General features: G+C 38.9%; 3 protein-coding genes and 8 non-coding genes across 11 annotated transcripts in view; 9 read left to right on the forward strand and 2 right to left on the reverse strand.

Annotated features, from left to right (window-relative positions):
* LOC124880336 (GTPase IMAP family member 4-like) overlaps positions 1 to 3,602 on the reverse strand; it is a 6,780-nt gene extending 3,178 nt beyond the window's left edge. Inside the window, exons 1-2 of the mRNA XM_047385379.1 lie at positions 3,528 to 3,602; positions 176 to 226 (exon numbers count right to left, since the gene is read on the reverse strand). Of these exons, the coding sequence (XP_047241335.1) occupies positions 176 to 226; positions 3,528 to 3,567 (91 nt within the window). The 5' untranslated portion in view covers positions 3,568 to 3,602. The remainder of the gene's footprint in view (positions 1 to 175; positions 227 to 3,527) is intronic.
* A 3,976-nt stretch (positions 3,603 to 7,578) lies between these two features.
* On the reverse strand, positions 7,579 to 11,031 carry LOC124880927. Its single transcript, XM_047386372.1, has 4 exons — positions 10,927 to 11,031; positions 9,890 to 10,196; positions 9,693 to 9,749; positions 7,579 to 9,578 (listed from the first exon to the last, which is right to left on the reverse strand). Exons 2-4 carry the CDS (start codon positions 10,164 to 10,166, stop codon positions 8,155 to 8,157), a joined length of 1,758 nt encoding a protein of 585 aa, XP_047242328.1. The 5' UTR covers positions 10,167 to 10,196; positions 10,927 to 11,031; the 3' UTR covers positions 7,579 to 8,154.
* Positions 11,032 to 30,635: 19,604 nt separating this feature from the next.
* LOC124880337 lies at positions 30,636 to 118,897 on the forward strand. Its single transcript, XM_047385381.1, has 10 exons — positions 30,636 to 30,692; positions 31,067 to 31,177; positions 31,546 to 31,608; positions 31,688 to 31,953; positions 32,178 to 32,435; positions 32,525 to 33,155; positions 113,800 to 114,019; positions 114,178 to 114,264; positions 114,813 to 114,956; positions 117,903 to 118,897. The coding sequence occupies exons 1-10, from the start codon at positions 30,636 to 30,638 to the stop codon at positions 118,895 to 118,897; spliced, it is 2,832 nt and encodes a 943-aa protein (XP_047241337.1).
* Positions 35,699 to 35,780, forward strand: trnas-gcu. The gene has a single exon. It is a non-coding gene; the product is annotated as a tRNA-Ser (tRNA).
* Positions 57,292 to 57,373, forward strand: trnas-gcu. Its single transcript has one exon. It is a non-coding gene; the product is annotated as a tRNA-Ser (tRNA).
* On the forward strand, positions 60,197 to 60,278 carry trnas-gcu. The gene has a single exon. It is a non-coding gene; the product is annotated as a tRNA-Ser (tRNA).
* trnas-gcu lies at positions 64,293 to 64,374 on the forward strand. The gene has a single exon. It is a non-coding gene; the product is annotated as a tRNA-Ser (tRNA).
* trnas-gcu lies at positions 66,356 to 66,437 on the forward strand. The gene has a single exon. It is a non-coding gene; the product is annotated as a tRNA-Ser (tRNA).
* Positions 70,451 to 70,532, forward strand: trnas-gcu. The gene has a single exon. It is a non-coding gene; the product is annotated as a tRNA-Ser (tRNA).
* Positions 72,514 to 72,595, forward strand: trnas-gcu. Its single transcript has one exon. It is a non-coding gene; the product is annotated as a tRNA-Ser (tRNA).
* Positions 76,908 to 76,989, forward strand: trnas-gcu. The gene has a single exon. It is a non-coding gene; the product is annotated as a tRNA-Ser (tRNA).
* Positions 118,898 to 134,465: the final 15,568 nt, after the last annotated feature.

The raw sequence follows: 134,465 nt of genomic DNA on the forward strand, positions 1-134,465 counted from the left end.
TTTATTACTGACCTTCGCAATAAGTGAGCAGCCTATAGGTACTGGGAAATCAGCAGGTTTTAGAGCGTTTTGCCAAAAGCAATGTCATTAAACAGATGGATATTACTAAAGCAGCTGAAACATTTAGTAATATGTTTAGGTGTAATGAGCAGTTAAACAAGTAAAAAATACCTACATTGAAAGTTGTTCCGTCCTGCTCCTAACCCACAACAAGCAGTCAAAGAACCTATTAATACAAGAGAAATGGATCATACACTAATTAACAAAAACAGAAAAAGTCTCCAAGCTCTGCACAGAGAACTTTAGTGTAGAGGTCTGAGATTCTGTGTATTATTATACAGGAATACAATGAAATTATCCTTCCTTTTAAGTATTAATGATCTCAGTTTCACATAGTATGTGATCTCCAAAAATATTAAGATTTAACATTTTATTTAAGATTTTGTTCATCTGTCCAATTACAATTAAGGAACACAAAGTCAGTCAGTTCCTTTTCCATTAGATTTCATTTATCAGTTTACTTTATAGGGTGTTCGGTATTAACAACGTCCTTTAGAACATGTTTTCTTTTTTTTATTCCAACCTGATAAAATAATAGTATAATATATCATCAAAGAAAACTAGCGAAAAATCTGTGTATTTTCAACAGCACTAGATGATAAAATCATGATCAGATCTTAATATTATGTCGTTTAGATGCTGCAGTATAAAAAACAACAACAACTTAAATCGTATTTCTGGCTTATTGGTAGGGTCCACAATGTAACAATACCTGCTCAGTAAGTCAGCTTCAAACTGCTCTTCCTAATGAGGTCAGTTAAAAACCCGCTAGGCCAGAAATTATTTGTACCCTGGCAGATTTAGATATAAGATTTTTCTGTTCAACCAAGAACTTTGGTTCTAATAGGAAAAAAAAACTCTTGAAAGATTATAAAACAATTTAAAAAAGATGAATCTTTCTTTCTTTATGAAAATTTTTAATAACGGTCAAAAATTATTTTACCATCTGAATAAATAGAAAAAATAAATGGCAAAAAGGATTCTGGCAGGGTCACTCTAAAATGTTCATATTATTTCCAGTGAAATTATACATGTTGGTGAAATTAAAGGATTCCTTTAAACCTAAATCTGCCAGGGGTATGAATAACTTTCCGTTTAACTATATAAACCTAAATTTTAAATATATTAGATAAGACAAGAGGTGTTACCAGGCGAAATCTAGGATGTAAAAATTAAAAAATTGCAATTGAGAAGAGAAATTCAATGACATTCACTGATTGTTTCACAGCAGTTACATTCTAAAAACACTCGTCCATATAGGGGATTGTTTTGTCCAGCAATTTTATTTAATTTGGCAGCATGCATATAAATGTGTAAACACCAGCAGTTTTAATTTATACTGTTAGTTTTGACACTCCAAGGAGAACGGCGTGTATACAGGTCCTTCTCAAAATATTAGCATATTGTGATAAAGTTCATTATTTTCCATAATGTCATGATGAAAATTTAACATTCATATATTTTAGATTCATTGCACACTAACTGAAATATTTCAGGTCTTTTATTGTCTTAATACAGATGATTGTGGCATACAGCTCATGAAAACCCAAAATTCCTATCTCACAAAATTAGCACATTTCATCCGACCAATAAAAGAAAAGTGTTTTTAATACAAAAAACGTCAACCTTCAAATAATCATGTACAGTTATGCACTCAATACTTGGTCGGGAATCCTTTGGCAGAAATGACTGCTTCAATGTGGCGTGGCATGGAGGCAATCAGCCTGTGGCACTGCTGAGGTCTTATGGAGGCCCAGGATGCTTCGATAGCGGCCTTTAGCTCATCCAGAGTGTTGGGTCTTGAGTCTCTCAACGTTCTCTTCACAATATCCCACAGATTCTCTATGGGGTTCAGGTCAGGAGAGTTAGCAGGCCAATTGAGCACAGTGATACCATGGTCAGTAAACCATTTACCAGTGGTTTTGGCACTGTGAGCAGGTGCCAGGTCGTGCTGAAAAATGAAATCTTCATCTCCATAAAGCTTTTCAGCAGATGGAAGCATGAAGTGCTCCAAAATCTCCTGATAGCTAGCTGCATTGACCCTGCCCTTGATAAAACACAGTGGACCAACACCAGCAGCTGACACGGCACCCCAGACCATCACTGACTGTGGGTACTTGACACTGGACTTCTGGCATTTTGGCACTTCCTTCTCCCCAGTCTTCCTCCAGACTCTGGCACCTTGATTTCCGAATGACATGCAGAATTTGCTTTCATCCGAAAAAAGTACTTTGGACCACTGAGCAACAGTCCAGTGCTGCTTCTCTGTAGCCCAGGTCAGGCGCTTCTGCCGCTGTTTCTGGTTCAAAAGTGGCTTGACCTGGGGAATGCGGCACCTGTAGCCCATTTCCTGCACACGCCTGTGCACGGTGGCTCTGGATGTTTCTACTCCAGACTCAGCCACTGCTTCCGCAGGTCCCCCAAGGTCTGGAATCGGCCCTTCTCCACAATCTTCCTCAGGGTCCGGTCACCTCTTCTCGTTGTGCAGCGTTTTCTGCCACACTTTTTCCTTCCCACAGACTTCCCACTGAGGTGCCTTGATACAGCACTCTGGGAACAGCCTATTCGTTCAGAAATGTCTTTCTGTGTCTTACCCTCTTGCTTGAGGGTGTCAATAGTGGCCTTCTGGACAGCAGTCAGGTCGGCAGTCTTACCCATGATTGGGGTTTTGAGTGATGAACCAGGCTGGGAGTTTTAAAGGCCTCAGGAATCTTTTGCAGGTGTTTAGAGTTAACTCGTTGATTCAGATGATTAGGTTCATAGCTCGTTTAGAGACCCTTTTAATGATATGCTAATTTTGTGAGATAGGAATTTTGGGTTTTCATGAGCTGTATGACAAAATCATCCGTATTAAGACAATAAAAGACCTGAAATATTTCAGTTAGTGTGCAATGAATCTAAAATATATGAATGTTAAATTTTCATCATGACATTATGGAAAATAATGAACTTTATCACAATATGCTAATATTTTGAGAAGGACCTGTACTAATGAACAAAGCTGTCTTTCAAGCTTATTCCTTGTGGCAAAATAAACCCTGAGGCACTCTCTAAGGTTATCTTCATACCAACACCAGATTTCACAATGACATTAAAAATCTGCCAGAATGGGGTTGGTCTTTGCAGAAGATCTTTTGGTGCATTTTACCAAAAAAAAGTATGTAATTTATGCATAAAATCAACATCTCAGTCGGCCCTTCTTGAATTTTATTGATGAACACATTTTAATAAGTGTAGTGAAAAGGTAGAAATATGCCAGACTTTTCTATTAGTTGGGCTGCTTTACAAATTTCCTCATGTTTTACAGAAGAAGTACAGATGTTAGAAATACATTGGCATTGAGTACGATAAATGAAAATCTCTATGAAAGCCTAAACTAGACTGCAAGCAAAAGAAAAACATTTAACTTATTTCAGAATCCTAAAAGGAAGAGTAATTTTGTCATTTCAGTTAATGTAACATCTTACCATCCATGCTGTTGAAGAAAATAGTTTTTGGATCCCTCATAGAAAGCACTCACTCAGGTGTAGCACATGTTTTCCTGTTGCTCCTCTTATACAGTTTGACTAAAAATGATTTGACTGTTTAATTTCACTTTTGATTTTGCTGGTTACACAACACGAGCAATATCCATAAACCAATAAACACAACACACTTTAACAGGGTGTGTTTAACGTTTGTCTGATGAGATAACCGAGATGTTATGAGAGTACAACATGTTTTCACATTATTATCTTAAACCAAGGCTGTATCGTATAAAATATGTCACAATAATAATATGCACCTCAGTATGGTGAAGATGACTTTTAATGTTATGGTGCAGTTGTTAGTACCACACAAGCTGGTCTGAGTAGTTTTAAAATTAGCTTTTTCTCAGATATATTAACGTTGATAATCTGTGGGTCTGACTTTAGAACAGATTTTGTTTACAGGTCTTAGATAAGTATTCTAGCTTTCATTTTCAGTTTGACAGTGGATGGCTCCTTTGAGGCATGTAAGTCATTTATTGGCTGCTATTTCCACTAAAGCTAGACTGACCAACCCAGAACTTGAGCCTAATATGTTTTTTCTCAAATGCATCCTTTGCATAGAACACATCAACATGTCATCAGCTCCTTTCATTTTCTAATTAATCCACGTCAAGATGTCGGTGTGGAGTCTAAAGTCATGTAGAGTCATGCTAATCTTATATGTGACATTTTCAACTTCAGGTCATCCAGGCAATCAATTCTATTTCCAGCTTTTGTTTCTTTCTGAATGATAAACTTCATATGAATAAGACAGATTTAAGTTATTTATTTGCTGTTCTTAAATGATGATGAATTTCAGTCTTAGAATGACTTTGATATGGTTAAAATGATAATCCTTGTATTCAAGGTAAACCCATCTAAAAGTGCTTTGATGAGTGTTGCAATCACCCACCTATACCTGAAAGGTGTGGATTATTTTCGTTCATGATCTCATCTTTCTGGTTTGAAAATCTTTTAAGCACCATAAGGGAAGCATGTGGTTTTTCTGGTCTTAGCTCATCTTCAGTTATGTTTGTGTCAAAGAAACCTGATATTTCAATCAGAGTGATTTTTTTTTTCCACTGAGCGATTGAGCATTTGCTTGGCACAGATTTCCCATGGTTGAAACCAAGATTTTGAACTGTTTTCTCTAGACACGATGTTTCCAAGTCTATGTTTTCTGGATCCAGTTTTTCTGAGAATCACAATTCTATGCGTGCTAGGCACTAAAATATAAAAATAAATGCACTCTTTAGTCAAGATTAAATTTGTCTGTTTTCATACATTCATTAAGAAAACTATTCACTGAGCTGGAAAAAGATTTGGACAAATGAAAAAGGTAAAAATACATCTTTTGTCGGTATTAGAACAGAAACACAGCTTTTACATAGCACCATTAATGATCATCATTATTATAGTTCCTCCTCAGTAGGACAAGGTTCAAATTAATAAATCCGTATGTCTTTCTTTGTTAAGTCTCTGGTAAATACACTGCTCAAAAAAATAAAGGGAACACTCAAATTACACATCCTAGATCTGAATGAATGAAATATTCTCATTGAATACTTTGTTCTGTACAAAGTTGAATGTGTTGACAACAAAATCACACAAAAATCATCAATGGAAATCAAATTTATTAACCAATGGAGGCCTGGATTTGGAGTCACACACAAAATTAAAGTGGAAAAACACACTACAGGTTGATCCAACTTTGATGTAATGTCCTTAAAACAAGTCAAAATGAGGCTCAGTATTGTGTGTGACCTCCACGTGCCTGAATGACCTCCCTACAACGCCTGGTCATGCTCCTGATGAGACGGTGGATGGTCTCCTGAGGGATCTCCTCCCAGACCTGGACTAAAGCATCCACCAACTCCTGGACAGTCTGTGGTGCAACGTGACGTTGGTGGATGGAGCGAGACATGATGTCCCAGATGTGCTCAATGGGATTCAGGTCTGGGGAACGGGCGGGCCAGTCCATAGCTTCAATGTCTTCATCTTGCAGGAACTGCTGACACACTCCAGCCACATGAGGTCTAGCATTGTCCTGCATTAGGAGGAACCCAGGGCCAACCACACCAGCATATGGTCTCACAAGGGGTCTGAGGATCTCATCTCAGTACCTAATGGCAGTCAGGCTACCTCTGGCGAGTGTGGAGATATATTATGTGTGTGCATCATTATTATTACTATGTTCATAACCAGTGTGGGAAATAAAATGTGTAACATGTGTTAGTATAAGACATTGTGTATTGTGTGGCCTGCAGAAGTATTTCTCACAGGAGAGGTGAAATGGAGAATTACTGAGAACTGCAGGAGTGTGTGAAAATTAGAGATAGTACGACCGACTGAGTTACTCCCTGCTTATATCAGTAGATACAGGATGCAGCTGTGAGACAATACCTGTCTAAATATGGTCAGCCGGAAAAATGTGTACGTGACTATGTGTAAACAAGGGCACTGCCCATTCCTTGCACAAACGTGGAGGTAGCGGTCCTGCTGCTGGGTTGTTGCCCTCCTACGGCCTCCTCCACGTCTCCTGGTGTACTGGCCTGTCTCCTGGTAGCGCCTCCAGGCAACGGACACTACACTGACAGACACAACAAACCTTCTTGCCACAACTCGCATTGATGTGCCATCCTGGATGAGCTGCACTACCTGAGCCACTTGTGTGGGTTGTAGAGTCCGTCTCATGCTACCACGAGTGTGAAAGCACCACCAACATTCAAAAGTGACCAAAACATCAGCCAGAAAGCATCGGTACTGAGAAGTGGTCTGTGGTCCCCACCTGCAGAACCACTCCTTTATTGAGTGTGTCTTGCTAATCGCCAAAGATTTCCCTCTGTTGTCTTTTCTATTTGTACAACAACATGTGAAATTGATTGTCAATCAGTGTTGCTTCCTAAGTGGACAGTTTGATTTCACAGAAGTTTGATTTACTTGGAGTTATATTGTGTTGTTTAAGTCTTCCCTTTATTTTTTTGAGCATTGTATTTGTTCAGATAGGGGCTCGTTGTTTATGCTGAAGAACTGAAACTGTATAATTTAAGCATATAAGGATATTTGTTAATTCAAATATAAATTTGACTAAGTATTCAATTAGAAACATCATGATATATAATATAAGCAAGAAAGAAAAGGATGGTGGACTATTTTAGCAAACAGAAGCACAGGCCTTATCAGATCTCTAATTAAATAAGTTGTTTTATAACTAAAGTGGGGCATGCAAATGTACTCAGCCCTCCTCTGTCAGTTCTTTGTAGAGTCACGCTTTGCTGTAATTACAGTTGCAGATCTTCTAGGGTATGTCTCTACCAGCGTTGCACAGTTAGAGCCTAAAGATTTGGGCAATTCTTTGCAAAATAGCACAAATTCAGTCAGACTGAATGGAGATCACCTGTGAGCAGCAAGTATTTCTATAGATTCTCAATTTCATTAATGTCTGGATGCTGACCAGGCAATTCTAAAGCATGGCTGTGCATTGATCTAAATTATTCCACTGTAGCTCCAAATGTATGTTTAAGAACATTGCTCAGCTGAAGGATGACCCTCCACCCCAGCCTCACAATTTTCTTTGCAGTAGCAAAACATTTCTTTTCTGGGACATTTATTATTGCAGTTATAGACAGTTGTGTGGACTGAAGCTGCAATAACAAACTAGTTTCCAGTGTATTCGTTGCTAGTTTTAAAATTTTGCTTCATTTTGCCTATTGGCTTAAAAAATATACATTCCATACATTTTTCAAAAAGGCTAAAATAAGCTAAAATAAATACATTGCAGCTGTTTTGCCTTTTAATTATAACAACCTTAATTCCAATGTCCATTCTTCATTGATTACTATAAAACATGTTTTATTAAAACTTTATTTAACCAGATAAAAGACCCCTTTAGACCAAGATCTCTTAGTCTAAAGACTAAGAGATCTTAGTCCAAAAAAGGAGAGATGATATCATTGGATATGAACAAGCCTAACAGAGGTGGTAGTATGCCTTCCTACTACAAGAGAAATTAATTTATCATTAATTTATTTATCATCTTAAATTTTCGATAGAACAGACTTACATGATAGGGGGTCAAACCATTTGACCCTCCAGAAAATGAATGACATAGTTGATTAAAAAGGGCGCATGGCAGAGTCCAACAGTAAACAGAAACAAGATTAACATAGTAAGGGTAATGAGAAAGATTAAAATATACATTTTGGGTAAACAAGCAACAAAGGGCTCTTAGGAGAGGTCTGCAAAAACCTGGAATAATTGAACAGATTTCCATCCTCAAATATCCTTGCAGGGATTAAGACATCGTGAAACAAATTTCTCCTTCTGAAACCATAGTTCAACTTTCATGAAGTAAACACAGAAACATTGGGTGTGTTAAGACAAAACAGCAGTCTCTGATGCAATGAACAATAAAAAAAAGTTGTTAAAGAATTCTCTAGAGATACTTTTAAAATGTCCACATTAATCAAAAACAGTTACACAACATCTTAAAATTCAACAATTACATATCCATGTTTATATATTTTGGTTTCAGTAACCAAAATATATAAACATTAAATTTGATTCAGATTCACAAACTGTTATTTTATATGGCAATCAATAACAACAGTATGATCAAAAACATAGCCAAGACTCCACATGATAAGAGAATGGTTCCAGCCATTGGCACTCTGACACAAAACGACAGCAACAGCAGGGTGTAGAAAGCAACGACCAGTAGGACAATTCCAATGTTCTGCTTGATGATGTTATAAAGATGGATTAGTTGTTTAATCTTCTTTGTGACCCATGCTGCTGCCCCTACTAAACCCATACCTGCTGCACCTCCTACACCTTTTGTAAAACTTCCTGCTGCCCTGCCTGAAACTGTTGACTGAGATGCACTTCCTACTTCAGCTGTTGCACCTTCTGCTCCAGTTGAACCTCGTACATCTGCTGGCACATGTTTTGCTCCAGATTTCCATTCTAAACCTAATAATTTAGTTAGACCACTAATAAATAAATTTAAAAAAGTTGCAAGTACTCCGAACACTGTTGTTGCAAGCACACCTACCAACACATTTCTCACAAAGCCACTGTCTCCTTCTTGTGTCATTTCATTTTCCTCTATTTCCCTTGCTGCCTTTCTGGGTTCTGCCTCAGAAGTACTATCTGGTTCAGAATATGCTGCTTTATAATCTCCCTCATTACTAGTCGTTGATGGGCATTCTTCTGTTTCCTCAGTCTTGAGGGATCCTTGCACTTTTTGTGAAGCTACCACAGCTGACCCAAAGAAAGCTTCTGCCACCACGTTCCCCACAGGACCTGAGAAGTTAATCCACAGACTGTTGCAGGCATTAAGGTTAACTCTGTTGTCGGTGTTTGATTGTGTTGGGTTACCTGATTTAGTGCCGTCTTTGTCTCTCTTATGCGCCTGTAACATTTTGTTGGTGTAACACCCTCCTTTGTTTTCTATCACTATATTATCTATCATGTTGAACAGTTGTGACATCATCAGGAAATTGTTCTTTTCAACCCCCGAGCTGCACTTGTGATCAATAACAAGATATCGGCCCGCGCACTTCATTACCAAATCTTTAAGAGATTGTTTCTGATTGATATACTGTTCAATATTCATTTTCTCCTGAAGCTGATCAGCATGAGTAAAAACAACTGCAGCATATTTAAATGCTTCCTCTGAGAAGCACATGGAGAGTTTGTCAAATACAGATAACTGTTGCTCAGAGGATTTCTCCACTTTCAGCACAATCAGAAAAACATGGGGACCAGGAGTGCAGCTTGTGGTACACCTCGCTATTTTATCCTTTAACTCTCCCTCAGGTTGGTGAGCATTCGAGAAACCAGGACTGTCCAACAAAGTAATTCTTCTTCCATGCACCGATTTGGACTGAATATAATATTCAGTTGTGCTGCCAGGTTCGAACACATCCTCTCCAAATATGGTGTTTCCAAGGGTGCTTTTTCCAGCCCCGGTTTCTCCCAGCAGGACGATCCTGTAAGCTCTCAGCACTACAAAAAAATTGTAAAAATTAACTCATGTTTATTTAAAATGATAAAGGAAAACTGCAAATCACTGTGTAAATGTACAAGATTTGACAAGTTTGCTTCTAAATCTGTTGTTACCTTTGATGCACTTCTGAGCACCATCTGGTCGTTTGATGATGATCTTTGATGCTCCCACTAAGGAAGCAAAACAATGAAGAAAAACAAAATGCTTACATTGTTTATGGCTTTATTTTCTATGAACGTCACGCAAATTAAAATACTTTGATTTATGAAAAGTCCACATTATCTTTTATCAACACTAACAGTATATTTACCTGTCTGTGGTTTCACTCCCTCTGCTCTTTGTCCTTGTGGCGTCGACATTGATGCATTATAAACACCCACATTTACAGAGTGCTCCTCTACTGCCTGAATGCCTCTTCCTGCAACCGTGACTTCTGACTGAACCACAACACTTGATCCTAAGAAAACATCCCCAAGTGGTCCTGCTGCAGGGCCTGCTATCTTCATCCATGCTTCGTTGTAGAGACAGTTGTCAGCCTTATTATCAGCGGATTCGCAGATACTGTCATGGGCAGTGTGCATCACCATCTTCACCTAGATATTTAGCCTCTGCGCTTCCTGGAAATAATCCATAGCACAGTAAAAAACATATAGAAATGAGCAACACTGGGCACCAAGTAAATGTTAAAAACTACCAGGCAAAACAAGGAATGACCAAAACAAAGCAGCGCCTAGGTTTTATAGAGTTTTCCTTCGGTCAAAATGTCGGGCCAAGTCTGTGTGCAACCAACAGAGCCTGAACACAACACATGAGAGAAAACGGAAAGTCAGTCAGTCAGTCAGTCAGTCATTTTCTACCGCTTATTCCATAGTGGGTCGCAGGGAAGCTGGTGCCTATCTCCAGCAGTCTATGGGCGAGAGGCGGGGTACACCCTGGACAAGTCGCCAGTCCATCGCAGGGCAACACCATGCACACACTCATTCATACACCTAAGGGCAATTTAGAGTGACCAATTAACCTAACAGGCATGTCTTTGGACTGTGGGAGGATGCCGGAGTACCCGGTGAGAACCCACGCATGCACGGGGAGAACATGCAAGAAAACGGAAAGTGAAACTTGTAAATCAACGTTTTAATGGTAAACATATTGTTCATCCTTTACACACACAGAGGCCTAATTGCATTAGGAGATTGTATTTATCTTCCACTAGTTTAAGTCAAGAATCTTCAAATATAATACTTACGGTTATTTTGTATTAATAAAGGGTTCCAAAGGGAACCTCTTTAACTCCGCACAGCAATGCGGTCAGCCAATGTGAAATAATCCAAATAAGTAACCATATCTTACCGGCACGATTTCAAATGTGGAATCTATCTTGAGTGGATCTTATAATGGTACAAGATACGATTGACTCTTCTCTGCTGTAGGAACAGCTTTATGTAGACCACTTTTACTTTCGGTTTGACCTGTAAGTACTCTTTTACACCCCCTTGTGGGCAGGCAAGAAATTACAGGTATCTATTTTATTAATAACATTATAAAACCTAAAAGACTGGCTACAAAGAAAACGTAGTAACTCAAAAATAATTAGTTCACTTCAGAAATACTTATACTTTTGTTTTTCTGCTAATTTAGACCAAGAAGCAGTTGCAGAGATGTAGTTTAACACAGCTCCCTGAAGCTTATTTACTGTTACCTACCCATTACCCCATTGATATGTCTTATTCAGATCAAACAGATTAAGACCTAGTCTAAAAAGAGAGAATGATGAAAATCTATACTACTCAGACAGAACAGACAAATAAAGCAAATAAATGTGGTTTATTGAACATAAGAGCTCTCTTTTCAAAGACTGATTTGTGATAATCAGATTGATGTGTTTTGTCTTACAGAAAGTATTATGTCAGTATAAATGAGTCAACTCTTTCCAATTTTTTTATTTTCACCTGGTCCCAGTTTTAGTCCATGAGGTAGACACCTTGTCTACTTTTAAGACTAGGCTTAAAAATGTCCTTTTTGATAAAGCTCAAAGTGGCCTAGGTTATACTGAAATATCCCTGTTATGTTGCTATAGGCTTAGGCTGCTGGAGGACATACTGACCACATTTCTGCACTCTGCTATGTTCTCATACTTCTCTCCAATTTCGAGTTTTTGCTGTTATTTCAGCTATTAACATTATGCTCTCTCTGTTTTTTCTTTTCATAGAAGCTACATTCTCCGAGACTGTGTTTATCACTTGACCCTTTCTTACAGTGTTTAACCTTGTCTCTCTCCTAGACAGCCACTGGCTGAGCTTTACTGCTACTAACTGTGTCTGCTCACTTTTATCCTATAGACTTGAAAACTGGCTCAGAGATTATCTACTGTGTTTCTCTCCTAGATGAAGCCACTAAAGGAGCTTCTACTGCCATTAACTTTTTTCTTTTCTGTAACATTTAATTGGAAAGTACTCCTGGATCGGTGCTTCTCTGTTTTGCTTTGTGTGTATGCTCTGTCTTCTTAACCCTAAGTTGGTCATGGCAGATAAAGACTCACACTGAGCCTGGTTCTGTTTGAGGTTTCATCCAGTAAAAGGGGAGTATTTATTTCCACTGTCGCTACTCACTATCTCAGTATGAGGGATTGCAGCACAATCAACGACAAGATGCAAGTGACCATCCACTGTCGCTACACGCTCGTCCTTCGAGGAGTGAATGCTGCAGGTCAGTGGCTTGATGCAAATTCCTGAGTTTCTCTAGATAGAAAACGTTTCAACCAATTTGAATAATCAACTCTACTGCATTGTTTGATAACTAGGGCCAGTTTGGAATTTATGTACACTACTTTGAATCAGTCTGTATGCTTAGTTTAAACTGATTTGAGAGCTTTTGTGTACTTAGTATTTAGTTAAACATCTGTTATGTCTGTTATGAATACTGTACTTCATGTTTGACAGATTGTCAATGCACCCCAACAGCAGGGTACAGTGCATCCAGAAAGTATTTACAGTACCGCACTTTTGCCACATTTAGTTATGTTACAGCCTTATACTAAATGGTTTCAAATTAATCTCTTTCCTCTGAATTCTACACACAATACTCCATTATGGCCATATGAAAGAAGTTTGTTTGAGCTTAATTCTTTGTTGATCCACCTTTGGTAGCAATAACAGCCTTAAGTCTTGTAATGCCACAACCTTAGCACACCTAACTTTAGGAAGTTTTGCCGATTTTTCTTTGCAGTACATCTCAAGCTCCATCAGGTTGGATGGAAGACATCTGTGCACAGCCATTTAAAGATCTTTCCAGAGATGTTCAATCAGATTCAAGTCTGGACTCTGGCATAGCCACTCCAGGTCATTCACAGAGTACTTCCGACGCCTCTCCTTTGAGATCTTGGCTGCGTGTTTTGGGGTCTTTGCCCCAGTCTGAGGTCAGGAGCACTTTGGAGCAGGTTTTCATCCAGGGTGTCTCTGTACATTGCTGCATTCATCTTTCCCTCTATTCTGACTAATCTGCCAGTTCCTGCTGCTGAAAAACATCCCTGTTGCATGATACTGCAACCACCATGCCTCACTATAGGGATGGTATTGGCCTGGTGATGTGCGGTGCCTGGTTTCCTCCAAACATCACCTCTGGCATTCACACCAAAGAGTTCAATCTTTGTTCCATTAGACCAGAGAATTTCTTCATTGTCTGAGAATTTTTCAGGTGCCTTTTGGCAAACACCAGATGGGCTGTCATGTGCCTTTTATTAAGGAGTGGCTTTCATCTGGCCACTCTGCCATATAAGCCTTATTGGTGGATTGCTGCACAAATGGTTGTCCTGGAAGATCCCCCTTTCTTCACAGAGGAATAAGGCTGTAAATGTGAAAACATACAGAGCTGTGAATACTTTCTGGATGCACTGTAAACTAGAGGAAGTGCACTAAAGTGCGTGTCACCAGCACCAATGGTGTAGCTCAAACTGTAATATTGGAAATGCTACTCTTCATGTTTGAGCACATAATACTGAGATTTATTTGTATCTTGGTGTTCCAATAATGGAGGCCAACTACAAGTATCTTGTTTTCTTAAAATGTCACAGCGTTCTTTCAGAGCAAAATAAAAGAAAGTAGAAGCATATTTTCATGTTTGTCGCAAATCAGGTGGAGGGGAATGTGGACCACTGACAACTGTTGTTGATAACGTCTACTATACTGGCTTCGCAGAAATCTCCATTCAGCTATCCAGAAAGCTAAACACCTCCACACAATAAATCCAGGCCATCCAATCGAACTTGAGAGTCTTTATGATGTGAACAGTGTGAAACTGAAATACAGATTCACAGAATAGTAAATACACAGTGGGTTTAGTACTTCAAATTCATATCTAAACAAAGGTATATAACATAAACTGTCTGCCAGTATCCTATATAAACACAAATGTGACATTTAAAGTATTTAATGACCTTTCATCAAAAGATGTATTTGCAACACAAACATTATCTTCACATATGATACAAATTAGTATGTTTGATAATTCAGGTACACTTAACTGAATCAATTCACAGGTCACCTGCTTCACTGAATCCCCTAACATGCTGCCTAATATCTTATTATTACAAACACAAATGTCTCAAATTGCAATAATAACAAAGATATACTTCTAGTAAAACATCCTGCTAACCAGGAATGCCTTTATGAGGTCTAGAACAGCAGGATTGCACGAGAAAGTGAACTCATGTATTGCTGCGGCCTTCTTGGTGGTTTTCCGCAGTTTTATCATTTCTGGTTACATCACGTACTGTTTCTTGCCATTTACTGACAGTCTTAAAGGGACAGTAGCTAATTTAGTGTGAAAGCCCAAAACATCTACAGTGTAGCTTTCAAAGGTCATAAAGGTATAGAAAATTACAGTGAAAGATCAGTTCCTGCAATTTCAAATATAAAATGGCTTCAGTCTTATTTGAATCTTTCAGCAACTCAGGGAATCAAAGAGATAAAAACCTTTGAGCACAGATAATCAAATGTTTTTTTTATCTTCCTTGCATGTTTTTATTTTAGTCACAAAGCATGTAAATTGTGATCCAAATGAACTTAATAATGCATACATTTCAATACATGTTAGACTTGGTGGTTAAAGTTAAAGTTGTCCAAGAACTACAATAAATATTTTGAAATTGTCTGCACTTTTTGAATAATGCCTATTTTGCACCTGACAGATTAAATGATGTATTTATGACTATATTTATTTTTCTGTATCTCTGCCTGTGTGGTTGTATCTGTGTCATGCATGTCTTGTTTTAGCTCTAAATAATTATTGCGATGCATTGTATTTTAGACCAACAGGAAGCCCTCAGGGGAGTCCAGCACACAGTATAGCTGCCAGATGGTTCTCTGGTGTTTATTGTCAGACAGCCAACCATCTCCCAGCTCTTCTAACAAGAGCTTCTCCATATCTCCTGTAGAGGTCAGTAGGAGATTATTTTAAAACATATATAGTTTGAAAAGCGTGCTAAATATCAACTATTTAGAAAGAGACCTTAGTCCACACTGTTTAAATTCAACTTTTATTTGTGAACCTTTTCAAATTTTTGAGATATTTCCATTTCAAATTAAATTTTAGAGCATTATATCTTTCCCAGATGCAGGGAAAAATTAGTTTTAAAAGAAATACACTATGTAAAATCTGCAAAAACTATATAGTCGTTTCTAAATTATGTTGTTTCTAATTTCTAAACCATTTGCTGAAATACCACCCTAGAACAAAAAAAACAATTTTGCTTCCTGGAAGCAGAATTTGACTAAATTAGTAGTGGTGACAAACATGATCAGTGTTGACAATGATTATAAATACAGGCCCATACTGTCAATGGGAATAAACCTTGGTCATTAGTAATACTGTATTATTGCGGAATGGAAATCAAATCTTGACAGAAAGCAAAAATATTCTATGACTCTTATTTGTAAAAGATACATGCAATATATTTTAATAGGGCTGTTAAAATAACACCTTTTTAAGTTTACTAAACATATTTTTTTGTTGTTATTTGGTTTTGTTGTCTGCGATGGACTGGCGACCTGTTCAGCCTGTTCTTGCCTGTAGATCACTGAAGATAGGTATCAGCTCCCCCGCAACCCAATATGGAAGAAGCGGGCTGTAAGATTCTCAGGTGAAAGCCTACAGAAGAGTTTGATGTACCAAACAAGTCAGTGCTGAAGGGGATTTGCCATTTTCACATTTGCCCTGTTCCAGGGAGTCATGGATATCCATGAAGAATGTAGCAGTATTGTAGCTAGATTTTCAACCCAGATATAGTCAGTGGGCATCTTTGTTTATTATTTTTCTGAACAATGTTGTCTAATAACACATATCATTTAATTTTCTTACATAAATGTGTCATTTTCTAATATTTCAGAGTGCTATTTTGGAAGAAAATGATTTGACCCGGCTGAACATGGACAGTGCTGAATGCCGTTTCAGAATCATCCCTGATAATAAGTCACCGTTACTCATTTTCTATCAGTCTTAATGTGAGGCTGAAAAGGTGGAAGCACAGCGTCTAGACAGTATAAGAAGAACTCATAACAAGTTCACCTGTATGGCATCCTATGCCCTCTGCACCAAAGGGGAAATGACTTAAATTACATAAATTGAAACTTGATAATAATGAGGAACCATGTTCCACATTTCAACTTGGAGGCAGAAGTACAACAACTGACCGGACCCTGTAATCAGAGGACCATCAAGTGAGTAATGTCAGTTCTCCTTCCAATATAATCAGTCACCCATGGAGTTGACTTACTGTTTAAAAAGAGGAACATATGTACTTCTAAAAAATATCACATACACTATATTGCCAAAAGTATTGTGTAAATAAAAAAAAATAAAGTACCTTCATGGTTCAAGTAACTCCTCTAGCTTTTTCAGCTTTGTAAGCTCATCTTTTGTAAACATGGTAATTTTGCTGTTCTGTTGTGATAGTCTATAACTGGTGATTTATTTGTTGGATCCTTTTGATCATGTGTAAAGTGTTGTCCCATCTAGTGGGCACATCTTGAATCAGGGATTCTTCTTTTTGTTCATGAGCAACTTGCTGTTGATTCAACTCTAACATTAGAGGGACTGTGCTTCAGGTGACCAGCAATTGTTCAACATTTGGTTAAGACAACTTCAAATCTACTTTCACCCAGTGAAACTGTGATTGCTCTCTGTAAAGTGTGTGCAGTGCAAGGCAGATGTTCATATGGAAGGAGTCTTGCAGCTGCTGTCATGTTTCAAGCACTGTCTGTCCGAAGTGATAACCTTTTCTCTGTCTTCCACTCTTGTGGGTCATCCTGGATGTGCTGCAAAAAAACCTCTGCATAGCAGTGCTCGATATACTTCCTCAAAGCAAAGGAGTGCAGATATCAGTTGTCATCAATAAAGTTAGCTGTGACACCTAAATAGCAGAAATCCAATCACTGTATGTGAGAGCCGTATGGGGCTTTCTCTGACAGATTTGCTTCATTGCTTTCTGGGTTTTGTACAACATCTCTATTCTGGACATTACAGTTGGCCTTGCAGGTAAATGATAAGTGGAGTCCTCTGAAGCCTCCCAAATCAAGTCCCTTAGTCCTGCATTCTCAACAATTTACAAATTTTTTATTTTATTTTATTTATTTATTTGGATGGGAGAATGTACATTAATTGATACTGCTGTAAATGCACTGGAATTAGGCAATTGGCTATTTTTTATCCGTTGTCCCTGGACAAATGGAAAATTTCCTGAAAGGTTTCACAATAAAAATACAAAGTTTAAATGAACATACTGTACAAATTCTGTCAATACATACAATAAATATAAACACACTAAATACAATAGTCAAATAAAACTACACTACCAAAACTATATATAAAAGTCTAACCAGTGTCCACTGTCTAACAGATTTAATCTTTCTTCTTTAAATGCTATTAAGGCTTTTCACAACCCGCCCCCTTCTTTCGTCCTTCGTCAAATCCTTCTAGATACTTGCGGAGGTTGCTGAAGGCACTCAGCCTTGAAGTGGGAAACAGAAATTTCCCCTCTGATGCGGGAACATTTCCATGAAAAATAAAATTAAAGCTGGTACTTTGAAGAGGTCCTGAGTCAGGATGGTGTAATGAAATCTGTGGGTTAATACACCTAATAACCAAATATTTAGACTTATCCACTGCAACTTTGGCTTGGACTACAAAATCAAAAATGGCTAATATGTGAAATTGGTTAGCTGGAAGACCATGACCTTTTTCAACTGTTCCTCAGCAAATACTTTGACATAACAGTTGAAAAAACTTAATAGAGAATAGAGAAATCTGAATTCACCAGAAAATATGACTTAAACAGAATATAAAAACTAAATACAACTTTTCTGCACTCCCTCTAAGTACACAACAAAATGTATTTAAGGACTAAAAAAGAGGATTTTGCATGATGTGTCCTCTGTAACCTACTGACTCTACTATATCTTCAATAAAATGGACAAATCCTTATGCAAGTTTATTAGGTTGGTAGAAATCATACTGTCAAGGGGAGTAAAATGCATGGGACCTCGACAACATCTGACCTTTGGAACTATCAAGTGTGATTATCTCTGATATAACTTATAAGCACGAAACTCCTCATGATGTGTTCTGGGTGGTTTGTAAGACCTGAGTTTTCATATGAAAAGACCCTGGACAAGTATATACACCCCTGCACATTTTGTTACATCACAGCAACAAACTTGAAAATGTATTTTATTGAGATTTTATGTGATAGACCAACAGTAAGTAGTGCATATTTTTGAGGTGGGAGAAAATTATACAGGATTTTACTCATTTGATTTACAAATAAAGAGCCAAAAAATGTGATATTTATGTATGCAGTTCTCAGGAAGTCAACATTTTGTTAGACAACCTTTCAAGTCTTTAGGGATATTACTTTACCAGCAAATCTAGAGATTGAACTTTCTGTCCAGTTATTTTTGTAAAATAAGTCAGTTAAAGTATCTGTGAACAACAATGTTCATGTTGTCAGTTGGGAATAGGTTGTGTTGAGGGTCCTGTCCCGCCAGAAGGTGAAACTCTGTTAAAGTTTTAACTGTTTTGCAGCCACTAAAAGTTTTTTTTTCTCTGGTTGCCCTAAATCTTTCTCAATCCATGTTCCCATCAACCACCTTTCCTATCCCTATCCTTTTTGAATAAAGTATCAATATTGCATGATGCTGCCACCACCATGTTTCACGGTGAGGGCTGTGATTTAATAATGATGTGGAGTGTTAATATTCTAACACTCACAGCCTTTGTAACCTCACTTGCCTCCGTCGAGGTCAGTGTTCATGTCTCCATCATAAGAAAGAGACAGGGCAAAATGGCCTGCATGCCAGAGTTCCAAGACGACAATCACTGATGGGCAGAAAGATCATTAAGGCTTGTCTCAATTTTTCCAGAAATCATCTTGATGATCCCCAAGACTTTTAGGAAAATACTCTGAGGAGTGACAAGAGAAAAGATAAACATTTTGGAAGGTGTGTGTCCCATTACAACTGGCGTAAAAGTAACACCACATTCCAGAAAAGAAAATCAGACCAACAGTAAAATATGGTGGTAGTATTGTGATGGTCCGGGGCTATTTTGCTGCTTCAGGACCTGGAAGACTTGCTGTGATAAATGGAACCATGATTCTGCTGTCTACCAAAAAATCCTGAAGGAGAATGTCCAGCTATTTGTTCATGACCTCATGCTGAAACCTGGTTTCTGCAGCAGGACAATGATCCAAAACACACCAGCAAGTCCACCTCTGAAGAAAAATCAAATGAAGACTTTAAAGTGGTTTAGTCCAAGTCCAGACCTGAATCCTATTGAGATGCTATGGCATGAACTTTAAAAGGCCATTGATATTCAAAAATCCTCCAATGTGGCTGATTTCAACAGTCTCACTCAAAGATAAGTGAGACAAAAATCCCCCACAGCTAGAAAATACTCATTGCAAGTTATCACAAATGCTTGATTGCAATTGTTGCTGCTAAGGGCCCAACCAGTTATTAGGTTTGGGGGCATTCACTTCTTCACACAGGGCCATGTAGGTTTAGATTTAGTCAGTCAGTCATTTTCTACTGCTTATTCCATAGTGGGTCACGGGGGAGCTGGTGCCTATCTCCAGCAGTCTATGGGCGAGAGGCAGAGTACACCCTGGACAGTTTGCCAGTCCATCGCAGGGCAACACACAAACAACCATGCACACACTCATTCATACACCTAAGGTCAATTTAGAGTGACCAATTAACCTAACAGGCATGTCTTTGGACTGTGGGAGGAAGCCAGAGTACCCGGTGAGAACCCACACATGCACAGGGAGAACATGCAAACTCCATGCAGAAAGACCCCAGGCTGGGAATTGAACCCAGGACCTTCTTGCTGCAAGGCAACAGTGCTACCAACTGCACCACCGTGCAGCCCTTAGATTTAATTCTCCCTTAATAATAAAAACCTTCATTTACAAATTGCATTTTGTGTCTACTTGTTTTGTCTTTGACTAATATTTAAATTGGTTTGATGATCTGAAACACTTAAGTGTGTCAAACATGCAAAGAAAAGAAATCAGGAAGGACTGGCAGTTTGTTCCTGATCTCTAAATCTCAGCTTGCTCTCCAATCAACTCCTCTTTCTCTCTTTCATCCTGCTCTTCAGCTCCGTCATGATCTTCATCCTCCCTCTCTCTACGCTGTTCTTTGTTAACAGCGGCAAAAAAATGACGTGATGTCCCCTTTTCTTTTCATGACCACTAATGTTGTTTACAGTGAACATCAAGGACAACCAGGTATAGACAATGGATGGATGAAGGGATCATAGCCTTTTGCATGTAAACCAAGATGTTCTATTTTGTACTCATCTGACCAAGGCATCTTTTCTACATTTCTGCTATGTTCCCTAAATGACTTGTGGTAAACTGCAAGTTGTTTTTTTATGGTTTTTCTTGAACAATGACTCTCTTCTTGCTACTTCCATAACAACCAGATGGGTTGCGTTGATGGCTAATAGTTGACAAATTGTTTTTCCTGAGCTTTGCCTCGTCTACTTCTCTGATTAATGTCTGGTGCCTTGCCTTCACCAAATAATCAGATTTATACTGAGATTGGATCTCACAGAAGTGGGCTCTATATAATAATTGTACAAAACGTTTTTGTAGAGAATTCTTTCCACTTGGTTTCATCAAGCTGTATTAGAGTAAAAGCAGTTGAATACAAAGGCACAGCAAATGCAGTAAAACACAAATTATAAAAACTCAGGCAATTCGAATATAAGAAAAGGTCAAATTAATTACGACTACTTTACATAGTTTGCAAAAATATACATGAAAAATGAATCACCTTCTGAAAATTTTTAAACTTTGTTTTCCTTCCACTTCATAATTTTGCCCTATTTTGTGCTGGTCTGTCATAAAATTTCTATAAAAATGATTGATGTTTCTGGTTGTCATGTGAACACTTTTTAAAAAAGTTAAAGGGGCATGAATATTTTTGCAATGCAAAAGTGTATGTTCTGAATGTTTTACAAATTCAAGGTTTTTTTGGACAGTTTAAAAAAAATCTGTGTTCATGGTAAAACTAAGGATATTGTTTGGGAAAATCAAAATTTAACAATGGAATATGTTGTGTGAGAATCGGAAGATACAAGTCAAATGTTTTCATACCCTTTAGGGTGTAGTAAAGTTTAATGTGTGTCATGTTTGCAATATGGTTATTTAGCTTCAATGTAGAAATTATACAAACAAAAGGCTGTGATGTTTTTGTGTCCACGCCTCTAGTGTGACCAAATATTGACCTGAAGAAAGCTCAGACAAGTTGCATATCATTTTCAAAATTGCTGATGAACGTTTAAGTGGCAAGCTATGTGGCCATTTATGGGATACATTTTCACTGTTATGCTAATGATACTCAGCTTTACCTATCCATAAATCCTGATGAGCCAACCAGTGAGATAGACTACAAGCATGTATTGAAGACATAAAAACTTGGATGACTTTAAATTTTCTCCTTCTAATTTCAGACAAGACAGAAGTTGTCGTCTTTGGACCAGAGTCTTTGAAAAAGAGGGGGACATCGTCCAAGCTTCTGCTGCCAACAACTTAATGCTCACCTTCTATCGATGATACGCTCGGCCCTGTCTTTCAGTGTTTAACCCTACTTTTCTCCTAGACATAGCAACTGACTGAGCTTTTAGTGTGACGAACTGTATGTGCTCTCTCTCACACTCTAAACTTGAAAACTGGCTTAGAGTTTGTCTGTTTTTTCTTCCTACATGAAACCACTAAAGAAGCTGCATCTATTAACATGTATTTCTCTTTCCTATAGAAAGTACTCCTGGATCATTGCTTCTGTGGTCTTTTTCCTTCTCAGCTCTGTTCTCTCAAATCCCCAGTCGGTCGTGGCAGACGGTCGTTCCCACTGAGCCTGGTTCTGCTGGAGGTTTCTTCCTGTTAAAAGGGAGTTTTTCCTCTCCACTGTCGCTACATACAAGCTCAGTATGAGGGATTGCTACAAAGTCAACACCAGTGACTGTCCACTGTCGCTACATGCTCAATGCAATCTGCTGGGTTTCAGATAGGAAAACTTTTTAATCTATTTGAAAAAATAACTGAATTTGACTGACCTGTTCGATAGTTAGAATTAATTGGAATGTATGTACCTGACTTGAAATCTATATGATTCGATTGAATTGACTTAGCCCATTTTAAAGTTACCCACCTTTCACACAATGCAACAGGAAACAACACTCGCCAACTACTTTTACCTCTGCCTTCCTCCCTCCCTGTTGGATGGAGTGAGGGGGAGTCAGGTTTAACCTAAACCGGCTCAGTTATGGTTGAGGTGCAAACACACCCTCTGTTTCTCCTATCAATGCAACTCCTTCTCTTTTCCAATGGCTATAAACAGTCTGACAAAAAGAGGTACCCCCAATCCTTGTGGTTTTTAGTATAACAATGACCACCAGTGGGATCTAGATGGACAAACTTTATCAGTTTATTATTTTACTTAGTACCCCTACACATAGGCCATTCTAAAATGGCTAAACTCTAACACTGGGTAGTTTATTCTAACCTCGCCAACAACCCTGCACCATTCCAAACCCTTTGTGAAGTTCCGTGAGACGACATGCATTGTGAATTGGCGCTACATAAATGCAACTGAATTGAATTTATAAAAAAGGTTTTCTAAAAGGGTAAAGGTGACCTAGAAAATAACAAGTTTACCTTAAGAAAATCTGTCTTCCTTTTTAACAAGTGTGTCAGACTATGTTTTTTCAATAAACCAGCTTATTTTTTCCATGCCCATGATAGAGTTGTCATAGCTCTAGGTGTTAGTCTCCACAACAAATTATTGTGAAACACTGCTTATAAATCACATCTGTTCCTTACCCCTGTGCCTCATTTTGAGAGCTCAGCCAGCTTTTTGGATAATTCAGCAATTACAATTGCAAGGAACCGGTTCATGAATAGACTGAACTGAAACAGTCTAATTTGGTATTCCATGTGCCAACTGTATATCCTGCTGTGACCTGCAAAACAACAGCATCCCCCAACACAAGCTCCAAGAATGATCAGCAAGCAGACAGACTGACAAGCAGTCCACTCCAACCAGCTAGCTCTACCATGCCTGCGAATGGACCGTAATGCAAGGTACCTCTTTAATCACAGCATCAAGAGTGATGTGTGTCATAGCGAACACAGCTTCCAAATTAGTTATTGACAAGTCACAAAACTGAGGCTTTTGTTTGGATGATACGCTTAGAAGTGTTATATGTACATACAGTAACAGGGAATCTGTTTGTCATCTGTTTGACTGGCGTGCTGGTGTGTCCCAAAACAAAGGCAATCAAAGCAGTAGAAGAGGGAAGTGAATGCATGGAAATGAATCAAATGAAAAATCCTAGAATTTAATCAAATGAGATTTCATTTTCTGTGCAGGTTTGAGGGGCGATTACTATCCTTGTCAGGGCTTGTTTCAGTGCCCATGCAACTGTCCATCATGCTTCATTGATCATTGTTCATTTTCTGACTCAAACATATAAGGCTGGAACATTTCCTTTGTCATGATCCTTAAGATAAAAATAAGACTGAATAAAAAAATAAACAAAATCAGATATGTAACAATGCACTAAACCCTCTCCGTCTTTCTAATTTCTTCATTTGATACAAGACTGCAAGTTAAGAGACAGTATTATAGAATATTGTTTACTGTAGATGAGAAATTAAAGTGTGTAAAAGTAAAGAAAGGTTTAACAAAGTAAAAAAATATTTTGTTTATATTAGAATAAATGAAGACCACTAATGAATGATAATTTGAGGACTGCAGTAGCTAAATAGAAAATTGAGACTAGCAGCATCTTATTATCTGTACGGATTAAAAAGACAAATGTTAAAAGGACTACATTTTAAAGATCTCGTCTACTTCTACTCAGTCACCAATCCCATTACTGTTTCAATACTTGCGACTTTCACACAATGACTTACAGACTTTCATTAAGGTAAGCTGATATGAAACTTAAAATATGCAACTAACCCTTTAAAACAGTTTTTCACATTTGGTTTTGTCAAATGAGAATTGACTATAGTCTAATAGCACCACATGGATGTATATATAGACAGCAATAAAGCTGTGCATCTCAACACTGTTTGGCCATGGTTTGAACATGGATGTGATTCTTGGTGACAGAAAAGAATCAAAGATTTTGGTGCATTTTTGTATGTTTTGTATGTATTTTTCTGGCTTCACTTAAAACAGAACTGAGCTTATATAGAAACAAAAATAGAATACAAAGGATCAACAAGGTATTATATTCTGGTATAACAATGTATACAGACATTTCAAATAGTTTACTTTTTTACACATGAGTAACTGTTAAGCTTTTGTGTAAAATTTGTACGTAAAAACAAATAATGTCCCTTCAAAAATCAGGATCTTTTTGACTTCACAAAAACTGAAACTCTAATTGCCATTTATTGAAGGTTTTCTTCTTTTCTTTTGTTTCATCCCCATTTTTGTAGAAATTGAAGCACTTCAGTGATAACTTTTAAATAGGAAGTTAGCCAGTGTTTTAGATCGAAAGCAGAATTATTTTGCAGAAAGTTGGCCAACAGGTTGAACTTTTTCATCTATCTAAAAACTAACCAGACTGACAAAAGATTTCCTCGTACTCGTCGTCTTCCACTTCCAGGACCGGGTCACGAGGGCAGCAGACTCACCAGAGACGCCCAGACGTCTCTCTCCCCAGACACCTACTCCAGCTCCTCCGGGGGAGCCCAAGGCGTTCCTAGGCCAGCCGAGAGACATAGTCTCTCCAGCATGTCCTGGGCTGTCCCCTGGGCCTCCTCCCGGTGAGACGTGCCTGGAACACCTCCCGAGGAAGGCGTCCAGGAGGCATCCGATATAGATGCCCGAGCCACCTCAACTGGCTCCTCTCGATGTGGAGGAGCAGCGGCTCTACTCCTAGCCCCTCCCGGATGGCCGAGCTCCTCACCTTATCTCTAAAGGAGTGCCCGGCCACTCTACGGAGAAAGTTCATTTCAGCCGCTTGTATCCGGGATCTCGTTCTCTCGGTCATGACCCAAAGTTCATGGCCATAGGTGAGGGTAGGAACGTAGCCCAACCGGTAAATTGAGAGCTTCGCTTTTCGTCTCAGCTCTCTCTTCACCACAACGGAACGGCACAGTGCCCCCATCGCTGCGGCAGCCGCACTGATCCGTTAGTCGATCTCCCGCTCCATTCTTCCCTCACTTCACGAATAATCACCCTTCAAGTAAAGTTTGTCTTAACTTTAAAAACACACAAAGAACACAAAACTGAACACGTGTGCTGCAGATAAGTCTGCTAGCACCAAGATAGCTGAGTTCAACCCAAACAAAACCAAACTTAATAAAATGAAAAAACGTTTAGATTATTTCATTCTAAATCATTTCTATCTTTTTGCCCAAAACCCTAACCTCATGAACGTGTTGAGGAGTTGTCCGGGCGACGACGAAGTTTGAAGAAACGTCCACAGTCAACAAACAGTTAACTTCCAGCTAACCTCCGTAGCTGTGGATGAAAGATGGCTCATTGTGTCCGCCAACCAACTGCACGTTAGCGTAACCACGGTGATGCGGCTCCTGTTGTCGTCCTTTCAGACCGGGGAAAAACCGCTCCACTCTGCTTCATAGAGACAGCGTCTCTGCAGGGAACTCTGGAACACAGTTTGCTTCTGCAGGCCTCAGAGAGAAAGTAAAGCAATGCTTATACCTTAATCTCCCTTTATGAATGAATACCAGATTCTTTCAAACAGTAATTCATCAGTACTTAACTTGTGCATATGATTGCATGATCTTATGACACCCTTGGATCCAGTTTGAAGAGTTTATGTCTTTTTGCCAGCAAAGAGACATTAGCGTGCTGGGCCTCCCCTATCCTTGTTCCGCAGAGGAGCAGTGGAAGAGATCGGACCATTGGGGGAAGTGGGGTTTTATGTGGACAGTGGCATCATGGGAAGTTCGCTTTTACCCCCAATTCCTAAGTTGTGCCGGAAGTAGGTTAATGCAATTTATTTTGAAAGTTCCAGAAACACGTGCCGCATTTCCTGTTGTAACTCATGGCTGTGGGTCCCAACAATATGACAACAAAGTCGATCCTCGACCTCCTGCCTAAATCTGACAAGTTTATGTATTTTATTATCTTTTTGTTTTTGGATATTAGGATAGCCAGTGCTAAACTCAAAAGAAAAAATTGTAATGTCATTAATTCATTTAAAAAGATTTATCAATGGACAATTCAGGCGTCGATCCCGCTGCCTCACACATGCAAAGCGAGCACTCTACCATTTGAGCTAATTCCCCGTTTGCAGTGGCAAACAAAGACCTGACACAATCCGTATATTGTATAGAAATCGGTCTACATTATGTCAACTGAATTATCCTTTAATATTTGATCATCACCCTTTTACCTGTAGCATGCATACAAAGGGACGAAGTGGCCGTGTAAACGATGAATCGCTTGGTCATTCCTCTTCCATTTGAGATAATTCCCCGTTTGCCTTGGGAAAACACGACCTGACACACTCCGTATGTCAGATAGAAATTAGTGTCCTTTACCTGAATAGAATTATCGTTTAATATCTGGTTGTCACTCATTTACCTATAGCTTTCATGCACACGGATGAGGTGGCCGGGCCGTACCCTCTACCGACTGGCCGTCAAACTAGTTCCTAACAAATTCGTAACATGGTCCTAACATTCCTCTCAAAGTCCTAACATATCCTAACAAAGTCCTAACATATCCTAACAAAGTCCTACCGATTCCTAACAACTCCTAACATCTTACGTTTTACGTATCACGTAGGTCATGCGCAGTGGGCGGAAAACAACAAAAATTGATTCCCCCGTTCTCTTTTTGTTTTGGCTCCTTTTTTAAAGTCGTGAAAAAATTGGTATGTGTCTGCTACAAATAAAAATCTCACTTTACATTATTATTTTTTACGTATTTTTCATTGTATCATTCAGGTAAGGAGCGACTTTTGCTTGAAATATTATGATATATGTGGCATCTGCTGTGATTTTTAAAGGTTTTAGGGATGACGAAGACGGGAAAACCGGATGCCTATTGGGCTGGTGTTATGCAGCTGTATGCTCAGGGGAAGTTTAGGTTTACCACCGGTAAGAGACCTGGAGGCAGAAGATGGAAGGCTGTCATCCAGCAGATAGACGGATGTCCACTGACTCCTGTCTTCAATCAGAAAGCTCGAACATTTGATATATTTGGGGGAAAAATTCCCCGCAAATGTGGCTATCATAAGGTAAGTGAAAATGTTTCTATTATTTATTTACAGTAGTTGTATAAAGTAGATGTTTCACACAAGTGCCTTTCACAATAACTGATTGTGTGGTGTGTGTTGTGTGTTTTAAGGTGTAATTTCACAAAGATGTGTTTGTTACCTTCCTCTGTATATAACATTAAATATTGAGGTTTACAAAATTCAGTCTAAAGTGGAAAAAATTAAATGTTTTATCACAAATAACCTTTTAAAAGCATAGACAACAAATTTATTGTTGTTTTCCCACAGTCAGCTGAGCAGGCAGGTTCAACAGGGATTCAAGCACAAAGCAAGTCAGGTGCAGGGACAGCATCAGCTGACCAAGCCATCCAGAGCAGCCAAAGTGTAAGTTTGGCCCCAGCAGATCCAGAGTTCAAATGTAAAAAGAGCCTCAGTAGATCTTGCCATGCCCAGGAGCTCAAGTCTAGATGGAGCTGCAGCAGATCCCGCCACACAGAGCAGTTCAAGTGTAAAAAGAGCCTCAGTAGATCTTGCCATGCCCAGGAGCTCAAGTCTAGATGGAGCTGCAGCAGATCCCGCCACACAGAGCAGTTCAAGTGTAGGCAAAGTTCCAGCCAACCCCACAAAGCAGAGGACCTCAAATGCAGGGAGCAGGCAGCCTCAAAGCTTGTCAATCAATCAAAACCCAGGGCAGCTAAAGTGTGCAGTATGTAGTGAAAACATCAATGTGGAACTGTTTTCTGAACATTTGTCTGACTTTCATGCAGAGCAATGTTGTGAACTTTGTGGGAAAAAGGTCAAGGGTGCAGTTGGGCTGCTTAACCATATTGAAGAAGGTCATGATCCACTATGCCAAACATCAACATCTCCGCCACACCAACTACTACCATTCAAACCGCAACAATACCAACCACAACATGGGAAACCTGCAACGCCACACCAACAACCACCACTTCAGTCACAACAGTGCCTTGGACCAATGCAACAACCCCAGCCAATTCCTCCGGCTGCTTCCTCTCATGTTGTCCACCTTAGGCCTCCAGAGGTGAATTGGGTGAGTTTTCTTCCCAAGCAGTTCTTGCGGGTCATCAAGGCAGCAGACCAGGAATGGATTGCACAGTGCCTTTACAACCCTGCAGGCCAATTTAGACAACAGTTCTCCCAAAACTGGTTTCATCCACCCAGTTCACCAAAGGTAATGACTGCACCTCCTGATCCCCATTTCTACTTCAGGCAGCGAATGTTTCTTTAGGCACCTATGCGGATGTGGGGTATTTCTTTAAAGTGTCTTCAGTGCAATACCAAAATGCACCACTCTGGGATCTACACAAAGGTAAGAGAAGTCATTGACCTGGATTCGAGATATTATTTGATTGGGGCAGATTATCCAAGATGCAGTAAATGCATGATTCCTGTCTGTCCATGGAGCACCGAGGTCTTAAGCCAGTTAGATCCTGCCCACAGAAACAAGTTCCCAGCTATTCTCACAACACAGCTGGCTCTGGACAAAAGGTGTGTGACATTGCTGAAACCACGAACTGTTGGAAATAGCTCCAGTTATGTGCAGCAAGCATTAGAAGAGTTGCACAGCGAGGAGTGGGCAAAGCGCACCATTGAATATCTGTCTGACTGTGAGCTTCACAAAAAGAAAAGTGCCTTAACCAGGAGCGATGAAGTGGTCTACCAGAAACCTCCACCGTTTTGCCCCCTTCCTCTTGCACAGTGGTTTGAGACAGTGCATGCCAACAAAATACTCTGTCACTTGGATGAGATGAAGGGTGTCATTACCTCAACATATGGCAGGATTTTAAAGCTTGACTCTACCAAAAAGGTATAGTAAAATCCAAAAATATTTCTCAATCCAATTATTATTCACATTTTGATGTTGTTGCTATAAATTCTCTCTAAACTAAACAGATCACAAAAAAACTTGCTGGTGGAATTGCAGAGACGGCTACGTGGATGACAAACGTCACCAACGAGTATGACCAAGTTCTGAACTGTGTGCTAACCACAGGTGAAGGAGCAAGTTTAGAGGAGCTATGCCAAGGCATTGTCTTGCATTTTCAGAATGCTGGGGAGCCAGAGCCAGAAATCATTTATGTTGACAGAGACTGCTGTGGTGCATCAGGTGTGTGATCTTATGATTATTATTTTTTTTGCACTTAAATGTAGTGTTAAATGTCCAAATAAAAAAAAAAAACATGTTAGGATAATTAACACAATTTAAGAGAAATATATTTTGAACAGGTTTTTATGGCCTATGTAACAGTTATGTTTTATGTCACAATCTTAATAACATGAGCCCTGAGTCATCAGAAAAATAAATACTGCAGAATTTAATTATTTGAGTTGTATTTAGTTTTTTTTGTTTAAACCTCCAGTTCTTGAGTGGTTTCGACCATGGAAGACAAAAGTGAGACTGGACATTTTTCACTTCATGAGACGATTCACAGCAGGTCTTACCACAGAGCATCATCCTCTTTATGGCACTTTCTGCTCCAAGTTGTCCTGCTGCATTTATGAGTGGGATCAAGATGATGTGAGTCACCTTAAAGAAGCCAAGAGGTCAGAGCTGAAGAAAAAGTATGCTGGTCATCTTCCCACAGAAGCACAAGTTTTGGCCAACATTAGCTCCAGTGAGCTTGCTAAACATTGCCAAAGAAGAACCAGAGGTGTAGAAGAACCCCGGAACCTCATCCAGGGATTATTAGACTCCATGTGGGGACTGACTGACACCTCAGGTTTACGCCTGATCAACCTTGAGAGCATGACACGTGTGTGGCAAGTGCAGCAGAAGCACCTACCTTGTATCCAAGATCCTCCTGGTTAACTGGTTGAACTGTACACCAAACTGGGCTCAACACAAAAAGGAGACAAAGAAGTGCAAACCTTCAGATGTGGCAGAGGGTCTTCTTCAGTTGAAAGCTTTCATCAACATCAGTGTACCTTTATACCAGGTAAATAGTAACTAGGTATTTTTTAAGTAATTCATTATTGACACACCTGCCTGAGTTATTATTGTAAATTTAAAAATGTTCTTTGGATAATAATTTATGAAAACTAACTCTTCTTTGTATTTACTATTCAGAAATTATTATCTATAATTTCTGAAAAGAAATGCAAACAAAGAAGAGTTAGTTTTATCATTTCATAAATGCACCCAATCTTTGTAATGCCTTTTAAACATTGTTTTTTAAGGATGGAGAAGCAATGCTGTGCACACTCAAATGTATATACTTGAGGGTGGATCCAGATGGAACATGAAAAGAGCTCAAGATGACCAGTTGGAGATGTCACCCCCTAATACTCCTTTTCTCCAGGAAGGGTCATCTTCCACTTCATCTCAGGTAATGTGATCATTTCATTATAATGAGTTGATTTATTTTTAAAGACAAAAGTTCATTTGTATGTATTGTGACTAATTTGGGATTTTCATATTAACAGAACCAATTAAACTCATTTGTTGGATGCTAATACATGAATGTTTCCCCTTCCAATGTATTTGTCTAATTAACCAGATTATGATAATTGGATGATAATTGATATCATCAGGCACTGAATATGGCTATTGATGGACAGTTTGATGATCTGAAACTTTTATGTTAGAAAGGCCTTGGCATCAGGGACTGAAAACATAAATGGAGATCATGAATATGGAGGATAAGCTTCTTTCCTATCCAAGCATATGTAACCTCTGCTGTCTCTCCTGTACAATTATCAGGAAACCAGTTTTGATGCAAGCCCTGTCTCTCACACTCATACTGTTGGTCCAGTCAGAGGTGCGCTTAGTGATGACAACTCCTTTAGTGGACCAAGCAGTGCTTCATCCCAGGTAATATGTGACCCCTGTGGGTTTGGAGCGTGCACCACTTCGTAGCTGACTTATGTTGTATGCAAAATGTGGGGATGAGGTTTGTCTTGTTATGAAATCACATTTCCATCTTAGCCTCTGTTTTGGCTCTATCCACAGGTACAGTATTCTGCCTCTTTTGTGCTGGGTTAGTGTTGGTTGGTTTGCTTACATTTCTCAATATATACCCCTGCATACTTCATTCATACACAGCATGAATAAATCAGAAACAGATTTCAGCGCCTGATGTTATGCTTTAATTTGGTTTATTAAGACTAAACAAGTTAATTCTTTATTTTTTTCCTGTGGTATGTGGGCATTTTTCCTTGGTACAAATGTGGATTATCCAGTCTGAGACCAGCGGGGAACTTACAGAAGATGACACCTCCAGCAGTCCAAGGAAAATGTTTCAGGTAACGTAAATAAATGCTTAATTTTATATGATTTAGTGTGTATGTATGTCTGTATATCAATTGTTTTCATTCTTTTAAGGATACTACCCGGTGTGATTCCAGAGGTTTTCCTGGATGGGAGGCTATTGACAATTTGGCGGAGTATCTTTTAAGCCTCAATCGTACGATAACTGCGCTGTCAACCACAGAGGTGGCAGAAATCATGCAGCTGTATTCTGCTTTACATGCCATGGACAAGCGGCCCTCCAAATACACCCTAAAAAGTAAGAAGAGAACCATGCCAGGACCATGGAGAGCTTCCCGGAAACGCAGTGGCTCTGCACCGGGTCAACAGGCAGCTGAAAGGTGACATGTTATTTGACACAATGCAAAATTTGCTTGCATATTAACTAAAGAAAGCCAAGTCATGTTTTGCAAATCCTATTTGTAATTTAAAGTTTTAAGACTAGAAGATTAAGCTGATCAAACTGAGGAGAGTAATTCAATTACATTTCATTACTGCTTCATTCAAATTACTGTTAATGAATTTGCAATTTTTCTGCAACTTTAATAACCTGTTTTCCACACAGGCTGTTCATGACCCATGGCCAGGCTGCCCAGAGACCTGACACCACTAGAATCACTGAGTGCATTTGCCTCAAGCTACTAAAAGAATACCAACAAGCGAGGAACCGACCAAAAGACTGCAAGGGAAAAGTTCTGCCCATTCCACAGTCAATTGTGCAAACCTACTGCCATGTTAAACAGCTGCTTGAAGACTGCCAGCCCATACAAGATAAGACCAACTTGTTGTTAGTCACCATCAACAACACCACAGTATGTGCCTGGTAAGATGACTTTTATTTCTAAGAAATATTGCCGTTTAGAGATGTGCTTGTCCTAAAAAGTAAACAATTTGTATTGTACTATTTTTCAGGCTACATGGGCGACAGAAAAGAACAGACCGAGACACTCTTCTGCAAGGAGTACAGCTTCCACAGAAGGTGTCTGTGGCTGAAAATTCCCTGCCAGATCCAAGACAGCTCCCCTCTATTCCTGTTGAACATGGACATAAATGCATGGAGTTTCAGGAACCTGAAAATCGTGAAGGCGAGGCAGTGATACGTCCACGCGTTGGTGGTAAAACTGGCTCTTCAAAGCATTGTCCTCCTTATCCTAAGACTGCTTTGTCATTATCATGCCAGCAAGGTCACTCTTCACCAGGCCCAGCTCCTACCTGCTTCTTGTATGCACAGAGTCAGCAGCCACAATCACCTGCTTGGCCTTATTATGAGCAGAATCAGATGCCAAAACCCCAATCTGCTTCCAGTTTCTGCTACAGTCCATCAGGCCCAGTGTGGACCTCATCTGGACAAGGACAGTTCCTACCGCTGGCTATTCCTCTATCTTCATTGCATCAGTGCTGTACACCACCACTTCATGCATCAGCTCTGGCACCTGCTGCTGATGTAGCAGCATCTTCATCATCAAATCAGCTTTCAGCAAACATAAATCGTCACAGGAGATGGAGACAGAATAGGGCAGAACTAGAAGACCAGGAACGTCTGGCAAGGGGGGAACCTCCCAAAAAGCGGCAATGGAAACAGGATTACCACTATCAATGTTCAGTTTGTGGTCAGGCCAAAAACAAAACGACTGGTCATACACAGATTAGGGGAAAGTGGAAACTGTCCAGCCTCTGGACAGACTATTTTGCAATGGAAGGAAACTTTCAGCAAGCAGTGAAAGCTAAGAAACATTTTCTTTGTATAATGGTTAGTTTGTTACTCTGATGTTCTGATGCAAAATGTTTTTAGGCATTTGATTGACACTGTCTTTTGTTTAAACAATTTTATTTACGCTTGATGTGCTCAGTCTAGTGCTGAAAATGTGTGAAATCTAGAATAATTTCACAGTTGGGCCTGTATGTTTTAGTCAGCCTTTGGACAGTGCTTAACACATGTCCAGTTATAGTGACAGATCAGTGTACGTGGTTGTGTAAGAACAGGTTTAATAAATGTCGCTGATCATAATTTGATTGTGTGTTGTGTGACCTAAATGATGTTGGACCTCACACAACGCAGGGTCGAGGTGGTTGTGTGAACAATAGTGTGAATGATGAATCAACTGGTCGTTACTTGTACAATGAAATGTACAACAATGTCAGCAATTGGTATCATTGAAGTTACAAGATAAATCTACACAACAGACAATACTTGTTTTCCTCTTTTTATCTAGTGCATGTATTATTACCTTTAACCCAAAGGAAAAAAACCAATGTCATAGAAATTGGTCTACATTATGTGAACTGAATTGTCCTTTAATATTTAATCATCACCCTTTTACCTGTAGCACGCATTTGCAGGGACGATGTGGCCGTGTGAACGATAAATTGTCGGGTCGTTCCTTCTGCTATGAATTGTACAACAATGTCAGCAATCACTTTTTAAAATACTTAACACTGGAGATTACAGCATGTATTACTACCTTTAACCCAAAGGAAAAAAACTAATGTCATAGAAATTGGTCTACATTATGTGAACTGAATTGTCCTTTAATATTTAATCATCACCCTTTTACCTGCAGCACGCATACGCAGGGACAAAGTGGCCGTGTGAACGATAATGTGAACAATGAATCGCCTGGTCGTTCCTTCTACTATGAATTGTACAACGACACCAATTTGTTTCACTAAAGATAAAAGAAAAACATATAAGACAGATAATACTTATTTTCCTCTGTTTATCTACTGCATGTATTATTACCTTTAACCCAAAGGAAAAAAAACTAATGTCATTAATCCCTATTAAAAGCTTTTTCCGTGGAGAATGCGGGTGTCGATCCCACTGCCTCTCACATGCTAAGCGAGCACTCTACCATTTGAGCTAATTCCCCATTTACAGTGGCAAACAAAGACCTAACACACTCCGTATATTGGATAGAAATTGGTCTACATTACTTGAACTGAATTATCCTTTAATATTTGATCATCAACCTTTTACCTGTAGCACGCATATGGAGGGACGAGGTGGCCGTGTGAACAATAGTGTGAAGGATGAATCACCTGGTCATTCCTTCTGCTATGAATTGTACAACAATGTCAGCAATTGGTATCATTGAAGTTACAAGATAAATCTACACAACAGACAATACTTGTTTTCCTCTGTTTATCTAGTGCATGTATTATTACCTTTAACCCAAAGGAAAAAAACTAATGTCATAGAAATTGGTCTACATTATGTGAACTGAATTGTCCTTTAATATTTAATCATCACCCTTTTACCTGCAGCACGCATACGCAGGGTCGAGGTGGTTGTGTGAAAGATAGTGTGAATAATGAATCGCCTGGTCGTGCCTTCTACTATGAATTGTACAATGACACCAATTCTTATCACTAAAGATAAAAGACAAACATATAAGACAGATAATACTTCTTTTCCTCTGTTTATCTACTGCATGTATTATTACCTTTAACCCAAAGGAAAAAAACTAATGTCATTAATCCCTATTAAATGCTTTTTCCGTGGAGAATGCTGGCGTCGATACCGCTGCCTCTCACATGCTAAGAGAGCACTCTACCATTTGAGCTAATTCCCCATTTACAGAGGCAAACAAAGACCTGACACACTCCGTATATTGGATAGAAATTGGTCTACATTACTTGAACTGAATTATCCTTTAATATTTGATCATCAACCTTTTACCTGTAGCACGCATATACAGGGATGAGGTGGCCGTGTGAACGATAGTGTGAACGATGAATCACCTGGTCGTTCCTTCTACTATGAATTGTACAACAATGTCAGCAATTGGTATCATTGAAGGTAGAAGATAAATACACAACAGACAATACTTGTTTTCCTCTGTTTATCTAGTGCATGTATTATTACCTTTAACCCAAAGGAAAAACACTAATGTCATAGAAATTGGTCTACATTTTGTGAACTGAATTATCTTTTAATATTTAATCATCACCCTTTTACCTGCAGAACGCATACTTAGGGACGAGGTGGCTATGTGAACGATAGTGTGAACCATGAATCACCTGGTTGTTCCTTCTACTAAGAATTGTACAACAATGTCAGCAATTACTATAGCATACATGCACACAGATGAGGTGACCGAGTGGTTAAGGTGATGGACTGCTAATCCATTGTGCTCTGCACGCATGGGTTCGATTCCCATCCTCATCGTTTACTTGTTTCCTAAATTATTGAGAGCCACAGAATTAAAGGAAGGCTCTCTTTGTGGTCTCAATTGAATGAAAGCACAATCTTCCAGCTTTGTACTGCCTGAAAATTGCTAATCTAGAAGTATATTCTATCTCAACAGGCAACATGCCATCTGTCAGTGTGAATGATGAATCCCCTGGTCGTTCCTTCTGCTATGAATTGTACAACGACACCAATTCTTATCACTAAAGATAAAAGACAAACATATAAGACAGACAATGCTTGTTTTCCTCTTTTTATCTAGTGCATGTATTATTACCTTTAACCCAATGGAAAAAAACTAATGTCATAGAAATTGGTCTACATTATGTGAACTGAATTATCCTTTAATATTTAATCATCACTCTTTTACCTGTAGCACGCATATGCAGGGATGAGGTGGCCGTGTGAACGATAGTGTGAACGATGAATCACCTGGTCGTTCCTTCTGCTATGAATTGTACAACAATGTCAGCAATTGGTATCATTGAAGTTACAAGATAAATCTACACAACAGACAATACTGGTTTTCCTCTGTTTATCTAGTGCATGTATTATTACCTTTAACCCAATGGAAAAAAACTAATGTCATAGAAATTGGTCTACATTATGTGAACTGAATTATCCTTTAATATTTAATCATCACTCTTTTAACTGTAGCACGCATAGGCAGGGTCGAGGTGGTTGTGTGAACGATAGTGTGAATAATGAATCGCCTGGTCGTTCCTTCTACTATGAATTGTACAACGACACCAATTCTTATCACTAAAGATAAAAGACAAACATATAAGACAGATAATACTTCTTTCCTCTGTTTATCTACTGAATGTATTATTACCTTTAACTCAAAGGAAAAAAACTAATGTCCTTACTCCATCTTAATTGATTTTTCCGTGGAGAATGCAGGCGTCAATCCCGCTGCCTCTCACATGCAATGCGAGCGCTCTACCATTTGAGCTAATTCCCCGTTTACAGTAGCAAACAAAGACCTGACAAACTCCGTATATTGGATAGAATTTGGTCTACATTACGTGAACTGAATTATCCTTTAATATTTGATCATCACCCTTTTACCTGTATGGAGGGATGAGGTGGTCGTGTGAACGATAGTGTGAATGATGAATCAACTGGTCGTTCCTTGTACTATGAAATGTACAACAATGTCAGCAATTGGTATCATTGAAGTTACAAGATAAATCTACACAACAGACAATACTTGTTTTCCTCTTTTTATCTAGTGCATACCCAAAGGAAAAAACCTAATGTCATAGAAATTGGTCTACATTATGTGAACTGAATTGTCCTTTAATATTTAATCATCACCCTTTTACCTGTAGCACGCATACACAGGGAAGAGGTGGTCGTGTGAACGATAGTGTGAACAATGAATCACCGGGTTGTTCCTTCTACTATGAAATGTACATCGTCATCAATTCCTATCACTAAAGTTAAAAGACAAACATACACGAGAGATAATACTTCTTTTCCTCTGTTTATCGACTGCATGTATTATTACCTTTAACCCAAAGGAAAAAAACTAATGTCATAGAAATTGGTCTACATTATGTGAACTGAATTGTCCTTTAATATTCAATCATCACCCTTTTACCTGCAGCACGCATACGCAGGGACAAAGTGGCTGTGTGAACGATAGTGTGAACAATGAATCGCCTGGTCGTTCCTTCTACTATGAATTGTACGTCACCAATTCTTATCACTAAAGATAAAAGACAAACATATAAGACAGATAATACTTGTTTTCCTCTGTTTATCTACTGCATGTATTATTACCTTTAACCTAAAGGAAAAAAAACTAATGTCATTAATCCCTATTAAATGCTTTGTCCGTGGAGAATGCGGGCGTCGATCCCACTGCCTCTCACATGCTAAGCGAGCACTCGACCATTTGAGCTAATTCCCCGTTTACAGTGGCAAACAAAGACCTGACACACTCCGTATATTGGATAGAAATTGGTCTACATTACTTGAACTGAATTATCCTTTAATATTTGATCATTAACCTTTTACCTGTAGCACGCATATGGAGGGACGAGGTGGCCGTGTGAATGATAGTGTGAACGATGAATCACCTGGTCGTTCCTTCTGCTATGAATTGTACAACAATGTCAGCAATTGGTATCATTGAAGTTACAAGATAAATCTATACAACAGGCAATACTTGTTTTCCTCTGTTTATCTAGTGCATGTATTATTACCTTTAACCCAATGGAAATAAACTAATGTCATAGAAATTGGTCTACATTATGTGAACTGAATTATCCTTTAATATTTAATTATCACCCTTTTACCTGTAGCACGCATACGCAGGGAAGAGGTGGTCGTGTGAACGATAGTGTGAACAATCAATCACCTGGGTCGTTCCTTCTACTATGAAATGTACATCGTCATCAATTCCTATCACTAACGTTAAATATACAAACATACACGAGAGATAATACTTATTTTCCTCGGTTTATCTACTGCATGTATTATTACCTTTAACCCAAAGGAAAAAAACTAATGTCATAGAAATTGGTCTACATTATGTGAACTGAATTGTCCTTTAATATTTAATCATCACCCTTTTACCTGTAGCACGCATACGCAGGAACAAAGTGGCCGTGTGAACGATAGTGTGAACAATCAATTGCCTGGTCGTTCCTTCTACTATGAATTGTACGTCATCAAATGGAAATAAACTAATGTCATAGAAATTGGTCTACATTATGTGAACTGAATTATCCTTTAATATTTAATCATCACCCTTTTACCTGTAGCACGCATACGCAGGGAAGAGGTGGTCGTGTGAACGATAGTGTGAACAATGAATCACCTGGGTCGTTCCTTCTACTATGAAATGTACGTCATCAATTCCTATCACTAACGTTAAATATACAAACATACACGAGAGATAATACTTATTTTCCTCGGTTTATCTACTGCATGTATTATTACCTTTAACCCAAAGGAAAAAAACTAATGTCATAGAAATTGGTCTACATTATGTGAACTGAATTGTCCTTTAATATTTAATCATCACCCTTTTACCTGTAGCACGCATACGCAGGAACAAAGTGGCCGTGTGAACGATAGTGTGAACAATCAATTGCCTGGTCGTTCCTTCTACTATGAATTGTACGTCATCTATTCCTATCACTAAAGTCAAAAGACAAACATAAACGAGAGATAATACTTCTTTTCTCTGTTTATCTACTGAATGTATTATTACCTTTAACTGAAAGGAAAAAAACTAATGTCCTTAATAATTGCTTTTTCTTGGAGAATGCGGGCATCGATCCCACTGCCTCTCACATGCAAAGCGAGCGCTCTACCATTTGAGCTAATTCCCCGTTTACAGTAACAAATAAAGACCTAACACACTCCGTATATTGGATAGAAATTTGTCTACATTACGTGAACTGAATTATCCTTTAATATTTGATCATCACCCTTTTACCTGTATGGAGGGATGAGGTGGTCGTGTGAACGATAGTGTGAATGATGAATCAACTGGTCGTTCCTTGTACTATGAAATGTACAACAATGTCAGCAATTGGTATCATTGAAGTTACAAGATAAATCTACACAACAGACAATACTTGTTTTCCTCTTTTTATCTAGTGCATACCCAAAGGAAAAAACCTAATGTCATAGAAATTGGTCTACATTATGTGAACTGAATTGTCCTTTAATATTTAATCATCACCCTTTTACCTGTAGCACGCATACACAGGGAAGAGGTGGTCGTGTGAACGATAGTGTGAACAATGAATCACCGGGTTGTTCCTTCTACTATGAAATGTACATCGTCATCAATTCCTATCACTAAAGTTAAAAGACAAACATACACGAGAGATAATACTTCTTTTCCTCTGTTTATCGACTGCATGTATTATTACCTTTAACCCAAAGGAAAAAAACTAATGTCATAGAAATTGGTCTACATTATGTGAACTGAATTGTCCTTTAATATTCAATCATCACCCTTTTACCTGCAGCACGCATACGCAGGGACAAAGTGGCTGTGTGAACGATAGTGTGAACAATCAATTGCCTGGTCGTTCCTTCTACTATGAATTGTACGTCACCAATTCTTATCACTAAAGATAAAAGACAAACATATAAGACAGATAATACTTCTTTTCCTCTGTTTATCTACTGCATGTATTATTACCTTTAACCCAAAGGAAAAAAAAACTAATGTCATTAATCCCTATTAAATGCTTTGTCCGTGGAGAATGCGGGCGTCGATCCCACTGCCTCTCACATGCTAAGCGAGCACTCGACCATTTGAGCTAATTCCCCGTTTACAGTGGCAAACAAAGACCTGACACACTCCGTATATTGGATAGAAATTGGTCTACATTACTTGAACTGAATTATCCTTTAATATTTGATCATCAACCTTTTACCTGTAGCACGCATATGGAGGGACGAGGTGGCCGTGTGAATGATAGTGTGAACGATGAATCACCTGGTCGTTCCTTCTGCTATGAATTGTACAACAATGTCAGCAATTGGTATCATTGAAGTTACAAGATAAATCTATACAACAGGCAATACTTGTTTTCCTCTGTTTATCTAGTGCATGTATTATTACCTTTAACCCAATTGAAATAAACTAATGTCATAGAAATTGGTCTACATTATGTGAACTGAATTATCCTTTAATATTTAATCATCACCCTTTTACCTGTAGCACGCATACGCAGGGAAGAGGTGGTCGTGTGAACGATAGTGTGAACAATGAATCACCGGGTTGTTCCTTCTACTATGAAATGTACATCGTCATCAATTCCTATCACTAAAGTTAAAAGACAAACATACACGAGAGATAATACTTATTTTCCTCTGTTTACCTACTGCATGTATTATTACCTTTAACCCAAAGGAAAAAAACTAATGTCATAGAAATTGGTCTACATTATGTGAACTGAATTGTCCTTTAATATTCAATCATCACCCTTTTACCTGCAGCACGCATACGCAGGGACAAAGTGGCTGTGTGAACGATAGTGTGAACAATCAATTGCCTGGTCGTTCCTTCTACTATGAATTGTACGTCATCAATTCTTATCACTAAAGATAAAAGACAAACATATAAGACAGATAATACTTATTTTCCTCTGTTTATCTACTGCATGTATTATTACCTTTAACCCAAAGGAAAAAAACTAATGTCATTAATCCCTATTAAATGCTTTTTCCGTGGAGAATGCGGGCGTCGATCCCGCTGCCTCTCACATGCTAAGCGAGCTCTCTACCATTTGAGCTAATTCGCCGTTTACAGTGGCAAATAAAGACCTGACACACTCCGTATATTGGATAGAAATTGGTCTACATTACTTGAACTGAATTATCCTTTAATATTTGATCATCAACCTTTTACCTGTAGCACGCATATGGAGGGACGAGGTGGCCGTGTGAACGATAAATTGTCTGGTAGTTCCTTCTGCTATGAATTGTACAACAATGTCAGCAATGACTTTTTAAAATACTTAACACTGGAGATTACAGCATGTATTACTACCTTTAACCCAAAGGAAAAAAACTAATGTCATAGAAATTGGTCTACATTATGTGAACTGAATTATCCTTTAATATTTAATCATCACCCTTTTACCTGTAGCACGCATACGCAGGGTCGAGGTGGTTGTGTGAACAATAGTGTGAATGATGAATCAACTGGTCGTTCCTTGTACAATGAAATGTACAACAATGTCAGCAATTGGTATCATTGAAGTTACAAGATAAATCTACACAACAGACAATACTTGTTTTCCTCTTTTTATCTAGTGCATGTATTATTACCTTTAACCCAAAGGAAAAAAACCAATGTCATAGAAATTGGTCTACATTATGTGAACTGAATTGTCCTTTAATATTTAATCATCACCCTTTTACCTGTAGCACGCATTTGCAGGGACGATGTGGCCGTGTGAACGATAAATTGTCGGTACGTTCCTTCTGCTATGAATTGTACAACAATGTCAGCAATGACTTTTTAAAATACTTAACACTGGAGATTACAGCATGTATTACTACCTTTAACCCAAAGGAAAAAAACTAATGTCATAGAAATTGGTCTACATTATGTGAACTGAATTGTCCTTTAATATTTAATCATCACCCTTTTACCTGCAGCACGCATACGCAGGGACAAAGTGGCCGTGTGAACGATAGTGTGAACAATGAATCGCCTGGTCGTTCCTTCTACTATGAATTGTACAACGACACCAATTCGTATCACTAAAGATAAAAGAAAAACATATAAGACAGATAATACTTATTTTCCTCTGTTTATCTACTGCATGTATTATTACCTTTAACCCAAAGGAAAAAAACTAATGTCATTAATCCCTATTAAAAGCTTTTTCCGTGGAGAATGCGGGTGTCGATCCCGCTGCCTCTCACATGCTAAGCGAGCACTCTACCATTTGAGCTAATTCCCCGTTTACAGTGGCAAACAAAGACCTGACACACTCCGTATATTGGATAGAAATTGGTCTACATTACTTGAACTGAATTATCCTTTAATTTTTGATCATCAACCTTTTACCTGTAGCACGCATATGGAGGGACGAGGTGGCCGTGTGAACAATAGTATGAAGGATGAATCACCTGGTCGTTCCTTCTGCTATGAATTGTACAACAATGTCAGCAATTGGTATCATTGAAGTTACAAGATAAATCTACACAACAGACAATACTTGTTTTCCTCTGTTTATCTAGTGCATGTATTATTACCTTTAACCCAAAGGAAAAAAACTAATGTCATAGAAATTGGTCTATATTATGTGAACTGAATTGTCCTTTAATATTTAATCATCACCCTTTTACCTTTAGCACGCATACGCAGGGAAGAGGTGGTCGTGTGAACGATAGTGTGAACAATGAATCACCGGGTCGTTCCTTCTACTATGAAATGGACATCGTCATCAATTCCTATCACTAAAGTTAAAAGACAAACATACACGAGAGATAATACTTCTTTTCCTCTGTTTATCTACTGCATATATTATTACCTTTAACCCAAAGGAAAAAAGCTAAAGTCCTTAATCCATATTAATTGATTTTTCCGTGGAGAATGCAGGAGTCGATCCCGCTGCCTCTCACATGCTAAGCGAGCACTCTACCATTTGAGCTAATTCCCCGTTTACAGTGGCAAACAAAGACCTGACACACTCCGTATATTGGATAGAAATTGGTCTACATTACTTGAACTGAATTATCCTTTAATATTTGATCATCAACCTTTTACCTGTAGCACGCATATGGAGGGATGAGGTGGCCGTGTGAACGATAGTGTGAACGATGAATCACCTGGTCGTTCCTTCTGCTATGAATTGTACAACAATGTCAGCAATTGGTATCATTGAAGTTACAAGATAAATCTATACAACAGGCAATACTTGTTTTCCTCTGTTTATCTAGTGCATGTATTATTACCTTTAACCCAATGGAAATAAACTAATGTCATAGAAATTGGTCTACATTATGTGAACTGAATTATCCTTTCATATTTAATCATCACCCTTTTACCTTTAGCATGCATACACAGGGAAGAGGTGGTCGTGTGAACGATAGTGTGAATAATGAACCGCCTGCTCGTTCCTTCTACTATGAATTGTAAAACGACACCAATTCTTATCACTAAAGATAAAAGACAAGCATATAAGACAGATAATACTTATTTTCCTCTGTTTATCTACTGCATGTATTATTACCTTTAACCCAAAGGAAAAAAACTAATGTCATAGAAATTGGTCTACATTATGTGAACTGAATTGTCCTTTAATATTTAATCATCACCCTTTTACCTTTAGCACGCATACGCAGGGAAGAGGTGGTCGTGTGAACGATAGTGTGAACAATGAATTGCCTGGTCGTTCCTTCTACTATGAATTGTACGTCATCAATTCCTATCACTAACGTTAAATATACAAACATACACGAGAGATAATACTTATTTTCCTCGGTTTATCTACTGCATGTATTATTACCTTTAACCCAAAGGAAAAAAACTAATGTCATAGAAATTGGTCTACATTATGTGAACTGAATTGTCCTTTAATATTTAATCATCACCCTTTTACCTGTAGCACGCATACGCAGGAACAAAGTGGCCGTGTGAACGATAGTGTGAACAATGAATCGCCTGGTCATTCCATCTACTATGAATTGTACGTCATCAATTCCTATCACTAAAGTCAAAAGACAAACATACACGAGAGATAATACTTCTTTTCTCTGTTTATCTACTGAATGTATTATTACCTTTAACTGAAAGGAAAAAAACTAATGTCCTTAATAATTGCTTTTTCTTGGAGAATGCGGGCATCGATCCCACTGCCTCTCACATGCAAAGCGAGCGCTCTACCATTTGAGCTAATTCCCCGTTTACAGTAGCAAATAAAGACCTGACACACTCCGTATATTGGATAGAAATTGGTCTACATTACGTGAACTGAATTATCCTTTAATATTTGATCATCACCATTTTACCTGTATGCAGGGACGAGGTGGTCGTGTGAACGATAGTGTGAATGATGTATCAACTGGTCGTTCCTTCTGCTATGAATTGTACAACAATGTTAGCAATTGGTATCATTGAAGTTACAAGATAAATCTACACAACAGACAATACTTGTTTTCCTCTTTTTATCTAGTGCATGTATTATTACCTTTAACCCAAAGGAAAAAAACCAATGTCATAGAAATTGGTCTACATTATGTGAACTGAATTGTCCTTTAATATTTAATCATCACCCTTTTACCTGTAGCACGCATTTGCAGGGACGATGTGGCCGTGTGAACGATAAATTGTCGGGACGTTCCTTCTGCTATGAATTGTACAACAATGTCAGCAATCACTTTTTAAAATACTTAACACTGGAGATTACAGCATGTATTACTACCTTTAACCCAAAGGAAAAAAACTAATGTCATAGAAATTGGTCTACATTATGTGAACTGAATTGTCCTTTAATATTTAATCATCACCCTTTTACCTGCAGCACGCATACGCAGGGACAAAGTGGCCGTGTGAACGATAGTGTGAACAATGAATCGCCTGGTCGTTCCTTCTACTATGAATTGTACAACGACACCAATTCGTATCACTAAAGATAAAAGAAAAACATATAAGACAGATAATACTTATTTTCCTCTGTTTATCTACTGCATGTATTATTACCTTTAACCCAAAGGAAAAAAACTAATGTCATTAATCCCTATTAAAAGCATTTTCCGTGGAGAATGCGGGTGTCGATCCCGCTGCCTCTCACATGCTAAGCGAGCACTCTACCATTTGAGCTAATTCCCCATTTACAGTGGCAAACAAAGACCTGACACACTCCGTATATTGGATAGAAATTGGTCTACATTACTTGAACTGAATTATCCTTTAATATTTGATCATCAACCTTTTACCTGTAGCACGCATATGGAGGGACGAGGTGGCCGTGTGAACAATAGTGTGAAGGATGAATCACCTGGTCGTTCCTTCTGCTATGAATTGTACAACAATGTCAGCAATTGGTATCATTGAAGTTACAAGATAAATCTACACAACAGACAATACTTGTTTTCCTCTGTTTATCTAGTGCATGTATTATTACCTTTAACCCAAAGGAAAAAAACTAATGTCATAGAAATTGGTCTATATTATGTGAACTGAATTGTCCTTTAATATTTAATCATCACCCTTTTACCTTTAGCACGCATACGCAGGGAAGAGGTGGTCGTGTGAACGATAGTGTGAACAATGAATCACCGGGTCGTTCCTTCTACTATGAAATGGACATCGTCATCAATTCCTATCACTAAAGTTAAAAGACAAACATACACGAGAGATAATACTTCTTTTCCTCTGTTTATCTACTGCATATATTATTACCTTTAACCCAAAGGAAAAAAGCTAAAGTCCTTAATCCATATTAATTGATTTTTCCGTGGAGAATGCGGGCGTCGATCCCACTGCCTCTCACATGCTAAGCGAGCACTCAACCATTTGAGCTAATTCCCCGTTTACAGTGGCAAACAAAGACCTGACACACTCCGTATATTGGATAGAAATTGGTCTACATTACTTGAACTGAATTATCCTTTAATATTTGATCATCAACCTTTTACCTGTAGCACGCATATGGAGGGACGAGGTGGCCGTGTGAATGATAGTGTGAACGATGAATCACCTGGTCGTTCCTTCTGCTATGAATTGTACAACAATGTCAGCAATTGGTATCATTGAAGTTACAAGATAAATCTATACAACAGGCAATACTTGTTTTCCTCTGTTTATCTAGTGCATGTATTATTACCTTTAACCCAATGGAAATAAACTAATGTCATAGAAATTGGTCTACATTATGTGAACTGAATTATCCTTTCATATTTAATCATCACCCTTTTACCTTTAGCATGCATACACAGGGAAGAGGTGGTCGTGTGAACGATAGTGTGAATAATGAATCGCCTGCTCGTTCCTTCTACTATGAATTGTAAAACGACACCAATTCTTATCACTAAAGATAAAAGACAAGCATATAAGACAGATAATACTTATTTTCCTCTGTTTATCTACTGCATGTATTATTACCTTTAACCCAAAGGAAAAAAACTAATGTCATAGAAATTGGTCTACATTATGTGAACTGAATTGTCCTTTAATATTTAATCATCACCCTTTTACCTGTAGCACGCATACGCAAGGAAGAGGTGGTCGTGTGAACAATAGTGTGAACAATAAATCCCCTGGACGTTCCTTCTACTATGAATTGTACAACGTCATCAATTCCTATCACTAAAGTCAAAAGACAAACATACACGAGAGATAATACTTATTTTCTCTGTTTATCTACTGCATGTATTATTACCTTTAACTGAAAGGAAAAAAACTAATGTCCTTAATAATTGCTTTTTCTTGGAGAATGCAGGCATCGATCCCACTGCCTCTCACATGCAAAGCGAGCGCTCTACCATTTGCGCTAATTCCCCGTTTACAGTAGCAAATAAAGACCTGACACACTCCGTATATTGGATAGAAATTGGTCTACATTACGTGAACTGAATTATCCTTTAATATTTGATCATCACCATTTTACCTGTATGCAGGGACGAGGTGGTCGTGTGAACGATAGTGTGAATGATGTATCAACTGGTCGTTCCTTGTACTATGAAATGTACAACAATGTCAGCAATGGGTATCATTGAAGTTAAAAGATAAATCTACACAACAGACAATACTTGTTTTCCTCTTTTTATCTAGTGCATACCCAAAGGAAAAAACCTAATGTCATAGAAATTGGTCTACATTATGTGAACTGAATTGTCCTTTAATATTTAATCATCACCCTTTACCTGTAGCACGCATATGGAGGGACGAGGTGGCCGTGTGAACGATAGTGTGAACGATGAATCACCTGGTCGTTCATTCTGCTATGAATTGTACAACAATGTCAGCAATTGGTATCATTGAAGTTACAAGATAAATCTACACAACAGACAATACTGGTTTTCCTCTGTTTATCTAGTGCATGTATTATTACCTTTAACCCAATGGAAAAAAACTAATGTCATAGAAATTGGTCTACATTATGTGAACTGAATTATCCTTTAATATTTAATCATCACTCTTTTAACTGTAGCACGCATAGGCAGGGTCGAGGTGGTTGTGTGAACGATAGTGTGAATAATGAATCGCCTGGTCGTTCCTTCTACTATGAATTGTACAACGACACCAATTCTTATCACTAAAGATAAAAGACAAACATATAAGACAGATAATACTTCTTTCCTCTGTTTATCTACTGAATGTATTATTACCTTTAACTCAAAGGAAAAAAACTAATGTCCTTACTCCATCTTAATTGATTTTTCCGTGGAGAATGCGGGCGTCAATCCCGCTGCCTCTCACATGCAAAGCAAGTGCTCTACCATTTGAGCTAATTCCCCGTTTACAGTAGCAAACAAAGACCTGACAAACTCCGTATATTGGATAGAAATTGGTCTACATTACGTGAACTGAATTATCCTTTAATATTTGATCATCACCCTTTTACCTGTATGGAGGGATGAGGTGGTCGTGTGAACGATAGTGTGAATGATGAATCAACTGGTCGTTCCTTGTACTATGAAATGTACAACAATGTCAGCAATTGGTATCATTGAAGTTACAAGATAAATCTACACAACAGACAATACTTGTTTTCCTCTGTTTATCTAGTGCATGTATTATTACCTTTAACCCAATGGAAAAAAACTAATGTCATAGAAATTGGTCTACATTATGTGAACTGAATTATCCTTTAATATTTAATCATCACCCTTTTACCTGTAGCACGCATACGCAGGGAAGAGGTGGTCGTGTGAACGATAGTGTGAACAATGAATCACCGGGTTGTTCCTTCTACTATGAAATGTACATCGTCATCAATTCCTATCACTAAAGTTAAAAGACAAACATACACGAGAGATAATACTTCTTTTCCTCTGTTTATCTACTGCATGTATTATTATATTTAACCCAAAGGAAAAAAACTAATGTCATAGAAATTGGTCTACATTATGTGAACTGAATTGTCCTTTAATATTCAATCATCACCCTTTTACCTGCAGCACGCATACGCAGGGACAAAGTGGCTGTGTGAACGATAGTGTGAACAATGAATCGCCTGGTCGTTCCTTCTACTATAAATTGTACGTCACCAATTCTTATCACTAAAGACAAAAGACAAACATATAAGACAGATAATACTTCTTTTCCTCTGTTTATCTACTGCATGTATTATTACCTTTAACCCAAAGGAAAAAAACTAATGTCATTAATCCCTAATAAATGCTCTTTCTGTGGAGAATGCGGGCGTCGATCCCGCTGCCTCTCACATGCTAAGCGAGCACTCTACCATTTGAGCTAATTCCCCGTTTACAGTGGCAAACAAAGACCTGACACACTCCGTATATTGGATAGAAATTGGTCTACATTACTTGAACTGAATTATCCTTTAATATTTGATCATCAACCTTTTACCTGTAGCACGCATATGGAGGGACGAGGTGGCCGTGTGAACGATAAATTGTCTGGTAGTTCCTTCTGCTATGAATTGTACAACAATGTCAGCAATGACTTTTTAAAATACTTAACACTGGAGATTACAGCATGTATTACTACCTTTAACCCAAAGGAAAAAAACTAATGTCATAGAAATTGGTCTACATTATGTGAACTGAATTATCCTTTAATATTTAATCATCACACTTTTACCTGTAGCACGCATACGCAGGGAAGAGGTGGTCGTGTGAACGATAGTGTGAACAATGAATCACCTGGGTCGTTCCTTCTACTATGAAATGTACATCGTCATCAATTCCTATCACTAACGTTAAATATACAAACATACACGAGAGATAATACTTATTTTCCTCGGTTTATCTACTGCATGTATTATTACCTTTAACCCAAAGGAAAAAAACTAATGTCCTTAATAATTGCTTTTTCTTGGAGAATGCGGGCATCGATCCCACTGCCTCTCACATGCAAAGCGAGCGCTCTACCATTTGAGCTAATTCCCCATTTACAGTAGCAAATAAAGACCTGACACACTCCGTATATTGGATAGAAATTGGTCTACATTACGTGAACTGAATTATCCTTTAATATTTGATCATCACCATTTTACCTGTATGCAGGGACGAGGTGGTCGTGTGAACGATAGTGTGAATGATGTATCAACTGGTCGTTCCTTGTACTATGAAATGTACAACAATGTCAGCAATGGGTATCATTGAAGTTAAAAGATAAATCTACACAACAGACAATACTTGTTTTCCTCTTTTTATCTAGTGCATACCCAAAGGAAAAAACCTAATGTCATAGAAATTGGTCTACATTATGTGAACTGAATTGTCCTTTAATATTTAATCATCACCCTTTTACCTGTAGCACGCATATGCAGGGATGAGGTGGCCGTGTGAACGATAATGTGAACGATGAATCACCTGGTCGTTCCTTCTGCTATGAATTGTACAACAATGTCAGCAATTGGTATCATTGAAGTTACAAGATAAATCTACACAACAGACAATACTGGTTTTCCTCTGTTTATCTAGTGCATGTATTATTACCTTTAACCCAATGGAAAAAAACTAATGTCATAGAAATTGGTCTACATTATGTGAACTGAATTATCCTTTAATATTTAATCATCACTCTTTTAACTGTAGCACGCATAGGCAGGGTCGAGGTGGTTGTGTGAACGATAGTGTGAATAATGAATCGCCTGGTCGTTCCTTCTACTATGAATTGTACAACGACACCAATTCTTATCACTAAAGATAAAAGACAAACACATAAGACAGATAATACTTCTTTCCTCTGTTTATCTACTGAATGTATTATTACCTTTAACTCAAAGGAAAAAAACTAATGTACTTACTCCATCTTAATTGATTTTTCCGTGGAGAATGTGGGCGTCAATCCCGCTGCCTCTCACATGCAAAGCGAGCGCTCTACCATTTGAGCTAATTCCCCATTTACAGTAGCAAACAAAGACCTGACAAACTCCGTATATTGGATAGAAATTGGTCTACATTACGTGAACTGAATTATCCTTTAATATTTGATCATCACCCTTTTACCTGTATGGAGGGACGAGGTGGTCGTGTGAACGGTAGTGTGAATGATGAATCAACTGGTCGTTCCTTGTACTATGAAATGTACAACAATGTCAGCAATTGGTATCATTGAAGTTACAAGATAAATCTACACAACAGACAATACTTGTTTTCCTCTGTTTATCTAGTGCATGTATTATTACCTTTAACCCAATGGAAAAAAACTAATGTCATAGAAATTGGTCTACATTATGTGAACTGAATTATCCTTTAATATTTAATCATCACCCTTTTACCTGTAGCACGCATACACAGGGAAGAGGTGGTCGTGTGAACGATAGTGTGAACAATGAATCACCGGGTCGTTCCTTCTACTATGAAATGTACATCGTCATCAATTCCTATCACTAAAGTTAAAAGACAAACATACACGAGAGATAATACTTCTTTTCCTCTGTTTATCTACTGCATGTATTATTACCTTTAACCCAAAGGAAAAAAACTAATGTCATAGAAATTGGTCTACATTATGTGAACTGAATTGTCCTTTAATATTCAATCATCACCCTTTTACCTGCAGCACGCATACGCAGGGACAAAGAGGCTGTGTGAACGATAGTGTGAACAATGAATCGCCTGGTCGTTCCTTCTACTATGAATTGTACGTCACCAATTCTTATCACTAAAGATAAAAGACAAACATATAAGACAGATAATACTTCTTTTCCTCTGTTTATCTACTGCATGTATTATTACCTTTAACCCAAAGGAAAAAAACTAATGTCATTAATCCCTATTAAATGCTTTTTCCGTGGAGAATGCGGGCGTCGATCCCGCTGCCTCTCACATGCTAAGCGAGCACTCTACCATTTGAGCTAATTCCCCATTTACAGTGGCAAACAAAGACCTGACACACTCCGTATATTGGATAGAAATTGGTCTACATTACTTGAACTGAATTATCCTTTAATATTTGATCATCAACCTTTTACCTGTAGCACGCATATGGAGGGACGAGGTGGCCGTGTGAACGATAAATTGTCTGGTAGTTCCTTCTGCTATGAATTGTACAACAATGTCAGCAATGACTTTTTAAAATACTTAACACTGGAGATTACAGCATGTATTACTACCTTTAACCCAAAGGAAAAAAACTAATGTCATAGAAATTGGTCTACATTATGTGAACTGAATTATCCTTTAATATTTAATCATCACCCTTTTACCTGTAGCACGCATACGCAGGGTCGAGGTGGTTGTGTGAACAATAGTGTGAATGATGAATCAACTGGTCGTTCCTTGTACAATGAAATGTACAACAATGTCAGCAATTGGTATCATTGAAGTTACAAGATAAATCTACACAACAGACAATACTTGTTTTCCTCTTTTTATCTAGTGCATGTATTTATTACCTTTAACCCAAAGGAAAAAAAACCAATGTCATAGAAATTGGTCTACATTATGTGAACTGAATTGTCCTTTAATATTTAATCATCACCCTTTTACCTGTAGCACGCATTTGCAGGGACGATGTGGCCGTGTGAACGATAAATTGTCGGGTCGTTCCTTCTGCTATGAATTGTACAACAATGTCAGCAATCACTTTTTAAAATACTTAACACTGGAGATTACAGCATGTATTACTACCTTTAACCCAAAGGAAAAAAACTAATGTCATAGAAATTGGTCTACATTATGTGAACTGAATTGTCCTTTAATATTTAATCATCACCCTTTTACCTGCAGCACGCATATGCAGGGACAAAGTGGCCGTGTGAACGATAGTGTGAACAATGAATCGCCTGGTCGTTCCTTCTACTATGAATTGTACAACGACACCAATTCGTATCACTAAAGATAGAAGAAAAACATATAAGACAGATAATACTTATTTTCCTCTGTTTATCTACTGCATGTATTATTACCTTTAACCCAAAGGAAAAAAACTAATGTCATTAATCCCTATTAAAAGCTTTTTCCGTGGAGAATGAGGGTGTCGATCCCGCTGCCACTCACATGCTAAGCGAGCACTCTACCATTTGAGCTAATTCCCCGTTTACAGTGGCAAACAAAGACCTGACACACTCCGTATATTGGATAGAAATTGGTCTACATTACTTGAACTGAATTATCCTTTAATATTTGATCATCAACCTTTTACCTGTAGCACGCATATGGAGGGACGAGGTGGCCGTGTGAACAATAGTGTGAAGGATGAATCACCTGGTCGTTCCTTCTGCTATGAATTGTACAACAATGTTAGCAATTGGTATCATTGAAGTTACAAGATAAATCTACACAACAGACAATACTTGTTTTCCTCTGTTTATCTAGTGCATGTATTATTACCTTTAACCCAAAGGAAAAAAACTAATGTCATAGAAATTGGTCTACATTACTTGAACTGAATTGTCCTTTAATATTTGATCATCACCCTTTTACCTGTACGGAGGGACGAGGTGGTCGTGTGAACGATAGTGTGAACAATCAATTGCCTGGTCGTTCCTTCTACTATGAATTGTACGTCATCAATTCCTATCACTAAAGTCAAAAGACAAACATACACGAGAGATAATACTTCTTTTCTCTGTTTATCTACTGAATGTATTATTACCTTTAACTGAAAGGAAAAAACTAATGTCCTTAATAATTGCTTTTTCTTGGAGAATGCGGGCATCGATCCCACTGCCTCTCACATGCAAAGCGAGCGCTCTACCATTTGAGCTAATTCCCCATTTACAGTAGCAAATAAAGACCTGACACACTCCGTATATTGGATAGAAATTGGTCTACATTACGTGAACTGAATTATCCTTTAATATTTGATCATCACCATTTTACCTGTATGCAGGGACGAGGTGGTCGTGTGAACGATAGTGTGAATGATGTATCAACTGGTCGTTCCTTGTACTATGAAATGTACAACAATGTCAGCAATGGGTATCATTGAAGTTAAAAGATAAATCTACACAACAGACAATACTTGTTTTCCTCTTTTTATCTAGTGCATACCCAAAGGAAAAAACCTAATGTCATAGAAATTGGTCTACATTATGTGAACTGAATTGTCCTTTAATATTTAATCATCACCCTTTTACCTGTAGCACGCATATGCAGGGATGAGGTGGCCGTGTGAACGATAATGTGAACGATGAATCACCTGGTCGTTCCTTCTGCTATGAATTGTACAACAATGTCAGCAATTGGTATCATTGAAGTTACAAGATAAATCTACACAACAGACAATACTGGTTTTCCTCTGTTTATCTAGTGCATGTATTATTACCTTTAACCCAATGGAAAAAAACTAATGTCATAGAAATTGGTCTACATTATGTGAACTGAATTATCCTTTAATATTTAATCATCGCTCTTTTAACTGTAGCACGCATACTTAGGGACGAGGTGGTTGTGTGAACGATAGTGTGAATAATGAATCGCCTGGTCGTTCCTTCTACTATGAATTGTACAACGACACCAATTCTTATCACTAAAGATAAAAGACAAACACATAAGACAGATAATACTTCTTTCCTCTGTTTATCTACTGAATGTATTATTACCTTTAACTCAAAGGAAAAAAACTAATGTCCTTACTCCATCTTAATTGATTTTTCCGTGGAGAATGCGGGCGTCAATCCCGCCACCTCTCACATGCAAAGCAAGCGCTCTACCATTTGAGCTAATTCCCCATTTACAGTAGCAAACAAAGACCTGACAAACTCCGTATATTGGATAGAAATTGGTCTACATTACGTGAACTGAATTATCCTTTAATATTTGATCATCACCCTTTTACCTGTATGGAGGGATGAGGTGGTCGTGTGAACGATAGTGTGAATGATGAATCAACTGGTCGTTCCTTGTACTATGAAATGTACAACAATGTCAGCAATTGGTATCATTGAAGTTACAAGATAAATCTACACAACAGACAATACTTGTTTTCCTCTGTTTATCTAGTGCATGTATTATTACCTTTAACCCAATGGAAAAAAACTAATGTCATAGAAATTGGTCTACATTATGTGAACTGAATTATCCTTTAATATTTAATCATCACCCTTTTACCTGTAGCACGCATACACAGGGAAGAGGTGGTCGTGTGAACGATAGTGTGAACAATGAATCACCGGGTTGTTCCTTCTACTATGAAATGTACATCGTCATCAATTCCTATCACTAAAGTTAAAAGACAAACATACACGAGAGATAATACTTCTTTTCCTCTGTTTATCTACTGCATGTATTATTACCTTTAACCCAAAGGAAAAAAACTAATGTCATAGAAATTGGTCTACATTATGTGAACTGAATTGTCCTTTAATATTCAATCATCACCCTTTTACCTGCAGCACGCATACGCAGGGACAAAGAGGCTGTGTGAACGATAGTGTGAACAATGAATCGCCTGGTCGTTCCTTCTACTATGAATTGTACGTCACCAATTCTTATCACTAAAGATAAAAGACAAACATATAAGACAGATAATACTTCTTTTCCTCTGTTTATCTACTGCATGTATTATTACCTTTAACCCAAAGGAAAAAAACTAATGTCATTAATCCCTATTAAATGCTTTTTCCGTGGAGAATGCGGGCGTCGATCCCGCTGCCTCTCACATGCTAAGCGAGCACTCTACCATTTGAGCTAATTCCCCATTTACAGTGGCAAACAAAGACCTGACACACTCCGTATATTGGATAGAAATTGGTCTACATTACTTGAACTGAATTATCCTTTAATATTTGATCATCAACCCTTTACCTGTAGCACGCATATGGAGGGACGAGGTGGCCGTGTGAACAATAGTGTGAAGGATGAATCACCTGGTCGTTCCTTCTGCTATGAATTGTACAACAATGTTAGCAATTGGTATCATTGAAGTTACAAGATAAATCTACACAACAGACAATACTTGTTTTCCTCTGTTTATCTAGTGCATGTATTATTACCTTTAACCCAAAGGAAAAAAACTAATGTCATAGAAATTGGTCTACATTATGTGAACTGAATTGTCCTTTAATATTTAATCATCACCCTTTTACCTTTAGCACGCATACGCAGGGAAGAGGTGGTCGTGTGAACGATAGTGTGAACAATGAATCACCGGGTCGTTCCTTCTACTATGAAATGGACATCGTCATCAATTCCTATCACTAAAGTTAAAAGACAAACATACACGAGAGATAATACTTCTTTTCCTCTGTTTATCTACTGCATATATTATTACCTTTAACCCAAAGGAAAAAAGCTAAAGTCCTTAATCCATATTAATTGATTTTTCCATGGAGAATGCGGGCGTCGATCCCACTGCCTCTCACATGCTAAGCGAGCACTCGACCATTTGAGCTAATTCCCCGTTTACAGTGGCAAACAAAGACCTGACACACTCCGTATATTGGATAGAAATTGGTCTACATTACGTGAACTGAATTATCCTTTAATATTTGATCATCAACCTTTTACCTGTAGCACGCATATGGAGGGACGAGGTGGCCGTGTGAACGATAAATTGTCTGGTAGTTCCTTCTGCTATGAATTGTACAACAATGTCAGCAATTGGTATCATTGAAGTTACAAGATAAATCTATACAACAGGCAATACTTGTTTTCCTCTGTTTATCTAGTGCATGTATTATTACCTTTAACCCAATGGAAATAAACTAATGTCATAGAAATTGGTCTACATTACTTGAACTGAATTATCCTTTAATATTTGATCATCAACCTTTTACCTGTAGCACGCATATACAGGGATGAGGTGGCCGTGCGAACGATAGTGTGAATGATGAATCACCTGGTCGTTCCTTCTACTATGAATTGTAAAACAATGTCAGCAATTGGTATCATTGAAGGTAGAAGATAAATACACAACAGACAATACTTGTTTTCCTCTGTTTATCTAGTGCATGTATTATTACCTTTAACCCAAAGGAAAAACACTAATGTCATAGAAATTGGTCTACATTTTGTGAACTGAATTATCTTTTAATATTTAATCATCACCCTTTTACCTGCAGAACGCATACTTAGGGACGAGGTGGCTATGTGAACGATAGTGTGAACCATGAATCACCTGGTTGTTCCTTCTACTAAGAATTGTACAACAATGTCAGCAATTACTTTTTAAAATACATAACACTGGAGATTATGGGCGTCGCTACCGCTGTCTCTGGCATGCTAATCGAGCACTCTACCATTTTAGGTAATTCAGCATTTGCATTGGCAAACAAAGACCTGACACACTACGTATGTTGGATAGAAATTGGTCTACATTACGTGAACTGAATTGTCCTTTAATATTTTATCATCACCATTTTACCTGTAGCACGCATATTTAGGGACGAGGTGGCTATGTGAACGATGGTGTGAACGATGAATCACCTGGTCGTTCCTTCTGTTTATCTGGTGCATGTGTTAAACCTATTCGTCCTCGTACGGGATACTCTGCTAGTTTACTGTATATTTAATTTGCATTGGTCAGAAGGTTATATGATGCCTATCTCTCCACCCCCAAAAATCCACTGAACAATGATGGAAATTTCGAGAAATCTGACAAATCGCACAAGTTTATGTGTTTAATATCTTTTTGTTTTTGGATATTACGATAGCCATAGTGCTAAACCCAAAAGAAAAAAAGTTATGTCATTCATTCATTTTAGAAGATTCATCAATGGACAATGCAGGCGTCGCTCCCGCTGTCTCTCACATGATAAGCGAGCGCTCTACCATTTGAGGTAATTCCCCGTTTACCTTGGGAAAACACGACCTGACACACTCCGTATGTCAGATAGAAATTTGTCTCCTTTACCTGAATAGAATCATCGTTTAATATTTGATTGTCACTCATTTACCTATAGCATACATGCACACAGATGAGGTGACCGAGTGGTTAAGGTGATGGACTGCTAATCCATTGTGCTCTGCACGCATGGGTTCGAATCCCATCCTCATCGTTTACTTGTTGCCTTAATTATTGAGAGCCACAGAATTAAAGGAAGGCTCTCTTTGTGGTCTCAATTGAATGAAAGCACAATCTTCCAGCTTTGTACTGCATGAAAATTGCTAATCTAGAAGTATATTCTATCTCAACAGGCAACATGCCATCTGTCAGTGTGAATGATGAATCCCCTGGTCGTTCCTTCTGCTATGAATTGTACAACGTCATCATTTCCCATTACTAAAGTTAAAAGACAAACATACAAGAGAGATAATACTTCGTTTCCTCTGTTTATCTACTGCATGTATTATTACCTTTAACTCAAAGGAAAAAAAACTAATGTCATTAATCCGTATTAAATGATTGTTCCAAGGAGAATGCGGGTGTTGATCCCGCTGCCTCTCACATGCTAAGCGAGAACTCTACAATTTGAGCTAATTCCCCATTTGCAATGGCAAACAAAGACCTGACACACTCAGTATGTTGGATAGAAATTGGTCCACATTACGTGAATTAAATTATTGTTTAATATTTGATCATCACCCTTTTACCTGTAGCACGCATACGCAGGGACGAGGTGACATGTGAACGATAGTGTGAACGATGAATCACCTGGTCGTTCCTTCTGCTATGAATTGTAAAACAATGTCAGCAATTGGTATCATTGAAGGAAGAAGATAAATACACAAGAGACAATACTTGTTTTCCTCTGTTTATCTAGTGCATGTATTATTACCTTTAACCCAAAGGAAAAACACTAATGTCATTAATCCGTATTAAATGATTGTTCCAAGGAGAATGCGGGTGTTGATCCCGCTGCCTCTCACATGCTAAGAGAGAACTCTACAATTTGAGCTAATTCCCCATTTGCAATGGCAAACAAAGACCTGACATACTCAGTATGTTGGATAGAAATTGGTCCACATTACGTGAATTAAATTATTGTTTAATATTTGATCATCACCCTTTTACCTGTAGCACGCATACGCAGGGACGAGGTGGCATGTGAACGATAGTGTGAATGATGAATCCCCTGGTCGTTCCTTCTGCTATGAATTGTACAACGTCATCATTTCCCATTACTAAAGTTAAAAGACAAACATACAAGAGAGATAATACTTCGTTTCCTCTGTTTATCTACTGCATGTATTATTACCTTTAACTCAAAGGAAAAAAAAACTAATGTCATTAATCCGTATTAAATGATTGTTCCAAGGAGAATGCGGGTGTTGATCCCGCTGCCTCTCACATGCTAAGCGAGAACTCTACAATTTGAGCTAATTCCCCATTTGCAATGGCAAACAAAGACCTGACACATAGGTATGTTGGATAGAAATTGGTCTACATTACGTGAATTAAATTATTGTTTAATATTTGATCATCACCCTTTTACCTGTAGCACGCATACGCAGGGACGAGGTGGCATGTGAACGATAGTGTGAACGATGAATCACCTGGTCGTTCCTTCTGCTATGAATTGTACAATGATGTCAGCAATTACTTTTCAAAATACATAACACTGGAGATTATGGGCGTCGCTACCGCTGTCTCTGGCATGCTAAGCGAGCACTCTACCATTTGAGGTAATTCAGCATTTGCATTGGCAAACAAAGACCTGACACACTACGTATGTTGGATAGAAATTTGTCTACATCATGTGAACTGATTTATCCTTTAATATTTGATCATCACCATTTTACCTGTAGCACGCATATGGAGGGACGAGGTGGCCGTGTGAACGATAGTGTGAATGATGAATCACCTGGTCGTTCCTTCTACTATGAATTGTACAACAATGTCAGCAATTGGTATCATTGAAGGTAGAAGATAAATACACAACAGACAATACTTGTTTTCCTCTGTTTATCTAGTGCATGTATTATTACCTTTAACCCAAAGGAAACAAACTAATGTCATAGAAATTGGTCTACATTTTGTGAACTGAATTATCTTTTAATATTTAATCATCACCCTTTTACCTGCAGAACGCATACTTAGGGACGAGGTGGCTATGTGAACGATAGTGTGAACCATGAATCACCTGGTTGTTCCTTCTACTAAGAATTGTACAACAATGTCAGCAATTACTTTTTAAAATACATAACACTGGAGATTATGGGCGTCGCTACCGCTGTCTCTGGCATGCTAATCGAGCACTCTACCATTTTAGGTAATTCAGCATTTGCATTGGCAAACAAAGACCTGACACACTACGTATGTTGGATAGAAATTGGTCTACATTACGTGAACTGAATTGTCCTTTAATATTTTATCATCACCATTTTACCTGTAGCACGCATATTTAGGGACGAGGTGGCTATGTGAACGATGGTGTGAACGATGAATCACCTGGTCGTTCCTTCTGTTTATCTGGTGCATGTGTTAAACCTATTCGTCCTCGTACGGGATACTCTGCTAGTTTACTGTATATTTAATTTGCATTGGTCAGAAGGTTATATGATGCCTATCTCTCCACCCCCAAAAATCCACTGAACAATGATGGAAATTTCGAGAAATCTGACAAATCGCACAAGTTTATGTGTTTAATATCTTTTTGTTTTTGGATATTACGATAGCCATAGTGCTAAACCCAAAAGAAAAAAAGTAATGTCATTCATTCATTTTAGAAGATTCATCAATGGACAATGCAGGCGTCGCTCCCGCTGTCTCTCACATGATAAGCGAGCGCTCTACCATTTGAGGTAATTCCCCGTTTACCTTGGGAAAACACGACCTGACACACTCCGTATGTCAGATAGAAATTTGTCTCCTTTACCTGAATAGAATCATCGTTTAATATTTGATTGTCACTCATTTACCTATAGCATACATGCACACAGATGAGGTGACCGAGTGGTTAAGGTGATGGACTGCTAATCCATTGTGCTCTGCACGCATGGGTTCGAATCCCATCCTCATCGTTTACTTGTTGCCTTAATTATTGAGAGCCACAGAATTAAAGGAAGGCTCTCTTTGTGGTCTCAATTGAATGAAAGCACAATCTTCCAGCTTTGTACTGCATGAAAATTGCTAATCTAGAAGTATACAGGTCCTTCTCAAAATATTAGCATATTGTGATAAAGTTCATTATTTTCCATAATGTAATGATGAAAATGTAACATTCATATATTTTAGATTCATTGCACACTAACTGAAATATTTCAGGTCTTTTATTGTCTTAATACGGATGATTGTGGCATACAGCTCATGAAAACCCAAAATTCCTATCTCACAAAATTAGCATATTTCATCCGACCAATAAAAGAAAAGTGTTTTTAATACAAAAAACGTCAACCTTCAAATAATCATGTACAGTTATGCACTCAATACTTGGTCGGGAATCCTTTGGCAGAAATAACTGCTTCAATGCGGCGTGGCATGGAGGCAATTAGCCTGTGGCACTGCTGAGGTCTTATGGAGGCCCAGGATGCTTCGATAGCGGCCTTTAGCTCATCCAGAGTGTTGGGTCTTGAGTCTCTCAACGTTCTCTTCACAATATCCCACAGATTCTCTATGGGGTTCAGGTCAGGAGAGTTGGCAGGCCAATTGAGCACAGTGATACCATGGTCAGTAAACCATTTACCAGTGGTTTTGGCACTGTGAGCAGGTGCCAGGTCGTGCTGAAAAATGAAATCTTCATCTCCATAAAGCTTTTCAGCAGATGGAAGCATGAAGTGCTCCAAAATCTCCTGATAGCTAGCTGCATTGACCCTGTCCTTGATAAAACACAGTGGACCAACACCAGCAGCTGACACGGCACCCCAGACCATCACTGACTCTGGGTACTTGACACTGGACTTCTGGCATTTTGGCATTTCCTTCTCCCCAGTCTTCCTCCAGACTCTGGCACCTTGATTTCTGAATGACATGCAGAATCTGATTTCATCCGAAAAAAGTACGTTGGACCACTGAGCAACAGTCCAGTGCTGCTTCTCTGTAGTCCAGGTCAGGCACTTCTGCCACTGTTTCTGGTTCAAAAGTGGCTTGACCTGGGGAATGTGGCACCTGTAGCCCATTTCCTGCACACGCCTGTGCACAGGGGCTCTGGATGTTTCTACTCCAGACTCAGTCCACTGCTTCCGCAGGTCCCCCAAGGTCTGGAATCGGCCCTTCTCCACAATCTTCCTCAGGGTCCGGTCACCTCTTCTCGTTGTGCAGCGTTTTCTGCCACACTTTTTCCTTCCCACAGACTTCCCACTGAGGTGCCTTGATACAGCACTCTGGGAACAGCCTATTCGTTCAGAAATTTCTTTCTGTGTCTTACCCTCTTGCTTGAGGGTGTCAATAGTGGCCTTCTGGACAGCAGTCAGGTCGGCAGTCTTACCCATGATTGGGGTTTTGAGTGATGAACCAGGCTGGGAGTTTTAAAGGCCTCAGGAATCTTTTGCAGGTGTTTAGAGTTAACTCGTTGATTCAGATGATTAGGTTCATAGCTCGTTTAGAGACCCTTTTAATGATATGCTAATTTTGTGAGATAGGAATTTTGGGTTTTCATGAGCTGTATGCCAAAATCATCCGTATTAAGACAATAAAAGACCTGAAATATTTCAGTTAGTGTGCAATGAATCTAAAATATATGAATGTTAAATTTTCATCATGACATTATGGAAAATAATTAACTTTATCACAACATGCTAATATTTTGAGAAGGACCTGTATTCTATCTCAACAGGCAACATGCCATCTGTCAGTGTGAATGATGAATCCCCTGGTCGTTCCTTCTGCTATGAATTGTACAACGTCATCATTTCCCATTACTAAAGTTAAAAGACAAACATACAAGAGAGATAATACTTCGTTTCCTCTGTTTATCTACTGCATGTATTATTACCTTTAACTCAAAGGAAAAAAAACTAATGTTATTAATCCATATTAAATGATTGTTCCAAGGAGAATGCGGGTGTTGATCCCGCTGCCTCTCACATGCTAAGCGAGAACTCTACAATTTGAGCTAATTCCCCATTTGCAATGGCAAACAAAGACCTGACACACTCAGTATGTTGGATAGAAATTGGTCCACATTACGTGAATTAAATTATTGTTTAATATTTGATCATCACCCTTTTACCTGTAGCACGCATACGCAGGGACGAGGTGGCATGTGAACGATAGTGTGAACGATGAATCACCTGGTCGTTCCTTCTGCTATGAATTGTAAAACAATGTCAGCAATTGGTATCATTGAAGGAAGAAGATAAATACACAAGAGACAATACTTGTTTTCCTCTGTTTATCTAGTGCATGTATTATTACCTTTAACCCAAAGGAAAAACACTAATGTCATTAATCCGTATTAAATGATTGTTCCAAGGAGAATGCGGGTGTTGATCCCGCTGCCTCTCACATGCTAAGAGAGAACTCTACAATTTGAGCTAATTCCCCATTTGCAATGGCAAACAAAGACCTGACATACTCAGTATGTTGGATAGAAATTGGTCCACATTACGTGAATTAAATTATTGTTTAATATTTGATCATCACCCTTTTACCTGTAGCACGCATACGCAGGGACGAGGTGGCATGTGAACGATAGTGTGAACGATGAATCACCTGGTCGTTCCTTCTGCTATGAATTGTACAATGATGTCAGCAATTACTTTTCAAAATACATAACACTGGAGATTATGGGCGTCGCTACCGCTGTCTCTGGCATGCTAATCGAGCACTCTACCATTTGAGGTAATTCAGCATTTGCATTGGGAAACAAAGACCTGACACACTACGTATGTTGGATAGAAATTGGTCTACATCATGTGAACTGATTTATCCTTTAATATTTGATCATCACCATTTTACCTGTAGCACGCATATGGAGGGACGAGGTGGCCGTGTGAACGACAGTGTGAATGATGAATCACCTGGTCGTTCCTTCTACTATGAATTGTACAACAATGTCAGCAATTGGTATCATTGAAGGTAGAAGATAAATACACAACAGACAATACTTGTTTTCCTCTGTTTATCTAGTGCATGTATTATTACCTTTAACCCAAAGGAAACACACTAATGTCATAGAAATTGGTCTACATTTTGTGAACTGAATTATCTTTTAATATTTAATCATCACCCTTTTACCTGCAGAACGCATACTTAGGGACGAGGTGGCTATGTGAACGATAGTGTGAACCATGAATCACCTGGTTGTTCCTTCTACTAAGAATTGTACAACAATGTCAGCAATTACTTTTTAAAATACATAACACTGGAGATTATGGGCGTCGCTACCGCTGTCTCTGGCATGCTAATCGAGCACTCTACCATTTTAGGTAATTCAGCATTTGCATTGGCAAACAAAGACCTGACACACTACGTATGTTGGATAGAAATTGGTCTACATTACGTGAACTGAATTGTCCTTTAATATTTTATCATCACCATTTTACCTGTAGCACGCATATTTAGGGACGAGGTGGCTATTTAAACGATGGTGTGAACGATGAATCACCTGGTCGTTCCTTCTGTTTATCTGGTGCATGTGTTAAACCTATTCGTCCTCGTACGGGATACTCTGCTAGTTTACTGTATATTTAATTTGCATTGGTCAGAAGGTTATATGATGCCTATCTCTCCACCCCCAAAAATCCACTGAACAATGATGGAAATTTCGAGAAATCTGACAAATCGCACAAGTTTATGTGTTTAATATCTTTTTGTTTTTGGATATTACGATAGCCATAGTGCTAAACCCAAAAGAAAAAAAGTAATGTCATTCATTAATTTTAGAAGATTTATCAATGGACAATGCAGGCATCGCTCCCGCTGTCTCTCACGTGATAAGCGAGCGCTCTACCATTTGAGGTAATTCCCCGTTTACCTTGGGAAAACACGACCTGACACACTCCGTATGTCAGATAGAAATTTGTCTCCTTTACCTGAATAAAATCATCGTTTAATATTTGATTGTCACTCATTTACCTATAACATGCATGCACACAGATGAGGTGACCGAGTGGTTAAGGTGATGGACTGCTAATCCATTGTGCTCTGCACGCATGGGTTCGAATCCCATCCTCATCGTTTACTTGTTGCCTTAATTATTGAGAGCCACAGAATTAAAGGAAGGCTCTCTTTGTGGTCTCAATTGAATGAAAGCACAATCTTCCAGCTTTGTACTGCATGAAAATTGCTAATCTAGAAGTATATTCTATCTCAACAGGCAACATGCCATCTGTCAGTGTGAATGATGAATCCCCTGGTCGTTCCTTCTGCTATGAATTGTACAACGTCATCATTTCCCATTACTAAAGTTAAAAGACAAACATACAAGAGAGATAATACTTCGTTTCCTCTGTTTATCTACTGCATGTATTATTAACTTTAACTCAAAGGAAAAAAAAACTAATGTCATTAATCCGTATTAAATGATTGTTCCAAGGAGAATGCGGGTGTTGATCCCGCTGCCTCTCACATGCTAAGCGAGAACTCTACAATTTGAGCTAATTCCCCATTTGCAATGGCAAACAAAGACCTGACACACTCAGTATGTTGGATAGAAATTGGTCTACATTACGTGAATTAAATTATTGTTTAATATTTGATCATCACCCTTTTACCTGTAGCACGCATACGCAGGGACGAGGTGGCATGTGAACGATAGTGTGAACGATGAATCACCTGGTCGTTCCTTCTGCTATGAATTGTACAATGATGTCAGCAATTACTTTTCAAAATACATAACACTGGAGATTATGGGCGTCGCTACCGCTGTCTCTGGCATGCTAATCGAGCACTCTACCATTTGAGGTAATTCAGCATTTGCATTGGCAAACAAAGACCTGACACACTACGTATGTTGGATAGAAATTGGTCTACATCATGTGAACTGATTTATCCTTTAATATTTGATCATCACCATTTTACCTGTAGCACGCATATGGAGGGACGAGGTGGCCGTGTGAACAATAGTGTGAACCATGAATCACCTGGTTGTTCCTTCTACTAAGAATTGTACAACAATGTCAGCAATTGGTATCATTGAAGGTAGAAGATAAATACACAACAGACAATACTTGTTTTCCTCTGTTTATCTAGTGCATGTATTATTACCTTTAACCCAAAGGAAACAAACTAATGTCATAGAAATTGGTCTACATTTTGTGAACTGAATTATCTTTAATATTTAATCATCACCCTTTTACCTGCAGAACGCATACGTAGGGACGAGGTGGCTATGTGAACGATAGTGTGAACCATGAATCACCTGGTTGTTCCTTCTACTAAGAATTGTACAACAATGTCAGCAATTACTTTTTAAAATACATAACACTGGAGATTATGGGTGTCGCTACCGCTGTCTCTGGCATGCTAATCGAGCACTCTACCATTTTAGGTAATTCAGCATTTGCATTGGCAAACAAAGACCTGACACACTACGTATGTTGGATAGAAATTGGTCTACATTACGTGAACTGAATTGTCCTTTAATATTTTATCATCACCATTTTACCTGTAGCACGCATATTTAGGGACGAGGTGGCTATGTGAACGATGGTGTGAACGATGAATCACCTGGTCGTTCCTTCTGTTTATCTGGTGCATGTGTTAAACCTATTCGTCCTCGTACGGGATACTCTGCTAGTTTACTGTATATTTAATTTGCATTGGTCAGAAGGTTATATGATGCCTATCTCTCCACCCCCAAAAATCCACTGAACAATGATGGAAATTTCGAGAAATCTGACAAATCGCACAAGTTTATGTGTTTAATATCTTTTTGTTTTTGGATATTACGATAGCCATAGTGCTAAACCCAAAAGAAAAAAAGTAATGTCATTCATTCATTTTAGAAGATTCATCAATGGACAATGCAGGCGTCGCTCCCGCTGTCTCTCACATGATAAGCGAGCGCTCTACCATTTGAGGTAATTCCCCGTTTACCTTGGGAAAACACGACCTGACACACTCCGTATGTCAGATAGAAATTTGTCTCCTTTACCTGAATAGAATCATCGTTTAATATTTGATTGTCACTCATTTACCTATAGCATACATGCACACAGATGAGGTGACCGAGTGGTTAAGGTGATGGACTGCTAATCCATTGTGCTCTGCACGCATGGGTTCGAATCCCATCCTCATCGTTTACTTGTTGCCTTAATTATTGAGAGCCACAGAATTAAAGGAAGGCTCTCTTTGTGGTCTCAATTGAATGAAAGCACAATCTTCCAGCTTTGTACTCCATGAAAATTGCTAATCTAGAAGTATACAGGTCCTTCTCAAAATATTAGCATATTTTGATAAAGTTCATTATTTTCCATAATGTAATGATGAAAATGTAACATTCATATATTTTAGATTCATTGCACACTAACTGAAATATTTCAGGTCTTTTATTGTCTTAATACGGATGATTGTGGCATACAGCTCATGAAAACCCAAAATTCCTATCTCACAAAATTAGCATATTTCATCCGACCAATAAAAGAAAAGTGTTTTTAATACAAAAAACGTCAACCTTCAAATAATCATGTACAGTTATGCACTCAATACTTGGTCGGGAATCCTTTGGCAGAAATAACTGCTTCAATGCGGCGTGGCATGGAGGCAATTAGCCTGTGGCACTGCTGAGGTCTTATGGAGGCCCAGGATGCTTCGATAGCGGCCTTTAGCTCATCCAGAGTGTTGGGTCTTGAGTCTCTCAACGTTCTCTTCACAATATCCCACAGATTCTCTATGGGGTTCAGGTCAGGAGAGTTGGCAGGCCAATTGAGCACAGTGATACCATGGTCAGTAAACCATTTACCAGTGGTTTTGGCACTGTGAGCAGGTGCCAGGTCGTGCTGAAAAATGAAATCTTCATCTCCATAAAGCTTTTCAGCAGATGGAAGCATGAAGTGCTCCAAAATCTCCTGATAGCTAGCTGCATTGACCCCTTCCTTGATAAAACACAGTGGACCAACACCAGCAGCTGACACGGCACCCCAGACCATCACTGACTCTGGGTACTTGACACTGGACTTCTGGCATTTTGGCATTTCCTTCTCCCCAGTCTTCCTCCAGACTCTGGCACCTTGATTTCTGAATGACATGCAGAATCTGATTTCATCCGAAAAAAGTACGTTGGACCACTGAGCAACAGTCCAGTGCTGCTTCTCTGTAGTCCAGGTCAGGCACTTCTGCCACTGTTTCTGGTTCAAAAGTGGCTTGACCTGGGGAATGTGGCACCTGTAGCCATTTCCTGCACACGCCTGTGCACAGGGGCTCTGGATGTTTCTACTCCAGACTCAGTCCACTGCTTCCGCAGGTCCCCCAAGGTCTGGAATCGGCCCTTCTCCACAATCTTCCTCAGGGTCCGGTCACCTCTTCTCGTTGTGCAGCGTTTTCTGCCACACTTTTTCCTTCCCACAGACTTCCCACTGAGGTGCCTTGATACAGCACTCTGGGAACAGCCTATTCGTTCAGAAATTTCTTTCTGTGTCTTACCCTCTTGCTTGAGGGTGTCAATAGTGGCCTTCTGGACAGCAGTCAGGTCGGCAGTCTTACCCATGATTGGGGTTTTGAGTGATGAACCAGGCTGGGAGTTTTAAAGGCCTCAGGAATCTTTTGCAGGTGTTTAGAGTTAACTCGTTGATTCAGATGATTAGGTTCATAGCTCGTTTAGAGACCCTTTTAATGATATGCTAATTTTGTGAGATAGGAATTTTGGGTTTTCATGAGCTGTATGCCAAAATCATCCGTATTAAGACAATAAAAGACCTGAAATATTTCAGTTAGTGTGCAATGAATCTAAAATATATGAATGTTAAATTTTCATCATGACATTATGGAAAATAATTAACTTTATCACAACATGCTAATATTTTGAGAAGGACCTGTATTCTATCTCAACAGGCAACATGCCATCTGTCAGTGTGAATGATGAATCCCCTGGTCGTTCCTTCTGCTATGAATTGTACAACGTCATCATTTCCCATTACTAAAGTTAAAAGACAAACATACAAGAGAGATAATACTTCGTTTCCTCTGTTTATCTACTGCATGTATTATTACCTTTAACTCAAAGGAAAAAAAACTAATGTCATTAATCCGTATTAAAGGATTGTTCCAAGGAGAATGCGGGTGTTGATCCCGCTGCCTCTCACATGCTAAGCGAGAACTCTACAATTTGAGCTAATTCCCCATTTGCAATGGCAAACAAAGACCTGACACACTCAGTATGTTGGATAGAAATTGGTCCACATTACGTGAATTAAATTATTGTTTAATATTTGATCATCACCCTTTTACCTGTAGCACGCATACGCAGGGACGAGGTGGCATGTGAACGATAGTGTGAACGATGAATCACCTGGTCGTTCCTTCTGCTATGAATTGTAAAACAATGTCAGCAATTGGTATCATTGAAGGAAGAAGATAAATACACAACAGACAATACTTGTTTTCCTCTGTTTATCTGGTGCATGTATTATTACCTTTAACCCAATGGAAAAACACTAATGTCATTAATCCGTATTAAATGATTGTTCCAAGGAGAATGCGGGTGTTGATCCCGCTGCCTCTCACATGCTAAGAGAGAACTCTACAATTTGAGCTAATTCCCCATTTGCAATGGCAAACAAAGACCTGACATACTCAGTATGTTGGATAGAAATTGGTCCACATTAGGTGAATTAAATTATTGTTTAATATTTGATCATCACCCTTTTACCTGTAGCACGCATACGCAGGGACGAGGTGGCATGTGAACGATAGTGTGAACGATGAATCACCTGGTCGTTCCTTCTGCTATGAATTGTACAATGATGTCAGCAATTACTTTTCAAAATACATAACACTGGAGATTATGGGCGTCGCTACCGCTGTCTCTGGCATGCTAAGCGAGCACTCTACCATTTGAGGTAATTCAGCATTTGCATTGGCAAACAAAGACCTGACACACTACGTATGTTGGATAGAAATTTGTCTACATCATGTGAACTGATTTATCCTTTAATATTTGATCATCACCATTTTACCTGTAGCACGCATATGGAGGGACGAGGTGGCCGTGTGAACGATAGTGTGAATGATGAATCACCTGGTCGTTCCTTCTACTATGAATTGTAAAACAATGTCAGCAATTGGTATCATTGAAGGTAGAAGATAAATACACAACAGACAATACTTGTTTTCCTCTGTTTATCTAGTGCATGTATTATTACTTTTAACCCAATGGAAATAAACTAATGTCATAGAAATTGGTCTACATTTTGTGAAATGAATTATTTTTTAATATTTAATCATCACCCTTTTACCTGCAGAACGCATACGTAGGGACGAGGTGGCTATGTGAACGATAGTGTGAACCATGAATCACCTGGTTGTTCCTTCTACTAAGAATTGTACAACAATGTCAGCAATTACTTTTTAAAATACATAACACTGGAGATTATGGGCGTCGCTACCGCTGTCTCTGGCATGCTAATCGAGCACTCTACCATTTTAGGTAATTCAGCATTTGCATTGGCAAACAAAGACCTGACACACTACGTATGTTGGATAGAAATTGGTCTACATTAAGTGAACTGAATTGTCCTTTAATATTTTATCATCACCATTTTACCTGTAGCACGCATATTTAGGGACGAGGTGGCTATGTGAACGATGGTGTGAACGATGAATCACCTGGTCGTTCCTTCTGTTTATCTGGTGCATGTGTTAAACCTATTCGTCCTCGTACGGGATACTCTGCTAGTTTACTGTATATTTAATTTGCATTGGTCAGAAGGTTATATGATGCCTATCTCTCCACCCCCAAAAATCCACTGAACAATGATGGAAATTTTGAGAAATCTGACAAATCGCACAAGTTTATGTGTTTAATATCTTTTTGTTTTTGGATATTACGATAGCCATAGTGCTAAACCCAAAAGAAAAAAAGTAATGTCATTCATTCATTTTAGAAGATTCATCAATGGACAATGCAGGCGTCGCTCCCGCTGTCTCTCACATGATAAGCGAGCGCTCTACCATTTGAGGTAATTCCCCGTTTACCTTGGGAAAACACGACCTGACACACTCCGTATGTCAGATAGAAATTTGTCTCCTTTACCTGAATAGAATCATCGTTTAATATTTGATTGTCACTCATTTACCTATAGCATACATGCACACAGATGAGGTGACCGAGTGGTTAAGGTGATGGACTGCTAATCCATTGTGCTCTGCACGCATGGGTTCGAATCCCATCCTCATCGTTTACTTGTTTCCTTAATTATTGAGAGCCACAGAATTAAAGGAAGGCTCTCTTTGTGGTCTCAATTGAATGAAAGCACAATCTTCCAGCTTTGTACTGCCTGAAAATTGCTAATCTAGAAGTATATTCTATCTCAACAGGCAACATGCCATCTGTCAGTGTGAATGATGAATCCCCTGGTCGTTCCTTCTGCTATGAATTGTACAACGTCATCATTTCCCATTACTAAAGTTAAAAGACAAACATACAAGAGAGATAATACTTCGTTTCCTCTGTTTATCTACTGCATGTATTATTACCTTTAACTCAAAGGAAAAAAAACTAATGTCATTAATCTGTATTAAATGATTGTTCCAAGGAGAATGCGGGTGTTGATCCCGCTGCCTCTCACATGCTAAGCGAGAACTCTACAATTTGCGCTAATTCCCCATTTGCAATGGCAAACAAAGACCTGACACACTCAGTATGTTGGATAGAAATTGGTCTACATTACGTGAATTAAATTATTGTTTAATATTTGATCATCACCCTTTTACCTGTAGCACGCATACGCAGGGACGAGGTGGCATATGAACGATAGTGTGAACGATGAATCACCTGGTCGTTCCTTCTGCTATGAATTGTACAATGATGTCAGCAATTACTTTTCAAAATACATAACACTGGAGATTATGGGCGTCGCTACCGCTGTCTCTGGCATGCTAAGCGAGCACTCTACCATTTGAGGTAATTCAGCATTTGCATTGGCAAACAAAGACCTGACACACTACGTATGTTGGATAGAAATTGGTCTACATCATGTGAACTGATTTATCCTTTAATATTTGATCATCACCATTTTACCTGTAGCACGCATATGGAGGGACGAGGTGGCCGTGTGAACGATAGTGTGAATGATGAATCACCTGGTCGTTCCTTCTACTATGAATTGTACAACAATGTCAGCAATTGGTATCATTGAAGGTAGAAGATAAATACACAACAGACAATACTTGTTTTCCTCTGTTTATCTAGTGCATGTATTATTACCTTTAACCCAAAGGAAAAACACTAATGTCATAGAAATTGGTCTACATTTTGTGAACTGAATTATCTTTTAATATTTAATCATCACCCTTTTACCTGCAGAACGCATACTTAGGGACGAGGTGGCTATGTGAACGATAGTGTGAACCATGAATCACCTGGTTGTTCCTTCTACTAAGAATTGTACAACAATGTCAGCAATTACTTTTTAAAATACATAACACTGGAGATTATGGGCGTCGCTACAGCTGTCTCTGGCATGCTAATCGAGCACTCTACCATTTTAGGTAATTCAGCATTTGCATTGGCAAACAAAGACCTGACACACTACGTATGTTGGATAGAAATTGGTCTACATTACGTGAACTGAATTGTCCTTTAATATTTTATCATCACCATTTTACCTGTAGCACGCATATTTAGGGACGAGGTGGCTATGTGAACGATGGTGTGAACGATGAATCACCTGGTCGTTCCTTCTGTTTATCTGGTGCATGTGTTAAACCTATTCGTCCTCGTACGGGATACTCTGCTAGTTTACTGTATATTTAATTTGCATTGGTCAGAAGGTTATATGATGCCTATCTCTCCACCCCCAAAAATCCACTGAACAATGATGGAAATTTCGAGAAATCTGACAAATCGCACAAGTTTATGTGTTTAATATCTTTTTGTTTTTGGATATTACGATAGCCATAGTGCTAAACCCAAAAGAAAAAAAGTAATGTCATTCATTCATTTTAGAAGATTCATCAATGGACAATGCAGGCGTCGCTCCCGCTGTCTCTCACATGATAAGCGAGCGCTCTACCATTTGAGGTAATTCCCCGTTTACCTTGGGAAAACACGACCTGACACACTCCGTATGTCAGATAGAAATTTGTCTCCTTTACCTGAACAGAATCATCGTTTAATATTTGATTGTCACTCATTTACCTATAGCATACATGCACACAGATGAGGTGACCGAGTGGTTAAGGTGATGGACTGCTAATCCATTGTGCTCTGCACGCATGGGTTCGAATCCCATCCTCATCGTTTACTTGTTGCCTTAATTATTGAGAGCCACAGAATTAAAGGAAGTTTCTCTTTGTGGTCTCAATTGAATGAAAGCACAATCTTCCAGCTTTGTACTGCATGAAAATTGCTAATCTAGAAGTATACAGGTCCTTCTCAAAATATTAGCATATTGTGATAAAGTTCATTATTTTCCATAATGTAATGATGAAAATGTAACATTCATATATTTTAGATTCATTGCACACTAACTGAAATATTTCAGGTCTTTTATTGTCTTAATACGGATGATTGTGGCATACAGCTCATGAAAACCCAAAATTCCTATCTCACAAAATTAGCATATTTCATCCGACCAATAAAAGAAAAGTGTTTTTAATACAAAAAACGTCAACCTTCAAATAATCATGTACAGTTATGCACTCAATACTTGGTCGGGAATCCTTTGGCAGAAATAACTGCTTCAATGCGGCGTGGCATGGAGGCAATTAGCCTGTGGCACTGCTGAGGTCTTATGGAGGCCCAGGATGCTTCGATAGCGGCCTTTAGCTCATCCAGAGTGTTGGGTCTTGAGTCTCTCAACGTTCTCTTCACAATATCCCACAGATTCTCTATGGGGTTCAGGTCAGGAGAGTTGGCAGGCCAATTGAGCACAGTGATACCATGGTCAGTAAACCATTTACCAGTGGTTTTGGCACTGTGAGCAGGTGCCAGGTCGTGCTGAAAAATGAAATCTTCATCTCCATAAAGCTTTTCAGCAGATGGAAGCATGAAGTGCTCCAAAATCTCCTGATAGCTAGCTGCATTGACCCTGTCCTTGATAAAACACAGTGGACCAACACCAGCAGCTGACACGGCACCCCAGACCATCACTGACTCTGGGTACTTGACACTGGACTTCTGGCATTTTGGCATTTCCTTCTCCCCAGTCTTCCTCCAGACTCTGGCACCTTGATTTCTGAATGACATGCAGAATCTGATTTCATCCGAAAAAAGTACGTTGGACCACTGAGCAACAGTCCAGTGCTGCTTCTCTGTAGTCCAGGTCAGGCACTTCTGCCACTGTTTCTGGTTCAAAAGTGGCTTGACCTGGGGAATGTGGCACCTGTAGCCCATTTCCTGCACACGCCTGTGCACAGGGGCTCTGGATGTTTCTACTCCAGACTCAGTCCACTGCTTCCGCAGGTCCCCCAAGGTCTGGAATCGGCCCTTCTCCACAATCTTCCTCAGGGTCCGGTCACCTCTTCTCGTTGTGCAGCGTTTTCTGCCACACTTTTTCCTTCCCACAGACTTCCCACTGAGGTGCCTTGATACAGCACTCTGGGAACAGCCTATTCGTTCAGAAATTTCTTTCTGTGTCTTACCCTCTTGCTTGAGGGTGTCAATAGTGGCCTTCTGGACAGCAGTCAGGTCGGCAGTCTTACCCATGATTGGGGTTTTGAGTGATGAACCAGGCTGGGAGTTTTAAAGGCCTCAGGAATCTTTTGCAGGTGTTTAGAGTTAACTCGTTGATTCAGATGATTAGGTTCATAGCTCGTTTAGAGACCCTTTTAATGATATGCTAATTTTGTGAGATAGGAATTTTGGGTTTTCATGAGCTGTATGCCAAAATCATCCGTATTAAGACAATAAAAGACCTGAAATATTTCAGTTAGTGTGCAATGAATCTAAAATATATGAATGTTAAATTTTCATCATGACATTATGGAAAATAATTAACTTTATCACAACATGCTAATATTTTGAGAAGGACCTGTATTCTATCTCAACAGGCAACATGCCATCTGTCAGTGTGAATGATGAATCCCCTGGTCGTTCCTTCTGCTATGAATTGTACAACGTCATCATTTCCCATTACTAAAGTTAAAAGACAAACATACAAGAGAGATAATACTTCGTTTCCTCTGTTTATCTACTGCATGTATTATTACCTTTAACTCAAAGGAAAAAAAACTAATGTCATTAATCCGTATTAAATGATTGTTCCAAGGAGAATGCGGGTGTTGATCCCGCTGCCTCTCACATGCTAAGCGAGAACTCTACAATTTGAGGTAATTCCCCATTTGCAATGGCAAACAAAGACCTGACACACTCAGTATGTTGGATAGAAATTGGTCCACATTACGTGAATTAAATTATTGTTTAATATTTGATCATCACCCTTTTACCTGTAGCACGCATACGCAGGGACGAGGTGGCATGTGAACGATAGTGTGAACGATGAATCACCTGGTCGTTCCTTCTGCTATGAATTGTAAAACAATGTCAGCAATTGGTATCACTGAAGGAAGAAGATAAATACACAACAGACAATACTTGTTTTCCTCTGTTTATCTAGTGCATGTATTATTACCTTTAACCCAAAGGAAAAACACTAATGTCATTAATCCGTATTAAATGATTGTTCCAAGGAGAATGCGGGTGTTGATCCCGCTGCCTCTCACATGCTAAGAGAGAACTCTACAATTTGAGCTAATTCCCCATTTGCAATGGCAAACAAAGACCTGACATACTCAGTATGTTGGATAGAAATTGGTCCACATTAGGTGAATTAAATTATTGTTTAATATTTGATCATCACCCTTTTACCTGTAGCACGCATACGCAGGGACGAGGTGGCATGTGAACGATAGTGTGAACGATGAATCACCTGGTCGTTCCTTCTGCTATGAATTGTACAATGATGTCAGCAATTACTTTTCAAAATACATAACACTGGAGATTATGGGCGTCGCTACCGCTGTCTCTGGCATGCTAAGCGAGCACTCTACCATTTGAGGTAATTCAGCATTTGCATTGGCAAACAAAGACCTGACACACTACGTATGTTGGATAGAAATTTGTCTACATCATGTGAACTGATTTATCCTTTAATATTTGATCATCACCATTTTACCTGTAGCACGCATATGGAGGGACGAGGTGGCCGTGTGAACGACAGTGTGAATGATGAATCACCTGGTCGTTCCTTCTGTACAATGATGTCAGCAATTACTTTTCAAAATACATAACACTGGAGATTATGGGCGTCGCTACCGCTGTCTCTGGCATGCTAAGCGAGCACTCTACCATTTGAGGTAATTCAGCATTTGCATTGGCAAACAAAGACCTGACACACTACGTATGTTGGATAGAAATTGGTCTACATCATGTGAACTGATTTATCCTTTAATATTTGATCATCACCATTTTACCTGTAGCACGCATATGGAGGGACGAGGTGGCCGTGTGAACGATAGTGTGAATGATGAATCACCTGGTCGTTCCTTCTACTATGAATTGTACAACAATGTCAGCAATTGGTATCATTGAAGGTAGAAGATAAATACACAACAGACAATACTTGTTTTCCTCTGTTTATCTAGTGCATGTATTATTACCTTTAACCCAAAGGAAAAACACTAATGTCATAGAAATTGGTCTACATTTTGTGAACTGAATTATCTTTTAATATTTAATCATCACCCTTTTACCTGCAGAACGCATACTTAGGGACGAGGTGGCTATGTGAACGATAGTGTGAACCATGAATCACCTGGTTGTTCCTTCTACTAAGAATTGTATAACAATGTCAGCAATTACTTTTTAAAATACATAACACTGGAGATTATGAGCATCGCTACTGCTGTCTCTGGCATGCTTATCGAGCACTCTACCATTTTAGGTAATTCAGCATTTGCATTGGCAAACAAAGACCTGACACACTACGTATGTTGGATAGAAATTGGTCTACATTACGTGAACTGAATTGTCCTTTAATATTTTATCATCACCATTTTACCTGTAGCACGCATATTTAGGGACAAGGTGGCTATGTGAACGATGGTGTGAACGATGAATCACCTGGTCGTTCCTTCTGTTTATCTGGTGCATGTGTTAAACCTATTCGTCCTCGTACGGGATACTCTGCTAGTTTACTGTATATTTAATTTGCATTGGTCAGAAGGTTATATGATGCCTATCTCTCCACCCCCAAAAATCCACTGAACAATGATGGAAATTTTGAGAAATCTGACAAATCGCACAAGTTTATGTGTTTAATATCTTTTTGTTTTTGGATATTACGATAGCCATAGTGCTAAACCCAAAAGAAAAAAAGTAATGTCATTCATTAATTTTAGAAGATTTATCAATGGACAATGCAGGCATCGCTCCCGCTGTCTCTCACATGATAAGCGAGCGCTCTACCATTTGAGGTAATTCCCCGTTTACCTTGGGAAAACACGACCTGACACACTCCGTATGTCAGATAGAAATTTGTCTCCTTTACCTGAATAGAATCATCGTTTAATATTTGATTGTCACTCATTTACCTATAGCATGCATGCACACAGATGAGGTGACCGAGTGGTTAAGGTGATGAACTGCTAATCCATTGTGCTCTGCACGCATGGGTTCGATTCCCATCCTCATCGTTTAATTGTTGCCTTAATTATTGAGAGCCACAGAATTAAAGGAAGGCTCTCTTTGTGGTCTCAATTGAATGAAAGCACAATCTTCCAGCTTTGTACTGCATGAAAATTGCTAATCTAGAAGTATATTCTATCTCAACAGGCAACATGCCATCTGTCAGTGTGAATGATGAATCCCCTGGTCGTTCCTTCTGCTATGAATTGTACAACGTCATCATTTCCCATTACTAAAGTTAAAAGACAAACATACAAGAGAGATAATACTTCGTTTCCTCTGTTTATCTACTGCATGTATTATTACCTTTAACTCAAAGGAAAAAAAACTAATGTCATTAATCCGTATTAAATGATTGTTCCAAGGAGAATGCGGGTGTTGATCCCGCTGCCTCTCACATGCTAAGCGAGAACTCTACAATTTGAGCTAATTCCCCATTTGCAATGGCAAACAAAGACCTGACACACTCAGTATGTTGGATAGAAATTGGTCTACATTACGAGAATTAAATTATTGTTTAATATTTGATCATCACCCTTTTACCTGTAGCACGCATACGCAGGGACGAGGTGGCATGTGAACGATAGTGTGAACGATGAATCACCTGGTCGTTCCTTCTGCTATGAATTGTACAATGATGTCAGCCATTACTTTTCAAAATACATAACACTGGAGATTATGGACGTCGCTACCGCTGTCTCTGGCATGCTAAGCGAGCACTCTACCATTTGAGGTAATTCAGCATTTGCATTGGCAAACAAAGACCTGACACACTACGTATGTTGGATAGAAATTGGTCTACATCATGTGAACTGATTTATCCTTTAATATTTGATCATCACCATTTTACCTGTAGCACGCATATGGAGGGACGAGGTGGCCGTGTGAACGATAGTGTGAATGATGAATCACCTGGTCGTTCCTTCTACTATGAATTGTACAACAATGTCAGCAATTGGTATCATTGAAGGTAGAAGATAAATACACAACAGACAATACTTGTTTTCCTCTGTTTATCTAGTGCATGTATTATTACCTTTAACCCAAAGGAACAAAACTAATGTCATAGAAATTGGTCTACATTTTGTGAACTGAATTATCTTTTAATATTTAATAATCACCCTTTTACCTGCAGAACGCATACTTAGGGACGAGGTGGCTATGTGAACGATAGTGTGAACCATGAATCACCTGGTTGTTCCTTCTACTAAGAATTGTACAACAATGTCAGCAATTACTTTTTAAAATACATAACACTGGAGATTATGGGCGTCGCTACCGCTGTCTCTGGCATGCTAATCGAGCACTCTACCATTTTAGGTAATTCAGCATTTGCATTGGCAAACAAAGACCTGACACACTACGTTAAAATACTTAACACTGGAGATTACAGCATGTATTATTACCTTTAACCCAAATGAAAAAACTAATGTCATAGAAATTGGTCTACATTTTGTGAACTGAATTATCCTTTAATATTTGATCATCACCCTTTTACCTGTAGTACGCATACGCAGAGACGAGGTGGAATGTGAACGATAAATCACCTGGTCGTTCATTCTACAATGAATTGTACATCATCAATTCCTATCACTAAAGTCAAAAGACAAACATACACGAGAGATAATACTTCTTTTCTCTGTTTATCTACTGAATGTATTATTACCTTTAACTCAAAGGAAAAAAACTAATGTCCTTAATCCATAATAATTGCTTTTTCGTGGAGAATGCGGGTGTCGATTCCGCTGCCTCTCACATGCAAAGCGAGCGCTCTACCATTTGAGCTAATTCCCCATTTACAGTAGCAAACAAAGACCTGACACACTCCGTATATTGGATAGAAATTGGTCTACATTACGTGAACTGAATTATCCTTTAATATTTGATCATCACCCTTTTACCTGTATGCAGGGACGAGGTGGTAGTGTGAACGATAGTGTGAATGATGTATCAACTGGTCGTTCCTTGTACTATGAAATGTACAACAATGTCAGCAATTGGTATCATTGAAGTTAAAAGATAAATCTACACAACAGACAATACTTGTTTTCCTCTTTTTATCTACTGCATGTATTACTACCTTTAACCCAAAGGAAAAAAACTAATGTCATAGAAATTGGTCTACATTATGTGAACTGAATTATCCTTTAATATTTGATCATCACCCTTTTACCTGTAGCACTCATTTGCAGGGACGATGTGGCCGTGTGAACGATAGTGTGAACGATAAATCGTCTGGTTGTTCCTTCTGCTATGAATTTTACAACAATGTCAGAAATTACTTTTTAAAATACTTAACACTGGAGATTACAGCATGTATTATTACCTTTAACCCAAAGGAAAAAAACTAATGTCATAGAAATTGGTCTACATTATGTGAACTGAATCATCCTTTAATATTTAATTATCACCCTTTTACCTGTAGCACGCATACGCAGGGTCGAGGTGTTTGTGTGAACGATAGTGTGAATAATGAATCGCCTGCTCGTTCCTTCTACTATGAATTGTACAACGACACCAATTCTTATCACTAAAGATAAAAGACAAACATATAAGACAGATAATACTTATTTTCCTCTGTTTATCTACTGCATGTATTATTACCTTTAACCCAAAGGAAAAAAACTAATGTCATTAATCCCTATTAAATGCTTTGTCCGTGGAGAATGCGTGCGTCGATCCCACTGCCTCTCACATGCTAAGCGAGCACTCGACCATTTGAGCTAATTCCCCGTTTACAGTGGCAAACAAAGACCTGACACACTCCGTATATTGGATAGAAATTGGTCTACATTACTTGAACTGAATTATCCTTTAATATTTGATCATCAACCTCTTACCTGTAGCACGCATATGGAGGGACGAGGTGGCCGTGTGAATGATAGTGTGAACGATGAATCACCTGGTCGTTCCTTCTGCTATGAATTGTACAACAATGTCAACAATTGGTATCATTGAAGTTAGAAGATAAATCTACACAACAGACAATACTTGTTTTCCTCTGTTTATCTAGTGCATGTATTATTACCTTTAACCCAATGGAAAAAAACTAATGTCATAGAAATTGGTGTACATTATTTGAACTGAATTATCCTTTAATACTTAATCCTCACCCTTTTACCTGTAGCACGCATACGCAAGGAAGAGGTGGTCGTGTGAACAATAGTGTGAACAATGAATCACCGGGACGTTCCTTCTACTATGAATTGTACATCGTCATCAATTCCTATCACTAAAGTTAAAAGACAAACATACACGAGAGATAATACTTCTTTTCCTCTGTTTATCTACTGCATGTATTATTACCTTTAACCCAAAGGAAAAAAACTAATGTCATAGAAATTGGTCTACATTATGTGAACTGAATTGTCCTTTAATATTCAATCATCAACCTTTTACCTGCAGCACGCATATGCAGGGACAAAGTGGCTGTGTGAACGATAGTGTGAATAATGAATCGCCTGGTCGTTCCATCTACTATGAATTGTACGTCATCAATTCCTATCACTAAAGTCAAAAGACAAACATACACGAGAGATAATACTTCTTTTCTCTGTTTATCTACTGCATGTATTATTACCTTTAACCCAAAGGAAACTAAACTAAAACTAATGTCATTAAACTAAAACTAATGTCATTAATCCCTATTAAATGCTTTTTCCATGGAGAATGCGGGCGTCGATCCCGCTGCCTCTCACATGCTAAGCGAGCACTCTACCATTTGAGCTAATTCCCCGTTTACATTGGGAAACAAAGACCTGACACACTCCGTATATTGGATAGAAATTGGTCTACATTACGTGAACTGAATTATCCTTTAATATTTGATCATCAACCTTTTACCTGTAGCACGCATATGGAGGGACGAGGTGGCCGTGTGAACGATAAATTGTCTGGTAGTTCCTTCTGCTATGAATTGTACAACAATGTCAGCAATGACTTTTTAAAATACTTAACACTGGAGATTACAGCATGTATTACTACCTTTAACCCAAAGGAAAAAAACTAATGTCATAGAAATTGGTCTACATTATGTGAACTGAATTGTCCTTTAATATTTAATCATCACCCTTTTACCTGCAGCACGCATACGCAGGGACAAAGTGGCCGTGTGAACGATAGTGTGAACAATGAATCGCCTGGTCGTTCCTTCTACTATGAATTGTACAACGACACCAATTCGTATCACTAAAGATAAAAGAAAAACATATAAGACAGATAATACTTATTTTCCTCTGTTTATCTACTGCATGTATTATTACCTTTAACCCAAAGGAAAAAAACTAATGTCATTAATCCCTATTAAATGCTTTGTCCGTGGAGAATGCGGGCGTCGATCCCGCTGCCTCTCACATGCAAAGCGAGCGCTCTACCATTTGAACTAATTCCCTGTTTACAGTAGCAAACAAAGACCTGACACACTCCGTATATTGGATAGAAATTGGTCTACATTACGTGAACTGAATTATCCTTTAATATTTGATCATCACCCTTTTACCTGTATGGAGGGACGAGGTGGTCGTGTGAACGATAGTGTGAATGATGAATCAACTGGTCGTTCCTTGTACTATAAAATGTACAACAATGTCAGCAATTGGTATCATTGAAGTTAGAAGATAAATCTACACAACAGACAACACTTGTTTTCCTCTTTTTATCTAGTGCATGTATTATTACCTTTAACCCAAAGGAAAAAAACTAATTTCATTAATCCCTATTAAAAGCTTTTTCCGTGGAGAATGCGGGTGTCGATCCCGCTGCCTCTCACATGCTAAGCGAGCACTCTACCATTTGAGCTAATTCCCCATTTACAGTGGCAAACAAAGACCTGACACACTCCGTATATTGGATAGAAATTGGTCTACATTACTTGAACTGAATTATCCTTTAATATTTGATCATCAACCTTTTACCTGTAGCACGCATATGGAGGGACGAGGTGGCCGTGTGAACGATAAATTGTCTGGTAGTTCCTTCTGCTATGAATTGTACAACAATGTCAGCAATGACTTTTTAAAATACTTAACACTGGAGATTACAGCATGTATTACTACCTTTAACCCAAAGGAAAAAAACTAATGTCATAGAAATTGGTCTACATTATGTGAACTGAATTGTCCTTTAATATTTAATCATCACCCTTTTACCTGCAGCACGCATACGCAGGGACAAAGTGGCCGTGTGAACGATAGTGTGAACAATGAATCGCCTGGTCGTTCCATCTACTATGAATTGTACGTCATCAATTCCTATCACTAAAGTCAAAAGACAAACATACACGAGAGATAATACTTCTTTTCTCTGTTTATCTACTGAATGTATTATTACCTTTAACTCAAAGGAAAAAAAATTAATGTCCTTAATCCATATTAATTGATTTTTCCGTGGAGAATGCGGGCGTCGATCCCGCTGCCTCTCACATGCAAAGCGAGCGCTCTACCATTTGAACTAATTCCCTGTTTACAGTAGCAAACAAAGACCTGACACACTCCGTATATTGGATAGAAATTGGTCTACATTACGTGAACTGAATTATCCTTTAATATTTGATCATCACCCTTTTACCTGTATGGAGGGACGAGGTGGTCGTGTGAACGATAGTGTGAATGATGAATCAACTGGTCGTTCCTTGTACTATAAAATGTACAACAATGTCAGCAATTGGTATCATTGAAGTTAGAAGATAAATCTACACAACAGACAACACTTGTTTTCCTCTTTTTATCTAGTGCATGTATTATTACCTTTAACCCAAAGGAAAAAAACTAATGTCATAGAAATTGGTCTACATTATGTGAACTGAATTATCCTTTCATATTTAATCATCACCCTTTTACCTGCAGCACGCATACGCAGGGTCGAGGTGGTTGTGTGAACGATAGTGTGAATAATGAATCGCCTGGTCGTTCCTTCTACTATGAATTGTACAACGACACCAATTCTTATCACTAAAGATAAAAGACAAACATATAAGACAGATAATACTTCTTTTCCTCTGTTTATCTACCGCATGTATTATTACCTTTAACCCAAAGGAAAAAAACTAATGTCATTAATCCCTATTAAATGCTTTTTCAGTGGAGAATGCGGGTGTCGATCCCGCTGCCTCTCACATGCTAAGCAAGCACTCTACCATTTGAGCTAATTCCCCGTTTACAGTGGAAAACAAAGACCTGACACACTCCGTATATTGGATAGAAATTGGTCTACATTACTTGAACTGAATTATCCTTTAATATTTGATCATCAACCTTTTACCTGTAGCACGCATATGGAGGGACGAGGTGGCCGTGTGAACAATAGTGTGAAGGATGAAACACCTTGTCGTTCCTTCTGCTATGAATTGTACAACAATGTCAGCAATTGGTATCATTGAAGTTACAAGATAAATCTACACAACAGACAATACTTGTTTTCCTCTGTTTATCTAGTGCATGTATTATTACCTTTAACCCAAAGGAAAAAAACTAATGTCATAGAAATTGGTCTACATTATGTGAACTGAATTGTCCTTTAATATTTAATCATCACCCTTTTACCTGCAGCACGCATACGCAGGGACAAAGTGGCCGTGTGAACGATAGTGTGAACAATGAATCGCCTGGTCGTTCCTTCTACTATGAATTGTACAACGACACCAATTCGTATCACTAAAGATAAAAGAAAAACATATAAGACAGATAATACTTATTTTCCTCTGTTTATCTACTGCATGTATTATTACCTTTAACCCAAAGGAAAAAAACTAATGTCATTAATCCCTATTAAAAGCATTTTCCGTGGAGAATGCGGGTGTCGATCCCGCTGCCTCTCACATGCTAAGCGAGCACTCTACCATTTGAGCTAATTCCCCGTTTACAGTGGCAAACAAAGACCTGACACACTCCGTATATTGGATAGAAATTGGTCTACATTTTGTGAACTGAATTATCCTTTAATATTTGATCATCAACCTTTTACCTGTAGCACGCATATGGAGGGACGAGGTGGCCGTGTGAACAATAGTGTGAACAATGAATCGCCTGGTCGTTCCTTCTACTATGAATTGTACAACGACACCAATTCGTATCACTAAAGATAAAAGAAAAACATATAAGACAGATAATACTTCTTTTCCTCTGTTTATCTACCGCATGTATTATTACCTTTAACCCAAAGGAAAAAAACTAATGTCATTAATCCCTATTAAATGCTTTTTCAGTGGAGAATGCGGGTGTCGATCCCGCTGCCTCTCACATGCTAAGCGAGCACTCTACCATTTGAGCTAATTCCCCGTTTACAGTGGCAAACAAAGACCTGACACACTCCGTATATTGGATAGAAATTGGTCTACATTACTTGAACTGAATTATCCTTTAATATTTGATCATCAACCTTTTACCTATAGCACGCATATGGAGGGACGAGGTGGCCGTGTGAACAATAGTGTGAAGGATGAATCACCTGGTCGTTCCTTCTGCTATGAATTGTAAAACAATGTCAGCAATTGGTATCATTGAAGTTACAAGATAAATCTACACAACAGACAATACTTGTTTTCCTCTTTTTATCTAGTGCATGTATTATTACCTTTAACCCAAAGGAAAAAAACTAATTTCATTAATCCCTATTAAAAGCTTTTTCCGTGGAGAATGCGGGTGTCGATCCCGCTGCCTCTCACATGCTAAGCGAGCACTCTACCATTTGAGCTAATTCCCCATTTACAGTGGCAAACAAAGACCTGACACACTCCGTATATTGGATAGAAATTGGTCTACATTACTTGAACTGAATTATCCTTTAATATTTGATCATCAACCTTTTACCTGTAGCACGCATATGCAGGGATGAGGTGGCCGTGTGAACGATAGTGTGAACGATGAATCACCTGGTCGTTCCTTCTGCTATGAATTGTACAACAATGTCAGCAATTGGTATCATTGAAGTTACAAGATAAATCTACACAACAGACAGTACTGGTTTTCCTCTGTTTATCTAGTGCATGTATGATTACCTTTAACCCAAAGGAAAAAAACTAATGTCATAGAAATTGGTCTACATTATGTGAACTGAATTGTCCTTTAATATTTAATCTTGCATACGCAAGGACAAAGTGGCCGTGTGAACGATAGTGTGAACAATGAATCGCCTGGTCGTTCCTTCTACTATGAATTGTACGTCATCAATTCCTATCACTAAAGTCAAAAGACAAACATACACGAGAGATAATACTTCTTTTCTCTGTTTATCTACTGAATGTATTATTACCTTTAACTCAAAGGAAAAAAAATTAATGTCCTTAATCCATATTAATTGATTTTTCCGTGGAGAATGCGGGCGTCGATCCCGCTGCCTCTCACATGCAAAGCGAGCGCTCTACCATTTGAACTAATTCCCTGTTTACAGTAGCAAACAAAGACCTGACACACTCCGTATATTGGATAGAAATTGGTCTACATTACGTGAACTGAATTATCCTTTAATATTTGATCATCACCCTTTTACCTGTATGGAGGGACGAGGTGGTCGTGTGAACGATAGTGTGAATGATGAATCAACTGGTCGTTCCTTGTACTATAAAATGTACAACAATGTCAGCAATTGGTATCATTGAAGTTAGAAGATAAATCTACACAACAGACAACACTTGTTTTCCTCTTTTTATCTAGTGCATGTATTATTACCTTTAACCCAAAGGAAAAAAACTAATGTCATAGAAATTGGTCTACATTATGTGAACTGAATTATCCTTTCATATTTAATCATCACCCTTTTACCTGCAGCACGCATACGCAGGGACAAAGTGGCCGTGTGAACGATAGTGTGAACAATGAATCGCCTGGTCTTTCCTTCTACTATGAATTGTACAACGACACCAATTCGTATCACTAAAGATAAAAGAAAAACATATAAGACAGATAATACTTATTTTCCTCTGTTTATCTACTGCATGTATTATTACCTTTAACCCAAAGGAAAAAAACTAATGTCATTAATCCCTATTAAAAGCTTTTTCCGTGGAGAATGCGGGTGTCGATCCCACTGCCTCTCACATGCTAAGCGAGCACTCTACCATTTGAGCTAATTCACCGTTTACAGTGGCAAACAAAGACCTGACACACTCCGTATATTGGATAGAAATTGGTCTACATTACTTGAACTGAATTATCCTTTAATATTTGATCATCAACCTTTTACCTATAGCACGCATATGGAGGGACGAGGTGGCCGTGTGAACAATAGTGTGAAGGATGAATCACCTGGTCGTTCCTTCTGCTATGAATTGTACAACAATGTCAGCAATTGGTATCATTGAAGTTACAAGATAAATCTACACAACAGACAATACTTGTTTTCCTCTTTTTATCTAGTGCATGTATTATTACCTTTAACCCAAAGGAAAAAAACTAATGTCATAGAAATTGGTCTACATTTTGTGAACTGAATTGTCCTTTAATATTCAATCATCACCCTTTTACCTGCAGCACGCATACGCAGGGACAAAGTGGCCGTGTGAACGATAGTGTGAACAATGAATCGCCTGGTCGTTCCTTCTACTATGAATTGTACAACGACACCAATTCGTATCACTAAAGATAAAAGAAAAACATATAAGACAGATAATACTTATTTTCCTCTGTTTATCTACTGCATGTATTATTACCTTTAACCCAAAGGAAAAAAACTAATGTCATTAATCCCTATTAAATGCTTTTTCAGTGGAGAATGCGAGTGTCGATCCCGCTGCCTCTCACATGCTAAGCGAGCACTCTACCATTTGAGCGAATTCCCCGTTTACAGTGGCAAACAAAGACCTGACACACTCCGTATATTGGATAGAAATTGGTCTACATTACTTGAACTGAATTATCCTTTAATATTTGATCATCAACCTTTTACCTGTAGCACGCATATGGAGGGACGAGGTGGCCGTGTGAACGATAGTGTGAACGATGAATCACCTGGTCGTTCCTTCTGCTATGAATTGTACAACAATGTCAGCAATTGGTATCATTGAAGTTACAAGATAAATCTACACAACAGACAATACTTGTTTTCCTCTGTTTATCTAGTGCATGTATTATTACCTTTAACCCAATGGAAAAAAACTAATGTCATAGAAATTGGTGTACATTATGTGAACTGAATTATCCTTTCATATTTAATCATCACCCTTTTACCTTTAGCATGCATACACAGGGAAGAGGTGGTCGTGTGAACGATAGTGTGAACAATGAATCACCGGGTCGTTCCTTCTACTATGAATTGTACAACGACACCAATTCGTATCACTAAAGATAAAAGAAAAACATATAAGACAGATAATACTTATTTTCCTCTGTTTATCTACTGCATGTATTATTACCTTTAACCCAAAGGAAAAAAACTAATGTCATTAATCCCTATTAAATGCTTTTTCAGTGGAGAATGCGGGTGTCGATCCCACTGCCTCTCACATGCTAAGCGAGCACTCTACCATTTGAGCTAATTCCCCGTTTACAGTGGCAAACAAAGACCTGACACACTCCGTATATTGGATAGAAATTGGTCTACATTACTTGAACTGAATTATCCTTTAATATTTGATCATCAACCTTTTACCTGTAGCACGCATATGGAGGGACGAGGTGGCCGTGTGAACAATAGTGTGAAGGATGAATCACCTGGTCGTTCCTTCTGCTATGAATTGTACAACAATGTCAGCAATTGGTATCATTGAAGTTACAAGATAAATCTACACAACAGACTATACTTGTTTTCCTCTGTTTATCTAGTGCATGTATTATTACCTTTAACCCAAAGGAAAAAAACTAATGTCATAGAAATTGGTCTACATTATGTGAACTGAATTATCCTTTAATATTTAATCATCACCCTTTTACCTGTAGCACGCATACGCAGGAACAAAGTGGCCGTGTGAACGATAGTGTGAACAATGAATCACCGGGTCGTTCCTTCTACTATGAAATGTACATCGTCATCAATTCCTATCACTAAAGTTAAAAGACAAACATACATGAGAGATAATACTTCTTTTCCTCTGTTTATCTACTGCATGTATTATTACCTTTAACCCAAAGGAAAAAAACTAATGTCATTAATCCCTATTAAATGCTTTTTCCGTGGAGAATGCTGGCGTCGATCCCGCTGCCTCTCACATGCTAAGAGAGCACTCTACCATTTGAGCTAATTCCCCATTTACAGTGGCAAACAAAGACCTGACACACTCCGTATATTGGATAGAAATTGGTCTACATTACTTGAATTGAATTATCCTTTAATATTTGATCATCAACCTTTTACCTGTAGCACGCATATGCAGGGATGAGGTGGTCGTGTGAACGATAGTGTGAACAATGAATCACCTGGTCGTTCCTTCTACTATTAAATGTACATCGTCATCAATTCCTATCACTAAAGTCAAAAGACAAACATACACGAGAGATAATACTTCTTTTCTCTGTTTATCTACTGAATGTATTATTACCTTTAACTCAAAGGAAAAAAACTAATGTCCTTAATCCATATTAATTGATTTTTCCGTGGAGAATGCGGGCGTTGATCCTGCTGCCTCTCACATGCAAAGCGAGCGCTCTACCATTTGAGCTAATTCCCCGTTTACAGTAGCAAATAGAGACCTGACACACTCCGTATATTGGATAGAAATTGGTCTACATTACGTGAACTGAATTATCCTTTAATATTTGATCATCACCCTTTTACCTGTATGGAGGGACGAGGTGGTCGTGTGAACGATAGTGTGAATGATGAATCAACTGGTCGTTCCTTGTACTATAAAATGTACAACAATGTCAGCAATTGGTATCATTGAAGTTAGAAGATAAATCTACACAACAGACAATACTTGTTTTCCTCTTTTTATCTAGTGCATGTATTATTACCTTTAACCCAAAGGAAAAAAACTAATGTCATAGAAATTGGTCTACATTATGTGAACTGAATTATCCTTTAATATTTAATCATCACCCTTTTACCTGCAGCACGCATACGCAGGGACAAAGTGGCCGTGTGAACGATAGTGTGAACAATGAATCGCCTGGTCTTTCCTTCTACTATGAATTGTACAACGACACCAATTCGTATCACTAAAGATAAAAGAAAAACATATAAGACAGATAATACTTATTTTCCTCTGTTTATCTACTGCATGTATTATTACCTTTAACCCAAAGGAAAAAAACTAATGTCATTAATCCCTATTAAAAGCTTTTTCCGTGGAGAATGCGGGTGTCGATCCCACTGCCTCTCACATGCTAAGCGAGCACTCTACCATTTGAGCTAATTCACCGTTTACAGTGGCAAACAAAGACCTGACACACTCCGTATATTGGATAGAAATTGGTCTACATTACTTGAACTGAATTATCCTTTAATATTTGATCATCAACCTTTTACCTATAGCACGCATATGGAGGGACGAGGTGGCCGTGTGAACAATAGTGTGAAGGATGAATCACCTGGTCGTTCCTTCTGCTATGAATTGTACAACAATGTCAGCAATTGGTATCATTGAAGTTACAAGATAAATCTACACAACAGACAATACTTGTTTTCCTCTTTTTATCTAGTGCATGTATTATTACCTTTAACCCAAAGGAAAAAAACTAATGTCATAGAAATTGGTCTACATTTTGTGAACTGAATTGTCCTTTAATATTCAATCATCACCCTTTTACCTGCAGCACGCATACGCAGGGACAAAGTGGCCGTGTGAACGATAGTGTGAACAATGAATCGCCTGGTCGTTCCTTCTACTATGAATTGTACAACGACACCAATTCGTATCACTAAAGATAAAAGAAAAACATATAAGACAGATAATACTTATTTTCCTCTGTTTATCTACTGCATGTATTATTACCTTTAACCCAAAGGAAAAAAACTAATGTCATTAATCCCTATTAAATGCTTTTTCAGTGGAGAATGCGAGTGTCGATCCCGCTGCCTCTCACATGCTAAGCGAGCACTCTACCATTTGAGCGAATTCCCCGTTTACAGTGGCAAACAAAGACCTGACACACTCCGTATATTGGATAGAAATTGGTCTACATTACTTGAACTGAATTATCCTTTAATATTTGATCATCAACCTTTTACCTGTAGCACGCAAATGGAGGGACGAGGTGGCCTTGTGAACGATAGTGTGAACGATGAATCACCTGGTCGTTCCTTCTGCTATGAATTGTACAACAATGTCAGCAATTGGTATCATTGAAGTTACAAGATAAATCTACACAACAGACAATACTTGTTTTCCTCTGTTTATCTAGTGCATGTATTATTACCTTTAACCCAATGGAAAAAAACTAATGTCATAGAAATTGGTCTACATTATGTGAACTGAATTATCCTTTCATATTTAATCATCACCCTTTTACCTTTAGCATGCATACACAGGGAAGAGGTGGTCGTGTGAACGATAGTGTGAACAATGAATCACCGGGTCGTTCCTTCTACTATGAATTGTACAACGACACCAATTCGTATCACTAAAGATAAAAGAAAAACATATAAGACAGATAATACTTATTTTCCTCTGTTTATCTACTGCATGTATTATTACCTTTAACCCAAAGGAAAAAAACTAATGTCATTAATCCCTATTAAATGCTTTTTCAGTGGAGAATGCGGGTGTCAATCCCGCTGCCTCTCACATGCTAAGCGAGCACTCTACCATTTGAGCTAATTCCCCGTTTACAGTGGCAAACAAAGATCTGACACACTCCGTATATTGGATAGAAATTGGTCTACATTACTTGAACTGAATTATCCTTTAATATTTGATCATCAACCTTTTACCTGTAGCACGCATATGGAGGGACGAGGTGGCCGTGTGAACAATAGTGTGAAGGATGAATCACCTGGTCGTTCCTTCTGCTATGAATTGTACAACAATGTCAGCAATTGGTATCATTGAAGTTACAAGATAAATCTACACAACAGACAATACTTGTTTTCCTCTGTTTATCTAGTGCATGTATTATTACCTTTAACCCAAAGGAAAAAAACTAATGTCATAGAAATTGGTCTACATTATGTGAACTGAATTGTCCTTTAATATTTAATCATCACCCTTTTACCTTTAGCACGCATACGCAGGGAAGAGGTGGTCGTGTGAACGATAGTGTGAACAATGAATCACCGGGTCGTTCCTTCTACTATGAAATGGACATCGTCATCAATTCCTATCACTAAAGTTAAAAGACAAACATACACGAGAGATAATACTTCTTTTCCTCTGTTTATCTACTGCATATATTATTACCTTTAACCCAAAGGAAAAAAACTAATGTCATTAATCCCTATTAAATGCTTTTTCCGTGGAGAATGCTGGCGTCGATCCCGCTGCCTCTCACATGCTAAGAGAGCACTCTACCATTTGAGCTAATTCCCCATTTACAGTGGCAAACAAAGACCTGACACACTCCGTATATTGGATAGAAATTGGTCTACATTACTTGAACTGAATTATCCTTTAATATTTGATCATCAACCTTTTACCTGTAGCACGCATATGCAGGGATGAGGTGGCCGTGTGAACGATAGTGTGAACGATGAATCACCTGGTCGTTCCTTCTGCTATGAATTGTACAACAATGTCAGCAATTGGTATCATTGAAGTTACAAGATAAATCTACACAACACACAGTACTGGTTTTCCTCTGTTTATCTAGTGCATGTATTATTACCTTTAACCCAATGGAAAAAAACTAATGTCATAGAAATTGGTCTACATTATGTGAACTGAATTATCCTTTCATATTTAATCATCACCCTTTTACCTGTAGCACGCATACGCAGGGTCGAGGTGGTTGTGTGAACGATAGTGTGAATAATGAATCGCCTGCTCGTTCCTTCTACTATGAATTGTAAAACGACACCAATTCTTATCACTAAAGATAAAAGACAAGCATATAAGACAGATAATACTTATTTTCCTCTGTTTATCTACTGCATGTATTATTACCTTTAACCCAAAGGAAAAAAACTAATGTCATTAATCCCTATTAAATGCTTTTTCCGTGGAGAATGCTGGCGTCGATCCCGCTGCCTCTCACATGCTAAGAAAGCACTCTACCATTTGAGCTAATTCCCCATTTACAGTGGCAAACAAAGACCTGACACACTCCGTATATTGGATAGAACTTGGTCTACATTACTTGAACTGAATTATCCTTTAATATTTGATCATCAACCTTTTACCTGTAGCACGTATATGCAGGGATGAGGTGGCCGTGTGAACGATAGTGTGAACGATGAATCACCTGGTCGTTCCTTCTGCTATGAATTGTACAACAATGTCAGCAATTGGTATCATTGAAGTTACAAGATAAATCTACACAACAGACAGTACTGGTTTTCCTCTGTTTATCTAGTGCATGTATTATTACCTTTAACCCAATGGAAAAAAACTAATGTCATAGAAATTGGTCTACATTATGTGAACTGAATTATCCTTTCATATTTAATCATCACCCTTTTACCTGCAGCACGCATACGCAGGGTCGAGGTGGTTGTGTGAACCATAGTGTGAATAATGAATCGCCTGGTCGTTCCTTCTACTATGAATTGTAAAACGACACCAATTCTTATCACTAAAGATAAAAGACAAACATATAAGACAGATAATACTTATTTTCCTCTGTTTATCTACTGCATGTATTATTACCTTTAACCCAAAGGAAAAAAACTAATGTCATAGAAATTGGTCTACGTTATGTGAACTGAATTGTCCTTTAATATTTAATCATCACCCTTTTACCTGCAGCACGCATACGCAGGGACAAAGTGGCCGTGTGAACGATAGTGTGAACAATGAATCGCCTGGTCGTTCCTTCTACTATGAATTGTACGTCATCAATTCCTATCACTAAAGTCAAAAGACAAACATACACGAGAGATAATACTTCTTTTCTCTGTTTATCTATTGAATGTATTATTACCTTTAACTCAAAGGAAAAAAAATTAATGTCCTTAATCCATATTAATTGATTTTTCCGTGGAGAATGCGGGCGTCGATCCCGCTGCCTCTCACATGCAAAGCGAGCGCTCTACCATTTGAACTAATTCCCTGTTTACAGTAGCAAACAAAGACCTGACACACTCCGTATATTGGATAGAAATTGGTCTACATTACGTGAACTGAATTATCCTTTAATATTTAATCATCACCCTTTTACCTGTATGGAGGGACGAGGTGGTCGTGTGAACGATAGTGTGAATGATGAATCAACTGGTCGTTCCTTGTACTATAAAATGTACAACAATGTCAGCAATTGGTATCATTGAAGTTAGAAGATAAATCTACACAACAGACAATACTTGTTTTCCTCTTTTTATCTAGTGCATGTATTATTACCTTTAACCCAAAGGAAAAAAACTAATGTCATAGAAATTGGTCTACATTATGTGAACTGAATTATCCTTTCATATTTAATCATCACCCTTTTACCTGCAGCACGCATACGCAGGGTCGAGGTGGTTGTGTGAACGATAGTGTGAATAATGAATCGCCTGGTCGTTCCTTCTACTATGAATTGTACAACGACACCAATTCTTATCACTAAAGATAAAAGACAAACATATAAGACAGATAATACTTCTTTTCCTCTGTTTATCTACTGCATGTATTATTACCTTTAACCCAAAGGAAAAAAACTAATGTCATAGAAATTGGTCTACATTATGTGAACTGAATTATCCTTTAATATTTAATCATCACCCTTTTACCTGTATGGAGGGACGAGGTGGTCGTGTGAACGATAGTGTGAATGATGAATCAACTGGTCGTTCCTTGTACTATAAAATGTACAACGTCAGCAATTGGTATAATTGAAGTTAGAAGATAAATCTACACAACAGACAATACTTGTTTTCCTCTTTTTATCTAGTGCATGTATTATTACCTTTAACCCAAAGGAAAAAAACTAATGTTATAGAAATTGGTCTACATTATGTGAACTGAATTATCCTTTAATATTTAATCATCACCCTTTTACCTTTAGCACGCATACGCAGGGACAAAGTGGCCGTGTGAACGATAGTGTGAATAATGAATCGCCTGGTCGTTCCTTCTACTATGAAATGTACGTCATCAATTCCTATCACTAAAGTCAAAAGACAAACATACACGAGAGATAATACTTCTTTCCTCTGTTTATCTACTGAATGTATTATTACCTTTAACTCAAAGGAAAAAAACTAATGTCCTTAATCCATATTAATCGATTTTTCCATGGAGAATGCGGGCGTCGATCCCACTGCCTCTCACATGCAATGCGAGCACTCTACCATTTGAGCTAATTCCCCGTTTACAGTGGCAAACAAAGATCTGACACACTCCGTATATTGGATAGAAATTGGTCTACATTACTTGAACTGAATTATCCTTTAATATTTGATCATCAACCTTTTACCTGTAGCACGCATATGGAGGGACGAGGTGGCCGTGTGAACAATAGTGTGAAGGATGAATCACCTGGTCGTTCCTTCTGCTATGAATTGTACAACAATGTCAGCAATTGGTATCATTGAAGTTACAAGATAAATCTACACAACAGACAATACTTGTTTTCCTCTGTTTATCTAGTGCATGTATTATTACCTTTAACCCAAAGGAAAAAAACTAATGTCATAGAAATTGGTCTACATTATGTGAACTGAATTGTCCTTTAATATTCAATCATCACCCTTTTACCTGCAGCACGCATACGCAGGGACAAAGTGGCTGTGTGAACGATAGTGTGAACAATGAATCGCCTGGTCGTTCCTTCTACTATGAATTGTACGTCACCAATTCTTATCACTAAAGATAAAAGACAAACATATAAGACAGATAATACTTCTTTTCCTCTGTTTATCTACTGCATGTATTATTACCTTTAACCCAAAGGAAAAAAACTAATGTCATTAATCCCTATTAAATGCTTTTTCAGTGGAGAATGCGGGTGTCAATCCCGCTGCCTCTCACATGCTAAGCGAGCACTCTACCATTTGAGCTAAATCCCCGTTTACAGTGGCAAACAAAGATCTGACACACTCCGTATATTGGATAGAAATTGGTCTACATTACTTGAACTGAATTATCCTTTAATATTTGATCATCAACCTTTTACCTGTAGCACGCATATGGAGGGACGAGGTGGCCGTGTGAACAATAGTGTGAAGGATGAATCACCTGGTCGTTCCTTCTGCTATGAATTGTACAACAATGTCAGCAATTGGTATAATTGAAGTTACAAGATAAATCTACACAACAGACAATACTTGTTTTCCTCTGTTTATCTAGTGCATGTATTATTACCTTTAACCCAAAGGAAAAAAACTAATGTCATAGAAATTGGTCTACATTATGTGAACTGAATTGTCCTTTAATATTTAATCATCACCCTTTTACCTTTAGCACGCATACGCAGGGAAGAGGTGGTCGTGTGAACGATAGTGTGAACAATGAATCACCGGGTCGTTCCTTCTACTATGAAATGGACATCGTCATCAATTCCTATCACTAAAGTTAAAAGACAAACATACACGAGAGATAATACTTCTTTTCTCTGTTTATCTACTGAATGTATTATTACCTTTAACTCAAAGGAAAAAAACTAATGTCATAGAAATTGGTCTACATTATGTGAACTGAATTATCCTTTAATATTTGATCATCAACCTTTTACCTGTAGCACGCATACGCAGGGTCGAGGTGGTTGTGTGAACGATAGTGTGAATAATGAATCGCCTGCTCGTTCCTTCTACTATGAATTGTAAAACGACACCAATTCTTATCACTAAAGATAAAAGACAAGCATATAAGACAGATAATACTTATTTTCCTCTGTTTATCTACTGCATGTATTATTACCTTTAACCCAAAGGAAAAAAAACTAATGTCATTAATCCCTATTAAATGCTTTTTCCGTGGAGAATGCTGGCGTCAATCCCGCTGCCTCTCACATGCTAAGAAAGCACTCTACCATTTGAGCTAATTCCCCATTTACAGTGGCAAACAAAGACCTGACACACTCCGTATATTGGATAGAACTTGGTCTACATTACTTGAACTGAATTATCCTTTAATATTTGATCATCAACCTTTTACCTGTAGCACGCATATGCAGGGATGAGGTGGCCGTGTGAACGATAGTGTGAACGATGAATCACCTGGTCGTTCCTTCTGCTATGAATTGTACAACAATGTCAGCAATTGGTATCATTGAAGTTACAAGATAAATCTACGCAACAGACAGTACTGGTTTTCCTCTGTTTATCTAGTGCATGTATTATTACCTTTAACCCAATGAAAAAAAACTAATGTCATAGAAATTGGTCTACATTATGTGAACTGAATTATCCTTTCATATTTAATCATCACCCTTTTACCTGTAGCACGCATACGCAGGGTCGAGGTGGTTGTGTGAACCATAGTGTGAATAATGAATCGCCTGGTCGTTCCTTCTACTATGAATTGTAAAACGACACCAATTCTTATCACTAAAGATAAAAGACAAACATATAAGACAGACAATACTTGTTTTCCTCTTTTTATCTAGTGCATGTATTATTACCTTTAACCCAAAGGAAAAAAACTAATGTTATAGAAATTGGTCTACATTATGTGAACTGAATTATCCTTTAATATTTAATCATCACCCTTTTACCTGTAGCACGCATACGCAGGGTCGAGGTGGTTGTGTGAACGATAGTGTGAATAATGAATCGCCTGGTCGTTCCTTCTACTATGAATTGTACAACGACACCAATTCTTATCACTAAAGATAAAAGACAAACATATAAGACAGATAATACTTATTTTCCTCTGTTTATCTACTGCATGTATTATTACCTTTAACCCAAAGGAAAAAAACTAATGTCATTAATCCCTATTAAATGCTTTTTCCGTGGAGAATGCTGGCGTCGATCCCGCTGCCTCTTACATGCTAAGAGAGCACTCTACCATTTGAGCTAATTCCCCATTTACAGTGGCAAACAAAGACCTGACACACTCCGTATATTGGATAGAAATTGGTCTACATTACTTGAATTGAATTATCCTTTAATATTTGATCATCAACCTTTTACCTGTAGCACGCATATGCAGGGACGAGGTGGCCGTGTGAACGATAGTGTGAACGATGAATCACCTGGTCGTTCCTTCTGCTATGAATTGTACAACAATGTCAGCAATTGGTATCATTGAAGTTACAAGATAAATCTACACAACAGACTATACTTGTTTTCCTCTGTTTATCTAGTGCATGTATTATTACCTTTAACCCAATGGAAAAAAACTAATGTCATAGAAATTGGTCTACATTATGTGAACTGAATTATCCTTTAATATTTAATCATCACCCTTTTACCTGCAGCACGCATACGCAGGGAAGAGGTGGTCGTGTGAACGATAGTGTGAACAATGAATCACCTGGTCGTTCCTTCTACTATGAAATGTACATCGTCATCAATTCCTATCACTAAAGTTAAAAGACAAACATACACGAGAGATAATACTTATTTTCCTCTGTTTATCTACTGCATGTATTATTACCTTTAACCCAAAGGAAAAAAACTAATGTCATAGAAATTGGTCTACATTATGTGAACTGAATTGTCCTTTAATATTTAATCATCACCCTTTTACCTGCAGCACGCATACGCAGGGAAGAGGTGGTCGTGTGAACGATAGTGTGAACAATGAATCACCTGGTCGTTCGTTCTACTATGAATTGTACGTCATCAATTCCTATCACTAAAGTCAAAAGACAAACATACACGAGAGATAATACTTCTTTCCTCTGTTTATCTACTGAATGTATTATTACCTTTAACTCAAAGGAAAAAAACTAATGTCCTTAATCCATATTAATTGATTTTTCTGTGGAGAATGCGGGCGTCGATCCCGCTGCCTCTCACATGCTAAGCGAGCACTCTACCATTTGAGCTAATTCCCCGTTTACATTGGGAAACAAAGACCTGACACACTCCGTATATTGGATAGAAATTGGTCAACATTACGTGAACTGAATTATCCTTTAATATTTGATCATCACCCTTTTACCTGTATGGAGGGACGAGGTGGTCGTGTGAACGATAGTGTGAATGAGGAATCAACTGGTCGTTCCTTGTACTTTGAAATGTACATCGTCATCAATTCCTATCACTAAAGTTAAAAGACAAACATACACGAGAGATAATACTTCTTTTCCTCTGTTTATCTACTGCATGTATTATTACCTTTAACCCAAAGGAAAAAAACTAATGTCATAGAAATTGGTCTACATTATGTGAACTGAATTGTCCTTTAATATTTAATCATCACCCTTTTACCTGCAGCACGCATACGCAGGGAAGAGGTGGTCGTGTGAATGATAGTGTGAACAATGAATCACCTGGTCGTTCATTCTACTATGAATTGTACGTCATCAATTCCTATCACTAAAGTCAAAAGACAAACATACACGAGAGATAATACTTCTTTCCTCTGTTTATCTACTGCATGTATTATTACCTTTAACCCAAAGGAAAAAAACTAATGTCCTTAATCCATATTAATTGATTTTTCTGTGGAGAATGCGGGCGTCGATCCCGCTGCCTCTCACATGCTAAGCGAGCACTCTACCATTTGAGCTAATTCCCCGTTTACTTTGGGAAACAAAGACCTGACACACTCCGTATATTGGATAGAAATTGGTCTACATTACGTGAACTGAATTATCCTTTAATATTTGATCATCACCCTTTTACCTGTAGCACGCATATGGAGGGACGAGGTGGTCGTGTGAACGATAGTGTGAATGATGAATCAACTGGTCGTTCCTTGTACTATAAAATGTACAACAATGTCAGCAATTGGTATCATTGAAGTTAGAAGATAAATCTACACAACAGACAATATTTGTTTTCCTCATTTTATCTAGTGCATGTATTATTACCTTTAACCCAAAGGAAAAAAACTAATGTCATAGAAATTGGTCTACATTATGTGAACTGAATTATCCTTTAATATTTAATCATCACCCTTTTACCTGTAGCACGCATACGCAGGGCGAGGTGGTTGTGTGAACGATAGTGTGAATAATGAATCGCCTGGTCGTTCCTTCTACTATGAATTGTACAACGACACCAATTCTTATCACTAAAGATAAAAGACAAACATATAAGACAGATAATACTTCTTTTCCTCTGTTTATCTACTGCATGTATTATTACCTTTAACCCAAAGGAAAAAACTAATGTTATTAATCCATATTAATTGATTTTTCCGTGGAGAATGCGGGCGTCGATCCCGCTGCCTCTCAAATGCTAAGCGAGCACTCTACCATTTGAGCTAATTCCCCATTTACAGTGGCAAACAAAGACTTGACACACTCCGTATATTGCATAGAAATTGGTCTACATTACTTGAACTGAATTATCCTTTAATATTTGATCATCACCCTTTTACCTGTACGGAGGGACGAGGTGGTCGTGTGAACGATAGTGTGAACAATGAATCGCCTGGTCGTTCCTTCTACTATGAATTGTACGTCATCAATTCCTATCACTAAAGTCAAAAGACAAACATACACGAGAGATAATACTTCTTTCCTCTGTTTATCTACTGAATGTCTTTAACTCAAAGGAAAAAAGCTAATGTCCTTAATCCATATTAATTGATTTTTCCGTGGAGAATGCGGGCGTCGATCCCGCTGCCTCTCACATGCAAAGCGAGCACTCTACCATTTGAGCTAATTCCCCATTTACAGTAGCAAACAAAGACCAGACACACTCCACTCCGTATATTGGATAGAAATTGGTCTACATTACTTGAACTGAATTATCCTTTAATATTTGATCATCAACCTTTTACCTGTAGCACGCATATGCAGGGACGAGGTGGCCGTGTGAACGATAGTGTGAACGATGAATCACCTGGTCGTTCCTTCTGCTATGAATTGTACAACAATGTCAGCAATTGGTATCATTGAAGTTACAAGATAAATCTACACAACAGACTATACTTGTTTTCCTCTGTTTATCTAGTGCATGTATTATTACCTTTAACCCAATGGAAAAAAACTAATGTCATAGAAATTGGTCTACATTATGTGAACTGAATTATCCTTTAATATTTGATCATCACCCTTTTACCTGTATGGAGGGACGAGGTGGTCGTGTGAACGATAGTGTGAATAATGAATCGCCTGGTCGTTCCTTCTACTATGAATTGTACAACGACACCAATTCTTATCACTAAAGATAAAAGACAAACATATAAGACAGATAATACTTATTTTCCTCTGTTTATCTACTGCATGTATTATTACCTTTAACCCAAAGGAAAAAACTAATGTTATTAATCCCTATTAAATGCTTTTTCCGTGGAGAATGCGGGCGTCGATCCCGCTGCCTCTCAAATGCTAAGCGAGCACTCTACCATTTGAGCTAATTCCCCATTTACAGTGGCAAACAAAGACTTGATACACTCCATATATTGGATAGAAATTGGTCTACATTACTTGAACTGAATTATCCTTTAATATTTGATCACCAACCTTTTACCTGTAGCACGCATATGGAGGGACGAGGTGGCCGTGTGAACAATAGTGTGAACAATGAATCGCCTGGTCGTTCCTTCTGCTATGAATTGTACAACAATGTCAGCAATTGGTATCATTGAAGTTACAAGATAAATCTACACAACAGACAGTACTGGTTTTCCTCTGTTTATCTAGTGCATGTATTATTACCTTTAACCCAATGGAAAAAAACTAATGTCATAGAAATTGGTCTACATTATGTGAACTGAATTATCCTTTCATATTTAATCATCACCCTTTTACCTGTAGCACGCATACGCAGGGTCGAGGTGGTTGTGTGAACGATAGTGTGAATAATGAATCGCCTGCTCATTCCTTCTTATTAGGTTTAAACCCCAACACTCATTACAACATCTGCACAAAGAAAGACACAGAGAAGTTAGTTTGTTTTAACTTGCAAGGAGAGTGTCCCGGAGACTGTCTCAGTTACAATCCTCCAAACACACTCTGAAAACAGTCTCCGCTCTTCATGCTTTTATTAGAAAAGGAACGCCCTAGTTACATGATATTTCAACTGCTGAGGGAGTTTATCTTTATGTGAAAACAGACTGTTCTCACATCCTGTGCTCATGTTGCAACATCATATTCCTCTATGCATATAAGGAGATAACAACCATTCTCAATCAGTAATATAAACAGCACATCTAGATAGTAAATAAGTAATGTAGAATGAAAACTGAGTAATGTATGTACATTTATCTAACATTTCCCTCCTGTTTATTCAGTTTAGCATTATATCAATTTTAAACATCATTCAGTGACTACTTCTTTTCAGATTTTCAGTCATGAAATCATTGCAATGCATAAAAAGTTACACTCAGAGGACCTCCCTAATAACCATCAGGGTCTGGATTCAAGTCTGGAAAATGCAGAGACGTCTCTTCGTTGCTTGTCTCATCAGGGTCTTCATCTGAGTCCTCGTCTGGTCTTATAAGGGCATACATCTCTAAGAGCTGTGTTTTAACTGGTTGTATAGCAGAGGTGATTATTCGAGAACACAAGGCTCTTATACAAGGAATACAACAACATCCACATAAGGTGAGAATAGCTGCAAACACAGCAATAGACGTTAATATAGAAAACACTAGTTGTTTATATTTTCCAAACATTTCCCCAAAACCATCCCACATTGAGGTGTCAACTCCAGAATGGTCTTTCATTTTGTCGTTGAGTGATCTAAGGTCTTCCAACGCTTTAGTCAGGCTTCCATCAGCTGCGGTGTTATTTGGTATAAAAGTGCAACACTGACCACCAAATATGGAACAAACACCTCCTTTCTCAGCTAAGAGCATGTCAATGGCAATTCTATTTTGGAAAGCCATAAGTGAGGTAGCTGACAGTTGTTCATGGATAGCGGAGAAACCTTCTTCAGTTTTGTTTCCTAATCTCTGCACATTATAATGGATGTAGTTGATTCTGTCTACATTTTTATTGATTGTACACCACCAACATATGGTGGATTCAAAGCCTGCTGCTACTTGATCTGCTAATTTATATTCATCAGGGACCCCTCTTGGTATTCCTATGCTGTCTATGTAGGTAGGGTCATCTTTACTCCATCCTGATCTTTTTGCTCTGTTTTTCCAGGTGTGTGGAAATATGCTGCTCACTGAAGCCAGTAAATCAGCTACTGAGAGTGGAATGACAGATACAGGAAAAATTAATGACACTGATGCACACAAACCAGTTGTGTTGTATGGCAACCTGTCATACAGTTTATCATCCCCACACCACCACCAGATGTCGCTGCGTGCCTTAGATTTAAAGCTTACGTCTACTGCTACGATAGATTGACATTGATCTTTATTGAGCCTGCTTATGTTTGATCCTACACCTGTTCGGTTTATACAGGAGAAGTTTCCTGGAGCAACCTTATTTGAAAACATTGGTTTTTGTTTCTCGGCAGTAGTCAGAGGATAAATCTCATCCCATATGGTGCAGTTTGTCGAAGGTCTTGTGCTGTTCATTACTTCTACTAGGCATTCTTTTGTTAATGCTGCTATCCCCATCTGTAGTTTTACAGGGGTTTTTTAATATTTCATGTTGGATTTTGGATCGATTAGGATTATAGTACCCTGCTCTTCTTTTTTGCATTTTGTGATTTCTTTCCCATATTAACAGGGCACTTACAACTATGATCAAGATGATGCTCCCTATTATCAATATCTTTTTGTGTGTAGGGGTGAACATCTTTCTGTAGATTGGAGCCCTTCCTAAAAACCTGTAGCAGAGCTGTGGACAATCTTCACCGGTTTGAGACAACTGCAAACTATAATTGCAGCCCCCTTTGTAGCCGGACTACCTCTGAAGGTCAGATGAAGAGCTACAATGCTACAACAGATACCACAATGCTATTACTACAACACAAACAATGATAGTTAGGGTAAACACTGCTATTGAGAAATTTATTTTAGTCATGTTCTATTATTCTTTTACAATGTGTTAGATGGATCCATGAGTTCCTTTCTGCAATCTTAATCGCAGTTCCAGTAATCAACAACACCTGATAGGGCCCTTCCCACTTAGGTGAATGCCAATACTTCTTCTTTATGCTTTTTATCAGGACCCAGTCACCTGGTTCAACTAACGGTATTCCCTGCGTAGACACAGAAGTTTCATCATCATTAGTTTTCTCATTGTTTTGCTGTCTTTGTTGTAACATCTTTCTCATATAATCTGCCAGTGTGCTTTCATCATCTGTTTCCCACATATTTTTAAAATATGGCAGACTGTAAGGTCTCCCAAACACAGTTTCATATGGTGTTAATCCATCTGAGCTAGTTATGTTGATATAGAGTTTTACTAAATTCATGCATTTAGTCCATGGTCTTCCAGTTTCTTCCATGCATTTTCTTAACCTGTTCTTTATAGTCCCATTCATTCTTTCTACTAGCCCAGCGCTTTGTGGATGATAAGCACAGTGGTGTTTTAGGTCTATGTGGAAGGCTTGTCCTATTTTGTTAATGATTTGATTAACAAAGTGTGAACTGTTGTCACTATAGATTTTCTCTGGAATACCATACCTTGGTATTATGTCTTTGCATAAGGCTTTTGCCACTGTTAATGCATCTGGTGTTTTTGTTGGAAATAGTTCTATCCATTTTGAGAATGGATCTATTATTACTAAACAATACTTTTTCCCTTCGCTGTTGTTTAGTTCTATGAAATCCATGTGGATATGTTGAAAAGGGTATTTGGCCTTGGGAAATTGTCCCCTTTTTGGCCTTAAGTTCCCTTGGGCATTGTGTTTTGCACATACTAAGCAGCTTCTACAAAGATTTTTTGAATAGGAGTTGAATCCATAGGTTGTGTATACTTGGTTTACCAATCCTGTCATCCCTCCTGTTGAGACATGTGACTTACCATGACTCAATATTGCTGCCCATTTGTATAGGTTTTTTGGTAGGATTGGTTTATTTTCTGGTCAGGTGAAAATACCATCTTTTAATTGTGCCCCTTTTCTTTGCCATTGTTGTTGTTCCTGCTTTGGTGATTGTTGTTTTTCTCTCTTCCATTATTGTTCTTCCTCCTGAACTTAATTGATGACCCAAATACTTTACTGTTTCTTTGCAAAATTGCAACTTGCTTTTGCTTACTTTATGGCCTTCTCCTGCTAGATGTGTTAGGAGAGCTAAAGTGTCCTGTTTACATGCTTCTTCTGTTTCTGATGCCACCAGTATGTCATCTACATATGTTAATAGTTGACTGTTTTGTGGAGGCTCGAAGGTGGACAGATTGGAGGTCAAAACTTGAGAGTAGATTGTTGGACTCTCACAATATCCCTGAGGTAACCTTGTGTAGGTGTACCTTTTTCCTTTAAATGTGAAAGCAAACCAGTACTGACTGTCTTTATGCAGTGGCACAGAGAAAAATGCATTGCTTATGTCCACTACAGTGAAAAACTTAGCTTTTGGGTTCAGAGAATTCAACAGTGTGTGTGGATCTGCTACACACGGCAATCTTTGAATGACTGCGTTATTAACTGCTTGTAAATCCTGAACCATCCTCCACCCTACAGATGGAGGTGCCTTTTTTACAGGGAATATAGGAGTGTTACAGGGTGACTCAGCACATTCAATCAACACTCCTGCCTTTTTCAAATCTGTAATAACTGGTTCAATTCCTATCATTGCATCAGGTTTTATCGGGTATTGTTTCACTCTAGGCCTGTATTCTGTTTTGGGTCTTATTACAACAGGAAGCGCTGTTTTGACTAGGCCAACATCTGTTGGCCCTTGAGACCATAGTTTTTCAGGAACCAGCTTCAACAGTTCCTCTTGTTCCTTAGTAAAGAAGATATGTCACTTTTCCTTTTTGTCTAGATGCACTCCGGATTGGACAGTCACTGTCCAAAACAATGCCTTTTTTGTCATCAGGGTTGATTGACTGTACCAGGTGTTTACACCTGTTGCAACCCAATCTCTTGCTCTTTCACCACTGTTTACTAATTGGCCCAAGTTTTTCCACTCTTCAGTTGTCTCTTTACACAGTGAGATATGAGGTTCTGAGTATTGTCTAAACAACCTTTTGACTGTATCTGGCAGTATTACTGCAGCTGCGGCATTTGCCGTCACGTCTGAGTACACATATGACACTGTTATTTTTACTGGAGTGATTTTGTCAAATTCGCTTTTGTATTTGGTGTCTGGTTTGTTTGTGTACCACATTGTAACATGTAGGTCATCAGGTGACATTACATCCTGAGGGTTTTGTATGGAATTGTTTCCTTCATCTTCGAGAAATGACCCCGTGGAAGTTGGTGCTTTATTTGGGATGTCCAATGTATAGTAATAGTTTGGGCTTCCCACTCCCTGCATTACATATACATTTTCAGGCCTTTCCCTAGCTATTTTTAATCCATCAGGAGTTGGCAATATGATTAGTTGTAAGGCGACCATTGCATCTCTACCTAATAGATTTACTGGACATTCTGGCAATATCAGTACCGAAAGTTGGCATGTTTTTCCTTCCAGGTCTCTGAGCCATATGGGTTCAGTCTCAGTAACCCTTTTTGTCACTCCTTGGGCTGCTCTGACCACAGCATAATTTCCACTAGGCTTTGCATGTGGTAGTGGTTCTCTGAGGGTGGTTCTACATGCTCCAGAATCACAAAGGAACGTGATAGGTGTGCCTTGTACTATCAATGTTATTTCTGGTCTAATTTTTTCTACATAGAACAGTTCTTCCAGATTTAATATATTTTCTCCCTCCTCAGTCAAACCCTTTCTGTCATTTCACCAAGGGGTTGTCTGCTCAGTTTCCCCTGCGGCTCTGGTGCTAGTCACGCACTATAGTTTTGTTGGGCAGAGCTACTTTGGCAGTCTCTAGCCATATGTCCCTTTTTTCCACAGGACCAGCATGCTCTTGGATTTTGTGCTCCAAAATGTCCTTTGCCTCTACCTCTTCCTCGACCTCTACCACGCCCCCTGCCTCGTGTTTGTTGATAATAAACTGCATTATCAAAACAGGCTGTCTCTTCCTCGTGGTAGAACACTGTGTCTTTTTGTTTGGTCTTTTTACTTTTTATAACTTTTTCTGCATGCAGGGCATGGTTGATGTAATCCTGTAATAAGCCTCCACTCATTCCTATGTAATGGCGGTTTACCCAGCCATGTATTTCAGGTGACGAACCTGAATGGAGTGCATTTTTTAATTGTTGTTGGAAGGCACTGTTTGCATCTTCACTTGGTTCTAGACCACTATGAACCTTGAACACCGTTCCCATTCTTGCTCTATATTCATCAAATGGTTCATCTGGTTTCTGTCGGCACCTTCCTATTTCAGTGTAATTTGCTCTCTTTTTATATTTAGCTTTAATTCTTTTCAATAGGGGGTTCACATGTTCTGTCAGATCATTACTGTCAGCAACTCGGTTGGTACCATCTGCTTGAGTAGGCGTATAAGTTCCTTTAACATGAAACCAGTCAGGGCCTAACTTGCACATCCACACCTGTTGTACTTCTGCTCCGTTCAGGTGATAAGAACGTCTAAGGTCTTCCATTTGTTTCAAACATTCCTCAACATCTTCTCTAGGGTGGGGAATGCCCTCTACTGCCTTTTTAATATCATCTTGTGTCCATGTTCGATATACCCTTATTACAGCCGGATCATCCTGTCCTGATCGTGGATTTGGAAGTTCTATCAGAGGGAAAGTCTGTACTTCAAGTCCCTCTTCCTCAAAACTTAGTAACTTTTGAGGTTCCCTGGGAGGGCTTAACACACTATTAAAGTCCCCAGATAGGGTTGTTGACCAGCTTCCTACTGCGCCGTGTTTCCGTAATTTATGCTTACTTCCTATATCTTTTGATGTATATTTAGGTGGTTTTTCGGGAAATGGGGCGGCAGGGGGAGCCGTAGGCTCAGTTATTTCATCTTCCCCAGCCGCCTCTTCATCTTGTTGGGCTAATTGTTGCTGTAAGGCTGCATAAGGACCTGAATATTCATCATCTTCCTTTCGGTGAAACATTATTTCTTTTTCTTTTTCTTTGCCTGCCTGTTCTCTTTCTTTTTCCTCTTTTTTGCTATTTTACACCATACCGTTGTCTGTGCATAACCTTCTCTTTTCATTTGTTTTTCATTTTGTTTACATTTGTTAGCTATTTTACCTTGTAAGTCTTTTAAGGCAGCCGTGGATAACTTTCCATTAAAGTTATAATGTTTTACCCAGTAACATAATGGTTCCACAGCTGTTGGTTCTTCCTTTTCTACTATTTTCCAATCTTTGCATGATAAATTATCAAGTAACTTTTGTTTTTCTTTACTTTGTCCCTTACCCATTTTTAGGCGACTTTTAGTTCCAGTATGGTTTTAACACCTGGTGTGTTCTAAATACTGGAAATACCTTTTAAACAAGATGGTGATCAACTAACCTGTTGCGGTAAAATTCACTTCAACCCGTTAAGGTGGAATTTTCTTGCCTACATGCATCCGCAACGGCTCACCATTTGTTCCTTGTTTAATTTATATGAAAAACAGTCACCTAGTGGTGGCTATTTTTCCACTCTCACACTCACTCGTTCCTTTTATTAGTTTCCTAACAGAGGACTCCGCCGTCCTTAATGTAGAATTTAATTAGTCTATTTCAACTAAGGGAGTCTACCCTCCTGCGGAATTTAACTGTATTCTTCTTAGTTTCCTAACAGAAGACTCCGCCGTCCTTAACGTAGAATTTAATTAGTCTATTTCAACTAAGGGAGTCTACCCTCCTGCGGAATTTAACTGTATTCTTCTCTTGTACCTGATAGTGTCTAGAATTGTCAGGGTTTTACTATTTTATTCTTTTGTCATTCATCCCTCTTTTTAATCATAAGATTTACTCACACTTCTCTGCGTCCTTGGAGTTCCGTCAACCCTTGGATCCCAGCTTGCCAGGGAGGACCAGTCCCGGAAAAGGTCTTTTTACCGTGGCCACGGAGTTTTACCTGGATCTCTCTCACCCGCTGGGATCGTCAGGTATCTTGGAATCCGGCTCGAAAGGACCATTTAAATGTTAGGTTTAAACCCCAACACTCATTACAACATCTGCACAAAGAAAGACACAGAGAAGTTAGTTTGTTTTAACTTGCAAGGAGAGTGTCCCGGAGACTGTCTCAGTTACAATCCTCCAAACACACTCTGAAGACAGTCTCCGCTCTTCATGCTTTTATTAGAAAAGGAACGCCCTAGTTACATGAGATTTCAACTGCTGAGGGAGTTTATCTTTATGTGAAAACAGACTGTTCTCACATCCTGTGCTCATGTTGCAACATCATATTCCTCTATGCATATAAGGAGATAACAACCATTCTCAATCAGTAATATAAACAGCACATCTAGATAGTAAATAAGTAATGTAGAATGAAAACTGAGTAATGTATGTACATTTATCTAACACTTCTACTATGAATTGTACAACGACACCAATTCTAATCACTAAAGATTAAAGATAAAAGACAAACATAAAAGACAGATAATACTTATTTTCCTCTGTTTATCTACTGCATGTATTATTACCTTTAACCCAAAGGAAAAAAACTAATGTCATTAATCCCTATTAAATGCTTTTTCCGTGGAGAATGCGGGCATTGATCCCGCTGCCTCTCACATGCAAAGCGAGTACTCTGCCATATGAGCTAATTCCCCATTTACAGTGGCAAACAAAGACCTGACACACTCCGTATATTGGATAGAAATTGGTCTACATTACGTGAACTGAATTATCCTTTAATATTTGATCATCACCCTTTTACCTGTATGGAGGGACGAGGTGGTCGTGTGAACGATAGTGTGAATGATGAATCAACTGGTCGTTCCTTGTACTATGAAATGTACAACAATATCAGCAATTGGTATCATTGAAGTTAGAAGATAAATCTACACAACAGACAATACTTGTTTTCCTCTTTTTATCTAGTGCATGTATTATTACCTTTAACCCAAAGGAAAAAAACTAATGTCATAGAAATTGGTCTACATTACGTGAACTGAATTATCCTTTAATATTTAATCATCACCCTTTTACCTTTAGCACGCATTTGCAGGGACGATGTGGCCGTGTGAACGATAAATTGTCTGGTCGTTCCTTCTGCTATGAATTGTACAACAATGTCAGCAATTACTTTTTAAAATACTTAACACTGGAGATTACAGCATGTATTACTACCTTTAACCCAAAGGAAAAAAACTAATGTCATAGAAATTGGTCTACATTATATGAACTGAATTATCCTTTAATATTTAATCATCACCCTTTTACCTGTAGCACGCATACGCAGGGTCGAGGTGGTTGTGTGAAAGATAGTGTGAATAATGAATCGCCTGGTCGTTCCTTCTACTATGAATTGTACAATGACACCAATTCTTATCACTAAAGATAAAAGACAAACATATACGACACATAATACTTCTTTTCCTCTGTTTATCTATTGCATGTATTATTACATTTAACCCAAAGGAAAAAAACTAATGTAATTAATCCCTATTAAATGCTTTTTCCATGGAGAATGCGGGCGTCGATCCCGCTGCCTCTCACATGCTAAGCGAGCACTCTACCATTTGAGCTAATTCCTCATTTACGGTGGCAAACAAAGACCTGACACACTCCGTATATTGGATAGAAATTGGTCTACATTACTTGAACTGAATTATCCTTTAATATTTGATCATCAACCTTTTACCTGTAGTACGCATATGGAGGGACGAGGTGGCCGTGTGAACGATAGTGTGAACGATGAATCACCTGGTCGTTCCTTCTGCTATGAATTGTACAACAATGTCAGCAATTGGTATCATTGAAGTTAGAAGATAAATCTACACAACAGACAATACTTGTTTTCCTCTGTTTATCTAGTGCATGTATTACCTTTAACCCAATGGAAAAAAACTAATGTCATAGAAATTGGTCTACATTATGTGAACTGAATTATCCTTTAATATTTGATCATCACCCTTTTACCTGTAGCACGCATATTGAGGGACGAGATGGTTGTGTGAACAATAGTGTGAAAGATGAATCACCTGGTCGTTCCTTCTGCTATGAATTGTACAACAATGTCAGCAATTAGTATCATTGAAGTTACAAGATAAATCTACACAACAGACTATACTTGTTTTCCTCTGTTTATCTAGTGCATGTATTATTACCTTTAACCCAAAGGAAAAAAAACTAATGTCATAGAAATTGGTCTACATTATGTGAACTGAATTATCCTTTAATATTTAATCATCACCCTTTTACCTGTAGCACGCATACGCAGGGTCGAGGTGGTTGTGTGAACCATAGTGTGAATAATGAATCACCTGGTCGTTCCTTCTACTATGAAATGTACATCGTCATCAATTCCTATCACTAAAGTCAAAAGACAAACATACACGAGAGATACTACTTCTTTTCTCTGTTTATCTACTGAATGTATTATTACCTTTAACTCAAAGGAAAAAAACTAATGTCCTTAATCAAACATTAATTGATTTTTCCGTGGAGAATGTGGGCGTCGATCCCGCTGCCTCTCACATGCAAAGTCAGCGCTCTACCATTTGAGCTAATTCCCCATTTACAGTAGCAAATAAAGACCTGACACACTCCGTATATTGGATAGAAATTGGTCTACATTACGTGAACTGAATTATCCTTTAATATTTGATCATCACCCTTTTACCTGTATGGAGGGACGAGGTGGTCGTGTGAACGATAGTGTGAATGATGAATCAACTGGTCGTTCCTTGTACTATGAAATGTACAACAATGTCAGCAATTGGTATCATTGAAGTTAGAAGATAAATCTACACAACAGACAATACTTGTTTTCCTCTGTTTATCTAGTGCATGTATTATTTCCTTTAACCCAATGGACAAAAACTAATGTCATAGAAATTGGTCAACATTATGTGAACTGAATTATCCTTTAATATTTGATCATCAACCTTTTACCTGTAGCACGCATATGGAGGGACGAGGTGGTCGTGTGAACGATAGTGTGAACAATGAATCACCTGGTCGTTCCTTCTACTATTAAATGTACATCGTCATCAATTCCTATCACTAAAGTCAAAAGACAAACATGCACGAGAGGTAATACTTCTTTTCTCTATTTATCTACTGCATGTATTATTACCTTTAACCCACAGGAAAAAAACAAAAGTCATTAATCAGTATTAAATGCTTGTTCCATGGAGAATGCGGGCTTCGGTCCTGCTGCCTCTCACATGTTAAGCGAGCACTCTACCATTTGAGCTAATTCCCCATTTGCAATGGCAAACACAGGCCTGACACACTAAGTATGTTGGAAAGAAATTGGTCTACATTACGTGAATTAAATTATTGTTTAATTCTTGATCATCACCCTTTTACCTGTAGCACGCATATGCAAGGACGAGGTGGCACGTGAACAATAGTGTGAACGATGAATAACCTGGTCGTTCCTTCTGCTATGAATTGTACAACGATGTCAGCAATTACTTTTTAAAATACATAACACTGGAGATTACGGGCGTCGTTACCGCTGTCTCTGGCATGCTAAGCGAGCACTCTACCATTTGAGGTAATTCAGCATTTGCATTGGCAAACAAAGACCTGACACACTCAGTATTTTATATAGAAATTAGTCTACATTACGTGAACTAAATTATTGTTTAATATTTGATCATCACCCTTTTACCTGTAGCACGCATGCACAGGGAAGAGGTGGCCGTGTGAACGATAGTGTGAACGATTAATCACCTGGTCGTTCCTTCTGCTATGAATTGTACAACGTCATCAATTCCTATCACTAAAGTCAAAAGACAAACATACACGAGAGATAATACTTATTTTCTCTGTTTATCTACTGCATGTATTATTACCTTTAACCCAAAGGAAAAAAACTAATGTCATTAATCCCAATAAATGCTCTTTCTGTGGAGAATGCGGGCGTCGATCCCGCTGCCTCTCACATGCTAAGCGAGCACTCTACCATTTGAGCTAATTCCCCGTTTACAGTGGCAAACAAAGACCTGACACACTCCGTATATTGGATAGAAATTGGTCTACATTACTTGAACTGAATTATCCTTTAATATTTAATCATCACCCTTTTACCTGTAGCACGCATACGCAGGGTCGAGGTGGTTGTGTGAACTATAGTGTGAATAATAAATCACCTGGTCGTTCCTTCTACTATGAATTGTACAACAATGTCAGCAACGACATCAATTCTTATCACTAAAGATAAAAGACAAACATATACTTCTTTTCCTCTGTTTATCTAGTGCATGTATTATTACCTTTAACCCAAAGGAAAAAAACTAATGTCATAGAAATTGGTCTACATTACGTGAACTGAATTATCCTTTAATATTTGATCATCACCCTTTTACCTCTAGCACGCATTTGCAGGGACGATGTTGCCGTGTGAACGATAAATTGTCTGGTCGTTCCTTCTGCTATGAATTGTACAACAATGTCAGCAATGACTTTTTAAAATACTTAACACTGGAGATTACAGCATGTATTACTACCTTTAACCCAAAGGAAAAAAACTAATGTCATAGAAATTGGTCTACATTATGTGAACTGAATTATCTTTTAATATTTGATCATTACCATTTTACCTGTAGCACGCGTACTCAAGGACGATAATGTGAAAAATGAATCGCCCTGTCGTTCCTTCTACTATGAATTGTACGTCATCAACTATCACTAAAGTTAAAAGACAAACATACACGAGAGATAATACTTATTTTCTCTGTTTATCTACTGAATGTATTATTACCTTTAACCCAAAGGAAAAAAAAATAATGTCATTAATCCGTATTAAATGATTTTTCCGTCGAGAATGCGGGTGTCGATCCCGCTGCCTCTCACTTGCACCATCAGCATTCCAATGTAAGAACAAAGTAAGCCCAACCAGCCAATCGTGAGCGTCTTACATTGCGGTGGGCCAATCACGTCCCGAGCTGGTGGCTTACTTTGGCTTACTTTTGACCAATTACGTTCCATCTTCTAAAAAACTTTATAAACTCTCGGAGCATCTTGGAGAGCTGTCTTTCATTGACATCCATCTGTACTACGTTTGCGAGCGGTAAGTTTAAACATTTTTCTTTTTTAACACCTAAACGTATGACAGATTCTAGGTTTATCCTGTTGTTTGCATAACTTTTTTATTAAAAGCAACATCACGTAGCGTCAAGTGCATATAAATCATTGGACTTGTTTATTAGAAATATTTAATACAAAGTTTTTCTGTAATGTACCCGTTTTATCTGTGATTTATGGAGGTTGTGCCACAGTATGTGTAAGTGCTATTTCGATCACGGTTATGATCATAATTCTATGAATCATCAAATATGCACGTCTAATATTTGATATTGTCAACCACCCCGCCAGAAATAAATAAATAAATACACAGAAATTACTCTTGATATTGTAACAATAAGAATATACCAACTAGTGCTATTTTTTGTTATTAATACATTTTTGGCATTTTTGTTAATATCCAAAATAATTCATAGGATTTATGTCTCGCCTAAAAACGCGGTTTTGTTTGGGTGCTTAATGCTGTGGGTACCTCAACAGAGCTAAAAAATAAGATGGTAGAATATCTGATAATGAATTCTACTGTTATTTAGTATTGCTTCAGAGCAGCAGTGAATGCATAGTCAATAAATGTTGCTCATTTGTAAGTTGTTTGAAGCTGATTTAAAATGACAGAGGTCCAGTGTAATAATTGTTTTATTATTTCAAACAATATTTATATAAATAACTTTGGGTTTATGTCTGTTTCCTTTCAGATTATGTATGCACACCCCTTGTTCCGTAAAACTCCTCAGGGTCGGCTCCTCATGGGGCCAACTGAGGAGGCAAATAGGAGTGAGATTGTGGTGCCAGGGAGGGCCCGGCGTAAGGAGGAGGTTCTGTCCGAGGTCACTGCCTTTGTGAGGCAGTCCACTGACGGCTGCCAGTGTGAAGGCCCTGTTGGCACGGGGAAAGCATTTGTCCCCTTCATAGCTGGCACAAAAAATAATGTCGCCAGCCAAACCCTGTCATCCCTCTCTGTCTGAGTCCGCTGCCCGGAGATAGCTCTTTACCTGTGGTGAGCTTCAGTTAATGCACACAGATGTGTCGATGATGTGTTGGTGACATGTGCTTAGTTCTGTATTATTTTACAGTCACTGCTGCTGGGGAATTCTTTGAGGAGGAAGATAATCAGGAGATGGTGACTGTGGCCTCGCAAGCTGAGGAACAACTTCCTCAAGGTATGTAAATACCAAACAATGTTTTACAAATAATTCTGTGATATAAAATTTTTAAATGACACAAAATGTTCTTTTATGTTATTGTACAGAGAATTGGCACTGATAGAGTGTCAGTCTACGTTTACTCTTCAAAGCAAAAAGGGAATTTGAAGGTGTATGTGAACTTTTTTTATTTCATTTTAATCCTAATCACTGACTAAAGCTCCTTCTTGTCATCTCACATGTCCCCCGCTCCCCCTGGAATAAGTGGCTGCAGAATGTTGTAGTCAGAGGTGCTCATAGTGTTTGCACTGCTTTGCTTCACACTTGGCTGATCCCATCTCACCTATCTTCTTGTATTTGACAAAACGGTGCTTGGATGAAAATCAGAATGATAATCACTGCTTCCTTCCATAACTTAACTGTCTCATCGTCATACTGCCTTTCTACTAAACATCATGCTTTGCACTAAATGTTGTAACCTTAGTAGCTGTCTAGCAGTGCTGAAAATGACATGTGGCTACAATCTTTCCTTAACAACAGACTAATTGTGCTTTTTTTCACTTCAGTCGCTGCTGCCTCAAGAGGCCCTGCTCCTGACCCCGTTCCTCCAGCACTGTGGACTCCTGGCCCCGTGTTCCAGCCACCTGCAGAGCTTCCTGCACACTGGAAGGAGCAACTCCCATCCTTCCAGCAGGACTGGATCAGGAAGAGTCTGTTCGGGGCTGACAAAAAAACTGGGAAGCCAGAACTTATGCCACATCCCAACTTCTGGTGGTACTCTCCCATTGTATTCCCATTCCCCGCCATTGGCATTCATATTTTTCTTGCTTTGTTAAAACCAAGCTTCAATTGAGTTTCTGTTTGAGATTTTATGTGGTGGAAAAACACAAAATAGGGCATAATTGTGAGGTGGAAGAACAAAGGTACATGGTTTTCAAATAGTTTTTTCACAAATAAATAGGTTACAAATGTGGCTTGAATGTATTTTTGTTTTTACTGTGATACCCCTAAAATATCCAGTGCAATCAACTGTCTTTATTGATCACCTAATTACTTAATTGAAGTACAGCATTTAAGGCATCATACAATAATTTAATCTGTTAACTGTTTTGTTGATAATATATAAATTGGGGCAAAAAAGTTTTAATTCAAAGTTTGCATACTCTAACAGAAACATTATTAGAAATAGCATACCCAAACTCAAAAAATGTGCAACTGAGAGGACATTTTTTTTTTTTTTTCTAGGTATTTATTCTAGGTGATCATTTAAAATGCATAAAATGTGCCAGAATATTGGGAAGTAGGACTTGTGATAACTCTTCTTTGTGCACCTAGGATGCAGCATTGTGTCACTCCAATTCTAGAACAGCTTCATGCATGGGGTAGGAGACATTGTCCGACAGTGATGTTAGTTTTGCTAGAGTTCTTCGTTCTCCCAGCACCTGCACTGGGTCGAAGAGGCATACTAGGACAGAGCTGGCATTCATGATGATCTTATCCAACTAGTTCCTCTCAGCTGTAGATAAGCTGGTGCTCCAACATACTACACTGTAAAACATGGTTGATGGCCACCACAGAGTCAATAAAGGTCTTCAAGAGCTCTCTCTGAAGAGTGTATGATTAGATTTTGCTTAATAACAATGCCTAGGATGCTGTTTCTACTAGTGGTGGAGCAATACAGACCTACATGCCTGCATCCTTTGCTGTTGCAGGCAGGGTTGTTGCTCTGAGAGGATATATTGAAACCGTGCAATGTTAATCAACTTAAAGCTGCAAAAACAAATGGGAATTTATTATTTTCTATAGTGTGTTTAAAAAAGAAAAATCTAAATTATGCTGCAGTTTATATATAGGCTACAGTACCTCGTCATATTTTTCATATTCTTAAAGTAAGCCTAAGAACTGGTCTAACCAGTAGAAATTAAAAGTACTCTGCATGCTTATGTCATCATGGAAGAACACAATGCACCGTGCCAGCATATATAGGAGTTGCTCAACATTTGAATACTGGAAATTGTACTCTAGAAAGTGGTGCACACTAGTCCCAGGATGATGGAGGAAAATTACCAGTACCTTGTTTTCTTTAAGAATAACTATGTTCTCTCAGATCAAAAAAAGAAGAAAATAGAAGTATATTTAAGTGTTCGGCGCAAATCAGGTGGAGGAGAATGCGGACCACTGACAACTGTGGGTGATAACATCTACTGTGTAGCTTTCAAAGATCAAAGAGGTACTGTAAAATACAATACATTATCAGTATCTGTTGTAACTTGCTCTTTTTCACTGTAAAATGGTTTCAATCTTATAAAATCTTTTAACAAATTCACAAAATCACACATATAAGAACTTATGAGCAGAGATAATATACAGATTTGTTATTCTATAAATTTTTCCTATCAGGAGTTTTGTTTTTTGCCAACCAATATGTTATGTTTTTACATTTCCTGATTGTTTTTCACCTGACCGTACAGCTGTGCACACACACTTTTCTCTTTTCCCAGGCAGTGCTTATAATTGCTCAAAGCAGGTCTTGTTTAACACTGTAAATATTTGTATTGTAGATCAACAAGAAGTCCTAAAAAAATACCAGCACACAGTAGAGCTGTCAGATGGTCCTCTACTGTTTCTTGTCACAGATGGCCCACCAACTTCCATCTCTCCTAACAACACTTTCTCTACAGATCCAGTAGAGGTTAGTGAAACTTCATATTTAACCTCTTTGCACTTGTTTTCTTTCTCTATTGTGGATGGTGAGGAAACAGTGTGACTGAACAGAATATATCTGTCTACAATTTCATGAGACTTTTGTTATATTTAGAGCTGGTTGGTTCAACTGGTCAATGTTCACGTTACCATCAGAGTGCTTTAGGCAGGAGGTTGCCTCCATCTAATCCTGAACGTGAACTTAGTAACTATATGGATGTAGGTAATGAAAAGTTACTTAATGGTCAAGCACAGCACACCAGAGATGAGGTCACAGTATGCAACACAGTAGGGAGTGGGTCTAGGGAGGTCAGGAGAGGCTGTTGTGTTTATGTTTTTCAACCAAAACGTTAAGTGGGCATCTTTGGATATATCTATTTTTCCAACAGTTGTATCTGATACCTTTTAAGAATAATTTATATAGTTGATATGTTTGATATAGTTGATATAAAATGTGACTTTTTTTACAGCAGAGTCCTATAACAAAATGCAGCAATTATGTCCAGCAGAATACCGACAGTACTGGATCTTGTTCCAATTCCCTCACTAATGGTATGTTAACTCTACTTGTTACTCCTTCCTGGTAGAGCATTGTTGGTCTCCAAAGTGTACATACAAAAAAGCCTGGCTGATATGACTTAAAAAAATGACAAAATTAAATAAATAAAAAACCAAAAGAAAGCCTTAAATTGGACGTAGACTGTTTGGAGGTTGACAGCATCTTGACGGACGGCAAAGAATTTACAATAAATTTGTGCTTGTTTCTCATTTCTGTAGGTCAACTTTTAACGCAGGCAAACATTTTTATTTAATGCAAAACGTTTAGTAACAATGGATATGGATATTGGATAATGGATATTACTCGCAATTCAAAGAGAACCGGGAACTGATTAAAAAAAAGAAAATCGGTATATAATCAAACAGATTTTGACATGCTTGATGTTGTCTTTCAGACTTCACCAGAAGAATTGTGGTCTTGGGAAAGACAGGAGCTGGGAAGAGCAGCCTTGCCAACACCTTACTTGGAGAGAAGGTGTGTGGAACAGACGATTCTCCAACATCTGGAACAAGAAAATGTCAAGCAGCATCAGGAACAGTCAATGGAAAAAGCATAAAACTCATTGACACTCCTGGATTTTTTGACACAGTGAGGTGTGAGACAGAGATGAAGAAGGAAATCATGAAGTGTATTATTGAGAGTGCTCCTGGTCCTCATGTTTTTATGATTGTACTTAGTGTAAGCAAATACACACTTCAGGAGAAGGAAATCATAAATAAGATGACTGAGTATTTCTCAGATGAAGCTCTGAAATTTGCCACAGTGCTTTTTACCCATGGTGACCAGCTGCCTAAAGAAACAACAATTGCGGAGTTTGTCCGTAAAAGTGAAGATTTAAATGAATTAATCGAGAAGTGTGGCAAACGCTGCAATGTTATTGATAATAAATACTGGAAGAATAACCAGGATGAATACCGGAGCAATGAGTTCCATGTAAAAGAGCTTCTCAAAACAATAGACAAGATTATAGAGGAGAATGGTGGTGATCACTATACCCACAAGGTGCTGGAGAAGGTGAACAAAGATTTAGAACAAGAGCAAGAGCGCTTAAAGCAAGAATCTCCAAATCTTTCACCGGATGAGATCAAAGAAAAGGCTAAAGCTGTGGTCCAAGAGAAGTGGTCACATTATATTTTGAGAGTCGGAACTGACGTGTTGTTAAAAACATTCCTAGGTGGGGGCATGATACTAATGAAAGAGGAACCAGTACTTGCACTTGGGTTAGGGTTAGCAAAGGCAATTATATCTGAAGTAGGAAGAGCTGGATCAGCAGAAGAAGTTGGGGCAGCTAAAGAAGAAGATAATACAACAGGAGGAACAGCTGCAGCGGAAGAAGATGTTGCTGAAGAAGCAGCATTTGCAGCAGGAGAAGGTGGAGCAGTAAAATAGAAACAGAAGCACCAACCCTCTCTGCTATAGTTGCATCTGTAGTAGATACAGCTCCGAATACTCATGTTCTCATAATTTGTTATTAAACTTGCATGTGGTCTAAAGGCAACTGGGTGCAAATAAAATCCTTTTTCTAAATTCCCATTTATAAGTTTCTTACAGTCTAGGGATTTCTGCTTTGCTTATTAGTTGTTAGCGATTGGGATACAAGTCAGATTATGACTATGTCACATGACAATGATAATCTTTTAAAAACATAAGAAACATTTTATTCTGTTTTAAATTGAATTTTATGCTTCAGTAATAAGTCTACATTCATAGCTGGATTTCCAATTTGTTTTTCTATTTTCAGTTTTAATTTGTAATAATTGTGTAAAATAAAATCTTTAAAATATACAAAACCTTATGTAGTTTTTTGATCATTTTACCTATTTGCCTAAGAGACATTCAGATCTAATAGCCTGGACAACCACACCAATTTGAGGATACCATTGTTTTTAATTTAATTCTTTGAGATTAGGAGGTGGGTCAAGATACATTTCATAGAAACTGTTTTTTAACTGAAAAAGAAAAACTGGTAGATTTGACTGAATGGAAACTTTAAACTAAAAAGCTCTTGGGTGTTGGTGTCACTGTGGTGGAAAGTTACTATTAAACACTTTCTAAGCAGCTTTGTTGAGGATTCAATTTACAAGAGGCTTGCACGTCTTGAAGGGACATTTAAAGGGCACCTTGTTCAACCTGTTTGTCATAACACCTGAATCCAGGTAACACATGTGAATATTGAGGCCTTCAATTGGTCTTCTAAAGTTTTTCATATTGTACATGAGGCCAAGAAGAGTAATAATGTAAAATGCTGTTGCATGCCACATTTAGGTTCTAAGTCTAGTCACATTTTGTGGCTACACTGATAAGGCCCTACGTTTTTTTGTTTTCTTTAGATGTTAAACAATGATTACATACCATCAGCAAAGGCTTCTCAAACCTCCTATTAGACAATCTGTTCCTTTTCGGGGAAAGCACCAATCTACCTAACTGGACAGCCGTTTCACTGGTGTACTGGATAAGGTTGGAGTGCTGTATTTCAAATAAATCTTTTTGAGGTTTGGGAACTGATTCTGAATCTCAAGCTTATATCCTGACCTTAAATTGTCAGTTTTTCTTTTTCTGCTCAAAAGCTTTCTTTTGGATGGTTCTGAACATGAAAAAGGTTCATTTCAGCTTGGAACACATTAGCAATGTCAGTTGCAGGAGCAACATTATGACACTGTAGTCAGAAGCTCCTTCACATCTTCTCACCTATTCTCATTTCTCAGCCATCGAAGGCTGAACCTGGGACAAGTGGCCCCTACAAGAAGTCCTTCTTGGCTATCCAGTACAGCATCAAAACGAGTCTTTATGGGCTGTAAAATACAATACAACTTAGAAAATATTTATCACATCATAAAATCTGCTATTTTAATGTTTTTGTGGACTTTACTGACCTAAACCATCTCATGTCCTATTAATACTGTATGAGATTTAATTTTGGCTGAGGTTATTTGACCTCTTTATTTTAATCTTCTGTTGATTAATAATGATCAACATCCCTGATATCAAACAGGGGATGAATAATTGATCTTTTATTATATTCTATTTTCTTTATTGTACACACTGCTTTAAACAGAGTGTAACACCTGCCCACCATGAATGGCATATTAATTTTAACCAATCAACCAGAATCAATTATCAAATAATAATCTTACCTTTACAATGACATCTGGAAGGCTGGCTGTCATTCTAGAGAGGTCATCTTTCAGGGCAAGTGTCTTTGACATCAGGCTAATGATTCTGGAAAAGGCCTCGAACAGTGTATTCCACCTGGTGGATGTGAGCACCTTTAGCTTCCTGCGACTGACCTTCTCTACCTGTTCAGATGTTTGTCAACATCACTGGTTGAAATCAGGTTGTGTGCGACGCACATCTCTAGTATGGAGGGAGGCTAAACTGTCCATTACCAGATGCGGTTGAAAAAGCTTCGATGACATCTGTAAATGTTAGTTCCTCATCATCACCATCTACATTTCAGATTCAGACTCCAAATGACAGGCCTGAGATGCTCTGAATGCTTTGGAAAAATTTGATGCATTATCCTTTACAGTGGCAGCAACGTTACCATGCAGTCTGTTGGGGATGTTTGATTCTGTGGCCTTTTGTAATCCTCTTTGCTGCCCTAACTGAATATATTTGCCCTAGTTGCTTATCTGCGCACTGCTCACTGCTACAGCTTACACAACATAACTGTTGATATCGCATAAGATGCAACACATAGCCAAGGATAAATTGATACAAGAGGATGACACCCTTTAGGAGGGTTAAGAACAGGCATGGATAAAAGCAGGACTCACACTCCATTCTTTGCTTCTCTTGGTTCATACCTTTTTTTTTTTCTTTTTTACTGTGTCCTGTCCAGCTGAGTAGCACTCAGAATTGTTGTCTGACTGCCAAGAAAAAGTCCAACAGATTTACTTTCACAAGTGGAGCATTACAGCTAACACTTTAAAGCTTTGACATTCATAAAAATAAACTTTTTCAGAAACTGCTTTGGGATTATTTCAATTGTTACGGACACAGAAACGGAAAGGAAAATAAAGAAGCACGAAAGAGAGAAAGGGGGTGCAAAAAGGAAAAGAGGAGAGAAGAATAGAATGGAGGAAGGAAAGAAAGATGAAGAGAATACAAGATAACAATTCAATTCAATTCAGTTTATTTATATAGCGCCAATTCACAACACATGTTGTATTTCTGCTTCTATATCTGCAGAAATGTTCGTATTACCAGGTTTTTTACAAAAAGGTGCAGAGTACTTATGAATGCAAGATTTATTTAGTGGTAAATGCAGTTCAATATAGAACATTTGTGTATCTGTTAACACCTGAATCTAAACACCTGTGGGTCTGATCGTGAGCGCGCATGTGCATACTAGGTTTCTTCATAAAAATATGCCATAGTGAGTGTGAGGAGCCACAGACCTGCCCCCCCTGGACCCGGGACAGATACAAAGGAGGTCCGAGCCACAGACATCCAAAGGCCCCCAGACCACAGGAACCCAAGGAGAACCACCGCCAGGACAGGAGCAGGGGAGAATCCCAGGGGAACCATCCAGAAGCCACAATGCAGAAGTCCCAGGGAGCAGCAGCGACGAGCCCACAGGCCCCGCCGGCAGATATCTACGCCCGAGCAGATCCAGCCATGGACCCAGAGACCCGAGACCCCGGGACATATCACTCCCCAAGCAGAGGCCAGACCGAGCCAGGGGCCAGGGGCAAGAGGCAAAGAAGGATGCATTGAAGGAAGGCCTCTCGGTTCATCCCTAAGATTGGTTGAGGGGAGCACGGTACCAAAGGTGAATGTCACTCTGTATCTGTTCAGTTGTACACTCTGTACACTGATCATTTTGGCATTAAATCTTGATTTTATACTTAACCATTTCTCATTATTTCACAAGGTAAATACTTTGCTGGTTTTACTGATTGGGTCTCGGAACTGGAGAGAAACGGACCCGGTCGTGCACAGGGAGGAAAGAGAGCAAAAACTCCCATTTTACAACAAGTCCAAATGATAAGCAGATGTTTTTAGGCTCTGCTCCAATTAATTTATAAGTGTGCCTGCCTCTAATTCTCTTACATGCTAGAGAAGCCTTGTTGCACAATAAGCTGGAATGAATCCAATGAACTGTTATACCCATTACATTTTGATTATTCACCTTGATGTCAGCAGTGGTGGAAACAAACTCTACCTCTTTGACCTTGTAACCTTCAAATTAGTGTCCATTATGTCATATTCTCTCTCAAGGTATCCTGGAAGTGACTTTCTCTGCGGCAGCTTGACACTGTTTTTGGTCAGTATTTTTTCTGCAATGCGTCTGAATTATTCAGAGTCTACAGTAGAAAAGGGCAACATGTTCTTGACAATATAGCCAGCCACGAGCTTCTTGAGTTTAGTCCAACACTAATTCCTGTCACACTTAAGTCTATTTCACCTGTTTAGCAGGAGAGGGGCATTCTGAGGTTTGCCCAGGGTAATTGGATGTGTTGTCCGCACTGGTGATGTCAGTGGGGGGGATCTTTCTTAATGAGTTTCGCATTCCTCTGCCAACTTCATAGGTGCTTTAGCAGATTTGAGGAAGAATTTTCTTCTGTAGATAAAAGTTATCTTCCCACACAAAGGGTACAATGGACACCAATGTTTTTGTCAGTTTTTACCAAGTCAAGCTCAAAGTAATGTTGGTACTTCCAAGCATTAAACGTAGTATGGTCCTGCTCTGTTGATGTCACTCACCTGTAAGTTGGTTTACTATTAAATCTTTCTCATCTAACAACTTAACAAGGAGGACATTACTCTGAAGGCAGGCAGAAGCTCATGACCAACTTCTGGAACATCTGATGGAGCTGACATCAGTGCAATGCTGTGACATGTCAAAGCCTTCATTGAACTAGGCAAATTGAAGAGATCATTCCTGGGTGGAGTGGTCTTGTCAGATCTGGTTTACTTCCCACTACCACATGGACGTTTTAAGGAAAATTGATTAATTTATTGTATATTTTAGATCTTTAGATGAAAAAGTAGTTCATCGAGAGAAAGGATGTTGCAACTACTGTATATTATAAAAATCAGTAGTTGAAGGTATATTTGCAAGTCATATAGTGCAAGCAACAGTATTAAGAGTATGTATTTATAGATTTTGTTTTTTCATGTGGACATATTTAAGTCACATTGTTACAGGAGGATTGCATTTTCCTTTACAGTAAAAACAAGAAAGAAGGAGCTATAGTTTTGCTAACGTCAGAGGGGGGAAAAATGCTCTGAAAGTCCTTTTTTGTATTGTTGCTTCATAATTTGAGTTGTGCACCGTTTGAGGTTTTTCTGGATTTGTTACATCACTGTACATACAACTGAAACTAGATTCTGATACAATGGCAAATTGAGCTTTGTGCTAACCCTGAAAATCCTGCTCATTCTGTCAGACTTGTTGCTTTTATGAACACGTTCCACACCCCTAACACAGCTTGGCAATTATTGCTTTAAACCTGTTTACCTGTTTTACTTGACCCTTCCGTGGTCCCGACTCAGAGCCTTAGAGACTCAGAGCGAGGCAGTTATCACGGAGGCGCGAGACAGATCCCCAAAAGCAAGACATAGAGACAAAATAAATAAATAAAACATAGGCGGGGTCCATTCGACCACCTTGGGACAGCGGGGAGGGTTGAGGAAAAAGAAATGCAATAAAAGCATAGCCAGGGTCTACCTCTGGGACAGCGGGGAGAACTATAAATATATAAGTAAATAAATATATAGTAAAATAATATAAATAAATATCTACACCACCTAAACTTCCAGGGTGTGATGGGTTGTAATACACCTTTTAATGGATCTGTTCTTTTCTCATCTCTTTCTCTTATGGACACTGCTTAAGTATTGACAAGAGCAACTCAGAGGATATAAATTTATTCACTCAATCACAAGATAGCATACATGAGAAGGTTCACTCACTTTAATAATAAGTCTCCAATAGAGTACAGTTCTCTTATTCAATAAACTTGCTGCATGAATTCTATATGAACATTCCAGTTCATACAAGACAGTCTCCAATACTGTTTTCACACTCTGATCCTCTGCTTTTATGCTTCGTGGTATCAGCAGATTCTGGATAGCGGGAATGAGCTGCGCAGTTCGGAGTCGATGCATGATGGGGCCATAGTGGAGATGATAATAATCCTCATCCACAGCATCCAGACATTAGTGTTGATTTTGGCTGAAGTGATATATTTCACAGCTGCAGCTTTCTCTGTGGAATTTCAGATAGGTAATGTTGAGCAGATGAAGTAACGCGGTTCTCACTGTGGAGACATCCATCCATCGACTTCATCCTGCTCCTGTGAAGCTTGTGGAAGTTACCAGTAGCTGGAGGCCTCAGTATCAACCTCGTCCACTGGTCCTGTATTGCTATCAACAACACTCTCCCCTTCCTCTTTGATATCTTCATGCAAGGTACTTAATTAAGAAACTTGCTCGGAGATGGTGCTCCGATGAAAAGGATAAGGAGGACGTAGAGTAGAAGATGGGGGATGGAGGGTGGTACGGACCCATATTAGAGCTTCCAGAGGAGTCAGGATAGAATACGGCCTCCCCATGGTCTCCTTGGTGTAAATAACAAACCTTGTAGTAATAACCTTGTGTGTGTGTGTGTGTGTGTGTGTTCCTGTCTTGGCATCACAGTGAGAACCAATTTCCTGATTTCACCATCAAATTGAGGACCATTTGTACCAAAGTGAGGACATTTTGCTGGTCCTCACGACCTATTTTGCTAACAGTTAGGTTTAGGACTAAGATGTGAATTGAGTTTAGGTTAAGGTTAGGATTAGGCATGCACTGGTAATAGTTAGGTTTAGGCTTATTGTCAGGGTTAGGGCATAGAAAAGGTTGAAAATGACTGAAAATCAATGGAAGTCAATGGGAGTCAACACATGGTCCTCACTACATATAGTAAAACAAGAGTGTGTGTGTGTGTGTGTGTGTGTGTGTGTGTGTGTGTGTGAGTGAAATGACACAATATGAAACCAGTATATGGGGTGTATGGGAATACATTTTTATTCTCGTTTCTTCGGAATACTCTTATGTGCAAGGTCACAAAGAAATACGCGGTACAAGGCAATGTCCTGACAGACCCTCAGAGCACCTCTCACTCTCCACTCGGAGGCTAATGATTAAAACATTAAAAAAGCGAACAAAAAAACCCCACAAAAAACTCATTATGTGAGCCATGGAGACACTCTGTTCCAAGGGACAGCCTCGGAACACTTTCCTGCAGCCACACAGTACAAGGAGCACTCAACGCGTTTATTTTCCAGGATTACTTTGCTCTGGTCATCCCATGATGTTAGATGAGACATGTTTAACCTTTTGCACTGCGTGCATCGTGAGGCCCGCAAGCACCTTCGACAGGACCTCTGGTGGACCTCCAGCTACAAATGAATCCATCCTTCCTGGATTGTGTAGACACAAGTGTCCGGGTTGTCGAAGTATACTCTACCATTATGTAAAGCTTGCGCATGTACATTACACATTATTCAATTCAATTCAATTCAAAGATACTTTATTGATCCCCGAGGGGAAATTAGAATTCCAGTACAACCCATCCAAACATACATCATGACACAAGACAAGGGAGACGGGTCACCGAGGCTTTGCTGCCCACTCACAGGCGCTGCCCTTGTTAGATGAGAAAAGAGGCCACATTAGGTAAGTAGAGGGAAAAACAAAATCATATTTCACACTTTATCCTTAGCAGGATACAGTTTGAGATTGCAAAAAACCTCAGCACAAAGAAGCAACAAGTTGACAAAACAACATCATGCTGGGAACGGTGAAGGTGGTGTGAGGGGGTGCATATGTTTATCTTGAGCATGTGTGTGTGCAAGTAAGTCCATGAAGCACTGTCACAGAGGCCATTGTCCTTGATGGTTCGTTGGAATGTTCATCAACCGGCCAAGTTCTGAGCAGGTCCACAGGTGTCCTCAGGGAAGGGAGGGGGGCAGAGGGAGCAGAGCGTCATGTTTACATAACTTCCAGGAGAAGTTGAAGATAGGCCGCGCAGGGGAGCCAGATTCAGAAAAACAATAATTTTTTTGGTTAGGCTGACTCTTCATTTTCCGTCAGCCTTGAGAGTCTCACTGGTGCTTCTCAAAGGCGAATCCAAACAGCCAAATTCCTGGTCTTTCTGCCAGATCCATGCGAACAACTTTCTCCAAGATTTATACCATTTCACCCCTGAGTCCAGGAACCGCAACCTGCCTGCGATCCTGTATAAGGATCACATCCAGTCTGAGATTCAGCTCACGTAACATCTCAGTCTGAGTGTTGATCGCTCTGAAGATCCCATCACACATGCCAGGCAGCCTTACAATGGCCAGAACAGCTGCTGACATTCTCCGAATTTCTCGATATGCCAGGTAACCGCTGACTCCAAAAAGCAGAAATCCTGATATCAAACATCCAATTATATACACATCTTCCACATCCTCGACTGACATTATCGACAAATACACAATCCTCCACTTCTGCCAGGAGTCCATCGTGTATCCGGAGAAAAATGTCCCGTCCGGGGAAGCGGGCTCTCCCGACCCCTGTCTTCTCGTCGAGCAAATTTGATCAATTGCATTGAGAGACCAGCTGACCAAATCCATATTTTGGAAGAATTTGGAAGATGTGCAAAAAGAGGCTCCAAAAAGACAAAACACAGAGCTGAAGCAGGGCAGATATGGGAGGGGTGCAGGAGACAGAGGAAAAGCGTCCACCTCCACCGAGAGCAGGAAAGTGTACATGGCTTCAATAAAAAGTCGTTTGAGACTTTTTTTACGATTCACTCTGGAGAGTCAGATCAGTTGTATCGGTTAGGGCTGACTCAGTCCTGTCCAGTTCCTGAGACCACGAAATAAAGAGAGAAAACTCCCAAATAATAAAAAGAAATGTATTAAATAATATTAAAAAAACAGACATGAAGTTCGAAAACATCTGCACACACGGCAGCACGGAGGCCCGCAGGATATGCATACGTATTTGCGATAGAGACAGCAGAGCGAGCTGGTCTTGCGGTGCTTGTTGCGGGGACACAAGCACCTCTTCCTATTTCTCTTTTTCTCGTCAGCAGCAGCATGTTTCTGCCCTTCTTGGGCACGTAGGAGACGAGAGGAGCGCAGGGCATAAAGAGCAGGTCATGGAGAGCGCAGCCCCGTCCCTGACAGAGAAGCGTGAGAGCTTTTATGCACGATGCCCACCAGGGTCAGGCTGCTGCTGCTGTTGTTCTTGTTGCTGTTGCTTCCTCCTCCTTCGGCAAGCAGATGGTCCATGAACCAATACGAGGTGAAAAACGTTGCACGTCATGTTGCGTGCCCCGAGTCAGGTCGAGCAGCGCGCACATCCCCCTAGGGGCCTCGGGCACCAAGCGGTTTCCCCATGTACACGCTTAACCTCCACGTGTAGCTGGACTTGGCATCGCAGGCAACCCACAGCTTGATACTGTACTTGCCCGGCTTGCTGGTTATGTACTGGTGGAAGGGGTATAGTCCTGGAAGAGGGCAGACATAGGGAGAGGAGAAGAGACAGGAGAGGAGAGGAGAGGAGACAAAAGAAAAAGTTACAATTGAAAATAAATAAAAATGAACCATATCTCACTCAAACACAAAATAAAATCGAAAAAGATGACCACCACAAACACACACACAAAACAAACCTCTGAAGGGCACCAGACATTCGTCCACGGTGACCTCCTGACCTGGCAAGTACATGGTAGATCACTCGTCCGCTCTTCGTGTCCCGCAGGCTTGCCGCAGACTCTCCTTGAGGACGAAACATGCCGGCCAGGAACAGTAGGCCCATGAAGGCGCGCAGCTCCACCTCGTCCGGGGCAACTACCGCTGTCTCCACATCTCCTGCCCAACCCCCTTCTCCATGGCCTCAAGCACCAGGCGCTCCACCTCGAGCAAGTAAAACACCCGGAAGGGAGAGAGCATGTCTCGGTCCGTCTCAAGGGCCAGCGTGTGCAGGTGTTGGTCCCCTCCGGTGCAGCCCGGCATGAGAAAATCGGGAGCCTGATCGAGTTGTGCTGCGACAGCGGAGCTTGCAAGACTCCGAGGAGTCAAGGTAGGAGTCAGCTGCTGCTGCCGCCCCTGCTGCTGCCCCTGTGTTATGGCTGGAGGCCGTATGTGTGTGTTGGTGTGTTTTGTTTTGTACCATCATCAACAGACTGGCCAGCCGATGTCGCTGTGGAGCGCCGTTTTCCTCCGTTTCTGATGGGATCGGATTTCTTCTGCCCTCCTACTGGACCTTCGCTGGTTGATCTCTTCTTCGCTGATTACTCTCTTCTTGCCTGGATACTCTCTTCTTCATTGTTCCTGATGGACTCGGATCTCCCGGGACGCTTTTCACTCCTCCTGCTGGACGTCTCCGGGAGTTCATGTTGGACTATTCATTTCCTGGTTCTTCCAAATTCGTCGCCAATCATTGAAGAGATCACTCTATATAAACTCTCTGCACCTGCCACTAAGGGCAGCTGTGATTTAGAGTGGACAGCTCGCCACCTCTGACCTGGGTGTCTTGAAACATTAGCTACTTGTTGATTAACTTGCTTGGTTTTTTTTTTTTTGTTTGTTTGTTTGCTTACCTGTTTGCTGGTCAGCTTGTTTGCTTTGTTGGGAATACTTTTCCCACTTGACTCTGAGGAGTTTGTTTAAAGCTTGTTAAGCTTTATCTTGAATTGATTGTTTGTTTTGTTGTTAGCTGGGACTCTTTGCTTTAAGTAACGGTTGAGTTTCCTTGTCCCTCATTTTAAGAGATTATTTTGTGTTAAACTACTGGTTGTTGGATATTTTGTTTAAATTTATGGTTATTGTGTATTTTGGGTTTTACCCCCTTTTATTTTCAAACGGTTTGTACTTTGTTAAGTACCCTCCTTTTGTTTGTATTTTGTTACAAATAACAGAAACTGAACTGAAAAGCAAAAAATTACTCTCATTCACAAAACACCTGGTTCAAATGTTTACTTCCCCCTACCCCTAGACCGAGTGGGGTCGTAACACCCTGCTTCTACTGCGAGCACAGGTGAGAATACCATTGTATTTTGCCATTTCTGGAAAGGAAACAGGGTGTAACAGTCTCCTCTGTATATTGGCTTTTGTCTTCTTTTTTTTTTTTTTCTTCTTCATCTTCTTCTTCTATGTCTTGTTCGTGTTCTTGTTCTCCTTCTTCTTCATCTTCTTCTACTTCATTGTCTTCTTCCTCTTTTGGTTGTTGTTCTTCTTTTTCCTCCTCCTCTTCTTCTTCGACTGATACATCGTCTGTTCCTTCCTCCTCCCCCTGCTCCTCTCCCTGTTCCTTGGCTAATCACGTTGAGTTGCTTTGTCGTTCTCATACGTCCTCGGTGTTGTGATCATTGTGGTCATAGTTGTCAACATCATCAACGCAGTCCCAACTGCCTCCGCCGGCGTAGTCTTCCATGTCGTTGTTGACCCCCTTCTCCTCTTCCTTGTCATCTTCGTGATCATAGCTGTTGACATTGCAGTCGCCACCACCACAACAGTCATCATGGTCGTCATCTCTATCACCGTCCTCGTCATCATCATCATCCTCCTTGTCCCCTTGCCTGTCCGCGTGTTCCCTTAATTATTCTCCTTGTACTCATAGCCTTTGTCATAGCCTTTGTCTCATAGTCCTTCGCCCTTTCGTTTCGTCCTTCTCCTCTGTTTTTGTCAAGCTTAATCGGTTTTTCCACCACGTTCGACTAAGATCGGGTGTTGCAGGAGGTGGATGGGGAAGGGGAATGGGAGGATACGGATAAACAAAACGAGGAGGAGGAAAAGAAGGAGAGGACAGAGGAGGAGGAGGAGAAAACAGAGGAGGAGGACGACAATAATCAGGACGAGGATGCCGAGGACAACTGGGATGACGAGGGTTACGAGGAGGTGTGGGTAAAAGAGAAGGTGAAAAAGAAGGAAAACAATGACTACGATGACCACAAGGACGGCGACCAGGATGGCGAAGTGTACAAGAAGGTGTAGAAGAAAGAGAAGGATGAGCACAAGCGCTGCGAGGACGGCCAGGGGGTACCAAGAGGAGGAGGAGGAGAGAGAGGTGGCGGAGAAGAAGATGGAGAAGAATTGCCCCTTTTCCACTGGCTTGATTTGGCCAGCTCAAAACAGCTCCACACGGCTCTGCATGTTGTGTGTTGCATTTCCATAGACCCGCTGAAGGGAACACCCCCTAGAGGCGCGGCTTTAAATTATTGTGTGTCGTGATGAATAACCGCGAATTAAGCACTGCCGCGATGTGTGGTGAAAACATTGGCCAGCCATTTGATCGGCTATATCAGCAAACACCTTTTAATTCCTTGTCGCCCCATCCAGCTGCCGCTGAATATTACAGTCTCGCCAAGAAAGGTTGCACCTCGTCGTTGCTCCAAGGGGTGACTTTTCCCGATAACTGTCCGGACTCCGTCATATGTTTGTCTCACTAGCTTGAATGCACGTTTGAAAATTGCGGTTGTTTTTTTATGCTGGGCGACTCTTACGGCTTATCCAAAACTCATTACTTATGGATAGAAATCAGAGCTGTTCTCTGGTGTTGTGATTATGGGCTAAAAGCCTTTCATAATTACAATTAGTAAACTACCATTAATAATTAATAATTATTAGCTTAAAACCATGCTAAATGTAAGTTTAATCAACCACTTCACCGAAGGTGGGGGAACTTTGCCCTTATTTTGACAAATCCATCACTCTTGCTCAAAATAAACACAAACACTTTCTCTTTATCTACGTGAACATTTATTAAATCAACAGCCCTGAAACACTTTGCTATTCTGATTCAATAATCTTCACCTAATCAAGCATGCAAAATTCTACACAAAAAGGGGTAAAATAAAGATTTGTTATGTGTCCGTAATGAACTCAAGGACGGCCTGCTTCTCCTCCTTTGTCAAAATGGGAAAAATATGAAGGACCGTCAGCAGTCGACTGGAGCAAAAAAAGAGGAAAATTTAATCTCCTTGGAAAACCTTTGTGGTTTTTTGTGTGTCAGGTCCACGCCTTCGATCGATAAGGTAAACTTAGTAGTCCTCCTATCCCAGTAAGCTTTTAGCTTGTTGAGCTTCTCATGAGTTTGGCCAGTGAGGAGTATGAATGAAACCCACATGTGAGTTTCTTCTCCAGAATGATACGTGGTTTCTAGTAGGAGTAAAATCAATGGTAGAGCATCTCCCGTGTTCTTATATAGTCCATTGTGACATAATAGCTGCGACGCCCCCTTCCTGTTAACTGCAATTCATGCTGGGAGGTGTGGTAGCACACGATACAGGGAGGTATAGTAGCAGACGATACTGGTAGGTTTAGTAACAGATGATACTGGGAGGTATAGTAGCAAACAAATGGTCCAACAAGGTAAAGGAGCAGGAATAGGATGACTACGAATAACCACAACAACTGGGACAGCGAGGTGTACAAGAAGGGGTAGAAGAAAGAGAAGGATGAGGATGAGCACAAGCACTGCGAGAAAGGCCGGGACAATTTTGAGGGGTAGAAGGAACGACGAAGAGAAGTACAAGGGGCTAAAGGAGAGGGAGAATAATAAGTGTGATGAAGGCAAACAGGAGTGCAAGGAGGAGTAGGAGAAGAATGGGGATATGGACAAGGAAAACCGTTACTTCGAGGTAGCAGCAGGAGGAGGAGAAGGAGGGGAAAGATGAGCAGGAGCATGACGAGGACGACCGGAATTACTCTTCTTCTCAAACACCCCCAAGGTGTAGGAGAAGGAGATGGAGGAGGATAAGGACGAGGACAACCAGGACACCGACGAGGAGTACCAGAAATAGGAGGAGGAAGAAGAGCGGCATAAGGATGAGGACTAAGACAACAAGGAAGACAAACACGACCAGGGCAACCGGGGGGATGCCAAGGAGTACCAAGAGGAAGAAGAGGAGACGACTGGAAGAAGAGACCTCAGCCTGTTCGCCACGCAAGACTTCATCTTGTGCTAGAATGGTCCTTGGTTCAGTTTTGCTCCTAAGTTCTCTTTTGCCTGCTTAGTTCTCTTTAACCCTTTAGATCTCTTTCGCCACATCCTCATCCTCTTTCACCGAAGGAGGTTGGGTTACGAGCATACCGGTTCCGAGAGGTTCGAGGCCTTACAGGGTGTAGGACGCACGCACGCAAGGTGGTGAGGGAATAAGGAAATTAAACATTAATAAGAAGGAATCGAGAAATACTAACCCTATCCGTCCGAATATATACAAGAAATAAACTTGTGGGGGGGTGGAAGTCTCTCCACTACCCCGTCTAACTCCGACAACCGATCCCTCCCTCCAACCCCAGTGGGGTCCACATGACCCCGGGTGTGACGGGGACACAAGAGGGGTTGTATGAGAACACAAAACACGCACAAACACCACTCCCACGGATGGCGCTGGGTGTGAGAAGAACATTCTAGCGGTCCTTGTCACGCGGGGGAAGACGCAGGCAAGTGAAACCGATGGACGTGGGGTCCTTGCGACCCCACCCTCCCGTGTGAGATAGATGCCCCAGGGGTTCCTGTGACCCCCCCTGCTCGCTGCAGCCTGACGTGTGGGAAGACCATGAAAGAGACAGGGGAAAACTCAAGCCAAGTCAAGTCAAGTTTATTTATATAGCGTTTTTCAGCAACAAGGCAATCAAAGAGCTATACATGAGGAAAAACATTACAATGATACAGAAAATCAAACACAGAAAAACAAATCAAATGACATTAATAATCCTTGGGAGTTTAATGGTAAGAGTTGGTTCTAATCCAATCTTTCTAATAGATGTAATTAGCTCATTAAGTCCTCTGTGGTAAATAATTCATCCTGTGCTAGAAGAAAAATTATAATATTAATCCTTGAGGTCGCTGGTATGAGGCAGTTGTGGTCTCATCATTCAAATCACTCACTGAAGTCTAAGTAGAGAAGCTGGGTCACTGGTATAAAACAGTTTTAGTCAAAACGTTTTAAATACTAATAATGTTTGGCTTTCACTGGTATGAAATAGTTGTAACACGATCCTTCTAATAAATCTAAAGATCTCTGGTCATTGATGTAAAAACAGCTTTAGCCCAAATTTTCAAATACTAATAATATTTGCCTTTTGCTGGTAATCCTTCTGAGAAATCTGAAACTCTATGAAAAGTAATGAAATCAGACATTTAGGTTTTAAGTAAGATAGGAGGAAAAAAAATCATATTTCTGACTATTCTTAGCAGAATACAGTCTAAAGTAGTACAAAAAACCTTAGCAGGGGTAAGCAACACACACATAAGTAAAGATTTAGCAAGGGTACAGTGGAATCTTGAGGGTGCGAATGTAAATCTGAGTGTGTTTGCAAGAATTAGACTGTCAACACTGATAGAAGTGCCATTGTCCTTGAGAAGAGAGGTGGAAATTATATCAATCGGCCACATAGTCCTATCAGCACACAGCTGGTAGGGGAGTGCTGGGGAAGAGCTTTGTGTTTATATAATATCCAGAAGATATTTTGTGGATAGCCAGTTAGCAGAAGTTGCCAAGACCACATTGGGGCTCCAGATTTAGAAAAACAATAAATGTTGTGGTTCAGGCAGTTGTGAATTTCCAACTACCTTAAGAGTTTTACTGGTATGTCTCAATTGCGAATCCAAAAAGCCAGGTTTCTGGTACTTTCCGCAGATCTGGAGAGTACAACGTCTCCAAGATTATATCCTTTAACCTCTGAGTCCAACCGTTGCCAGGCTGCGATTCGGTTCAAGAATCGTGTCCAGCTTGCGATTCTGCTCTCTTAACATTTCAGGCTGAATGTTGATTGCTCTACAGATTCTGTGGAAGCTTAAAGCTTTGTTTGATTAGACTAAAAAGTAAGTCATAATTGTTTTTACCATTATAAGATGAATTATGTGAAGAATTGTTCACTGAGTAAACATGCAAGCCTTCTGATAATAGATGACATTAGGGAAAAGTTCATGGCATGATAAATGATCAATGGGCTTGTTGCAG

This window comes from Girardinichthys multiradiatus, chromosome 14, assembly GCF_021462225.1.
Source record: "Girardinichthys multiradiatus isolate DD_20200921_A chromosome 14, DD_fGirMul_XY1, whole genome shotgun sequence".
Taxonomy (NCBI): Eukaryota; Metazoa; Chordata; class Actinopteri; order Cyprinodontiformes; family Goodeidae; genus Girardinichthys; species Girardinichthys multiradiatus.

Bases quoted from the DNA above. Each gene is read 5' to 3' on its own strand.
- LOC124880337 (XM_047385381.1), top strand. From the start codon at position 30,636: ATGTCACCCCCTAATACTCCTTTTCTCCAGGAAGGGTCATCTTCCACT. The intron at 31,178-31,545 runs GTAATATGTGAC...TGGATTATCCAG, and splicing joins CAAGCAGTGCTTCATCCCAG to TCTGAGACCAGCGGGGAACT. The intron at 32,436-32,524 runs GTAAGATGACTT...ACTATTTTTCAG, and splicing joins AACACCACAGTATGTGCCTG to GCTACATGGGCGACAGAAAA.
- LOC124880927 (XM_047386372.1), bottom strand. From the start codon at position 10,166: ATGGTGATGCACACTGCCCATGACAGTATCTGCGAATCCGCTGATAAT. The intron at 9,750-9,889 runs GTAAATATACTG...TTGCTTCCTTAG, and splicing joins GGGAGTGAAACCACAGACAG to TGGGAGCATCAAAGATCATC. The intron at 9,579-9,692 runs GTAACAACAGAT...ATTTTTTTGTAG, and splicing joins TGCTCAGAAGTGCATCAAAG to TGCTGAGAGCTTACAGGATC.